This window comes from Oncorhynchus masou, chromosome 22 (genome assembly GCF_036934945.1).
Source record: "Oncorhynchus masou masou isolate Uvic2021 chromosome 22, UVic_Omas_1.1, whole genome shotgun sequence".
NCBI lineage: Eukaryota > Metazoa > Chordata > Actinopteri > Salmoniformes > Salmonidae > Oncorhynchus > Oncorhynchus masou.
This window is the reverse complement of record NC_088233.1, coordinates 220,227-364,405: the sequence shown is the minus strand read 5'-3', so window position 1 is coordinate 364,405 and position 144,179 is coordinate 220,227. Positions and strand designations below refer to the sequence as shown.

General features: G+C 41.4%; 2 protein-coding genes across 2 annotated transcripts; both read right to left on the bottom strand.

Annotated features, from left to right (window-relative positions):
• Positions 1-12,434: 12,434 nt before the first annotated feature.
• LOC135508870 (cholesterol side-chain cleavage enzyme, mitochondrial) lies at positions 12,435-27,365 on the bottom strand. The gene is made up of 9 exons (XM_064929073.1): positions 26,944-27,365; positions 25,430-25,585; positions 23,979-24,178; positions 21,403-21,606; positions 20,759-20,919; positions 20,277-20,443; positions 17,194-17,272; positions 16,887-17,078; positions 12,435-12,741 (listed from the first exon to the last, which is right to left on the bottom strand). Exons 1-9 carry the CDS (start codon positions 27,204-27,206, stop codon positions 12,619-12,621), a joined length of 1,545 nt encoding a protein of 514 aa, XP_064785145.1. The 5' UTR covers positions 27,207-27,365; the 3' UTR covers positions 12,435-12,618.
• Positions 27,366-42,412: 15,047 nt separating this feature from the next.
• On the bottom strand, positions 42,413-141,028 carry LOC135508869 (beta-hexosaminidase subunit alpha-like). Its single transcript, XM_064929072.1, has 14 exons — positions 140,622-141,028; positions 140,041-140,148; positions 135,474-135,539; positions 135,330-135,376; positions 133,599-133,709; positions 130,507-130,608; positions 125,161-125,293; positions 119,886-120,066; positions 67,034-67,120; positions 66,773-66,845; positions 62,664-62,844; positions 50,474-50,564; positions 49,976-50,083; positions 42,413-42,823 (listed from the first exon to the last, which is right to left on the bottom strand). The coding sequence occupies exons 1-14, from the start codon at positions 140,887-140,889 to the stop codon at positions 42,760-42,762; spliced, it is 1,620 nt and encodes a 539-aa protein (XP_064785144.1). The 5' UTR covers positions 140,890-141,028; the 3' UTR covers positions 42,413-42,759.
• Positions 141,029-144,179: the final 3,151 nt, after the last annotated feature.

The following is a 144,179-nucleotide window of genomic DNA, read 5'->3' as shown; positions in this document are numbered from 1 at the left end:
GTGGAATGTAAGATAACAGATATTTAGTCATCAGTTGTTGATGTGGAATGTAAGATAACAGATATTTAGTCATCAGTTGTTGATGTGGAATGTAAGATAACAGATATTTAGTCATCAGTTGTTGATGTGGAATGTAAGATAACAGACATCCTTCAGAAAGTATTCACACCTCTTGACTTCTGTCACCATTTGTGTTATGGCTGGTTTACAGTTGGCCTATCAACATGTCTGTAGAGTTGTCTCAGTGACATCATGAACATTCTATTGTCGTCTGACGTCAAACTAGTCATTTTCATTATAAAAAAGGTATCATAAAACGACAACCTCTGCGTGACATCAGCAGCCCGGTGGTCCAAACAGCATTTTCTCAATTTTAACACCATCAGTTTAAAATTGTATTTAGTGCATGTTAACCTAGCATGTCAGGCAACTAAAAGCAACTTTTCTAAACAATGTTTTGGTTTGTTGCTACCTTGCTAGCGAGCCATTTCAAATAATGAGAATAGCTGACAAAGTCAAATCAAATTTTATTTGTCACATACACAAGGTTAGCAGATGTTAATGTGAGTGTAGCGAAATGCTTGTGCCTCTAGTTCCGGCAATGCAGTAATAACCAACAAGTAATCTAACTAACAATTCCAAAACTACTGTCTTATACACACACAGTGTAAGGGGATAAAGAATATGTACATAAGGATATATGAATGAGTGATGGTACAGAGCAGCATAGGCAAGATACAGTAGATGGTATCGAGTACAGTATATACATATGAGATGAGTATGTAAACAAAGTGGCATAGTTAAAGTGGCTAGTGATACATGTATTACATAAAGATGCGGTAGATGATATAGAGTACAGTATATACGTATACATATGAGATTAATAATGTAGGGTATGTAAACATTATATTAGGTAGCATTGTTTAAAGTGGCTAGTGATATATTTTACATCATTTCCCATCAATTCCCATTATTAAAGTGGCTGGAGTTGAGTCAGTGTCAGTGTGTTGGCAGCAGCCACTCAATGTTAGTGGTGGCTGTTTAACAGTCTGATGGCCTTGAGATAGAAGCTGTTTTTCAGTCTCTCGGTCCCAGCTTTGATGCACCTGTACTGACCTCGCCTTCTGGATGATAGCGGGGTGAACAGGCAGTGGCTCGGGTGGTAGATGTCCTTGATGATCTTTATGGCCTTCCTGTAACATCGGGTGGTGTAGGTGTCCTGGAGGGCAGGTAGTTTGCCCCCGGTGATGCGTTGTGCAGACCTCACTACCCTCTGGAGAGCCTTACGGTTGTGGGCGGAGCAGTTGCCGTACCAGGCGGTGATACAGCCCGCCAGGATGCTCTCGATTGTGCATCTGTAGAAGTTTGTGAGTGCTTTTGGTGACAAGCCAAATTTCTTCAGCCTCCTGAGGTTGATGAGGCGCTACTGCGCCTTCTTCACGATGCTGTCTGTGTGGGTGGACCAATTCAGTTTGTCTGTGATGTGTATGCCAAGGAACTTAAAACTTACTACCCTCTCCACTACTGTTCCATCGATGTGGATAGGGGGGTGTTCCCTCTGCTGTTTCCTGAAGTCCACAATTTAATTTTTATTTTTATTTTTTTATTTTACCTTTATTTAACCAGGCAAGTCAGTTAAGAACATATATTCAATGATAGCCTGGGAACAGTGGGTTAACTGCCTGTTCAGGGGCAGAACGACAGATTTGTACCTCGTCAGCTTGGGGGTTTGAACTCACAACCTCCCGGTTACTAGTCCAACGCTCTAACCACTAGGCTACCCTGCCGCCCACAATCATCTCCTTAGTTTTGTTGATGTTGAGTGTGAGGTTATTTTCCTGACACCACACTCCGAGGGCCCTCACCCTCTTCCCTGTAGGCCGTCTCATCATTGTTGGTAATCAAGACTACCACTGTTGTGTCGTCCGCAAACTTGATGATTGAGTTGGAGGCGTGTGTGGCCACGCAGTCTTGGGTGAACAGGGAGTACAGGAGAGGGCTCAGAACGCACCCTTGTGGGGCCCGAGTGTTGAGGATCAGCGGGGTGGAGATGTTGTTGCCTACTCTCACCACCTGGGGGCGGCCCGTCAGGAAGTCCAGTACCCAGTTGCACAGGACGGGGTCGAGACCCAGGGTCTCGAGCATGATGACAAGCTTGGAGGGTACTATGGTGTTAAATGCCGAGCTGTAGTCGATGAACAGCATTCTCACATAGGTATTCCTCTTGTCCAGATGGGTTAGGGCAGTGTGCAGTGTGGTTGAGATTACATCGTCTGTGGACCTATTTGGGCAGTAAACAAATTGGAGTGGGTCTAGGGTGTCAGGTAGGGTGGAGGTGATATGGTCCTTGACTAGTCTCTCAAAGCACTTCATGATGACGGAAGTGAGTGCTACGGGGCGGTAGTCGTTTAGCTCAGATACCTTAGCTTTCTTGGGAACAGGAACAATGGTGGCCCTCTTGAAGCATGTGGGAACAGCAGACTGGTATAAGGATAGATTGAATATGTCCGTAAACACACCAGCCAGCTGGTCTGCGCATGCTCTGAGGGCGCGGCTGGGGATGCCATCGGGGCCTGCAGCCTTGCGAGGGTTAACACGTTTAAATGTTTTACTCACCTCGGCTGCAGTGAAGGAGAGTCCGCATGTTTTCGTGTCAGTGGCACTGTATTGTCCTCAAAGCGGGCAAAAAAGTTATTTAGTCTGCCTGGGAGCAAGACATCCTGGTCCGTGACGGGGCTGGTTTTCTTTTGTAATCCGTGATTGACTGTAGACCCTGCCACATACCTCTTGTGTCTGAGCCGTTGAATTGAGATTCTACTTTGTCTCTATACTGACGCTTAGCTTGTTTAATTGCCTTGCTGCATTGTTTGAATTCGGTCATGTTTCCGGTCACCTTGCCCTGATTAAAAGCAGTGGTTCACGCTTTCAGTTTCACGCGAATGCTGTCATCAATCCACGGTTTCTGGTTTAGGAATGTTTTAATCGTTGCTATGGGAACAACATCTTCAACGCACGTTCTAATGAAATCGCACACCAAATCAGCGTATTCGTCAATGTTGTTGTCTGACGCAATACGAAAAACATATCCCAGTCCACGTGATGGAAGCAGTCTTGGAGTGTGGAATCAGATTGGTCGGACCAGCGTTGGACAGACCTCAGTGTGGGAGCTTCTTGTTTTAGTTGCTGTCTGTAGGCAGGGATCAACAAAAGGGAGTCGTGGTCAGCTTTTCCGAAAGGAGGGCGGGGCAGGGCCTTATATGCGTCGCGGAAGTTAGAATAGCAATGATCCAAGGTTTTGCCAGCACTGGTTGCGCAATTGATATGCTGATACAATTTAGGGAGTCTGGTTTTCAGATTAGCCTTGTTAAAATCCCCAGCTACAATGAATGCAGCCTCAGGATGTATGGATTCCAGTTTGCAAAGAGTAAAAATAAAGTTTGTTCAGAGCCATCGATGTGTCTGATTGGGGGGGAATATATAAGGCTGTGATTATAATCGAAGAGAATTTCCTTGGTAGATAAATCAGTTGAACAGAAGGATTTGAGTTCCTGTATGTTTTTGTGATCACACCACGTCTCGTTAGCCATAAGGCATACTCCCCCGCCCCTCTTGTTACCAGAAAGATGTTTGTTTCTGTCGGCGCGATGCGTGGAGAAACCAGCTGGCTGCCCCGACTCCGATAGCGTCTCTCCAGTGAGCCATGTTTCTGTGAAGCAAAGAACGTTACAGTCTCTGATGTCCCTCTGGAATGCTACCCTTGCTCGGATTTCATCAACCTTGTTGTCAAGAGACTGGACATTGGCGAGAAGTATACTAGGGAGTGGTGCACGATGTGCCCGTCTCCGGAGTCTGACCAGAAGACCGCATCGTTTCCCTCTTTTACAAAGTCGTTTTTTTGGGTCTCCGGCTGGGATCCATTCCGTTGTCCTGGGTGAAAGGCAGAACACAGGATCCGCTTCGTGAAAGTCATATTCTTGGTCGTACTGATGGTGAGTTGACGCTGCTCTTATATTCAGTAGTTCTTCTCGACTGTATGTAATGAAACCTAAGATGACCTGGGGTACTAATGTAAGAAATAACACGTAAAAAAAAAAAAATGCATAGTTTCCTTGGAACGCGAAGCGAGGCGGCCATGTCTGTCGGCGCCGGAAGTACACTCATGTCTGAACTTGAATGAAGAAAAAGTAGCTTAAAGGAAAATAATCCCACAACATAATTTGAGGTAATGATGGTGAGCTTACAGAAAATAGCTTACAGTTGTGTAACAAAATAAAAGTCAGTCATTCAGATTTTTTTTTTTAACTCTTGTCACAGATTTGGTCAAGTTTCTGTAGCATTCCAATAACCAAGGAAACGGACATTGCAGATACATTCACTTTTTTCATGAGTTTAAGGACCAGACATGAAATGGATGTGAGAGGGTGGATTCAGTGGAGAAATGAGATGGAACTGGATGAAGTCATAGGTTGCAGATGAGGGGTTATCTCTGCTTGGTAGTTAGGCTGTTGTAGTTATGCTCCTGTGGTGAAAGTAATCCCCCCCAGAAGACCCTTGAAAAAATCTAAGTAAAAGAAAGGTGGAGGAGGGGAGGAGGAAAGTGCAATGGCTGATAGGATGGAGTGGGAAGGGAAGGCAGGGAGGATGCCTGGGAGAGAAGGTGGGACAAGCAGCCTGAGGGATGAAGTTTGTTGAGGCAGGGAGACCTGAGAAGAGACTGTCCAGTATGAGGCAGGTAGAGGCCTCCTGTCTTCTCAGAGGTACGCCAAGGCAGCTGAAGGTGGAGAGGCCCAGGGCAGGAGGGGATGAAGGGATGCCAATAGTGAGGAGATTGGCAAGGAGATGGACAACATAAAGAAGCCCGTTGACATTCAGCTAGACCCAACAGAGGTGTTGAATATTCCAGGGCTCCTCTTACAGCAGGCAGACAGAAGTAGTACCGTCCCTCCCAGCAGACTCCGAAGAGATGCCAGGTGTCAGGATGGAGGAGCAGCACCTTGAAGGCGAAGATGATGTCGGCTTTGGCAGGCCAAGCTACATGGCCAGCAAGCTTAATGACATGATGGCATGGTTGACTGTGGCATATTGCAAGGGGAAGACAAGACTGGGTATGAGGATGTTAATGCTGGAGACTGAAGATTCGTGGGGTGTGGAGAGATTGATTATACGATTCTTGACATAATAATTTTGGGTAGCAATTCCTAGGGGACTGATGTGGTAGGTGGAGAATGGAAGGGAGGAGAAGGGACAAATCAGAAACCCCTGCTTCACCTCTTTGGCCAGGAGGCAGGAGACAACTTCTGGCTCGTCAAGTGCAGAAGTGAGGAGTGCAAGGACTATAGATGAGACGGAGAAAACCCAATTCAGGCCGTCAAGCAAATCGGACAAAGGAGGGGTCAGGGTGGAGGTCCAAGTCCACAGCCACGGTGGTGACATTGTTGGGGGGACAAGGATTGCCAGCAGTCATTGATCAGCAGAAGAGTGGGTTTGAGGGCAGGAGATGTGGGCGGCAGAACATAGTGCAATGGAAGGCCCTCTGCAGGGGCGGAGCCATGGCATCCAATATATTTATGCTACTGGGCGGAAGGTCTGTGTTCACCACCCCGACCCCCCAAACCGGGATCCCACGTACAGGTGGAACATCTCAGCCTTGTCATCATTACGATGAACAGGATCCCTTTTCCCAGTGCTTCTTCTGTAGGTTGGAGATGGTCCAATCCGACAAGACTAGAGGCCTGGTTTTACATTCCTCGACATGCCGAAACAACAGACCTAGAGTGTCTGGAATTTGGTCTGAAAACATCTCAGAATCCAAGGCTGTGAAATCAATCTCCATTGTACATGAAGTAAGTAAGCTAACTTAAAGTATCACTTTTGATAAGTCAAACGCAGTGTCTTGCATGCAACGCAAAACAGAGAGGAGGAATGACTGTTTGGTCAGGTTAAGTAGGGTGGTACTGGTGATTAAAGAAGTATTGAGGTATTGCTCGCCTGAGGTACCTGAGTACCTCATGATAATCTGTAGACCACACTATCTACCAAGAGAGTTCTCATATATATTATTCGTAGCCGTCTTTTTACCACCCCAGAATGAAGCTGGCACCAAGACCACTCTCAACCAACTCTATAAGGACATAAGCAAATAAGAAAATGCTCAGCCAGAAGTGGTGCTCCTAGTGGCCAGTGACTTTAATGCAGGGAAACTTAAATCAGTTTTACCACATTTTTACCAGCATGCCACATGTGCAACCAGAGGGAAAACAATCCTAGACCACCTTTACTCCACACACAGAAATGCATACAAAGCTCTCCCTGCCCTCCATTTGGCAAATCTGACCATCATTCTATCCTCCTGAATCCTGCTTACATGCAAAAACTAAAGCAGGAAGTACCAGTGACTCGCTCAATGCAGAAGTGGTCAGATGATGCTGATGCTACACTACAGGACTGTTTGGCTAGCACAGACAGGAATATGTTCCAGGATTCATCCAATGGCATTGATGAGTACACCACCTTTGTCATTGACTTCATCAATAACTGCATCAACGACATCGTCCCCACAGTGACAGTACGTACATATCCCAACCAGAAGCCTTGGATTACAGGCAACATCTGCATCGAGCTACAGGATTGAATCCTACTACGCCGGCTCTGGACTACTATTATGGACTACAAAGGGAAACCAAGACGCGAGCTGCCCAGATAAGCTACATGCCTTTCATGCTCGCTTCGAGGCAAGCAATACTGAAGCATGCACGAGAGCACCAGCTGTTCTGGATGACTGTGTGATAACGGTCTCGGTAGACGATGTGAACAAAACCTTTTAAACAGGTCAACATTCACAAAGCCTCAGGGCCAGACGGATTACCAGGACGTGTACTCAAGGCATGCGTGGAGAAACTGTCAAGTGTATTTAATACCTACATGTTTCAAGCAGATCACCTTAGTCCCTGTGCCCAAGGAAGCGAAGGTAACCTGCCTAAATTATTACCGCCTTGTGGTACTCACGTCGGTAGCCATGAAGTGCTTTGAAAGGCTGGTCATGGCTCACATCAACAGCATCCTCACGGACACCCTAGACCCACTCCAATTCGCATACCGCCCAAACAGATCCACAGATGACGCAATCACACTCGCACTCCACACTGTCCTTTCTCACCTGGACAAAAGGAACACCTGTGAGAATGCTGTTCATTGACTACAGCTCAACGTTCAACACCATAGTTCCCATTAAGCTCATCACTAAGCTACGGACCCTGGGACTAAACACCTCCCTCTGCAACTGGATCCTGGACTTCCTGACGGGCCGCCGCCAGGTGGTAAGGGTAGTTAACAACACGTCTGCCACCCTGATCCTTAACACTGGGGCCCCTCAGGGGTGTGTACTTAGTCCCCTCTTGTATTCCCTCCAACACCATCATTAAGTTTGCTGATAACACAACAGTGGTAGCCCTGATCACCAACAACGATGAGACGGCCTACAGGGAGGAGGTCAGAGAACTGGCAGTGTGGTGCCAGGACAAAAACCTCTCCCTCAATGTGAGAAAGGCAAAGGAGCTGATCATGGACGACAGGAAACGGGGGCCAAACAGTCCCCCATTAACATCAACGCGGCTGTAGTGGAGCGTGTCGAGAGTTTCAAGTTCTTTGGTATCCACATCACCAATGAACGATCATGGTCCTAACACACCAAGACAGTTGTGAAGAGGGCACAACAAAACCTTCCCCCCCCCCCACGAGGCTGACCGGTTGCATCATCGCTTGGCATCTGGTCATAAGCCACTACAGAGGTAGTGCAAACGGCCCAGTACATCACTGGGGCCAAGCTTCCTGCCATCCAGGAACTATATAATAGGAGGAAAGCCTTTCCTCTGACATTATGTTACTTTATACTTTTTTACTTAAGTGGTAAATATTTTCATAGCTCTTCTTGAACTGCAATATTGGTGAAGGGCTTGTAAGTAAGCATTTCACGGTAAGGTCTACACTTCTTGTATTCAGCAGCTGGTGCTTGTTGAATTGCTAGGGAGCTGCGTTCAAGGCAACTAGTTAAATGTTACATTCAAGTCAGGTCCCGTGCAACAAGGAAACTGACAGTCGCAGCAACAGTCTACAGACATTCCACCAGAGTATAAATTGAATGACGTGATTTTGACCAGCGATAATTGTATAAATATATATATATATAAATAAAAATGAAAAGCTGAAATGTCTTGAGTCAATAAGTATATAAATAAAAATGAAAAGCTGAAATGTCGTTCAGGAGTAAAAACGGGCTTAACAAGTCACAGAATAAGTTGCATGGACTCACTCTGTGTACAATAATAGTTTTTAATATGATTTTCTAATGACTACCACATCTCTGTACCTCACACATACAATTATCTGTAAGGTCCCTCAATCGAATTTCATGCACAGATTTAACCCCAAAGACCAGGTAGGTTTTGAAAGGGTTGAAAACAAGGTAGATGGGTAAACAAAAAAAAGCAGACATTGAATATCCCTTTGAGCAGGGTGAAGTTATTAATTACACTGTGGATGGTGCATCAATACACCCAGTCACTACAAAGATACAGGCGTCCTTCCTAACTCAGTTACCGGAGAAGAAGGAAACAGCTCAGGGATTTCACCATGAGGCCAATGATGATTTAACTGAGGATGGATCAACAACATTGTAGTTACTCCACAACATTAACATAAATGACAGAGTGAAAAAAAGGCAGACTGTTCAGAATAAAAATATTCCAGATGTTTTTGGGGGCAAAGAAAATAACTTTTTGTCCTGAATGTTAAGCATTATGTTTGGGGCAAATCCAATACAACACATGACACATTGACTCTGTACCGGTACCCCCTGTATATAGCCTCCACATTGACACTGTACCGGTACCCCTTGTATATAGCCTCCACATTGACTCTGTACCGGTACCCCCTGTATATAGCCTCCACATTGACTCTGTACCGGTACCCCCTGTATATAGCCTCCACATTGACTCTGTACCGGTACCCCCTGTATATAGCCTCCACATTGACACTGTACCGGTACCACTTGTATATAGCCTCCACATTGACACTGTACCGGTACCACTTGTATATAGCCTCCACATTGACTCTGTACTGGTACCCCCTGTATATAGCCTCCACATTGACTCTGTACCGGTACCACCTGTATATAGCCTCAACATTGACACTGTACCGGTACCCCTTGTATATAGCCTCCACATTGACTCTGTACTGGTACCCCCTGTATATAGCCTCCACATTGACTCTGTACCGGTACCCCCTGTATATAGCCTCCACATTGACTCTGTACCGGTACCCCCTGTATATAGCCTCCACATTGATTCTGTACCGGTACCCCCTGTATATAGCCTCCACATTGACTCTGTACCGGTACCCCCTGTATATAGCCTCCACATTGATTCTGTACCGGTACCCCCTGTATATAGCCTCAACATTGACTCTGTACCGGTACCCCCTGTATATAGACTCCACATTGACTCTGTACCGGTACCCCCTGTATATAGCCTCCACATTGACACTGTACCGGTACCCCCTGTATATAGCCTCCACATTGACACTGTACCGGTACCCCCTGTATATAGCCTCCACATTGACTCTGTACCGGTACCCCTTGTATATAGCCTCCACATTGACACTGTACCGGTACCCCCTGTATATAGCCTCCACATTGACACTGTACCGGTACAAATATGACAAATAACATTTGACTTGGTGGTTGCATCATGTTATGGGCATGCTTGTCATTGGCAAGGACTAGGGAGTTTTGTAAGGATAAAAAACTAATGGAATGGAGCTAAACATGAACAAAATCCTAGAGGAAAACCTGGTTCAGTCTGGTTTCCTACAGACACTGGGAGACAAATTCACCTTTCAGCAGGACAATTACCTAAAACACAAGGCCAAATAGACACTGGAGTTGCTTACCAAGATGACATTGAATGTTCCTGAGTGGCCTAGTTACAGTTTTGACTTAAATTGGCTTGAAAGTCTGTGGCAAGACTTGAAAATGGCTGTCTAGCAATGATCAACAACCAAGATGACATAGTTTGAAAAAAATATGACAAATTGGCAAATAATGTACAGTCTACAGTGTGTAGAAAGTAGGGTTGAATGGAGGGAACCCAGTTACAGAGATTTCCAGCCCAAACCTATTCCCGGTATAATGAACAGCATTAGAATGATTAGAATGATGAAGATTAGGACACTGGATAAGGTCCTCCGGAACTTTCATTTTTCTACCCGCAGCCCTGTTTTGTAAGCTCGCAATGAGTCACTCAGCAGGAGGGGAGGGCTGAGCCAGCAGGCAGGAAAGGGCACCATGTGGAGAGAGAAGAGACTACGGTCAATGAGGCAGGATCAGGAGATAGGAAGGAGAACGATTTAGCAGAAGGGAGAATAGTGGGAGAGAGAGAGTGAAGATTGTGACGGCACATGACCATCTGGGTCGGGGCTGAGTGGTTAGAGATGATAGGATAGAAGAGGAGAGAGTAGTGGGGGAGAGAGAGACCATCTGGGTAGGAGCTGATTGGTTAGAGATGATAGGATAGAAGAGGAGAGAGTAGTGGGGGAGAGAGAGACCATCTGGGTAGGAGCTGATTGGTTAGAGATGATAGGATAGAAGAGGAGAGAGTAGTGGGGGAGAGAGAGACCATCTGGGTAGGAGCTGATTGGTTAGAGATGATAGGATAGAAGAGGAGAGAGTAGTGGGGGAGAGAGAGACCATCTGGGTAGGAGCTGATTGGTTAGAGATGATAGGATAGAAGAGGAGAGAGTAGTGGGGGAGAGAGAGACCATCTGGGTAGGAGCTGATTGGTTAGAGATGATAGGATAGAAGAGACTCAGAGTAGTGGGGGAGAGAGAGACCATCTGGGTAGGAGCTGATTGGTTAGAGATGATAGGATAGAAGAGGAGAGAGTAGTGGGGGAGAGAGAGACCATCTGGGTAGGAGCTGATTGGTTAGAGATGATAGGATAGAAGAGGAGAGAGTAGTGGGGGAGAGAGAGACCATCTGGGTAGGAGCTGATTGGTTAGAGATGATAGGATAGAAGAGGAGAGAGTAGTGGGGGAGAGAGAGACCATCTGGGTAGGAGCTGATTGGTTAGAGATGATAGGATAGAAGAGGAGAGAGTAGTGGGGGAGAGAGAGACCATCTGGGTAGGAGCTGATTGGTTAGAGATGATAGGATAGAAGAGACGAGAGTAGTGGGGGAGAGAGAGACCATCTGGGTAGGAGCTGAGTGGGCAGGGTTGGAGGAAAGGGAGACAGAAAAGGAAACATAGTAGTAATCAGAGACCTGGAGGAGGTTGCAGTGAGATTAGCAGGAGAACAGAGACCTGGAGGGGGTTACAGTGAGATTAGCAGGAGAACAGAGACCTGGAGGGGGTTACAGTGAGATTAGCAGGAGAACAGAGACCTGGAGGGGGGTTGCAGTGAGATTAGTAGGAGAACAGAGACCTGGAGGGAGGTTGCAGTGAGATTAGCAGGAGAACAGAATTAGCAGGAGAACAGCCTCCAGTAAAGATGAGGTAAAGCATATTGCCTGCCTTGTGAGTGGGATTGGACTGAGAAAGGGCGATGAGGGAAAAGAGAGAGTTGGAAAGAATTAATCGAAGGCAGACATCAGGAGGTTGAAGTCACCAAGTACGAAGAGCAGTGAGCCATTGCCAGGAAATTAGATTATCAAGGTGTCGAGCTCATTGAGGAACTCTCTAAGAACACCAGGTGGGCGATAGATGACAATAATATTAAGCTTGAGTGGTCAAGTGACAGTGACAGCATGGAATTCAAATGAGAAGATGGACAGGTGAGAGAGAGGGATAAAACACAAAATCTCCATTTAAGAGAATTGAGTAGACCTGTGCCACCACCGCAATGACCAGATTCTCTCAGACTGAGAGAAAACGTAGTTTGATGAAAATAATATTACTTTTGCTAAGAGACTGCCACTGACACAGCTGCCCCTGAGAAAACAGGGGAGAGGTGAAGAGCACACCTTCTGGTACTAATTGATGATTGCCTAGGAGAGGAGAAAAATATATCCCATTTAGCAGACGCTTTTGTCCAAAGCGACTTACAAGTCGGCTGGGGCCACTACTTTTGCATATGGATGGCCCCAGTGGGAAACGAACCCACGACGCTTGGCGTTGCAAGCGCCATGCTCTACCGACTGAGCCACACAGGACCAAAAACACTCCCCTCCAAGACAGCCACTGATTACGAAAACAACAACAGTCAAATTTCCCTTCCCCTTAATCCTGGTTGATCATCTGCAAATGATGAGCAGTCAGCAGTTCACATACCAATTAGGCTACTGGGAAGACAGGCAGCACTTAAAGTAGATGGCCCTAGCTAGTTAGAAAGTACCAGACAACCACAAAATAAAGATAAACTAATCCAGTTATATTATTGTTTTATTAAAACAATGTTAGAATTTTTCTTACGCTTTGACCTTACAGAGTAGAGGCTTCATGATGTCACCGTCAGCTGTGTAGAGGCTTCATGATGTCACCGTCAGCTGTGTAGAGGCTTCATGATGTCACCAGCTACTGTGTAGAGGCTTCATGATGTCACCAGCTACTGTGTAGAGGCTTCATGATATCACTGGCCGCTCTTTAGGGGCTTCAGGGTCAGAAGAATGGGCTTCTCTGGCAACAAAATCAACTCAAAGGTACTGTGTACCTCCACCTGACGCTGTTTCTCTACTCTGAAGTTCTCCAGCATCTGCAGTGACAGAGAACAAGGGAGTGTTACACCCATATGACTGTTCTGTCTTCCTGTGACATTGTACTATTGAAAGGAAAAATTCTAGCTGAATAAAAAAAGTAGTTTAAACTAAATGAAAGTTAAATCAAAATGATATAAGTTGTTTGAACAAAGTTTTTTTTATATTTTGAATTGTTTTAAGATGATCATGATCATTTAGCTATTTGATTTTGAATTTTAGGACCCATTTAAGTATAAAAAATTTAAACAATTATTTGATAAAATATAGAATTTGTCTTTTCCTACTATTGCCCATAGAAACGCATTGAATAACACATAAATGGCAAAAAAGACAGTAAAAATATACGTCATAAGTAATAAGATTTTTTAAGTGTCTGTCCTACCTATGCGACTCGTTTCAGGAAACTAGGACTATGTCGCACATCACTTCACAGGAGAGGCATTTGAATGTAAACATACATTTTTTAATCAAAATGCATTTTTTGGCAGAAATTACTTCTGGAACATGTCAACATTCATCTGCCTCTTAATATTATTTGGGGACCCTTTTAGATTTGCATTTATTTAATTCAGTCTTGTATGAGAACGGTAGCCCCTATCTGCAAAAGCAGGGTGTCTGCAGAAAGCTGAGTATCTTGGCTATTGATCTGTGCTTTCAACTCTTTGGTGTGACTTACTACCATATATGGGCATACGAATTTATAAGGACAGGGCGTGTTGATGACTTCATTTCTCTAGATGGCTGCTACCTACATTCTGGTTAGCGTTGTGAAGCATTGTGAAGCATAAACAAGCATAAACAATGTAAACATGAGAATATCTTATTTGTCTGCCTGTGACCTACCGTTATTGATCACCAGCCCCGAGAGTCCCGAAAATGTTTATTTTACACAATGTTTTAACCAAACAGCAAACTTCAGTAAGCTTCAATTTGGTCTGTTTGAGATATAGCTAGATGTGGGGTTATCAGATTAATCTTTAGGTTGGTAGGAACAAATCTAGTCAATGCTATCTGATGACATATGATGTATGGGAACATCGAATGTCCACCGAGTGCCCATCAAAAATATGATGTTGCCTGCTCACGCGCTGTAGGCATCCATTACACAGAGGACTGGCTACTATGGCCCCTTGACAGTCTTGTAGCCAATGAGATACGCTTTCCAGGGATATGCAGTTGACCTGGGTGGGACGAAGCAAGGCCTAGAACCTTTTTATGCGTAATGTGAACTATTGCTACCTGGCGCAGAGATGAGACGCACAGAGCATTACATTGTAAACAGATTTCATCGCTTTCGCATAAAATATGGTTTCTCAAGGGAGAAGAAAATGTAAACATGAAGAGTATCAAACAGGAACCTAAAAAGAAAGCAGCTATGAATAAGCATACCGACATAGAAGCTTTGAATAAAATACTTGAGTTGAATTCGGATCGATATGGACAATGAGAATTTTGACTAGGCTGACAAAGATTGCTTTCTAGAAGGACTGGATATACTTTAAGGTCTGTAAATAAATTATTTTGAGGACTTTGTATAGCTCATTTACTATATGCATTTCATTTTTTATAAATTGTCAAGCAGATGGCCAAAGCAAAAGGTCAAACCCCTCTCTCCTAGTTGGCCTTCTGAGAGCAGCTGGTGTTGGAAATGGTTGAATTGTGGGCCCAAAGCAACCTCACAACCATCACAAGAGACCCCTCACTCAAGGTGAGCGCCACTATCCAAAGCACATACCAAAAGACAAAAGGAAGGACTGCAAGCATTGCACAAAACACAGGGGATGTCTGACATGCCAGTTCACCTTTTGTTTCCTGGTCAGCCTATCACAACATGCACAAGCTACGGTGAAAGTGCAATCTTATCATCTTTACCTGGGATGTAAAACCAACACCAAAGCCATTTGTAAATAGTTCAGCTTATTAATATTTAAGCACTTTTTTTGTGAGGACAGGTGTGTAACCAAGTTTGTGGTTCATAAAACATTTTTATATATGTTTTAATAACAAACTTGTATTCCATCTGTAAATACAAATAAAATTGTTAAATTACGAGCCTATTTTGTTTAGCCTTGGAAAAGGCAGGAACCTTCCCGCTAGCCATGATTGGCTGAGATAATGGATGTGCTGGACATGCCGAGAGATGAGTTTGGATTGGGCTGCCATGTAGCATGCAGACCAATGTTGATAGTCCTTTCGACAGCACCATTTTGTTAAGATATAACGTCAGCCATTGAGAGCTACTACTGATACTTTTCTAAACAACATTTATGTCCTGAATTTAGCAGGTTCTGTCGACAGATCAGTTGAAAAAAGTGATTTGCTTCTTTCTGCACATGCCACGGTCAGTGTGAACTGGAGTGACTTGAGACAACGCTGGCGGAACAAGATGTAGCTACAAACAGAACGCAGTTAAATGGTTCCAGTCTGCCATGAAGCATTTATCCATGTAAGAGTCCAGCTACATTTTCAGATATTATAAGTTTCGAAGTTTGTCAGAAAGTCATTTTCATTGCAAGTTAAAGTGTACTGTTAGCTTGCCTGGCGAACGTTAGCTTGCCAGCTCGCTAGCTAAAGTTACGTGTTTGATCTGTGTAGTAATATTATTCAAATCAGATATTAATTTGCATTCTTCATTATATCCTAATGTCATCAAGCTAACATTGAACCTGGTAGATTAGCTTTGGCTACCTGGACATTTAGACTACAGCTATGACAATGTTTGTATTGGTTGGTAGTGGTATGAGTTGGGACTATGCCGTTTCATTATTTAGCTAGCGAGCTACATGTCTAAACAAAACACTTTGCCAGATGACGACATGACCCATCAAGTTAGCCAGGTGTGTCTGGGGGTGATTACAGCCATGCATTGTATTTCATGAACATGTGTACATGTCTAGACAACAGTGACCCATCCACTTAGATGTGGTTGGGGGTTACAGCATTTCTTTCACGTGACTCATCAATTTAGACAAGTGTGTCGGGTAAGTGTCATCTAATATTTATAAGATATGTTTATCTGGACACTTTCTGATTTTGATATTGCTACTATAGTAACCATTTCACTGTACTGTTTACATCTTCTGTATCCCGTGCAAGTGACAAATCAACTTTTTATTTTATTTGATATATGTGTTTACCAGAGACGGTAATGTGAAGAACATGACCTGCACCAAAGTCAGATTAGTATATTGGCCAAGGATGAGATGAAGTGAATTTTTACCTGGAGTTTTTCCTTATAGTAGGCTACTACTTTTACCACTTTTAGTCTTGAAATCTTTGGTTGATTAATAAACGAATCACTCTGTTTCGCAAATATCTTAAAGATATGGGTGGGGCTAAGGTTTAAGAGGGTGTGAATGATGCTGAAGGGGTGTAGACAAAGAAGAGCCCTCCAGTAGGTACCAAAACATTCAAGGGCCATTTTCTCAAAAGTGGGGTTACAAGTTTATCAACTTCCAAAGCAGATTTAAATTTCCAATTGTTCTTCAACTGCAGTGTGTGATATACAATTTTCTAGCTCTATGTTTCTATTTTTATCCAATGAAAAAAACACCATTTCAAATGTTGCTACATAAGACCAAATCCAGGTGGCCAGTCACATATTTAACCCCTAACTTCTGTTGGTTCAAAACGACCTCCATATTTCCATGTGTTTGTATGACCTTCAGACGAGTCCCCAGACACTTCTGGGGGTCGTAGAGAGCACAACTGTGTTTGTGAGAGTCTTTCCATAGATGGGTCATATTAGTATTCGAACGCTACAAACATTTTCGGGATGTCTCATGGTCTGACAAACATCGCTGTAGCTCGGCCACCTTCCACCGCAGATGGGATGTCTCATGGTCTGACAAACATCGCTGTTGCTCGGCCACCTTCCACCGCAGATGGGATGTCTCATGGTCTGACAAACATCGCTGTAGCTCGGCCAACTTCCACCGCAGATGGGATGTCTCATGGTCTGACAAACATCGCTGTAGCTCGGCCAGATGCGGAAGGCCGACATGGATTGAGATGCAGCCCATGCAACAAAACTGATATCTCTAGCTTAAACTGACAGATTTTGATCTAATTATTTTTAACATGTTACTTAGATTGACTTAGATTTTAAATAGTCATTCAAACATTGAGCTGTGAACCTCACGTGTATAAGGAAGAGTTGCATCTCCGTCTCAGCTATGCGTCGTCCAAGACACTGTCTGGGTCCAAACCCGAAGCCCAAGCTCCTGAAGTACTGGTTCTCTGTCCGCAGCCAGCGGGACGGGAGGTACTTCTCAGGTCTGGGGAACACATCTGGGTCTCTACCCATCGCATAGAGACCCAACTGGACCAGAGTCTAGAGAGAGTGAGAACACACCACATAACATACTGCCCTCCCAAACCATCAACCAAAGTCTCTGATCAAATGTAAATACAGTAGCAACCATATGTCATTGGTTGTCTCCTCTTACCCCACAAGGTATGTGATAGTTCTGAATGACGATTTCCTCTGTAATGTATCTCTGTAAACTGACTGCAACTGGATGAAGCCTGACGGACAGAAGAAGATGGTGACTTGACTTAATGCTTAACCAGTAGGTGGCCCAGGGACCTCAACAGATGAAGAGTATAGATGTTTAAGCAATATCTGAAATTAATCTCTAAAAATGATCATTGTGACTTCACTTCTAATGTCTAACCAGTAGTTTGCACCATTGCAATGACATAAAACATATTCATGATCAGTAATGACATGATATATACTGTGACTAATGTCAATATGCCTTGTCCATTGCTGTTCTGGTTAGTGATTCTTGCCTTTTTTCACTGTAGAGCCTCTTGCCCTGCTCAACACGCATTAGCTAACCCTTTAGTTCCACCTCCCACATATGCGGTGACCTCACCTGGTTTAACCTCTCTTGGGTAGGGGGCAGTATTTTCACGTCCGGATGAAAAGCGTTCCCAAAGTAAACTACCTGTTACTCAGGCCCAGAAGCTAGGATATGAATATAATTGGTAGATTTGGAAAGAAAACACTAGAGTTTCTAAAACTGTTAAAATAACGTCTGTGAGTATAACGGAACTCATATGGCAGGCGAAACCCCGAGGACAAACCATCCCCCAAAAACAAAATTCAGCCTACCACTATTTTCAATGGCTGTCACTTTTATTATAAGGCAAAGTCCTCCCAGATTGCAGTTCCTAGAGCTTCCACTAGATTTAGAAAGAGTTTCAGGCTGGCCAGTTCTTATAGCCTTTAGCTGTACCCCTATCCTACTCCTCCTCTGTTCCTCTGGTGATGTAGAGGTTAATCCAGGCCCTGCAGTGCCTAGCTCCACTCCCACTCCCCAGGCACTCTCATTTTTGACTTCTGTCACCATAAAAGCCTTGGTTTCATGCAAGTTAACATTAGAAGCCTCCTCACTAAGTTTGTTTTATTGACTACTTGAGCACACTCAGCCAACCCGGATGTCCTAGCCGCGTCTGTAAGTCGCTCTGGATAAGAGCGTCTGCTAAATGACTTAAATGTAATGTAAATGTCTGAATCCTGGCTTAGGAAGACCAGCAAAAACCCGGAAATTTCCATCCCGAACTATAACATTTCCGACAAGATAGAACTGCCAAAGGGGGCGGAGTTAGCCTGCAGAGTTCTGTCATACTATCCAGGTCTGTGCCCAAACAATTTGAGCTTCTACTTTTAAAAATCCCCCTTCTCAGAAACAAGTCTCTCACCGTTGCCGCTTGCTAAAGACCACCCTCTGCCCCCAGCTGTGCTCTGGAAACCATATGTGAACTGATTTCCCCCCATCTATCTTCAGAGCTCGTGCTGCTAGGTGACCTAAACTGGAACATGCTTAACACCCCGGCCATCCTACAATCTAAGCTTGATGCACTCAATCTCACACAAATTATCAATGAACCAACCGGGTACAACCCCAAATTCGTAAACACGGGCACCCTCACAGATATCATCCTAACCAACCTGTCCTCCAAATACACCTCTGCTGTTTCAACCAGGATGTGAGTGATCACTGCCTCTCTTTCTACAATTATCCACCGAAATTGTTGCAACCCCTATTACTAGCCTGTTCAACCTCTATTTCGTATCGTCTGAGATCCCCAAAGACTGGAAAGCTGCCGCGGTCTTCCCCCTCTTCAAAAGGGGAGAAACTCTAGACCCAATCTGCTACAGACCTATATCTATCCGACCCTGCCTTTCTAAGGTCTTCGAAAGCCAAGTTAAACAGATGACCGACCATTTCAAATCCCACCGTACCATCTTCGCAATGCAATCTTGTTTCCTAGCTGGTCATGGGTGCACCTCAGCCACGCTCAAGGATCTAAACAATATCATAATCACCACTGATACAAGACAATACTGTGCAACTGAATTCATTGACCTGGCCAAGGCTTTCAACTCTGTCAATCTCCACATTCTTGTCGCCAGACTCAACAGCTTTTTGGCTTCACAAATGACTGCCTTGCGTGGTTCACCAACTACTTCTCTGATAGAGTTCAGTGTGTCAAATCGGAGGGCCTGTTGTGTGGACCTCTGGCAGTCTCTATGGGGGTGCCACAGGGTTCAATTTTCAGGCCGACTCTTTTCTCTGTATACATCAATGATGTCGCTCTTGCTCCTGGTGATTCTCTGATCCACCTCTACGCAGATGACACCATTTTGTATACTTCTGGCCCTTCTTTGGACACTGTGTTAACAACCCTCCAGATTAGCTTCAATGCCATACAACTCTCCTACCGTGGCCTCCAACTGCTCTTAAATGCAATTAAAACAAAATGCATGCTCTTCAACCGATCACTGCCTGCACCTGCCCGCCCGTCCAGCATCACTACTCTGGACGGTTCTGACTTAGAATATGTGGACAACTGCAAATACCTAGATGTCTGGTTAGACTGTAAACTCTCCTTCCAGACTCACATTAAACATCTCCCATCCAAAATTAAATCTAGAATCGGCTTCCTATTTCGCAACAAAGCATCCTTCGCTCACGCTGTCAAACGTAACCTCGTAAAACTGACTATCTTACCGATCCTTGACTTCGACAATGTAATTTACAAAATAGCCTCCAACATTCTACTCAGCAACCTGGATGCAGTCTATCACAGTGCCATCCGTTTTGTCACCAAGACCCCTTGTACTATCCACCACTGCGATCTGTATGCTCTCTTTGGCTGGCCCTCGCTTCATACTTGTCGCCAAACCCACTGGCTCCAGGTCATCTATAAGTGTTTGCTCGGTAAAGCCCTGCCTAATCTCAGCTCACTGGTCACCATAGCAGCACCCACCCTTATTCCATGTGTAACTCTGTGATGTTGTTTGCTATGCACTGCTTTACTTTATCTTGGCCAGGTCGCAGTTGTAAAAGAAACTTGTTCTCAACTAGCCTACCTGGTTAAATAAAGGTGAAATAAAATTTATAAAACTGTATACTGGTTTTGTGGGTTTATAATAATTGGTATTGTAGTTATTGTCTTGTTTAGGTAGTCATTGTCGTTAACATCAGCTATCGTTTGTCAGTCATCTTGTCTGTCCGACCTCAGCGTTTCCTTCAGCGCTCCTTTGACCAGCGGTATCATCTTCAGCATCTGTAGCATGTCTCCTTGGGTAGACTGTCTGGCTACAGCCACCTCAGCCCTCAACTCTTCCTGGAGGTCAGGGTGTCTGGCAAGCTCATATAGAGTCCACAGCAAGGTGATAGATGTCTGAAATACATTACAGAGCAGAATGATAACTACTAGAGGCAACGGTTCATGAACTGATCCCAGAGGGTTGAAATACGGCTGGTTGTCTACCCTTTCTGGTAGTTAACTAACTAATCAGTTGACTTGGATATCTCTCATACAGCCTCACAGAACCAGGCCTAAACAACAGGATAAGGTGATTACTGTTGGAAGTCATTATCAAGTTTTTTACCGTGTCTACCCCTTCAGCCATCAGTTCAGTGACGCTGGCCTCGATGTCTTCTAAACACAGCTTGTTATAGATGTTTTATAGAGAGGTTATATACAGGTTATTACCGTGTCAACCCCTCCAGCCATCAGTTCAGTGACGCTGGCCTTGATATCCTCTATAGACAGCTTGTCTAACATCAGAAGGCTGGCCAGGACTCCTGGATACTTCCCGTGGGTGTTAGTGTCCTGACGCATCGTCCTGTAGATGTTCTGGATGCAGCGGTCCGCTGGGGGCCGTAATGTAATCAGGACAGTATAACAGTGAACCAACAGAGGTACTGATAAAGACACAGCACCAACACAGTGTTATCTGGGATCTTAAATGCATCATACAGATCACAGACAACTGTCTTCTTCCTGGCTTTACTTTTTTGGTTTCCCTAAATAGATGACACCCCTGACACTTCCCACTGGCCCTGACACTTCCCCCTGGCCCTGACACTTCCCCCTGGCCCTGACACTTCCCCCTGGCCCTGACACTTCCCCCTGGCCCTGACACTTCCCCCTGGCCCTGACCCTTCCCCCTGGCCCTGACCCTTCCCCCTGGCCCTGACCATTCCCCTGGCCCAGATCCTTCCCCCTGGCCCAGATCCTTCCCCTTAAGTCTTCCCCTTGACCCTATCCCATCCCTTGACCCTGATCCTTCCCCTTGACCCTAACCCTTCAATGTTTTCAGATATCACAGGGATATGCTATGAGTATTGTCCTACCCTGGTTGAAGATGCCATCCCAGGCCTCTACGTGATCTCTCCAGATCTTGGCTCCTACCCTCCTAAGCATGGCCGGGGGGATGTACAGCATGGGAGAGGTAGTCTTGAACATCAGAGAGATGCAGTCAATGAAGTGTTGGGCCTCAGGGTTGATGTAGTCCAACATCAGGCCCAGACGTTCTCCATACAGAACTGAACCCACCGCTGTAGAGGAGAGAACACAGGTTAGACATTCCATACAGAACAGAACCTACCGCGTTACAGCACAGCAAATGTGAGACATTGTACAATACTGAACTTAGTGTACATGCAACAATATCAGGTAAATATAGTATAATATACAGTAGAGGAGGGTACATTACGACAGCCGAAGACACCAGTTGTCGATGTCCTATGACCCCTAAGGAGTGATGGGCCTAATTAAGTAAGTAAGATAATAGTTGTCATCATCGATGTCCTATGACCCCTAAGGAGCGATGGGCCTAATTAAGTAAGTAAGATAATAGTTGTCATCATCGATGTCCTACGACCCCTAAGGAGTGATGGGCCTAATTAAGTAAGATAATAGTTGTCATCATCGATGTCCTACGACCCCTAAGGAGTGATGGGCCTAATTAAGTAAGATAATAGTTGTCATCATCGATGTCCTATGACCCCTAAGGAGTGATGAGCCTAATTAAGAAAGATAATAGTTGTCATCATCGATGTCCTATGACCCCTAAGGAGTGATGGGCCTAATTAAGTAAGTAAGATAATAGTTGTCGTCATCGATGTCCTATGACCCCTAAGGAGTGATGAGCCTAATTAAGTAAGATAATAGTTGTCATCATCGATGTCCTATGACCCCTAAGGAGTGATGGGCCTAATTAAGTAAGTAAGATAATAGTTGTCATCAGCGATGGACCTAATTAAGGAAGTAAGATATTAGCAGAAATATAAGATGTTAACCTTACAGTATTTGAGACAATCTGGTACAGTGGCTTGCGAAAGTATTCACCCCCTTGACATTTTTCCTATTTTATTGCCTTACAACCTGGAACTAACATTGATTTTTGTGGGGGGTTTGTATCATTTGATTTACACAACATGCCTATCACTTTGAAGATGCAAAATATTTTATATTGTGAAACAAACAAGAAATAAGACAAAAGAACAGAAAACTTGAGTGGTGCATAACTATTCACTCCCCTAAAGTCAATACTTTGTAGAGCCACCTTTTGCAGCAATTACAGCTGCAAGTCTCTTGGGGTACGTCTCTATAAGCTTGGCACATCTAGCCACTGGGATTTTTGCCCATTCTTCAAGGCAAAACTGCTCCAGCTCCTTCAAGTTGGATGGGTTCCGCTGGTGTACAGCAATCTTTAAGTTGCACCACAGATTCTCAATTGGATTGAGGTCTGAGATTTGAATAGACCATTCTAAGACATTTAAATGTTTCTCCTTAAACCACTCGAGTGTTGCTTTAGCGGTATGCTTAGGGTCATTGTCCTGCTGGAAGGTGAACCTCCGTCCCAGTCTCAAATCTCAGGAAGACTGAAACAAGTTTCTCTCAAGAATTTCCCTGTATTTAGTGATATCCATCATTACTTCAATTTCCTTCAATATCTCAGTCACTGCAGATGGAAAAGAATCCCCATAGCATGATGCTGCCACCACCATGCTTTACTGTGGGGATGATATTCATGGGGTGATGTGAGGTGTTGGGTTTGCTCCAGACATAGCATTTTCCTAGAAAAATGCTAAATTTTCATCTCATCTGACAAGAGTACCGTCTTCCATATGTTTGGGGAGTCTCCTACATACCTTTTGACAAACACCAAATGTGTTTTCTTATTTTTTTCTTTAAGCAATGGCTCTTTCTGGCCACTCTTCTGTAAAGCCCAGCTCTGTGGAGTGTACTGCTTAAAGTGGTCCTATGGACAGATACTCCAATCTCCGAATTGGAGCTTTGCAGCTCCTTCAGGGTTGTCTTTGGTCTCTTTACTGCCTCTCTGATTATTAATGCCCTCCTTGCCTGGTCCGTGAGTTGTGGTGGGCGGCCCTCTCTTGGGAGGGTTTGTTGTGGTGCCATATTCTTTCAATTTTTTAATAATTGTGCTCCGTGGGATGTTCAAAGGTTTGGATATTTTTTTATAACCCAACCCTGATCTGTACTTCTCCACAACTTTCTGTTTGGAGAGCTCCTTGTTCTTCATGGTGCCGCTTGTTTGGTGGTGCCCCTTGCTTAGTGGTGTTGCAGACTCTGGGGCATTTCAGAACAGATGTATACAGTGGGGCAAAAAAGTATTTAGTCAGCCACCAATTGTGCAAGTTCTCCCACTTAAAAATATGAGAGAGGCCTGTAATTTTCATCATAGGTACACTTCAACTATGACAGACAAAATAAGAAGAAAAAAATCCAGAAAATCACATTGTAGGATTTTTTATGAATTTATTTATTTATTTATACAATGCAACAAAATAGGAAAAACACGGGATGAAGACTTTTGCAAGGCTGTACTGGTATGAGTCAGTGTATAAAACATGGTCATCACAGGTTTCAAGACAGAAGTAAATATTAGGTGAAACGGACTTACATTCCAGAGCGTATTTGAAGAGTTCTTGAGAAAGATCGGTGGTCCATTTGTCCTGTCCACTCCTTTCTATCTTCTTATGTACTCGGGCCACAAAGTCCTTTCCAACCTCATCCAACAGAGGAACAAAGTTCCCCAATACCTTGGGAGAGATCACCTCTCTATTCAGAATCACCCTGTTGGACCGCCAGTCCTCCCCATTCCTACAGGGAGAAAAAGACCAAACCTTGTTGTGAATTGTTTTGTTTTGGAATGTCACAGAACCAGCAAAACTAAATCTCAATAACTAAGTGTCAATAACTAAATCTCAATAACTTAGTGTCAATAACTAAATCTCAATAACGCAGTGTCAATAACTAAATCTCAATCACAAAATCTGTCAATAATGCCTGATACACACAATAGGGCCACACCTGGCCTGGTTACCATCTACCACGCTATAGGGCCACACCTGGCCTGGTTACCATCTACCACACTATAGGGCCACATCTGGTCTGGTTACCATCTACCACACTATAGGGCCACACCTGGCCTGGTTACCATCTACCACGCTATAGGGCCACATCTGGTCTGGTTACCATCTACCACGCTATAGGGCCACATCTGGTCTGGTTACCATCTACCACGCTATAGGGCCACACCTGGCCTGGTTACCATCTACCACACTATAGGGCCACACCTGGCCTGGTTACAATCTACCACACTATAGGGCCACATCTGGTCTGGTTACCATCTACCACACTATAGGGCCACACCTGGCCTGGTTACCATCTACCACCTACCACACTATAGGGCCACACCTGGCCTGGTTACAATCTACCACACTATAGGGCCACACCTGGTCTGGTTACAATCTACCACGCTATAGGGCCACACCTGGCCTGGTTACCATCTACCACACTATAGGGCCACACCTGGCCTGGTTACCATCTACCACGCTATAGGGCCACACCTGGCCTGGTTACCATCTACCACGCTATAGGGCCACACCTGGCCTGGTTACTATCTACCACGCTATAGGGCCACACCTGGTCTGGTTACCATCTACCACACTATAGGGCCACACCTGGCCTGGTTACAATCTACCACACTATAGGGCCACACCTGGTCTGGTTACCATCTACCACACTATAGGGCCATACCAAGCCAAGCTGTACTGGGCTGGCCTGTAGATATGGCAATGTGAAAAGATATCTGAGATAACAGAGTAGAGTTTGGGTAAACCCTAAACTGTTAGCCAGGGTACCGGTCTCTTTAGCTAACATTCCACTTCTTGTCATTGCCAAATGCATATGGCAAGGAGTGGAATGAAGGGTCAAGAGACTGTTGCCCAGGCTATAATACCGTAGTGTTAATAGTCAAAACATCACAAAAAGGAAAGCTTATGATGACATTGATTTGAAAGTCCTTATTTAAACAACTGTTTGACAGATATAACAGAACAGTGTACATACTTGAGCAGGACTCCATATTTCCTGTTCCTGTAGTCTCTGTATGAGGTCCATGCCTCCACCGTTAACCTCTTGGGGTAGTGTCCTTCTGCCTTGAACAAGATGGCTGCATCCTCCGGCTTTATAATGTTTACACTATCATAGTAGCCTATCTTCTCCCTGTCAGAAACAATGACAGAGAACAGCAGATCGTCTAATTTATGTTCAAAGATTTTGTTGGTAAAATACACTTATTTTGGTTTTGTTCACACTCATAGTAGTCCATCTTCTCCCTGCAGGACAATGAAGCATGTTTGAACCCCAGTAAATATAGCAGACTGTACCTTTGTTACAATCAAACATATTTTGCTCGTAGAAATCCCATTCTAAATGTTAATGATTCTATATGGCTAGTTTCATATTGTATTTGTCTGATAGAAAAGATTGCTCCCCTCAACAAAGCTAATTCCAAAATGGAGTGTTTTGTCTGCAGCATCAACACAAACCGTATTGAAGCGTTACGTTGAAGTGGGTTCTAGCTATAACTATGGTTCACTGCAGAGCTGAAACGTTTAGTTGTGAATAATAACAATACAGTATTCACTGCTTCACTAGTTTGGTATTTTATTAGGATCCCTATTAGCTGTTGCAAAAGCAGCAGCTACTCTTCCTGGGGTAGACAAAGGTTAATACTATTATAACGTTGTCCCCATTGACATCATAACTGAATGACATTTTGATTCTTACCGTAGGCCTGTCCAATTTTATGCAATTTGGCAGATGCTTTTAGCCAAAGCCACTTAGTTTTTAGTGAATACATTTTTAAATATATTTGGTCCTGAGTATTGAACACACTATCCTAGCATTTCAAGGCCTATGTTCTGCTAACTGTTCTACAGAGGACCATGTTCTGCTGACTGTTCTAGAGGACCATGCTCTACTAACTGATCTACAGAGGACCATGTTCTACTAACTGATCTACAGAGGACCATGTTCTACTAACTGATCTACAGAGGACCATGCTCTACTAACTGATCTACAGAGGACCATGTTCTACTAACTGATCTACAGAGGACCATGTTCTACTAACTGAACTACAGAGGACCATGCTCTACTAACTGAACTACAGAGGACCATGTTCTACTAACTGATCTACAGAGGACCATGTTCTACAGAGGACCATGTTCTACTAACTGACCTACAGAGGACCATGCACTGATTGGCCACCTATAATAATGTGTAGGCAGGTAGCTTTGTGGTTAGAGCGTTGTTCCAGTAATCGACAGGTCCCCGAGCTGACAAGGTAAAAATCTGTCATTCTTCCCCTTAACATGGCAGTTTACACACTGTTCCTTCGTAGGCTGTCATTGTAAATACAAATTTGTTCTTAACTGACTTGCCTAGTTAAATACAAAATGCAAATACAGTTGTAGAGAATATCCTTACTAACCTCCTAATCTGTCTATGGGTCTGACTGTGACTGACGGTGTTGAAGTTGCACGGTCTCTTACCTGTTTATAGATCTGACTGTATCATACCTGTATATTGGACCGAAGGTGTTGAAGTTGTGCACCATGACTCTGTGGATGTTCCTGAATCCGTCTAGTTTCCAGAAACTGTAGAGGTTGGCAAGTCCATTTCTCCAGAGACCTGGGATCTCACTGAAGTTCTGGACCGTACTGCTGTTGTCTGGGGACAGAGCCTGGCGCACCACCGGCATACTGGAGTTGTGGCGGGCACTGGGTAGTCCACAAGCTGGCAGACCCAGGGAACTGCGACACACACTCCACCTCACTATCATAGCAGCGTCTCTATCCTACCTCACTTCTTCTAACTCTTCTTCTGTCTGTTTCTTTTTCTCATCTGGCTCTATGCTCTCTCTGTCTACCTCTCCACTGTGTCTCCCCTCCCCTGTATCCTTGAATGTTTCTTTCGGGGACAGCTTGTGTGATGTGATGGTGTCAGCCTATGGCAGGTCAAGGCTCCCCTCATCCAGACACACACTTTGGGTTAGTCTTCTGTTTACTGTGGGACTTTCTTAGAATGCTGAAATATCCAACTTCCTAACATAAGATGTTAACGCTGGGGATTTAATTGTTGGGATTGTGTGTTAGTTGAATAGTCTTGTTTAATCTTGTTTTCTAAGAAAATACCCAAAAAGTTGGTTGTTCTTCAATTACGGTGGCATTTGGACATAGCATTTTGGAAAAAATGTAAATAATTTTTCTAGATTTGTATTGATTGAAATGGATGTGGGTATATCTTCCCATTGTAAATAATGTGGTAGCTTAATGACTTTAAATCATTTTTACCATTATGATAATAGCGAGCCATCAGTAGAAGTAGTGATGCTGACACCAATGACACATTTTAAGTAAATGAGGAGTTTTTGAAATGGAGACCACAGATTCTCAAATCTAAGGTCATCAATCATTGAAAACGTGTTTAGAATGTTATTTCCTGTCAATTAAATTGACTAACACCAAGTGACATTTTGAATTTAGACACACCAAATTAACAATACCTCCTTGAATGTATGATCTACTAAAAGGTTGTTATTAGCTAATATTGGTATTTAATATAGACCTCTCCCCAGATAAAAGTCAGCCATAGGAGAGAATGCTCAAGGTCCTTGTATATCTTTGTAATCAGTGATTTTTCAAGGCGGTAACAACAATGACAAACTGAAGGACACATTATACTATTAAAACTAAATTGTATTTTAATACCCTTCCTTGTTTTTATTGACCAATGCAATATATGAAATACTTTTGTTCTCAATCTAGTATTCAAAATAATAAATATATACTTCTAAAATAGATGTTTCTAAACCCCCTCAGTTCACCTCTACACATCTCCAGTGGGACAAGCCAATTTGCCCCAGTAGTTTCTACATATAGATGCATTGCAGTATAAAGAACTCTCGTATGTTTTCTTATTAAATAATAGTTCAATCAAATAAAAAATGTATTATTTATCATGTCATTTCAACATATTTTGATATGGTGCCAATGTCAATTCTCACATTGCTCTACATCTCATCTGAGTGTAATGTTTAAGATCATTCCATTGTTAGATCCTTGTGTCCTAACCTTGAGACCTTGGGAGTGTTTTCTCCCTAAACAGATGTAGAGGAGGGAGGCTACAGGAACACATCGTTCTCACATAATCACTAAGGTAAACAAAACTTACAACACAAATTGCAAATAATATATAAACTTTTAACTTTTATCCAGAAATGTTACTTTAATATCATAAAACATCAACAAATAATCGAAATGTCAAAATAAAACAGAAGACCACATCATAGTCACTGTTGGACTGAAATAAATTAAACGTACAAAACAGTGGAAGGCAGGATGAGCTTGGCCTTGCATCACGTGTTAATGGAAGGCAGGATGAGCTTGGCCTTGCATCACGTGTTAATGGAAGGCAGGATGAGCTTGGCCTTGCATCACGTGTTAATGGAAGGCAGGATGAGCTTGGCCTTGCATCACGTGTTAATGGAAGGCAGGATGAGCTTGGCCTTGCATCACGTGTTAATGGAAGGCAGGATGAGCTTGGCCTTGCATCACGTGTTAATGGAAGGCAGGATGAGCTTGGCCTTGCATCACGTGTTAATGGAAGGCAGGATGAGCTTGGCCTTGCATCACGTGTTAATGGAAGGCAGGATGAGCTTGGCCTCGCATCACGTGTTAATGGAAGGCAGGATGAGCTTGGCCTTGCATCACGTGTTAATGGAAGGCAGGATGAGCTTGGCCTTGCATCACGTGTTAATGGAAGGCAGGATGAGCTTGGCCTTGCATCACGTGTTAATGGAAGGCAGGATGAGTTTGGCCTCGCATCACGTGTTAATGGAAGGCAGGATGAGCTTGGCCTTGCATCACATGTTAATGGAAGGCAGGATGAGCTTGGCCTTGCATCACGTGTTAATGGAAGGCAGGATGAGCTTGGCCTCGCATCACGTGTTAATGGAAGGCAGGATGAGCTTGGCCTCGCATCACGTGTTAACGGAAGGCAGGATGAGCTTGGCCTCGCATCACGTGTTAACGGAAGGCAGGATGAGCTTGGCCTTGCATCCCGTGTTAATGGAAGGCAGGATGAGCTTGGCCTTGCATCACGTGTTAATGGAAGGCAGGATGAGCTTGGCCTTGCATCACGTGTTAATGAAAGGCAGGATGAGCTTGGCCTTGCATCACGTGTTAATGGAAGGCAGGATGAGCTTGGCCTTGCATCACGTGTTAATGGAAGGCAGGTTGAGCTTGGCCTTGCATCACGTGTTAATGGAAGGCAGGATGAGCTTGGCCTCGCATCACGTGTTAATGGAAGGCAGGATGAGCTTGGCCTCGCATCACGTGTTAATGGAAGGCAGGATGAGCTTGGCCTTGCATCACGTGTTAATGGAAGGCAGGATGAGCTTGGCCTTGCATCCCGAGTGTCTGCGGGTTCTCCCTTTTACTTGATTGAATAATTAAGGTCACTGATTAGTTAGGAACTCCTGACTCCTAACTGGTTCTCTCACCTGGTTGTCAAGGTCTTAATTGGTTAGTGAAGATCTCCTCTCACCTGGTTGTCAAGGTCTTAATTGGTTAGTTAGGATCTCCCCTCACCTGGTTGTCAAGGTCTTAATTGGTAGCCAGGAACTCCCTTCACCTGGTTGTCAAGGTCTTAATTGGTTAGTGAAGATCTCCTCTCACCTGGTTGTCAAGGTCTTAATTGGTTAGTTAGGATCTCCCCTCACCTGGATGTCTAGGTCTTAATTGAACACAAATTGAATGTATGAGTATTTGTATTTATTATGGATCCCCATTAGCAGCAGCTTCTCTTCACTGGGTCCAGTAAAATTAAGGTAGTTTTTAGGGTTGCACGATATCGTTAAGTACATCGGCATCGGCCTGATGTCTAGTTTAACACCGATGTGCAAAACCGATGTCAAAGCTGACGTGCATACCTGTATAACGTAGGTAGATGACGGTGCGTACCTATATAACGTAGGCAGATGACGTGCATACCTGTATAACGTAGGCAGATGAGGTGAATACCTGTATAACGTAGGTAGATGACGTGCATACCTGTATAACGTAGGTAGATGACGTGCATACCTGTATAACATAGGTAGATGACGTGCATACCTGTATAACGTAGGCAGATGACGTGCATACCTGTATAACGTAGGCAGATGACGTGCATACCTGTATAACGTAGGTAGATGACGTGCATACCTGTATAACGTAGGTAGATGACGTGCATACCTGTATAACGTAGGTAGATGACGTGCATACCTGTATAACGTAGGTAGATGACAGAATGACGCCACTTTACTCTGTCGCCACCATGCTCGATGCTAGGTACAAGGACCGGTACTTCAATGCAGACAAGAAACAGGGTTTATGTTGAAATGTTAGACACAGCTGAACAAGATGGAAACGGACACAATGACAGTGAGCACCGAGGAAGAGAGGCCACGGACAGACATGGCTGAAACTTCACTACTTGACATGAAGAAATCCTTGTTGAGACTGAACAAAAGAACAACAAAACAGTACAGCAAGTAAGTGAAAGAAATAGGTTTTGATTATGTTTCACTGGTCATGGGAACATACGTAAATGTCAACAAAATAACTTTTTGGTCAGTGTGTTTGTAGTTGTTGTTGTTGAGGACTAAACCCTGAATGTAGTGGTTGTTGTTGAGGACTAAACCCTGACTGTAGTGGTTGTTGTTGAGGACTAAACCCTGACTGTAGTGGTTGTTGTTGAGGACTAAACCCTGACTGTAGTGGTTGTTGTTGAGGACTAAACACTGACTGTAGTGGTTGTTGTTGAGGACTAAACCCTGACTGTAGTGGTTGTTGTTGAGGACTAAACCCTGACTGTAGTGGTTGTTGTTCAGGACTAAACCCTGACTGTAGTGGTTGTTGTCCAGGACTAAACCCTGACTGTAGTGGTTCTGTAATAGTACTATGTCCAGGACTAAACCCTGACTGTAGTGGTTGTTGTCCAGGACTAAACCCTGACTGTAGTGCTTGTTGTTCAGGACTAAACACTGACTGTAGTGGTTGATGTTGAGGACTAAACCCTGACTGTTGTGGTTGCTGTCCAGGACTAAACCCTGACTGTAGTGGTTGTTTTTCAGGACTAAACCCTGACTGTAGTGGTTGTTGTCCAGGACTAAACCCTGACTGTAGTGGTTGTTGTCCAGGACTAAACCCTGACTGTAGTGGTTGTTGTTGAGGACTAAACCCTGACTGTTGTGGTTGTTGTCCAGGACTAAACCCTGACTGTAGTAGTTGTTATCCAGGACAAAACCCTGACTGTTGTGGTTGTTGTCCAGGACTAAACCCGACTGTAGTGGTTTTTGTTGAGGACTAAACCCTGACTGTAGTGGTTGTTGTTGAGGACTAAACCCTGGCTGTAGTGGTTCTGTGATAGTACTATGTCCAGGACTAAACCCGGACTGTAGTGGTTGTTGTCCAGGACTAAACCCTGACTGTAGTGGTTGTTGTTCAGGACTAAACCCTGCCTGTAGTAGTTGTTGAGGACTAAACCCTGACTGTAGTGGTTGTTGTTGAGGACTAAACCCTGACTGTAGTGGTTGTTGTCCAGGACTAAACCCTGACTGTAGTGGTTGTTGTTCAGGACTAAACCCTGCCTGTAGTAGTTGTTGAGGACTAAACCCTGACTGTAGTGGTTGATGTTGAGGACTAAACCCCGACTGTAGTGGTTGTTGTTCAGGACTAAACCCCGACTGGAGTGGTTGTTGTTGAGAACTAAACCCTGACTGTAGTGGTTGTTGTTGAGGACTAAACCCTGACTGTAGTGGTCCCAGTCCTATAGGTCCCAGTTCATGGTGGGGGTCCTATAGGTCCCAGTTCATGGTGGGCGTCCTATAGGTCCCAGTTCATGGTGGGCGTCCTATAGGTCCCAGTCCATGGTGGGCGTCCTATAGGTCCCAGTTCATGGTGGGGGTCCTATAGGTCCCAGTTCATGGTGGGCGTCCAATAGGTCCCAGTTCATGGTGGGCGTCCTATAGGTCCCAGTTCATGGTGGGCGTCCTATAGGTCCCAGTTCATGGTGGGCGTCCTATAGGTCCCAGTTCATGGTGGGCGTCCTATAGCTCCCAGCTCATGGTGGGCGTCCTATAGGTCCCAGTTCATGGTGGGGGTCCAATAGGTCACAGTCCATGGTGGGTGTCCTATAGGTCCCAGTCCATGGTGGGCGTCCTATAGGTCCCAGTTCATGGTGGGCGTCCTTTAGCTCCCAGCTCATGGTGGGCGTCCTATAGGTCCCAGTTCATGTTGGGGGTCCAATAGGTCACAGTCCATGGTGGGTGTCCTATAGGTCCCAGTCCATGGTGGGCGTCCTATAGCTCCCAGCTCATGGTGGGCGTCCTATAGCTCCCAGCTCATGGTGGGCGTCCTATAGCTCCCAGCTCATGGTGGGCGTCCTATAGGTCCCAGTTCATGGTGGGCGTCCTATAGGTCCCAGTTCATGGTGGGCGTCCTATAGCTCCCAGCTCATGGTGGGCGTCCTATAGCTCCCAGCTCATGGTGGGCGTCCTATAGGTCCCAGTTCATGGTGGGCGTCCTATAGGTCCCAGTTCATGGTGGGCGTCCTATAGCTCCCAGCTCATGGTGGGCATCCTATAGGTCCCAGTTCATGGTGGGGGTCCAATAGGTCACAGTCCATGGTGGGTGTCCTATAGGTCCCAGTCCATGGTGGGCGTCCTATAGGTCCCAGTTCATGGTGGGCGTCCTATAGCTCCCAGCTCATGGTGGGCGTCCTATAGGTCCCAGTCCATGGTGGGGGTCCAATAGGTCACAGTCCATGGTGGGTGTCCTATAGGTCCCAGTCCATGGTGGGCGTCCTATAGCTCCCAGCTCATGGTGGGCGTCCTATAACTCCCAGCTCATGGTGGGCGTCCTATAGGTCCCAGTTCATGGTGGGCGTCCTATAGCTCCCAGCTCATGGTGGGCGTCCTATAGCTCCCAGCTCATGGTGGGCGTCCTATAGGTCCCAGTTCATGGTGGGCGTCCTATAGGTCCCAGCTCATGGTGGGCGTCCTATAGCTCCCAGCTCATGGTGGGCGTCCTATAGGTCCCAGTTCATGGTGGGCGTCCTATAGGTCCCAGTTCATGGTGGGCGTCCTATAGGTCCCAGTTCATGGTGGGCGTCCTATAGGTCCCAGTTCATGGTGGGCGTCCTATAGGTCCCAGTTCATGGTGGGCGTCCTATAGGTCCCAGTCCATGGTGGGCGTCCTATAGGTCCCAGTCCATGGTGGGCGTCCTATAGGTCCCAGTTCATGGTGGGGGTCCTATAGGTCCCAGTTCATGGTGGGCGTCCTATAGGTCCCAGTTCATGGTGGGCGTCCTATAGGTCCCAGTTCATGGTGGGCGTCCTATAGCTCCCAGCTCATGGTGGGCGTCCTATAGGTCCCAGTTCATGGTGGGGGTCCAATAGGTCACAGTCCATGGTGGGTGTCCTATAGGTCCCAGTCCATGGTGGGCGTCCTATAGCTCCCAGCTCATGGTGGGCGTCCTATAGGTCCCAGTTCATGGTGGGCGTCCTATAGGTCCCAGTTCATGGTGGGCGTCCTATAGCTCCCAGCTCATGGTTGGTTTCTTTCCGGTCCCAGTTCATGGTGGGCGTCCAATAGGTCCCAGTTCATGGTGGGCGTCCTATAGCTCCCAGCTCATGGTGGGCGTCCTATAGGTCCCAGTCCATGGTGGGCGTCCTATAGGTCCCAGTTCATGGTGGGCGTCCTATAGGTCCCAGTTCATGGTGGGCGTCCTATAGGTCCCAGCTCATGGTGGGCGTCCTATAGGTCCCAGTTCATGGTGGGCGTCCTATAGCTCCCAGCTCATGGTTGGTTTCTTTCAGGTCCCAGTCCATGGTGGGCGTCCTATAGGTCCCAGTTCATGGTGGGCGTCCTATAGGTCCCAGTCCATGGTGGGCGTCCTATAGGTCCCAGTTCATGGTGGGCGTCCTATAGGTCCCAGTTCATGGTGGGTGTCTTTTAGGTTCTAGTTAATGTTGCTGGAACTTTCCGTGGAAACCCTCATGAGTGTCTTTCTGAACCCCTTCTAAAACCCCACCGGTTTTGTTTGTCGGTGACACTGTTAGTTCCCCTTTCTGTTAAAGTGACATTATTTGGTTTCTTGCTGGGAGACATAAGAAAATGGAATTATTCTGCCCAATAAACAAACAGTTTTGAACAGTGGAATCTCAAAGCTAAAAAACTCTAAAATCTGTGGAACAAGTGTCAACTTTTCTAAATTCAGTACTGTTTTTAAAATGTAAGGATTGGTTTACATTTATAAAGTAACCTTTCTCTGGCAACGCAGCCTTTACTTTTTGATGTCCCATTACGTTGCTCCATCTGGGGTGTCTGATTTGTCTCTATTTCAGTCCAATACCCAGCTGCATCTGACGAGTCAGTGTGGTGTATCAGAAATTATTATGCATCAAAATCCTTGAGAAAATTGTAAAATTATGTTACAGTGAATACGTTTACATGCACACTAATAATTCGATATTGAACTGATTATGGCAGTAGGCAGATTATGCAATAGTAATGGAAACACCTTACTCTGCTTACCTTAATCTGGTTTAAGGTCAAAATCGAAGTAAGCCTATTCTTCGTACGGTGCATGCACTGGAGGAATGCTCTGCTGTAGCCACTGCTGCTGTTGGAATAGTTGAGCTACTAGTACCAGCCTTTCGTTCATATCACACTGTGTTGTAGTCCGGCATCTGATTCTGCCTGGCCATGAGTTGTTGGAAATCCATGCTCTCGTTTGGTGATGCATCATTCCCTCACATGGAAAGATTCCTGGCGGGCCTCACAAATTACTTATATCAATGAAAAAAAATAAAACAATCAATAGCCGCTTGTCTCCTTTGCTGTATATTACTAGGCTTGTAAGAATAGCTAGCTACTAAGCTATCCGTTATTCCACAAAAGTTGGGTCGCTGACGTTAGCCAACTATGCTTTGGTAGCTAGTTAGCTAACATTACGCAAGCTAACATTTGTTTTAGTCAAAACAGCAATGTTCCATTTCTTACTCTTACAACTCAAATCCATGTAACATGATCATGTTAGCTACGTTTGTTAACTAGCTAGCTTGCTTGTGAGTAACGTTAGTTATTGACTATTAGATGTAGTAATGGATCTTAGCTAACTTCTTTTGCTAGCAATATCTGCTAATGTTTACTCAAAGCATGTGTGGACCAACTGGCAGGTGTCCTGTCCCACAGTACACATAATACTGCTCTAAATGTCCTGTCCCACAGTACACATAATACTGCTCTAAATGTCCTCCTGTCCCACAGTACACATAATACTGCTCTAAATGTCCTCATGTCCCACAGTACACATAATACTGCTCTAAATGTCCTCCTGTCCCACAGCACATATAATACTGCTCTAAATGTCCCCCTGTCCCACAGTACACATAATACTGCTCTAAATGTCCTACATGTCCCACAGTACACATAATACTGCTCTAAATGTCCTCCTGTCCCACAGTACATATAACACTGCTCTAAATGTCCTCCTGTCCCACAGTACACATAATATTGCTCTAAATGTCCTCCTGTCCCACAGTACACATAATATTGCTCTAAATGTCCTCCTGTCCCACAGTACACATAATATTGCTCTAAATGTCCTCCTGTCCCACAGTACACATAATACTGCTCTAAATGATCTCCTGTCCCACAGTACACATAATACTGCTCTAAATGTCCTCCTGTCCCACAGTACACATAATACTGCTCTAAATGTCCTGTCCCACAGTACACATAATACTGCTCTAAATGTCCTCCTGTCCCACAGTACACATAATACTGCTCTAAATGTCCTCCTGTCCCATAGTACATATAACACTGCTCTAAATGTCCTCCTGTCCCACAGTACACATAATACTGCTCTAAATGTCCTCCTGTCCCACAGTACACATAATACTGCTCTAAATGTCCTCATGTCCCACAGTACACATAATACTGCTCTAAATGTCCTCCTGTCCCACAGCACATATAATACTGCTCTAAATGTCCCCCTGTCCCACAGTACACATAATACTGCTCTAAATGTCCTACATGTCCCACAGTACACATAATACTGCTCTAAATGTCCTCCTGTCCCACAGTACATATAACACTGCTCTAAATGTCCTCCTGTCCCACAGTACACATAATACTGCTCTAAATGTCCTGTCCCACAGTACACATAATACTGCTCTAAATGTCCTCCTGTCCCACAGTACACATAATACTGCTCTAAATGTCCTCCTGTCCCATAGTACATATAACACTGCTCTAAATGTCCTCCTGTCCCACAGTACACATAATATTGCTCTAAATGTCCTACATGTCCCACAGTACACATAATACTGCTCTAAATGTCCTGTCCCACAGTACACATAATACTGCTCTAAATTATCTCCTGTCCCACAGTACATATAATACTGCTCTAAATGTCCTGTCCCATAGTACACATAATAGTGCTCTAAATGTCCTCCTGTCCCATAGTACACATAATATTGCTCTAAATGTCCTCCTGTCCCACAGTACATATAATACTGCTCTAAATGATCTCCTGTCCCACAGTACATATAATACTGCTCTAAATGATCTCCTGTCCCACAGTACACATAATACTGCTCTAAATGTCCTCCTGTCCCACAGTACACATAATACTGCTCTAAATGTCCTGTCCCACAGTACACATAATACTGCTCTAAATGTCCTCCTGTCCCACAGTACATATAATACTGCTCTAAATGATCTCCTGTCCCATAGTACACATAATATTGCTCTAAATGTCCTCCTGTCCCACAGTACACATAATACTGCTCTAAATGTCCTCATGTCCCACAGTACACATAATACTGCTCTAAATGTCCTCCTGTCCCACAGTACACATAATACTGCTCTAAATTATCTACTGTCCCACAGTACACATAATACTGCTCTAAATTATTTCCTGTCCCACAGTACACATAATACTGCTCTAAATGTCCTGTCCCACAGTACACATAATACTGCTCTAAATGTCCTCCTGTCCCACAGTACACATAATACTGCTCTAAATGTCCTGTCCCACAGTACACATAATACTGCTCTAAATGTCCTCCTGTCCCACAGTACACATAATACTGCTCTAAATTATCTACTGTCCCACAGTACACATAATACTGCTCTAAATGTCCTGTCCCACAGTACACATAATACTGCTCTAAATGTCCTCCTGTCCCACAGTACACATAATACTGCTCTAAATTATTTCCTGTCCCACAGTACACATAATACTGCTCTAAATGTCCTGTCCCACAGTACATATAATACTGCTCTAAATGTCCTCCTGTCCCACAGTACACATAATACTGCTCTAAATGTCCTGTCCCACAGTACACATAATACTGCTCTAAATGTCCTGTCCCACAGTACACATAATACTGCTCTAAATGTCCTCCTGTCCCACAGTACACATAATACTGCTCTAAATGTCCTCCTGTCCCACAGTACACATAATACTGCTCTAAATGTCCTGTCCCACAGTACACATAATACTGCTCTAAATGTCCTCCTGTCCCACAGTACATATAATACTGCTTTAAATGTCCTGTCCCACAGTACATACAATACTGCTCTAAATGTCCTCCTGTCCCACAGTACACATAATACTGCTCTAAATGTCCTCCTGTCCCACAGTACACATAATACTGCTCTAAATGTCCTCCTGTCCCACAGTACACATAATACTGCTCTAAATGTCTTGTCCCACAGTACACATAATACTGCTCTAAATGTCCTCCTGTCCCACAGTACATATAATACTGCTCTAAATGTCCTGTCCCACAGTACATATAATACTGCTCTAAATGTCCTCCTGTCCCACAGTACACATAATACTGCTCTAAATGTCCTCCTGTCCCACAGTACACATAATACTGCTCTAAATGTCCTCCTGTCCCACAGTACATATAATACTGCTCTAAATGTCCTGTCCCACAGTACATATAATACTGCTCTAAATGTCCTCCTGTCCCACAGTACACATAATACTGCTCTAAATGTCCTCCTGTCCCACAGTACACATAATACTGCTCTAAATGTCCAGTCCCACAGTACACATAATACTGCTCTAAATGTCCTCCTGTCCCACAGTACACATAATACTGCTCTAAATGTCCTCCTGTCCCACAGTACATATAATACTGCTCTAAATGTCCTCCTGTCCCACAGTACACATAATACTGCTCTAAATGTCCTCCTGTCCCACAGTACACATAACACTGCTCTAAATGTCCTGTCCCACAGTACACATAATAGTGCTCTAAATGTCCTCCTGTCCCACAGTACACATAATACTGCTCTAAATGTCCTCCTGTCCCACAGTACACATAATACTGCTCTAAATGTCCTCCTGTCCCACAGTACACATAATACTGCTCTAAGTGTCCTGTCCCACAGTACACATAATACTGCTCTAAATGTCCTGTCCCACAGTACACATAATACTGCTCTAAGTGTCCTGTCCCACAGTACACATAATACTGCTCTAAATGTCCTGTCCCACAGTACACATAATATTGCTCTAAATGTCCTGTCCCACAGTACACATAATACTGCTCTAAGTGTCCTGTCCCACAGTACACATAATACTGCTCTAAGTGTCCTGTCCCACAGTACACATAATACTGCTCTAAATGTCCTGTCCCACAGTACACATAATATTGCTCTAAATGTCCTCCTGTCCCACAGTACACATAATACTGCTCTAAATGTCCTGTCCCACTGGGCCTACTGACTACAGCAACACCACTGGGCCTACTGACTACAGCAACACCAATAGGCCTACTGACTACAGCAACACCACTGGGCCTACTGACTACAGCAACACCACTGGGCCTACTGACTACAGCAACACCACTGGGCCTACTGACTACAGCAACACCACTGGGCCTACTGACTACAGCAACACCACTAGGCCTACTGACTACAGCAACACCACTAGGCCTACTGACTACAGCAACACCACTAGGCCTACTGACTACAGCAACACCAATAGGCCTACTGACTACAGCAACACCAATAGGCCTACTGACTACAGCAACACCACTGGGCCTACTGACTACAGCAACACCACTGGGCCTACTGACTACAGCAACACCACTAGGCCTACTGACTACAGCAACACCACTGGGCCTACTGACTACAGCAACACCACTGGGCCTACTGACTACAGCAACACCACTAGGCCTACTGACTACAGCAACACCACTGGGCCTACTGACTACAGCAACACCACTGGGCCTACTGACTACAGCAACACCACTAGGCCTACTGACTACAGCAACACCACTGGGCCTACTGACTACAGCAACACCACTGGGCCTACTGACTACAGCAACACCACTGGGCCTACTGACTACAGCAACACCACTAGGCCTACTGACTACAGCAACACCACTGGGCCTACTGACTACAGCAACACCACTAGGTCTACTGACTACAGCAACACCAATAGGCCTACTGACTACAGCAACACCACTGGGCCTACTGACTACAGCAACACCACTGGGCCTACTGACTACAGCAACACCACTAGGCCTACTGACTACAGCAACACCACTAGGCCTACTGACTACAGCAACACCACTGGGCCTACTGACTACAGCAACACCACTGGGCCTACTGACTACAGCAACACCACTGGGCCTACTGACTACAGCAACACCACTAGGTCTACTGACTACAGCAACACCACTGGGCCTACTGACTACAGCAACACCACTGGGCCTACTGACTACAGCAACACCACTGGGCCTACTGACTACAGCAACACCACTGGGCCTACTGACTACAGCAACACCACTGGGCCTACTGACTACAGCAACACCAATAGGCCTACTGACTACAGCAACACCACTGGGCCTACTGACTACAGCAACACCACTGGGCCTACTGACTACAGCAACACCAATAGGCCTACTGACTACAGCAACACCACTGGGCCTACTGACTACAGCAACACCACTAGGCCTACTGACTACAGCAACACCAATAGGCCTACTGACTACAGCAACACCACTGGGCCTACTGACTACAGCAACACCAATAGGCCTACTGACTACAGCAACACCACTGGGCCTACTGACTACAGCAACACCACTGGGCCTACTGACTACAGCAACACCACTGGGCCTACTGACTACAGCAACACCACTGGGCCTACTGACTACAGCAACACCACTAGGCCTACTGACTACAGCAACACCACTGGGCCTACTGACTACAGCAACACCACTGGGCCTACTGACTACAGCAACACCACTGGGCCTACTGACTACAGCAACACCACTAGGCCTACTGACTACAGCAACACCACTGGGCCTACTGACTACAGCAACACCACTAGGCCTACTGACTACAGCAACACCACTGGGCCTACTGACTACAGCAACACCACTAGGCCTACTGACTTCAGCAACACCACTGGGCCTACTGACTACAGCAACACCACTAGGCCTACTGACTACAGCAACACCACTGGGCCTACTGACTACAGCAACACCACTAGGCCTACTGACTACAGCAACACCACTGGGCCTACTGACTACAGCAACACCACTGGGCCTACTGACTACAGCAACACCACTGGGCCTACTGACTACAGCAACACCACTGGGCCTACTGACTACAGCAACACCACTGGGCCTACTGACTACAGCAACACCACTGGGCCTACTGACTACAGCAACACCACTGGGCCTACTGACTACAGCAACACCACTGGGCCTACTGACTACAGCAACACCACTGGGCCTACTGACTACAGCAACACCACTGGGCCTACTGACTACAGCAACACCACTAGGTCTACTGACTACAGCAACACCACTGGGCCTACTGACTACAGCAACACCACTGGGCCTACTGACTACAGCAACACCACTGGGCCTACTGACTACCAGACGTATTAGACAGACAACAGGTGGCAGCCCCAGCCGGTCAACAGGCATAGCTAACTGAGCTACTGATGAAATCCAACACCACTTACTGCCAATGAGGAGATGGCTTTGACCAAATTCACACCCATTTTACTCACCCAGAAAAATAATGGATTACAAATAAACCCGACATGGAAATGTTGTGTCCTGTTCAAACCTTATTGGCACCATCACGGACAGTATCAGGAAGACAGTGCTATAAGGGATCCTTGGGATGTCTCTACCCTAAAAGCAAGTTGAGTAATTAGCTAGATTGTAGATTAAGAAATTGATTAGCAGTTGTGAGAGGAGAATAAACATGTATTACATAATCCACGTATCAGTTGACAGGCAGCATGTTACAACATTCCTATGGTCTGTCCTATCATTGTTAATTGTCAGCATGTTGCCTGGTTACAACATTCCTATGGTCTGTTAGCTGATGCCTGTCCTATCATTGTTAATTGTCAGCATGTTGCCTGGTTACAACATTCCTATGGTCTGTTAGCTGATGACTGTCCTATCATTGTTAATTGTCAGCATGTTGCCTGGTTACAACATTCCTATGGTCTGTTAGCTGATGACTGTCCTATCATTGTTAATTGTCAGCATGTTGCCTGGTTACAACATTCCTATGGTCTGTTAGCTGATGACTGTCCTATCATTGTTAATTGTCAGCATGTTGCCTGGTTACAACATTCCTATGGTCTGTTAGCTGATGACTGTCCTATCATTGTTAATTGTCAGCATGTTGCCTGGTTACAACATTCCTATGGTCTGTTAGCTGACGACTGTCCTATCATTGTTAATTGTCATCATGTTGCCTGGTTACATTATTATTGTCTGTCAGCTGAATGCAAATGGCTGTCCTATCATTGTTAATTATCATCATGTTGCCTGGTAACATTATTATTGTCTGTTAGAAAGTCCATTTGCATTCAGCTATCATTGTTAATTATCATCAGTTGTTTCCTTGATGATGTAGAACACATAACTAGAGAGTGGGCCAGACATTCAAATAAAAACAACTTTTAATCATTGTATTCGAAAGTGCAACGGCAAACATACAGTATTTATATTGGTCATTTGTTTTGGACAAACAAATGTGATATACAAAACAGAACATTGCTTGTATTCAAAAGTGCAACAGCAAACATAATTATACAGGTGATTAAAAACAACCCTTATTATATTTAAAAATACAACTGCAAAACTGTTATTCATTACCACAGTAAAAAATATTTATATAATCTGCTGCTCCAAAATTCTGTCTTGTGCTCCTTACTTTGTGGTACCAATGAAGAAAAGTTCATTTAAAGCGGTATATTGTGTGTCCTGGTGACACACAACCAGCCATGTTTCAGATACCCTGATACTCATGTCTGCAGTGACCCACAAACAGAGGCTCTGCCTGGATACCGCGCCTGGAGAGAGAGGGAGGAGAAGAGATGGAAAGGGAGGGAGGAGAGAGGGAGGAGAAGAGATGGAAAGGGAGAGAGGAGAGAGGGAGGAGAAGAGATGGAAAGGGAGAGAGGAGAGAGGGAGGAGAAGAGATGGAAAGGGAGAGAGGAGAGAGGGAGGAGAAGAGATGGAAAGGGAGAGAAGAGAGAGGGAGGAGAAGAGATGGAAAGGGAGAGAGGAGAGAGGGAGGAGAAGAGATGGAAAGGGAGAGAGGAGAGAGGGAGGAGAAGAGATGGAAAGGGAGAGAGGAGAGAGGGAGGAGAAGAGATGGAAAGGGAGAGAAGAGAGAGGGAGGAGAAGAGATGGAAAGGGAGAGAGGAGAGAGGGAGGAGAAGAGATGGAAAGGGAGAGAGGAGAGAGGGAGGAGAAGATATGGAAAGGGAGAGAGGAGAGAGGGAGGAGAAGAGATGGAAAGGGAGAGAGGAGAGAGGGAGGAGAAGAGATGGAAAGGGAGAGAGGAGAAGAGATGGAAAGGGAGAGAGGAGAAGAGATGGAAAGGGAGAGAGGTGAGAGGGAGGAGAAGAGATGGAAAGGGAGATTTAGTTGCCTTAATGACTATTACAAAACAGCTAGTACTGTATTGTGTCTGTATGGCTAAACACATTTGATAAACATCTTGTGTAGCCTACTTTGATTAACATCTTACTTTACTCAAAGTAACGTAACCCCGAAACAGTGTCTGGGCAGAGGAGACTACGGCTGCAGTCAAGTCAAAGTAGACAGCCCTAAACCCTCAGCCCTTGAATTACTTTTTAAATCATCCCATCTGAGTGTACCTTAAAATGGCCCTTTCCCAAGCTAGGGAGAATGCTGATCAGAGATGCAAAACTCTTGAAGTTGAGCTTAAAAACAAGCAACCTAAAGCTATTGATGTACCTAGCAGGCTAATGTAGCTAGCTAGCACTCCTGTCAGGTAGCTAGATACAGTTACCTATAGCTGGCTAGCTAGTTTTATAATTAGGTCACTTATTCCAATACATTTCAGAATTCCCCAAAATATGTTTATGAAGCTAGCTATGTTTTAATGACACCTCAATACGAGACTAAGCCAATTTGAGTGTGATTCCCATTTGACAATGCTAAAATCAATGTCCTCTATATATATTTTTTAGCATATAAATTTGCTAAAAATATGTAATATGTGAGTCAATATATAATTTTGACTCACATATCAAAAATGTAGCCATGTTGATTAAATTTGACACTTCCACCAGCGTTCGACACGTGACTACAGTTTGCATTGAACCCACAAGTGATCAAAGTTATTCACTCGCTCCCTCAAGCTAAATCGAGGGCCTGCAGAGGCAACGTTAGTGAATTAGATCTCCACTTAAGATGGCAATCAAACTGCATCCAGTTTTCATAGGGAAAGTGGCTAGAGTGAGGCCCGAGAGGGTAAGTAACACTGAAACATGCATGAGAGCATCAGCTGTTCTGGACAACTCTGATCACACTCTCTGCAGCCGATATGAGTAATCTTTAAACAGGTAAACATTCACAAGGCCGATGGGCCAGACGGATTACCAGGACATGTACTTAGTATGCGTTGACCAATTGGCAGTGTCTTCACTGACATTTTCAACCTCTCCCTGTCTGAGTCTGTAATACCAACATGTTTCAAGCAGACCGCCCTAGTATTGTGCCCAAGAACACTAAGGTAACCTGCCTAAATTGACTACGGACCCGTAGCACTCACGTCTGTAGCCATGAAAAGCTTTGAAACACTGGTCATGGCTCACATCAATACCATCATCCCAGAAACCCTAGACCCACTCCAATTTGCATACCGCACCAACAGATCCACAGATGATGCAATCTCAATTGCACTCCACACTGCCCTTTCTCACCTGGACAAAAGGAACGCCTATGTGAGAATGCTATTCATTGACAACAGCGCAGCGTTCAACACCATAGTGCCCTGGGACTAAACACCCCCCTCTGCAACAGGATCCTGGACTTCCTGACAGGCCGCCCCCAGGTGGTAAGGGTAGGTAACAACGCATCTGCCACACTGAACCTCAAAACGGGGGCCCCTCATGGGTGCGTGCTCAGTCTGCTCCTGTACTCACTGTTCACTCATAACTGCACGGCCAGGCATGACTCCAACACCATCATTAAGTTTTCTGATGACACAACAGTGGTAGGCCTGATCACCAACAACGACGAGACAGTCTATATGGAGGAGGTTAGAGACGTGTGGTGCAAGGACAACAACCTCTCCCTCAATGTGATCAAGACTAAGGAGTTGATTGTGGACTACAGGAAAAGGAGGACCAAGCACACCCCCATTCTCATCGACGGGGCTATAAGTGGAACAGGTTGAGAGCTTCAATTTCCTTGGTGTCCACATTACCAACAAACTAACTTGGTCCAAGAACACCAAGACAGTCGTGAAGAGGGTACGACAAAAAGCTCTACCCCCCTCAGGAGACTGAAAAGATTTGGCATGGGTCCTCAGATCCTCAAAAGGTTTACAGCTGCACCATCAAGAGAATCCTGATGGGTTGCATCACTGCCTGGTATGGCAACTGCTCGGCAGTAACGACTCTCCTCTCTAGCCCAATTAGCTAGCATGATGAATAACGCCTCTCCTCTCTAGCCCAATTAGCTAGCATGATGAATAACGACCCTCCTCGCTAGCCCAGTTAGCTAGCATGATGAATAACCACTCTTCTCTCCAGCCCAGGTAGCTAGCATGATGAATAACGCTTCTCCTCACTAGCCCAGGTAGCTAGCATGATGAATAACGACTCTCCTCTCTAGCCCAGGTAACTAGCATGATGAATAACGCCTCTCCTCTCTAGCCCAGGTAGCTAGCATGATGAATAACGCCTCTCCTCTCTAGCCCAGGTAACTAGCATGATGAATAACGCCTCTCCTCTCTAGCCCAGGTAGCTAGCATGATGAATAACGCCTCTCCTCTCTAGCCCAGGTAACTAGCATGATGAATAACGCCTCTCCTCTCTAGCCCAGTTAGCTAGCATGATGAATAACGACTCTCCTCTCTAGCCCAGGTAGCTAGCATGATGAATAACGCCTCTCCTCTCTAGCCCAGGTAGCTAGCATGATGAATAACGACTCTCCTCTCTAGCCCAGTTAGCTAGCATGATGAATAACCACTCTTCTCTCTAGCCCAGGTAGCTAGCATGATGAATAACGCCTCTTCTCTCTAGCCCAGGTAGCTAGCATGATGAATAACGCCTCTCCTCTCTAGCCCAGGTAACTAGCATGATGAATAACGCCTCTCCTCTCTAGCCCAGGTAGCTAGCATGATGAATAACGCCTCTCCTCGCTAGCCCAGTTAGCTAGCATGATGAATAACCACTCTTCTCTCTAGCCCAGTTAGCTAGCATGATGAATAACGTCTCTCCTCTCTAGCCCAGGTAGCTAGCATGATGAATAACGTCTCTCCTCTCTAGCCCAGGTAGCTAGCATGATGAATAACGCATCTCCTCTCTAGCCCAGGTAGCTAGCATGATGAATAACGTCTCTCCTCTCTAGCCCAGTTAGCTAGCATGATGAATAACCACTCTTCTCTCTAGCCCAGGTAGCTAGCATGATGAATAACGCCTCTTCTCTCTAGCCCAGGTAGCTAGCATGATGAATAACCACTCTTCTCTCTAGCCCAGGTAGCTAGCATGATGAATAACGCCTCTCCTCGCTAGCCCAGTTAGCTAGCATGATGAATAACCACTCTTCTCTCTAGCCCAGTTAGCTAGCATGATGAATAACGTCTCTCCTCTCTAGCCCAGGTAGCTAGCATGATGAATAACGTCTCTCCTCTCTAGCCCAGGTAGCTAGCATGATGAATAACGCCTCTCCTCTCTAGCCCAGTGTTAGGAAAATGATGATTAAATGACTGAAAAAATAATTTTAAATGAAACTGTAACTAAGTAAACTTATACTCTGTTTTATTATATCTGATTAACAATATGAGTTCATAAGAAGGGATTGTGTGACATGGACAAGGAGTAATTAAAGTTAATGAACACCATTCCAACTAGGCAGAAACGAATGGGTTGTGGATTAAGTAAGCAGATAAGGTAGTTAACCTACGATTGAACCAACAAAACTTAGCTCTGGGTGTTTTAGATAAGACAGTGAGTGCATTCCTAGGTTTTCTGTTAATTAGAACTGTCAGCTAAGTGGTGATCGATAATGTTGAGGGGTCAAAAGTTAATTCAGTTGTGTTGTGTGTCCTGTGTATGTGCTAGTGGGTCAGAATGAACCTTTAAAGTTCCCTTTGTCCCGGTCTGGAGGAGGGGATTCTGTTAAGGAATGAAATGACTTCATGTTACTGTATATAAACTGTCGCTCGTGGTAACGTGGCAGTGCGCTCAGAGAATAAATTCTGTTACCTATTATTGAAAAGACTGATCTCCATCTATTTTATGCAAACAAGAATCTTACAAATTCTCATAAAATAGATTAAGGGAATTCAATGAATGAATACATATTGGTATAATTAAATTACAGTAACACCCAGGTAGCTAGCATGATGAATAACGACTCATCTCTAGCCCAGGTAGCTAGCATGATGAATAACGCCTCTCCTCTCTAGCCCAGGTAGCGAGCATGATGAATAACGACTCTCCTCTCTAGCCCAATTAGCTAGCATGATGAATAACGCCTCTCCTCTCTAGCCCAATTAGCTAGCATGATGAATAACGCCTCTCCTCTCTAGCCCAGGTATCTAGCATGATGAATAACGCCTCTCCTCTCTAGCCCAGGTAGCGAGCATGATGAATAACGCCTCTCCTCTCTAGCCCAGGTAGCGAGCATGATGAATAACGACTCTCCTCTCTAGCCCAATTAGCTAGCATGATGAATAACGCCTCTTCTCTCTAGCCCAGGTAGCTAGCATGATGAATAACGCCTCTTCTCTCTAGCCCAGGTAGCTAGCATGATGAATAACGCCTCTCCTCTCTAGCCCAGGTAACTAGCATGATGAATAACGCCTCTCCTCTCTAGCCCAGGTAGCTAGCATGATGAATAACGCCTCTCCTCTCTAGCCCAGGTAGTGAGCATGATGAATAACGACTCTCCTCTCTAGCCCAATTAGCTAGCATGATGAATAACGTCTCTTCTCTCTAGCCCAGGTATCTAGCATGATGAATAATGTCTCTTCTCTCTAGCCCAGGTAGCGAGCATGATGAATAACGTCTCTTCTCTCTAGCCCAGGTATCTAGCATGATGAATAACGTCTCTTCTCTCTAGCCCAGGTATCTAGCATGATGAATAACGCCTCTTCTCTCTAGCCCAGGTAGCGAGCATGCATTTCCCCAATTCACAGCTCTGCAAGGATTATATTGTCAAAATACAAATGGAATACCTATTTAATGCCGTCACACCAGGTATATACTTCCAAAAAAGGTCTAAATAAAAATGGACAAATAACCCCAAAAAATTATTGTTTGGAAATAATATATTGTTTTTGAATAAGTGCGCATGCACCAAATCAACCTCTTCTGCACCTGGCAGTGGCAGTAATGAGTTGTATTGGACGTCCCAGGGACATCATGTACCCAAACATATCAGGGGACACAACGTGAGGATGGCTGAGGGGTGGTCTACAGGGGTGCAAGGCCACTCAACCATAAATCAGAGAATGTAGCATTTTCAAACACCTGAACAGCTTTTTCCAGCAATCTATAGCCATAATCATTATGCTTAATCCAAAGAAAGAAAAAAATATATATATATATCTCTAACCATACCTCTTGAGCTGACTGTATCCTCCCGACTGGTGGTTCTTTTGTAAAGAAATTAAATATGCTTCTCGTCATCTATGCTAAAATATGTGAAAAGGATTGAAAGGAATGTCTTATTCAGTGCATTAGTTATTGCTTGCTTTTGTAAAGTCTACCAACCTTGCTACTCTAACTTGATTGATAGGCTGACATGGTTTCTTGGTATCCAGTTATGAGGATGGGAGATTGGGAACCATCTGGGCTAGTGTAACCGATGTGAAATGGCTAGCTAATAGCGTTTCAATCAGTGACGTCACTTGCCCTGAGACCTTGAAGTAGTTGTTCCCCTTTGCTCTGCAAGGGCTGTGGCTTTTGTGGAGCGATGGGTAACGATGCTTCGTGGGTGTCAGTTGTTGATGTATGCAGAGGGTCCCTGGTTCGAGCCCAGGTTGGGCGAGGAGAGGGACGGAAGCTATATTGTTACACTCGCTAACAGGGCTAAAGACAACTTCGTAAAATTGCTAGGTGGATAGTGGTATCACAGAGAAACACATTGAAATAAATTTTTAAACATGACAAATGAGGAGGCACATGCCCCCTATAGGAATGATGCCTCTGGAGGTGTCTAAGAGGATTTGGAGCATGGATTTTACATGAGTGGGCAGGGGCGCAGCCATGGGTGGGCCTACCCACTTGGGAGCCGGGCCCATCTATTGGGGAGCCAGGCCCAGCCATTCAGAATGAGTTTTTCCACAAAAAAGAGCTTAATTACAGACGATCCCACAGGTGAAGAAGCCGAATGCGGAGGTCCTGGGCTGGTTGGGCATACTGCCAAATTCTCTAAAATGGTGTTGGAGGCAGGTAACGGTAGAGAAAGTAACATTCATTTATAGAGCAACAGCTCTGGTGGACATTCCTGCAATCAACAATCACACTCCCTCAAAACTTGAGACATCTGTGGCATTGTGTTGTGTGACAAACCTGCACATTTTAGAGTGACCTTTTATTGTCCCCAGCACAAGGTGCCCCTGTGTAATGAGCTGTTTAATAATCTTCTTGAAACGCCACCAGTCAGGTGGATTGATTCTCTTGGCAAAGGAGAAATGCTCACTAACAGGGATGTAACTCATTTGTGCAAACCAATTGAGAGAAATCAGCTTTTAGAACGTGTGGAACATTTCTGGGATCTTTTATTTCAACTCATGAAACATGGGACCAACACTTCACATGTTGCGTTTATATTTTTGTTCAGTGTAGATTTTCATTTAGATTTCTTTAAAGTAATTGCAGTAAACAAAGACTCTACATTTGGTGTGTAACCAAAGTAGTTTGGCATTATAACGCTTGCAGAGCTGTCTAATAGGGAAACGTATACAGGCCAACTGGGCTAGAGAGGAGAGTCATCATATTAACATAACCCTGTACCTCAGTAGCCTGCAGCGGAAATCCACGAGGCGAGGGAAGGCGTCGATCACACTGGAGGTCATCCTCTCATCACTCCACAATCGCTCTCCAGCAGCACTCGCCCTCGGCCTGCACACACACACACACACACACCTTCCATTACTGTATTTAGATTCTTGCCTGTTATTATTTCTGTTTGGAAAATGTCCCTAGGGGCCCTGGTCAGAAGTAGTGTACTATAAATAGGGAATAGGGTTCTATAGGGCCCTGTTCAACAGTAGTGTACTATATATAGAGAATAGGGTTCTATAGGGCTCTGGTCTAAAGTAGTGCACTATATAGGGAATAGGGTTCTATAGGGCCCTGGTCAACAGTAGTGCATTATATAGGGAACAGGGTTCTATAGGGCTCTGGTCTAAAGTAGTGCACTATATAGGGAATAGGGTTCTATAGGGCTCTGGTCAACAGTAGTGTACTATACAGGGAATAGGGTTATATTTGGGACTCTTTTCTATTTACCAGAGACGAGGAGAGAGGTTGGTAGCATCAACATACTCTCCCCACATGCACACCTCTCCACCAATCACCAGTTTCTTCTGCTGCTCTGTACCTGTGGAGGTAAAGTACATAGGATAGTACATACTGCACCTGCCCACAACATCACACCACAACACAACAACAAAACACGGCACAACACAACAAAACACGGCACAACACAGCAACACGGCACAGCAACACGGCACAGCAACACAACACAACAAAACGCGGCACAAAACGTCATGGCATGACAACAAAAACGTCATGGCACGACAACAAAAACGTCATGGCACGACAACAAAAACGTCATGGCACAACAACAAAAACGTCATGGCACGACAACAAAACGTCATGGCACGACAACAAAACGTCATGGCACGACAACAAAACGTCATGGCAAGACAACAAAACGTCATGGCAAGACAACAAAACGTCATGAGACACACACATATATATGTATATATGGACACCCCTTCAAAGTAGTGGAATCGTCTATTTCAGCCACACCCGTTGCTGACAGGTGTATAATATCAAGCACATGGCCATGCAACCTCCATAGACAAACATTGGCAGTAGAATGGCCTTACTGAAGAGTTCAGTGACTTTCAATGTGGCACCGCAATAGGGTGTCACTTTTCCAACAAATCAGTTCATCATATTTCTGCCCTGCTAGAGCTGCCCAGGTCAAAATAAATGTTGTTATTGTGAAGTAAAAACGTCAAGGAGCAACACCGGCTCAGCAGCAAAGTGGAAGACCACACAAGCTCACAGAACGGGACCGCCCAGTGCTGAAGTGGGACCGCCCAGTGCTGAAGTGGGACCGCCCAGTGCTGAAGTGGGACCGCCCAGTGCTGAAGCGGGACCGCCCAGTGCTGAAGCGGGACCGCCCAGTGCTGAAGCGGGACCGCCCAGTGCTGAAGCGGGACCGCCCAGTGCTGAAGCGGGACCGCCCAGTGCTGAAGCGGAACCGCCCAGTGCTGAAGCGGAACCGCCCAGTGCTGAAGCGGAACCGCCCAGTGCTAAAGTGGAACCGCCCAGTGCTAAAGTGCGTAGCACATAAAACTCGTCTGTCCTCGTTTGCCAGACTCACTACCGAAACTGCCACACACAAGCCTAAGATCACCATGTGCAATGCCAAGCGTCGACTTCAGTGGTGTAAAGCTCGCTGCCATGAGAGCAGTGGAAATGCGTTCTCTGGAGTAATGAATCACGCTTCACCATATGGCAGTCCGACAGATGAATCTGGGTTCGGCGGATGCCAGGAGAACATTACCTGCTGGAATGCATAGTCAACTGTAAAGTTTGTTGGGAGGAGGTTCAGGCTGGGCCCCTCTGTTCCAGTGAAGGGAAATGTTAATGCTACAACATACAATGACATTCTAGACCATTCTGTGCTTCCAACTTCGTAGCAACAGGTTGGAGAAGGTCCTTTCCTTTCCTGTTTCAGCATGACAATGCCCCCGTGCACAAAGCAAGGTCCATACAGAAATGGTTTGTCGAGATCGGTGTGAAAGAAGACAGTCGAAAACCTTTAGGATGAATTGGAATGTCGACTGCGAGCCAGGCCTAATCGCCCAACATCAGTGCCCGACCTCACTAATGCTCTTGTGGCTGAATGGAAGCAAGTTCCTGCAGCAATGTTCCATAATCTAGTGGAAAGCCTTCACAGAAGAGTGGAGGCTGTTATAGCAGCAAAACGGGGGACCAACTCAATATTAATGGCTTCCCAGAAGAGTGGATGCTGTTATAGCAGCAAAGCGGGGGACCAACTCAATATTAATGCCTTCCCAGAAGAGTAGAGGCTGTTCTAGCAGCAAAGGGTGGGGACCAACTCAATATTAATGCCCATGATTTTGGAATGAGATGTTGGACCAGCAGGTGTCCACAGACTACATGACCAAAAGCGTACTTGTGCTATATTATATTACACATAGACCTTTAGACCAGTCTCCTACTATAATCATAACCATATTACAGTGGGGCAAAAAAAAGTATTTAGCCAGCCACCAATTGTGCCAAATACTTCATTTTCACCATCATTTGCAAATAAATTCATTAAAAATCCTACAATGTGATTTTCTGGATTTTTTTCCTCATTTTGTCTGTCATAGTTGAAGTGTACCTATGATGAAAATTACAGGCCTCTCTCATCTTTTTAAGTGGGAGAACTTGCACAATTGGTGGCTGACTAAATACTTTTTTGCCCCACTGTATATTACCCATAGACCAGTCTCCTACTATAATAATGACTATATTATATTACCCATAGACTAGTCTCCTACTATAATAATAACTATATTATATTACCCATAGACCAGTCTCCTACTATAATAATAACTATATTATATTACTCATAGACCAGTCTCCTACTATAATAATAACTATATTATATTACTCATAGATCAGTCTCCTACTATAATAATAACAATATTATAGTATCCATAGACCAGTCTCCTACTATAATAATAACTATATTATATTACTCATAGACCAGTCTCCTACTATAATAATAACTATATTATATTACTCATAGATCAGTCTCCTACTATAATAATAACTATATTATATTATCCACAGACCAGTCTCCTACTATAATAATAACTATATTATATTACTCATAGACCAGTCTCCTACTATAATAATAACTATATTATCCATAGACCAGTCTCCTACTATAATAATAACTATATTATCCATAGACCAGTCTCCTACTATAACAATAACTATATTATCCATAGACTAGTCTCCTACTATAATAATAACTATATTATAGTATCCATAGACCAGTCTCCTACTATAATAATAACTATATTATATTACCCATAGACCAGTCTCCTACTATAATAATAACTATATTATCCATAGACAAGTCTCCTACTATAATAATAACTATATTATAGTATCCATAGACCAGTCTCCTACTATAATAATAACAATATTATAGTATCCATAGACCAGTCTCCTACTATAATAATAACTATATTATCCATAGACCAGTCTCCTACTATAATAATAACTATATTATCCATAGACCAGTCTCCTACTATAATAATAATAACTATATTATCCATAGACCAGTCTCCTACTATAATAATAACTATATTAACCATAGACCAGTCTCCTACTATAATAATAACTATAGTATCCATAGACCAGTCTCCTACTATAATAATAACTATATTATATTACTCATAGATCAGTCTCCTAATATAATAATAACTATATTATATTATCCATAGACCAGTCTCCTACTATAATAATAACTATATTATATTACTCATAGACCAGTCTCCTACTATAATAATAACTATATTATATTACTCATAGACCAGTCTCCTACTATAATAATAACTATATTATATTATCCATAGACCAGTCTCCTACTATAATAATAACTATATTATATTACTCATAGACCAGTCTCCTACTATAATAATAACTATATTATAGTATCCATAGACCAGTCTCCTACTATAATAATAACTATATTATATTATCCATAGACCAGTCTCCTACTATAATAATAACTATATTATAGTATCCATAGACCAGTCTCCTACTATAATAATAACTATATTATATTATCCATAGACCAGTCTCCTACTATAATAATAACTATATTATATTACCCATAGATCAGTCTCCTACTATAATAATAACTATATTATATTACCCATAGACCAGTCTCCTACTATAATAATAACTATATTATATTATCCATAGACCAGTCTCCTACTATAATAATAACTATATTATAGTATCCATAGACCAGTCTCCTACTATAATAATAACTATATTATATTACTCATAGACCAGTCTCCTACTATAATAATAACTATATTATATTATCCATAGACCAGTCTCCTACTATAATAATAACTATATTATATTACTCATAGACCAGTCTCCTACTATAATAATAACTATATTATATTATCCATAGACCAGTCTCCTACTATAATAATAACTATATTATATTACCCATAGACCAGTCTCCTACTATAATAATAACTATATTATATTATCCATAGACCAGTCTCCTACTATAATAATAACTATATTATATTACCCATAGACTAGTCTCCTACTATAATAATAACTATATTATCCATAGACCAGTCTCCTACTATAATAATAACTATATTATATTACCCATAGACCAGTCTCCTACTATAATAATAACTATATTATATTACTCATAGACCCATAGACCAGTCTCCTACTATAATAATAACTATATTATATTACTCATAGACCCATAGACCAGTCTTCTACTATAATAATAACTATATTATATTACCCATAGACCAGTCTCCTACTATAATAATAACTATATTATATTACTTGTAGACCCATAGACCAGTCTCCTACTATAATAATAACTATATTATGTTACTCATAGACCAGTCTCCTACTATAATAATAACTATATTATATTACCCATAGACCAGTCTCCTACTATAATAATAACTATATTATATTATCCATAGACCAGTCTCCTACTATAATAATAACTATATTATATTATCCATAGACCAGTCTCCTACTATAATAATAACTATATTATATTACCCATAGACCAGTCTCCTACTATAATAATAACTATATTATATTATCCATAGACCAGTCTCCTACTATAATAATAACTATATTATATTACTCATAGACCAGTCTCCTACTATAATAATAACAATATTATAGTATCCATAGACCAGTCTCCTACTATAATAATAACTATATTATCCATAGACCAGTCTCCTACTATAATAATAACTATATTATATTATCCATATACCTTTAGACTAGTCTCCTACTATAATAATAACTATATTATATTACTCATAGACCAGTCTCCTACTATAATAATAACTATATTATATTACTTGTAGACCCATAGACCAGTCTCCTACTATAATAATAACTATATTATGTTACTCATAGACCAGTCTCCTACTATAATAATAACTATATTATATTACCCATAGACCAGTCTCCTACTATAATAATAACTATATTATATTATCCATAGACCAGTCTCCTACTATAATAATAACTATATTATATTATCCATAGACCAGTCTCCTACTATAATAATAACTATATTATATTACCCATAGACCAGTCTCCTACTATAATAATAACTATATTATATTATCCATAGACCAGTCTCCTACTATAATAATAACTATATTATATTACTCATAGACCAGTCTCCTACTATAATAATAACAATATTATAGTATCCATAGACCAGTCTCCTACTATAATAATAACTATATTATCCATAGACCAGTCTCCTACTATAATAATAACTATATTATATTATCCATATACCTTTAGACTAGTCTCCTACTATAATAATAACTATATTATATTACTCATAGACCCATAGACCAGTCTCCTACTATGATAATAACTATATTATATTATCCATAGACCAGTCTCCTACTATAATAATAACAATATTATATTACCCATAGACCAGTCTCCTACTATAATAATAACTATATTATATTACTCATAGACCCATAGACCAGTCTCCTACTATAATAATAACTATATTATATTATCCATAGACCAGTCTCCTACTATAATAATAACAATATTATATTACTCATAGACCCATAGACTAGTCTCCTACTATAATAATAACAATATTATAGTATCCATAGACCAGTCTCCTACTATAATAATAACTATATTATCCATAGACCAGTCTCCTACTATAATAATAACTATATTATATTACCCATAGACTAGTCTCCTACTATAATAATAACTATATTATATTACCCATAGACCAGTCTCCTACTATAATAATAACTATATTATATTACCCATAGACTAGTCTCCTACTATAATAATAACTATATTATCCATAGACCAGTCTCCTACGGAGCTGCTCTTCCTCCCGGGGAAGGACTGCCCGTTCCATGATATCGCCATCACGGTTGACAACTCCATTGTGTCCTCCTCCCAGAGCGCTAAGAACCTTGGCGTGATCCTGGACAACACCCTGTCGTTCTCAACCAACATCATGGCGGTGGCCCGTTCCTGTAGGTTCATGCTCTACAACATCCGCAGAGTACGACCCTGCCTCACACAGGAAGCGGCGCAGGTCCTAATCCAGGCACTTGTCATCTCCCGTCTGGATTACTGCAACTTGCTGTTGGCTGGGCTCCCTGCCTGTGCCATTAAACCCCTACAACTCATCCAGAACGCCGCAGCCCGTCTGGTGTTCAACCTTCCCAAGTTCTCTCACGTCACCCCGCTCCTCCGCTCTCTCCACTGGCTTCCAGTTGAAGCTCGCATCCGCTACAAGACCATGGTGCTTGCCTACGGAGCTGTGAGGGGAACGGCACCGCAGTACCTCCAGGCTCTGATCAGGCCCTACACCCAAGCAAGGGCACTGCGTTCATCCACCTCTGGCCTGCTCGCCTCCCTACCACTGAGGAAGTACAGTTCCCGCTCAGCCCAGTCAAAACTGTTCGCTGCTCTGGCCCCCCAATGGTGGAACAAACTCCCTCACGACGCCAGGACAGCGGAGTCAATCACCACCTTCCGGAGACACCTGAAACCCCACCTCTTCAAGGAATACCTAGGATAGGATAAGTAATCCTTCTCACCCCCCCTTAATGATTTAGATGCACTATTGTAAAGTGGCTGTTCCACTGGATGTCAGAAGGTGAATTCACCAATTTGTAAGTCGCTCTGGATAAGAGCGTCTGCTAAAGGACTTAAATGTAAATGTTAAATGTCTACTATAATAATAATAACTATATTATCCATAGACCAGTCTCCTACTATAATAATAACTATATTATATTATCCATAGACCAGTCTCCTACTATAATAATAACTATATTATATTACCCTTAGACCAGTCTCCTACTATAATAATAACTATATTATATTACCCTTAGACCAGTCTCCTACTATAATAATAACTATATTATCCATAGACCAGTCTCCTAATATAATAATAACTATATTATATTATCCATAGACCAGTCTCCTACTATAATAATAACTATATTATATTACCCATAGACCAGTCTCCTACTATAATAATAACTATATTATCCATAGACCAGTCTCCTACTATAATAATAACTATATTATATTATCCATAGACCAGTCTCCTACTATAATAATAACTATATTATATTATCCATAGACCAGCCTCCTAATATAATAATAACTATATTATATTATCCATAGACCAGTCTCCTACTATAATAATAACTATAGTATCCATAGACCAGTCTCCTACTATAATAATAACTATATTATATTATCCATAGACCAGTCTCCTACTATAATAATAACTATAGTATCCATAGACCAGTCTCCTACTATAATAATAACTATATTATCCATAGACCAGTCTCCTACTATAATAATAACTATAGTATCCATATACCAGTCTCCTACTATAATAATAACTATATTATATTACTCATAGATCCATAGACCAGTCTCCTACTATAATAATAACTATATTATAAATAAATAATCTGCTCAGACCCCAACCAAGGAACATCAAAAGTCGTGCTATAAATTCACAGACAACACAAAGATTCCTTGATGTCCTTCCAGATTCCCTCTGTCTACCCAATGACACCAGAGGACAAAAATCAGTTAACCACCTAACTGAGGAACTCAATTTAACCTTGCGCAATACCCTAGATGCAGTTGCACCCCTAAAAACTAAAAACATTTCTCATAAGAAACTAGCTCCCTGGTACACAGAAAATACCCGAGCTCTGAAGCAAGCTTCCAGAAAATTGGAACGGAAATGGCGCCACACCAAACTGGAAGTCTTCCGTCTAGCTTGGAAAGACAGTACCGTGCAGTACCGAAGAGCCCTTACTGCTGCTCGATCATCCTATTTTTCTAACTTAATTGAGGACAATAAGAACAATCCAAAATTCCTTTTTGATACGGTCGCAAAGCTAACTAAAAAGCAGCATTCCCCAAGAGAGGATGACTTTCACTTTAGCAGTGATAAATTCATGAACTTCTTTGAGGAAAAATTATGATTATTAGAAAGCAAATTACAGACTCCTCCTTAAATCTGCGTATTCCTTCAAAGCTCAGTTGTCCTGAGTCTGCACAACTCTGCGTGGACCTAGGATCAAGAGAGACGCTCAAGTGTTTTAGTACTATATCTCTTGACACAATGATGAAAATAATCATGGCCTCTAAACCTTCAAGCTGCTTACTGGACCCTATTCCAACTAAACTACTGAAAGAGCTGCTTCCTGTGCTTGGCCCTCCTATGTTGAACATAATAAACGGCTCTCTATCCACCGGATGTGTACCAAACTCACTAAAAGTGGCAGTAATAAAGCCTCTCTTGAAAAAGCCAAACCTTGACCCAGAAAATATAAAAAACTATCGGCCTATATCGAATCTTCCATTCCTCTCAAAAATCTTAGAAAAGGCTGTTGCTCAGCAACTCACTGCCTTCCTGAAGACAAACAATGTATATGAAATGCTTCAGTCTGGTTTTAGACCCCATCATAGCACTGAGACGGCACTTGTGAAGGTGGTAAATGACATTTTAATGGCATCGGACCGAGGCTCTGCATCTGTCCTCGTGCTCCTAGACCTTAGTGCTGCTTTTGATACCATCGATCACCACATTCTTTTGGAGAGATTGGAAACCCAAATTGGTCTACACGGTCAAGTTCTGGCCTGGTTTAGATCTTATCTGTCGGAAAGATATCAGTTTGTCTCTGTGGATGGTTTGTCCTCTGACAAATCAACTGTAAATTTCGGTGTTCCTCAAGGTTCCGTTTTAGGACCGCTGTTGTTTTCACTATATATTTTACCTCTTGGGGATGTTATTCGAAAACATAATGTTAACTTTCACTGCTATGCGGATGATACACAGCTGTACATTTCAATGAAACATGGTGAAGCCCCAAAATTGCCCTCGCTAGAAGCATGTGTTTCAGACATAAGGAAGTGGATGGCAGCAAACTTTCTACTTTTAAACTCGGATAAAACAGAGATGCTTGTTCTAGGTCCCAAGAAACAAAGAGATCTTCTGTTGAATCTGACAATTAATCTTAATGGTTGTACAGTCATCTCAAATAAAACTGTGAAGGACCTCGGCGTTACTCTGGACCCTGATCTCTCTTTTGAAGAACATATCAAGACCATTTCAAGGACAGCTTTTTTCCATCTACGTAACATTGCAAAAATCAGAAACTTTCTGTCCAAAAATGATGCAGAAAAATTAATCCATGCTTTTGTCACTTCTAGGTTAGACTACTGCAATGCTCTACTTTCCGGCTACCCGGATAAAGCACTAAATAAACTTCAGTTAGTGCTAAATACGGCTGCTAGAATCCTGACTAGAACCAAAAATTTGATCATATTACTCCAGTGCTAGCCTCCCTACACTGGCTTCCTGTCAAAGCAAGGGCTGATTTCAAGGTTTTACTGCTAACCTACAAAGCATTGCATGGGCTTGCTCCTACCTATCTCTCTGATTTGGTCCTGCCGTACATACCTACACGTACGCTACGGTCACAAGACGCAGGCCTCCTAATTGTCCCTAGAATTTCTAAGCAAACAGCTGGAGGCAGGGCTTTCTCCTATAGAGCTCCATTTTTATGGAACGGTCTGCCTACCCATGTCAGAGACGCAAACTCGGTCTCAACCTTTAAGTCTTTACTGAAGACTCATCTCTTCAGTGGGTCATATGATTGAGTGTAGTCTGGCCCAGGAGTGGGAAGGTGAACGGAAAGGCTCTGGAGCAACGAACCACCCTTGCTGTCTCTGCCTGGCCGGTTCCCCTCTTTCCACTGGGATTCTCTGCCTCTAACCCTATTACAGGGGCTGAGTCACTGGCTTGCTGGGGCTCTCTCATGCCGTCCCTGAGGGGGTGCGTCACCTGAGTGGGTTGATTCACTGATGTGGTCATCCTGTCTGGGTTGGCGCCCCCCCTTGGGTTGTGCCGTGGCGGAGATCTTTGCGGGCTATACTCAGCTTTGTCTCAGGATGGTAAGTTGGTGGTTGAAGATATCCCTCCAGTGGTGTGGGGGCTGTGCTTTGGCATAGTGGGTGGGGTTATATCCTTCCTGTTTGGCCCTGTCCGGGGGTGTCCTCGGGTGGGGCCACAGTGTCTCCTGACCCCTCCTGTCTCAGCCTTCAGTATTTATGCTGCAGTAGTTTATGTGTCGGGGGCTGGGGTCAGTTTGTTATATCTGGAGTACTTCTCCTGTCCAATTCGGTGTCCTGTGTGAATCTAAGTGTGCGTTCTCTAATTCTCTCCTTCTCTCTCTCGGAGGACCTGAGCCCTAGGACCATGCCCCAGGACTACCTGACATGATGACTCCTTGCTGTCCCCAGTCCACCTGGCCGTGCTGCTGCTCCAGTTTCAACTGAACCGCGGCCCTAGGACCATGCCCCAGGACTACTTGACATGATGACTCCTTGCTGTCCCCAGTCCACCTGGCCGTGCTGCTGCTCCAGTTTCAACTGTTCTGCCTTATTATTATTCGACCATGCTGGTCATTTATGAACATTTGAACATCTTGGCCATGTTCTGTTATAATCTCTACCCGGCACAGCCAGAAGAGGACTGGCCACCCCACATAGCCTGGTTCCTCTCTAGGTTTCTTCCTAGGTTTTGGCTTTTCTAGGGAGTTTTTCCTAGCCACCGTGCTTCTACACCTGCATTGCTTGCTGTTTGGGGTTTTAGGCTGGGTTTCTGTACAGCACTTTGAGATATCAGCTGATGTACGAAGGGCTATATAAATAAATTTGATTTGATTTGATTTGATTATATTATCCATAGACCAGCCTCCTAATATAATAATAACTATATTATATTATCCATAGACCAGTCTCCTACTATAATAATAACTATAGTATCCATAGACCAGTCTCCTACTATAATAATAACTATATTATATTATCCATAGACCAGTCTCCTACTATAATAATAACTATAGTATCCATAGACCAGTCTCCTACTATAATAATAACTATATTATCCATAGACCAGTCTCCTACTATAATAATAACTATAGTATCCATAGACCAGTCTCCTACTATAATAATAACTATATTATATTATCCATAGACCAGTCTCCTACTATAATAATAACTATATTATATTACCCATAGACCAGTCTCCTACTATAATAATAACTATATTATATTACCCATAGACCAGTCTCCTACTATGATAATAACTATATTATATTATCCATAGACCAGTCTCCTACTATAATAATAACTATATTATATTATCCATAGACCAGTCTCCTACTATAATAATAACAATATTATAGTATCCATAGACCAGTCTCCTACTATAATAATAACTATATTATATTATCCATAGACCAGTCTCCTACTATAATAATAACTATATTATATTACCCATAGACCAGTCTCCTACTATAATAATAACTATATTATATTACCCATAGACCAGTCTCCTACTATGATAATAACTATATTATATTATCCATAGACCAGTCTCCTACTATAATAATAACTATATTATATTATCCATAGACCAGTCTCCTACTATAATAATAACAATATTATAGTATCCATAGACCAGTCTCCTACTATAATAATAACTATATTATATTATCCATAGACCAGTCTCCTACTATAATAATAACTATATTATATTACCCATAGACCAGTCTCCTACTATAATAATAACTATATTATAGTATCCATAGACCAGTCTCCTACTATAATAATAACAATATTATAGTATCCATAGACCAGTCTCCTACTATAATAATAACTATATTATATTATCCATAGACCAGTCTCCTACTATAATAATAACTATAGTATCCATAGACCAGTCTCCTACTATAATAATAACTATATTATCCATAGACCAGTCTCCTACTATAACAATAACTATAGTCCTAGACTATATAAAGTCCCAGGGAAGCCCTGCCCCAGCCCCAGTACGCTGCAGTAGTGGAGGCTGCTGGAGGAACAAATCAGAGGACAAGCCCATTTGCTGAAATTGAATAAATGGAAAGGTATCAATGTGTTTTCCGTTTTACTGTATTTGCTACCGTTTGAACACATTGATTTGATACCATTCCATTAATTTCATTCCCACCATTACATTAAACCTGTTCACCAATTTTAATGTGACACCAGCTTCAGCACACACCAGTGAAGTTGAGTGGCTGTATGGTGTAGTATTTTCCCCAGTCCTGTCCGTAGTCGATGTGGTTGATGTACCAGGGGGCAGCCAGTATGACCCTGTAACCAGCCAGGGTGATGCTACTCAGCTCCTGTTGTATCTGAGCAGGGCTCCCCTTCCAGATGTGGAGCACCGTGTCCACTGGGATCTGAGGCAGGGTAGAAAACAAGTGCCATGTACACCGCCATTCAAAAGTTTGGGGTCATTTAGAAATGTCCTTGTTTTTTAAAGAAAATAACTTTTTTTGTCCATTAAAATAACATCAAATTGATCAGAAATACAGTGTAGGCATGGTTAATGTTGTAAATTACTATTGTAGCTGGAAACGGCAGATTTTTAATGGAATATCTACATAGGCGTACAGAGGCCCATTATCAGCAACGATCACACCTGTGTTCCAATGGCACGTTGTGTTAGCTAATCGAAGTTTAATATTTTTAAAAGGCTAATTGAACATTAGAAAACCATTTTGCAAATATTTTAGTACAGCTGAAAATGGTTGTACTGATTAAAGAAGCAATAAAACTGGCCTTATTTAGACTAGTATCTGGAGCATCAGCATTTGTGGATTTGATTACAGGCTCAAAATGGCCAGCAACAAAGACTTTTTCTGAAACTCGTCAGTCTCTTCTTGTTCTGAGAAATGAAGGCTATTCCATGTGAGAAATTGCCAAGAAACTGAAGCTCTCGTACAACATTGTGTCCTACTCCCTTCACAGAATAGCACAAACTGTCTCTAACCAGAATAGAAAGGGGAGTGGGGGGTCCCGGTGCACAGCTGAGGGAGAGGACAAGTACATTAGAGTGTCTAGTTTGAGAAACAGACACCTCACAAGTCCTCAACTGACAGCTTCATTAAATAGTACCCTCAAAACACCAGTCTCAACGTCGACAGTGAAGAGGCGACTCCGGGATGCAGGCCTTCTAGGCAGAGTTCCTCTGTCCAGTGTCTGTGTTCTTTTGGCTAATAAAAAGAAGAGATTTCGATGGACAGTCTGAGATACGGTTTTATCTTTGCAACTCTGCCTAGAAGGCCAGCATCCCAGAGTCGCCTCTTCACTGTTGACGTTGAGACTGGTCTCCTCTTTTTTTGTTTTGAAAGTACTTGGCACAACAAAATCAAAAGTATTTAATCCCACCCGGTGGGAACAATAACTACATCAGCCTGAGTGCTGGTCCATGGTTGACAACCACAAGTAGGGGAGAGTGGGGTAAGTTGAGACATTTTTACATTCAGCATCACTCTGTCAAGGAAAATATAGTATTCTTTCTAACAAAGAGATCTACCTATATTTCAGGATGTGGTGTATCCCTGGAAATAAATCAGAATTAATGTAAACATAACAGTTACGGAACGTTGTACAGGATACGTTGAGCTGCCTAAACATTTCTGTATTGATTTAAATATTACTACTGCCACCTTTAAACCACGTCTATCATTATTTCCCAAACACTTTTTAAAACACTTTTAACATAGGCCAGGCCCTGTTGTTACCTCATATCCCAGCGATAATGCCTACAACACGCTTGGTCAGAAAACATTTCAATTTGCTCAACTTGTCATTGGCTCAACTTACCCCAAGGCCAATGGCTCAAATTACCCCAAGGCAAACATGTTGATTATATTAGCCCACAGCTAGAAGGATGCCTTTTCATTCTAGGTTTAGGACCTCATATCGAAGCTGATAGAGACCCCAACTGATGTATAAAACAATCTTACAATTATTTACTTTAGATACAAGCATCATGAAACCTGTAACACAATTGATTTGGTAAATTAATTTGTCTTGTTGAAAATCCGTTTTTTGGACCTAACTTGTTTACCACTTTTACCATGTGGTTTCTTCCTTCAGACTCCATGAAATGATCACCAATTCCTAAATATTTCTTAAAATAATTCATTTTGTGTATGGTTTCCTAGAAACAAGGGTGGCTCAGCTTACCCCTAAGGCTCAGGTTTCCCCGCTCTCCCCTTTACATATTCCAAGGAGACACACTATTCACTGCAAAGTGATAGTGCAGTTGGCTTCTTGCCGCTAAAACACGGTGACATGTTGTTTTTCTGATCCTTGTATGTTTATTTCATTTCATCCTTTAGGTCTGAGTGGATGACAATGATTATTATTACTATGAAAAACATATGATCACAGACATCTAATAGTTAACCGCACATAGCACTTTTCTTCACTGCAAACTGTCCCACTCCACTCCACACTATTCACTCCACTCCACATTATTCACTCCACTCCACACTATTCACTCCACTCCACACTATTCACTCCACTCCACACTATTCACTCCACTCCACACTATTCACTCCACTCCACACTGTCCCACTCCACACTGTCCCACTCCACACTGTCCCACTCCACACTGTCCCACTCCACACTGTCCCACTCCACACTATTCACCCCACTCTATTCACTATTCACCCCACTCTATTCTCTATTCACCCCACTCTATTCGCTATTCGCTATTCAACCCACACTATTCACCCCACTCTATTCACCCCACCCACCCCACTCCACCCACCCCACTCTATCCACCCCACTCTATCCACTCCATCCACTCTATTCACCCCACTCGATTCACTATCCACCCCACTCTATTCACCCCACTCTATCCACTCCACCCACCCCACTCTATCCACTCCATCCACCTCACTCTATTCTATTCACCCCACTCTATCCACTCCACCCACCCCACTCTATCCACTCCACCCACCCCACTCTATTCACTCCACCCACCCCACTCTATTCACCCCACTCTATCCACTCTATCCACCCCACTCCATTCACCCCACCCCACTACACCCACCCAACTCTATTCACCCCACCCACCCCACTATCCACCCCACTCTATTCACCCCACGCACCCCACTCTATCCACCTCACTCTATTCACTCCACCCACCCCACTCTATCCACCCCACCCCACTCACTCCACCCACCCCACTCTATTCACCCCACTCTATCCACTCTATCCACCCCACTCCACTCTATTCACCCCACTCTATCCACCCCACTCTATTCACCCCCCCACTCCACTCTATCCACCCCACTCTATCCACTCTATCCACCCCACTCTATCCACTCCATCCACCCCATTCTATCCACCCCACTCTATCCACTCCATCCACCCCACTCCACACTATTCATACCGCACTGGCCACTCCACTGTTTCACTCCACACTAGTTAAGCGGTTCTAACCCTTGAAAGCAAGGGGCCAGACAGTATAGTATCTAGCCCAGTCATGAGTAGGTCCAGGCTGGTCTAGGTACCAAGGAGAGGCCAGGACGACCCTGAGACCTGCCTTGGTCACCCTGCGGACCTCACACAGGTAGCACCCTCCCTTCCACACCTCCACCACTGACAGAGAGCTGCAACACAGCTGAAACACAACCAATCTGTAGAACCCTGCTCTAGCGCAGCAGGGGAAACAGCCTACTGCATGAAGACCGTCAGTCTAGAGACAGCCTCTGATGTTTTGGCAAAATAGAAGGATCTAGGTAATATCACAGTGAGAGGACCCGGCACAGAGGACCCGAGTCAAATCATGTGGAATTAGACCTGGAAAGTGTCTGGGTGTTTACATTGGGGTGATACAGGTAAGGACCATATGATCTGGGTGTTTACATTAGGGTGATACAGGTACAGACCATATGATCTGGGTGTTTACATTAGGGTGATACAGGTCCAAACCATATGATCTGGGTGTTTACATTAGGGTGATACAGGTAAGGACCATATGATCTGGGTGTTTACATTAGGGTGATACAGGTACAGACCATATGATCTGGGTGTTTACATTAGGGTGATACAGGTCCAAACCATATGATCTGGGTGTTTACATTAGGGTGATACAGGTAAGGACCATATGATCTGGGTGTATACATTAGGGTGATACAGGTCCAAACCATATGATCTGGGTGTTTACATTAGGGTGATACAGGTCCAAACCATATGATCTGGGTGTTTACATTAGGGTGATACAGGTCCAAACCATATGATCTGGGTGTTTACATTAGGGTGATACAGGTAAGGACCACATGATCTGGGTGTTTACATTATACTTACTTTTTCATGGTAGTCAAACACGTCCTGCCAGACTATGGCTGTCTTGTTGAGTCCCTTAGTAATGTTCACTATACTGGAAGAAACAAACACACAGACCTCTGTAGCATCCCCAACTTAAACCGAGCCAGTCCCACAGTCCCAGAACAGACCACCACTACGTCCTATTTTCATTTCATTATCTTGGAAATAAATTGTGTCCATTTTTTAGGTGTATTTCTGCACCATACAGGTCTCCATTTTGGTCCTTTTTTGTCCACTAACTTTTCCATGTAGTAGGATTCCAGTTTTGTGTAGTCAGTTCCAAATCCCATCTTCAGCATGAAGCCTCGGACATCAGGGTTGGACTTCCTGTGAGAAACAACACATTACAAAATGATCATTCTCGGGTCAAGTACTGGGGTGTATTTATTCTGCCGATTCTGTTGCAAAAGGAACTAAAACAAGAGTTTCTATTGGACAAATTCAGGTAAGTCCCTCACTGTTTCGTTTCGTTTGCCTTCCGTTTTCACAAAACATTTTGAAACAGAAACGGCAGAATGAATACAGCCTTGGAAGTTTGTGCAAGCTGAAGTACAATACATCTGAGGGTTATGTATTCAAGCTATAGTACATCTGAAGGTTATGTATTCAAGCTATAGTACATCTGCCGGTTATGCATTCAAGCTATAGTACATCTGACGGTTATGTTTTCAAGCTATAGTACATCTGACGGCTATGATTTCAGGCTATAGTACATCTGACGGTTATGTATTCAAGCTATAGTACATCTGACGGTTAGGTATTCAAGCTAAAGGACATCTGACGGTTATGTATTCAGGCTATAGTACAATACATCTGATGGTTATGTATTCAAGCTATAGTACATCTGACGGTTATGCATTCAAGCTATAGTACATCTGACAGTTATGCATTCAAGCTAAAGTACATCTGACGGTTATGTATTCAAGCTATGGTAAATCTGACGGTTATGTATTCAGGCTATAGTACAATACATCTGACGGTTATGTATTCAAGCTATAGTACATCTGACGGCTATGCATTCAAGCTATAGTACATCTGACGGTTATGCATTCAAGCTAAAGTACATCTGACGGTTATATTCAAGCTATGGTAAATCTGACGGTTACGTATTCAGGCTATAGTACAATACATCTGACGATTATGTATTCACGCTATAGTACAATACATCTGACGGTCATGTATTCAAGATATAGTACATTTGACGGTCATGTATTCAAGCTATAGTACATCTGACGGTTATGTATTCAAGCTATAGTACATCTGACGGTTATGTATTCAAGCTGTAGTACATCTGACGGTTATGTATTCAGGCTATAGTACATCTGACGGTTATGTATTCAAGCTATAGTACGTCTGACGGTCATGTATTCAAGATATAGTACTTCTGATGGTTATGTATTCAGGCTATAATACAATACATCAACGGTTATGTATTCAAGCTATAGTACATCTGACGGTTATGTATTCAAGCTGTAGTACATCTGACGGTTATGTATTCAAGCTATAGTACATCTGACGGTTATGTATTCAGGCTATAGTACAAGACATCTGACGGTTATGTATTCAAGCTATAGTACATCTGACGGTTATGTATTCAAGCTATAGTACATCTGACGGTTATGTATTCAAGCTATAGTACATCTGACGGTTATGTATTCAAGAAATAGTAAATCTGACGGTTATGCATTCAAGCTATAGTACATCTGACGGTTATGCATTCAAGCTATAGTACATCTGACGGTTATGTATTCAAGCTATAGTACATCTGACGGTTATGTATTCAGGCTATAGTACATCTGACGGTTATATATTCAAGCTATAGTACATCTGACGGTTAGGTATTCAAGCTAAAGTTCATCTGAGGGTTATGTATTCAAGCTATGGTACTTCTGACGGTTATGTATTCAGGCTATAGTACAATACATCTGATGGTTATGTATTCAAGCTATAGTACATCTGACGGTTATGCATTCAAGCTATAGTACATCTGACGGGTATGCATTCAAGCTATAGTACATCTGACGGTTATGTATTCAAGCTATAGTACATCTGACGGTTATGTATTCAGGCTATAGTACAAGACATCTGACGGTTATGTATTCAAGCTATAGTACATCTGATGGTTATGCATTCAAGCTATAGTACATCTGACAGTTATGCATTCAAGCTATAGTACATCTGACAGTTATGCATTCAAGATACAGTACATCTGACAGTTATGTATTCAAGCTATAGTACATCTGACGGTTATGTATTCAAGCTATAGTACATCTGACGGTTAGGTATTCAAGCTAAAGGACATCTGACGGTTATGTATTCAGGCTATAGTACAATACATCTGACGGTCATGTATTCAAGCTATAGTACATCTGACGGTCATGCATTCAAGCTATAGTACATCTGACGGTTATGCATTCAAGCTATAGTACATCTGACGGTTATGTATTCAAGCTATAGTACATCTGACGGTTATGTATTCAGGCTATAGTACATCTGACGGTTATGTATTCAGGCTATAGTACATCTGACGGTTAGGTATTCAAGCTAAAGGACATCTGACGGTTATGTATTCAGGCTATAGTACAATACATCTGAAGGTTATGTATTCAAGCTATAGTAAATCTGACGGTTATGTATTCAAGCTATAGTACATCTGACGGTTATGCATTCAAGCTATAGTACATCTGACAGTTATGCATTCAAGCTATAGTACATCTGACGGTTATGTATTCAAGCTATAGTACGTCTGACAGTTATGCATTCAAGCTATAGTACATCTGACGGTTATGTATTCAAGCTATAGTACATCTGACGGTTATGTATTCAGGCTATAGTACAATACATCTGACGGTTATGCATTCAAGCTATAGTACATCTGACGGTTATGCATTCAAGCTATAGTACATGTGACGGTTATGTATTCAAGCTATAGTACATCTGACGGTTATGCATTCAAGCTATAGTACATCTGACGGTTATGCATTCAAGCTATAGTACATGTGACGGTTATGTATTCAAGCTATAGTACATCTGACGGTTATGTATTCAAGCTATAGTACATCTGACGGTTATGTATTCAAGCTATAGTACATCTGACGGTTATGTATTCAAGCTATAGTACATCTGCCGGTTATTTATTCAAGCTATAGTACATCTGACGATTATGTATTCAAGCTATAGTACGTCTGACGGTTATGTATTCAAGCTATAGTACATCTGACGGTTATGTTTTCAAGCTATAGTACATCTGACCGTCATGTATTCAAGATATAGTACTTCTGACGGTTATGTATTCAGGCTATAGTACAATACATCAACGGTTATGTATTCAAGCTATAGTACATCTGACGGTTATGTATTCAAGCTATAGTACATCTGACGGTTATGTATTCAAGCTATAGTACATCTGACATTTATGTATTCAAGCTATAGTGCATCTGACGGTTATGTATTCAAGCTATAGTACATCTGACGGTTATGTATTCAAGCTGTAGTACATCTGACGGTTATGTATTCAAGCTATAGTACATCTGACGGTTATGTATTCAAGCTATAGTACATCTGACGGTAATGTATTCAGGCTATAGTACAAGACATCTGACGGTTATGTATTCAAGCTATAGTACATCTGACGGTTATGTATTCAAGCTATAGTACATCTGACGGTTATGTATTCAAGCTGTAGTACATCTGACGGTTATGTATTCAAGCTATAGTACATCTGATGGTTATGTATTCAAGAAATAGTACATCTGACGGTTATGCATTCAAGCTATAGTACATCTGACGGTTATGCATTCAAGCTATAGTACATCTGACGGTTATGTATTCAGGCTATAGTACATATTACGGTTATATATTCAAGCTATAGTACATCTGACGGTTAGGTATTCAAGCTAAAGTTCATCTGAGGGTTATGTATTCAAGCTATGGTACTTCTGACGGTTATGTATTCAAGCTATAGTACATCTGACGGTTATGTATTCAAGCCATAGTACATCTGACGGTTATGTATTCAAGCTATAGTACTTCTGACGGTTATGTATTCAGGCTATAGTACTTCTGATGGTTATGTATTCAGGCTATAGTACATCTGACGGTTATGTATTCAGGCTATAGTACAATACATCTGACGGTTATGTATTCAGGCTATAGTACATCTGACGGCTATGCATTCAAGCTATAGTACATCTGACGGTTATGTATTCAAGCTATAGTACATCTGACGGTTAGGTATTCAAGCTATAGTACATCTGACGGTTAGGTATTCAAGCTAAAGGACATCTGACGGTTATGTATTCAGGCTATAGTACAATACATCTGACGGTTATGCATTCAAGCTATAGTACATCTGACGGTTATGCATTCAAGCTATAGTACATCTGACGGTTATGTATTCAAGCTATAGTACATCTGACGGTTATGTATTCAAGCTATAGTACATCTGACGATTATGTATTCAAGCTATAGTACATCTGACGGTTATGTATTCAAGCTATAGTACATCTGACGGTTATGCATTCAAGCTATAGTACATCTGACGGTTATGCATTCAAGCTATAGTACATCTGACAGTTATGCATTCAAGCTATAGTACATCTGACAGTTATGCATTCAAGCTATAGTACATCTGACGGTTATGTATTCAAGCTATAGTACATCTGACGGTTATGTATTCAGGCTATAGTACAATACATCTGACGGTTATGCATTCAAGCTATAGTACATCTGACGGTTATGCATTCAAGCTATAGTACATGTGACGGTTATGTATTCAAGCTATAGTACATCTGACGGTTATGTATTCAAGCTATAGTACATCTGACGGTAATGTATTCAAGCTATAGTACATCTGACGGTTATGTATTCAAGCTATAGTACATCTGCCGGTTATGTATTCAAGCTATAGTACATCTGACGATTATGTATTCAAGCTATAGTACATCTGACGGTTATGTATTCAAGCTATAGTACATCTGACGGTTATGTTTTCAAGATATAGTACATCTGACAGTCATGTATTCAAGATATAGTACTTCTGACGGTTATGTATTCAGGCCATAGTACAATACATCTGACGGTTATGTATTCAAGCTATAGTACATCTGACGGTTAGGTATTCAAGCTAAAGTTCATCTGAGGGTTATGTATTCAAGCTATGGTACTTCTGACGGTTATGTATTCAGGCTATAGTACAATACATCTGACGGTTATGTATTCAAGCTGTAGTACATCTGACGGTTATGCATTCAAGCTATAGTAAATCTGACGGTTATGTATTCAAGCTATAGTACATCTGACGGTTATGTATTCAAGCCATAGTACATCTGACGGTTATGTATTCAAGCTATAGTACTTCTGACGGTTATGTATTCAGGCTATAGTACTTCTGACGGTTATGTATTCAGGCTATAGTACATCTGACGGTTATGTATTCAGGCTATAGTACAATACATCTGACGGTTATGTATTCAAGCTATAGTACATCTGACGGTTATGCATTCAAGCTATAGTACATCTGACGGTTAGGTATTCAAGCTATAGTACATCTGACGGTTAGGTATTCAAGCTAAAGGACATCTGACGGTTATGTATTCAGGCTATAGTACAATACATCTGACGGTTATGCATTCAAGCTATAGTACATCTGACGGTTATGCATTCAAGCTATAGTACATCTGACGGTTATGTATTCAAGCTATAGTACATCTGACGGTTATGTATTCAAGCTGTAGTACATCTGACGGTTATGTATTCAAGCTATAGTACATCTGACGGTTATGTATTCAAGCTATAGTACATCTGACGATTATGTATTCAAGCTATAGTACATCTGACGGTTATGTATTCAAGCTATAGTACATCTGACGGTTATGCATTCAAGCTATAGTACATCTGACAGTTATGCATTCAAGCTATAGTACATCTGACAGTTATGCATTCAAGCTATAGTACATCTGACGGTTATGTATTCAAGCTATAGTACATCTGACGGTAATGTATTCAGGCTATAGTACAAGACATCTGACGGTTATGTATTCAAGCTATAGTACATCTGACGGTTATGTATTCAAGCTATAGTACATCTGACGGTTATGTATTCAAGCTGTAGTACATCTGACGGTTATGTATTCAAGCTATAGTACATCTGACGGTAATGTATTCAGGCTATAGTAATGTAAGACATCTGACAGTTATGTATTCAAGCTATAGTACATTTGACGGTTATGTATTCAAGCTATAGTACATCTGATGGTTATGTATTCAAGAAATAGTACATCTGACGGTTATGCATTCAAGCTATAGTACATCTGACGGTTATATATTCAAGCTATAGTACATCTGACGGTTAGGTATTCAAGCTATAGTACATCTGACGGTTATGTATTCAAGCTATAGTACATCTGACGGTTATGTATTCAAGCTATAGTACATCTGACGGTTATGTATTCAAGCTATAGTACATCTGACGGTTATGTATTCAGGCTATAGTACAAGACATCTGACGGTTATGTATTCAAGCTATAGTACATCTGACGGTTATGTATTCAAGCTATAGTACATCTGACGGTTATGCATTCAAGCTATAGTACATCTGACAGTTATGCATTCAAGCTATAGTACATCTGACAGTTATGCTTTCAAGATATAGTACATCTGACGGTTATGTATTCAAGCTATAGTACATCTGACGGTTATGTATTCAAGCTGTAGTACATCTGACGGTTATGTATTCAAGCTATAGTACATCTGACGGTAATGTATTCAGGCTATAGTACAAGACATCTGACGGTTATGTATTCAAGCTATAGTACATCTGACGGTTATGTATTCAAGCTATAGTACATCTGACGGTTATGTATTCAAGCTGTAGTACATCTGACGGTTATGTATTCAAGCTATAGTACATCTGACGGTAATGTATTCAGGCTATAGTAATGTAAGACATCTGACAGTTATGTATTCAAGCTATAGTACATCTGACAGTTATGCATTCAAGCTATAGTACATCTGACAGTTATGCATTCAAGCTATAGTACATCTGACGGTTATGTATTCAAGCTATAGTACATCTGACGGTTATGTATTCAGGCTATAGTACAATACATCTGACGGTTATGCATTCAAGCTATAGTACATCTGACGGTTATGTATTCAAGCTATAGTACATCTGACCGTCATGTATTCAAGATATAGTACTTCTGACGGTTATGTATTCAGGCTATAGTACAATACATCAACGGTTATGTATTCAAGCTATAGTACATCTGACGGTTATGTATTCAAGCTATAGTACATCTGACGGTTATGTATTCAAGCTATAGTACATCTGACTGTTATGTATTCAAGCTATAGTGCATCTGACGGTTATGTATTCAAGCTATAGTACATCTGACGGTTATGTATTCAAGCTGTAGTACATCTGACGGTTATGTATTCAAGCTATAGTACATCTGACGGTAATGTATTCAGGCTATAGTACAAGACATCTGACGGTTATGTATTCAAGCTATAGTACATCTGACGGTTATGTATTCAAGCTATAGTACATCTGACGGTTATGTATTCAAGCTGTAGTACATCTGACGGTTATGTATTCAAGCTATAGTACATCTGACGGTAATGTATTCAAGCTGTAGTACATCTGACGGTTATGTATTCAAGCTATAGTACATCTGACGGTAATGTATTCAGGCTATAGTAATGTAAGACATCTGACAGTTATGTATTCAAGCTATAGTACATTTGACGGTTATGTATTCAAGCTATAGTACATCTGATGGTTATGTATTCAAGAAATAGTACATCTGACGGTTATGCATTCAAGCTATAGTACATCTGACGGTTATATATTCAAGCTATAGTACATCTGACGGTTAGGTATTCAAGCTATAGTACATCTGACGGTTATGTATTCAAGCTATAGTACATCTGACGGTTATGTATTCAAGCTATAGTACATCTGACGGTTATGTATTCAAGCTATAGTACATCTGACGGTTATGTATTCAGGCTATAGTACAAGACATCTGACGGTTATGTATTCAAGCTATAGTACATCTGACGGTTATGTATTCAAGCTATAGTACATCTGACGGTTATGCATTCAAGCTATAGTACATCTGACAGTTATGCATTCAAGCTATAGTACATCTGACAGTTATGCTTTCAAGATATAGTACATCTGACGGTTATGTATTCAAGCTATAGTACATCTGACGGTTATGTATTCAAGCTGTAGTACATCTGACGGTTATGTATTCAAGCTATAGTACATCTGACGGTAATGTATTCAGGCTATAGTACAAGACATCTGACGGTTATGTATTCAAGCTATAGTACATCTGACGGTTATGTATTCAAGCTATAGTACATCTGACGGTTATGTATTCAAGCTGTAGTACATCTGACGGTTATGTATTCAAGCTATAGTACATCTGACGGTAATGTATTCAGGCTATAGTAATGTAAGACATCTGACAGTTATGTATTCAAGCTATAGTACATCTGACAGTTATGCATTCAAGCTATAGTACATCTGACAGTTATGCATTCAAGCTATAGTACATCTGACGGTTATGTATTCAAGCTATAGTACATCTGACGGTTATGTATTCAGGCTATAGTACAATACATCTGACGGTTATGCATTCAAGCTATAGTACATCTGACGGTTATGCATTCAAGCTATAGTACATCTGACGGTTATGTATTCAAGCTATAGTACATCTGACCGTCATGTATTCAAGATATAGTACTTCTGACGGTTATGTATTCAGGCTATAGTACAATACATCAACGGTTATGTATTCAAGCTATAGTACATCTGACGGTTATGTATTCAAGCTATAGTACATCTGACGGTTATGTATTCAAGCTATAGTACATCTGACTGTTATGTATTCAAGCTATAGTGCATCTGACGGTTATGTATTCAAGCTATAGTACATCTGACGGTTATGTATTCAAGCTGTAGTACATCTGACGGTTATGTATTCAAGCTATAGTACATCTGACGGTAATGTATTCAGGCTATAGTACAAGACATCTGACGGTTATGTATTCAAGCTATAGTACATCTGACGGTTATGTATTCAAGCTATAGTACATCTGACGGTTATGTATTCAAGCTGTAGTACATCTGACGGTTATGTATTCAAGCTATAGTACATCTGACGGTAATGTATTCAAGCTGTAGTACATCTGACGGTTATGTATTCAAGCTATAGTACATCTGACGGTAATGTATTCAGGCTATAGTAATGTAAGACATCTGACAGTTATGTATTCAAGCTATAGTACATTTGACGGTTATGTATTCAAGCTATAGTACATATGATGGTTATGTATTCAAGAAATAGTACATCTGACGGTTATGCATTCAAGCTATAGTACATCTGACGGTTATATATTCAAGCTATAGTACATCTGACGGTTAGGTATTCAAGCTATAGTACATCTGACGGTTATGTATTCAAGCTATAGTACATCTGACGGTTATGTATTCAAGCTATAGTACATCTGACGGTTATGTATTCAAGCTATAGTACATCTGACGGTTATGTATTCAGGCTATAGTACAAGACATCTGACGGTTATGTATTCAAGCTATAGTACATCTGACGGTTATGTATTCAAGCTATAGTACATCTGACGGTTATGCATTCAAGCTATAGTACATCTGACAGTTATGCATTCAAGCTATAGTACATCTGACAGTTATGCATTCAAGATATAGTACATCTGACGGTTATGTATTCAAGCTATAGTACATCTGACGGTTATGTATTCAAGCTATAGTACATCTGACGGTTAGGTATTCAAGCTAAAGGACATCTGACGGTTATGTATTAAGGCTATAGTACAATACATCTGACGGTCATGTATTCAAGCTATAGTACATCTGACGGTCATGCATTCAAGCTATAGTACATCTGACGGTTATGCATTCAAGCTATAGTACATCTGACGGTTATGTATTCAAGCTATAGTACATCTGACGGTTATGTATTCAGGCTATAGTACATCTGACGGTTATGTATTCAGGCTATAGTACATCTGACGGTTAGGTATTCAAGCTAAAGGACATCTGACGGTTATGTATTCAGGCTATAGTACAATACATCTGAAGGTTATGTATTCAAGCTATAGTAAATCTGACGGTTATGTATTCAAGCTATGGTACATCTAACGGTTATGCATTCAAGCTATAGTACATCTGACAGTTATGCATTCAAGCTATAGTACATCTGACGGTTATGTATTCAAGCTATAGTACGTCTGACGGTTATGTTTTCAAGCTATAGTACATCTGACGGTTATGTATTCAAGCTATAGTACATCTGAATGTTATGTATTCAAGATATAGTACTTCTGACGGTTATGTATTCAGGCTATAGTACAATACATCAACGGTTATGTATTCAAGCTATAGTACATCTGACGGTTATGTATTCAAGCTATAGTACATCTGACGGTTATGTATTCAAGCTATAGTACATCTGACGGTTATGTATTCAAGCTGTAGTACATCTGACGGTTATGTATTCAAGCTATAGTACATCTGACGGTTATGTATTCAGGCTACAGTACAAGACATCTGACGGTTATGTATTCAAGCTATAGTACATCTGACGGTTATGTATTCAAGCTATAGTACATCTGACGGTTAGGTATTCAAGCTAAAGGACATCTGACGGTTATGTATTAAGGCTATAGTACAATACATCTGACGGTCATGTATTCAAGCTATAGTACATCTGACGGTCATGCATTCAAGCTATAGTACATCTGACGGTTATGCATTCAAGCTATAGTACATCTGACGGTTATGTATTCAAGCTATAGTACATCTGACGGTTATGTATTCAGGCTATAGTACATCTGACGGTTATGTATTCAGGCTATAGTACATCTGACGGTTAGGTATTCAAGCTAAAGGACATCTGACGGTTATGTATTCAGGCTATAGTACAATACATCTGAAGGTTATGTATTCAAGCTATAGTAAATCTGACGGTTATGTATTCAAGCTATGGTACATCTGACGGTTATGCATTCAAGCTATAGTACATCTGACAGTTATGCATTCAAGCTATAGTACATCTGACGGTTATGTATTCAAGCTATAGTACGTCTGACGGTTATGTTTTCAAGCTATAGTACATCTGACGGTTATGTATTCAAGCTATAGTACATCTGAATGTTATGTATTCAAGATATAGTACTTCTGACGGTTATGTATTCAGGCTATAGTACAATACATCAACGGTTATGTATTCAAGCTATAGTACATCTGACGGTTATGTATTCAAGCTATAGTACATCTGACGGTTATGTATTCAAGCTATAGTACATCTGACGGTTATGTATTCAAGCTGTAGTACATCTGACGGTTATGTATTCAAGCTATAGTACATCTGACGGTTATGTATTCAGGCTACAGTACAAGACATCTGACGGTTATGTATTCAAGCTATAGTACATCTGACGGTTATGTATTCAAGCTATAGTACATCTGATGGTTATGTATTCAAGAAATAGTACATCTGACGGTTATGCATTCAAGCTATAGTACATCTGACGGTTATGCATTCAAGCTATAGTACATCTGACGGTTATGTATTCAGGCTATAGTACATCTTACGGTTATATATTCAAGCTATAGTACATCTGACGGTTAGGTATTCAAGCTAAAGTTCATCTGAGGGTTATGTATTCAAGCTATGGTACTTCTGACGGTTATGTATTCAAGCTATAGTACATCTGACGGTTATGTATTCAAGCCATAGTATATCTGACGGTTATGTATTCAAGCTATAGTACTTCTGACGGTTATGTATTCAGGCTATAGTACTTCTGATGGTTATGTATTCAGGCTATAGTACATCTGACGGTTATGTATTCAGGCTATAGTACAATACATCTGACGGTTATGTATTCAAGCTATAGTACATCTGACGGTTATGCATTCAAGCTATAGTACATCTGACGGTTATGTATTCAAGCTATAGTACATCTGACGGTTAGGTATTCAAGCTATAGTACATCTGACGGTTAGGTATTCAAGCTAAAGGACATCTGACGGTTATGTATTCAGGCTATAGTACAATACATCTGACGGTTATGCATTCAAGCTATAGTACATCTGACGGTTATGCATTCAAGCTATAGTACATCTGACGGTTATGTATTCAAGCTATAGTACATCTGACGGTTATGTATTCAAGCTATAGTACATCTGACGATTATGTATTCAAGCTATAGTACATCTGACGGTTATGTATTCAAGCTATAGTACATCTGACGGTTATGCATTCAAGCTATAGTACATCTGACAGTTATGCATTCAAGCTATAGTACATCTGACAGTTATGCATTCAAGCTATAGTACATCTGACGGTTATGTATTCAAGCTATAGTACATCTGACGGTTATGTATTCAGGCTATAGTACAATACATCTGACGGTTATGCATTCAAGCTATAGTACATCTGACGGTTATGCATTCAAGCTATAGTACATGTGACGGTTATGTATTCAAGCTATAGTACATCTGACGGTTATGTATTCAAGCTATAGTACATCTGACGGTTATGTATTCAAGCTATAGTACATCTACCGGTTATGTATTCAAGCTATAGTACATCTGACGATTATGTATTCAAGCTATAGTACATCTGACGGTTATGTATTCAAGCTATAGTACATCTGACGGTTATGTTTTCAAGATATAGTACATCTGACCGTCATGTATTCAAGATATAGTACTTCTGACGGTTATGTATTCAGGCTATAGTACAATACATCAACGGTTATGTATTCAAGCTATAGTACATCTGACGGTTATGTATTCAAGCTGTAGTACATCTGACGGTTATGTATTCAAGCTATAGTACATCTGACGGTAATGTATTCAGGCTATAGTACAAGACATCTGACGGTTATGTATTCAAGCTATAGTACATCTGACGGTTATGTATTCAAGCTATAGTACATCTGACGGTTATGTATTCAAGCTGTAGTACATCTGACGGTTATGTATTCAAGCTATAGTACATCTGACGGTAATGTATTCAGGCTATAGTAATGTAAGACATCTGACAGTTATGTATTCAAGCTATAGTACATCTGACAGTTATGCATTCAAGCTATAGTACATCTGACAGTTATGCATTCAAGCTATAGTACATCTGACGGTTATGTATTCAAGCTATAGTACATCTGACGGTTATGTATTCAGGCTATAGTACAATACATCTGACGGTTATGCATTCAAGCTATAGTACATCTGACGGTTATGCATTCAAGCTATAGTACATCTGACGGTTATGTATTCAAGCTATAGTACATCTGACCGTCATGTATTCAAGATATAGTACTTCTGACGGTTATGTATTCAGGCTATAGTACAATACATCAACGGTTATGTATTCAAGCTATAGTACATCTGACGGTTATGTATTCAAGCTATAGTACATCTGACGGTTATGTATTCAAGCTATAGTACATCTGACTGTTATGTATTCAAGCTATAGTGCATCTGACGGTTATGTATTCAAGCTGTAGTACATCTGACGGTTATGTATTCAAGCTATAGTACATCTGACGGTAATGTATTCAGGCTATAGTACAAGACATCTGACGGTTATGTATTCAAGCTATAGTACATCTGACGGTTATGTATTCAAGCTATAGTACATCTGACGGTTATGTATTCAAGCTGTAGTACATCTGACGGTTATGTATTCAAGCTATAGTACATCTGACGGTAATGTATTCAAGCTGTAGTACATCTGACGGTTATGTATTCAAGCTATAGTACATCTGACGGTAATGTATTCAGGCTATAGTAATGTAAGACATCTGACAGTTATGTATTCAAGCTATAGTACATTTGACGGTTATGTATTCAAGCTATAGTACAGCTGATGGTTATGTATTCAAGAAATAGTACATCTGACGGTTATGCATTCAAGCTATAGTACATCTGACGGTTATATATTCAAGCTATAGTACATCTGACGGTTAGGTATTCAAGCTATAGTACATCTGACGGTTATGTATTCAAGCTATAGTACATCTGACGGTTATGTATTCAAGCTATAGTACATCTGACGGTTATGTATTCAAGCTATAGTACATCTGACGGTTATGTATTCAGGCTATAGTACAAGACATCTGACGGTTATGTATTCAAGCTATAGTACATCTGACGGTTATGTATTCAAGCTATAGTACATCTGACGGTTATGCATTCAAGCTATAGTACATCTGACAGTTATGCATTCAAGCTATAGTACATCTGACAGTTATGCATTCAAGATATAGTACATCTGACGGTTATGTATTCAAGCTATAGTACATCTGACGGTTATGTATTCAAGCTATAGTACATCTGACGGTTAGGTATTCAAGCTAAAGGACATCTGACGGTTATGTATTAAGGCTATAGTACAATACATCTGACGGTCATGTATTCAAGCTATAGTACATCTGACGGTCATGCATTCAAGCTATAGTACATCTGACGGTTATGCATTCAAGCTATAGTACATCTGACGGTTATGTATTCAAGCTATAGTACATCTGACGGTTATGTATTCAGGCTATAGTACATCTGACGGTTATGTATTCAGGCTATAGTACATCTGACGGTTAGGTATTCAAGCTAAAGGACATCTGACGGTTATGTATTCAGGCTATAGTACAATACATCTGAAGGTTATGTATTCAAGCTATAGTAAATCTGACGGTTATGTATTCAAGCTATGGTACATCTGACGGTTATGCATTCAAGCTATAGTACATCTGACAGTTATGCATTCAAGCTATAGTACATCTGACGGTTATGTATTCAAGCTATAGTACGTCTGACGGTTATGTTTTCAAGCTATAGTACATCTGACGGTTATGTATTCAAGCTATAGTACATCTGAATGTTATGTATTCAAGATATAGTACTTCTGACGGTTATGTATTCAGGCTATAGTACAATACATCAACGGTTATGTATTCAAGCTATAGTACATCTGACGGTTATGTATTCAAGCTATAGTACATCTGACGGTTATGTATTCAAGCTATAGTACATCTGACGGTTATGTATTCAAGCTGTAGTACATCTGACGGTTATGTATTCAAGCTATAGTACATCTGACGGTTATGTATTCAGGCTACAGTACAAGACATCTGACGGTTATGTATTCAAGCTATAGTACATCTGATGGTTATGTATTCAAGAAATAGTACATCTGACGGTTATGCATTCAAGCTATAGTACATCTGACGGTTATGCATTCAAGCTATAGTACATCTGACGGTTATGTATTCAGGCTATAGTACATCTTACGGTTATATATTCAAGCTATAGTACATCTGACGGTTAGGTATTCAAGCTAAAGTTCATCTGAGGGTTATGTATTCAAGCTATGGTACTTCTGACGGTTATGTATTCAAGCTATAGTACATCTGACGGTTATGTATTCAAGCCATAGTACATCTGACGGTTATGTATTCAAGCTATAGTACTTCTGACGGTTATGTATTCAGGCTATAGTACTTCTGATGGTTATGTATTCAGGCTATAGTACATCTGACGGTTATGTATTCAGGCTATAGTACAATACATCTGACGGTTATGTATTCAAGCTATAGTACATCTGACGGTTATGCATTCAAGCTATAGTACATCTGACGGTTAAGTATTCAAGCTATAGTACATCTGACGGTTATGTATTCAAGCTATAGTACATCTGATGGTTATGTATTCAAGAAATAGTACATCTGACGGTTATGCATTCAAGCTATAGTACATCTGACGGTTATGCATTCAAGCTATAGTACATCTGACGGTTATGCATTCAAGCTATAGTACATCTGACGGTTATGTATTCAGGCTATAGTACATCTTACGGTTATATATTCAAGCTATAGTACATCTGACGGTTAGGTATTCAAGCTAAAGTTCATCTGACGGTTAGGTATTCAAGCTAAAGTTCATCTGAGGGTTATGTATTCAAGCTATGGTACTTCTGACGGTTATGTATTCAAGCTATAGTACATCTGACGGTTATGTATTCAAGCCATAGTACATCTGACGGTTATGTATTCAAGCTATAGTACTTCTGACGGTTATTTATTCAGGCTATAGTACATCTGACGGTTATGTATTCAGGCTATAGTACAATACATCTGACGGTTATGTATTCAAGCTATAGTACATCTGACGGTTATGCATTCAAGCTATAGTACATCTGACGGTTATGTATTCAAGCTATAGTACATCTGACGGTTAGGTATTCAAGCTATAGTACATCTGAGGGTTATGTATTCAAGCTATGGTACTTCTGACGGTTATGTATTCAGGCTATAGTACAATACATCTGACGGTTATGTATTCAGGCTATAGTACAAGACATCTGACGGTTATGTATTCAAGCTATAGTACATCTGACGGTTATGTATTCAAGCTATAGTACATCTGACGGTTATGCATTCAAGCTATAGTACATCTGACAGTTATGCATTCAAGCTATAGTACATCTGACAGTTATGCATTCAAGATATAGTACATCTGACGGTTATGTATTCAAGCTATAGTACATCTGACGGTTATGTATTCAAGCTATAGTACATCTGACGGTTAGGTATTCAAGCTAAAGGACATCTGACGGTTATGTATTCAGGCTATAGTACAATACATCTGACGGTCATGTATTCAAGCTATAGTACATCTGACGGTCATGCATTCAAGCTATAGTACATCTGACGGTTATGCATTCAAGCTATAGTACATCTGACAGTTATGCATTCAAGCTATAGTACATCTGACGGTTATGTATTCAAGCTATAGTACGTCTGACGGTTATGTTTTCAAGCTATAGTACATCTGACGGTTATGTATTCAAGCTATAGTACATCTGAATGTTATGTATTCAAGATATAGTACTTCTGACGGTTATGTATTCAGGCTATAGTACAATACATCAACGGTTATGTATTCAAGCTATAGTACATCTGACGGTTATGTATTCAAGCTATAGTACATCTGACGGTTATGTATTCAAGCTATAGTACATCTGACGGTTATGTATTCAAGCTGTAGTACATCTGACGGTTATGTATTCAAGCTATAGTACATCTGACGGTTATGTATTCAGGCTACAGTACAAGACATCTGACGGTTATGTATTCAAGCTATAGTACATCTGACGGTTATGTATTCAAGCTATAGTACATCTGATGGTTATGTATTCAAGAAATAGTACATCTGACGGTTATGCATTCAAGCTATAGTACATCTGACGGTTATGTATTCAGGCTATAGTACATCTTACGGTTATATATTCAAGCTATAGTACATCTGACGGTTAGGTATTCAAGCTAAAGTTCATCTGAGGGTTATGTATTCAAGCTATGGTACTTCTGACGGTTATGTATTCAAGCTATAGTACATCTGACGGTTATGTATTCAAGCCATAGTATATCTGACGGTTATGTATTCAAGCTATAGTACTTCTGACGGTTATGTATTCAGGCTATAGTACTTCTGATGGTTATGTATTCAGGCTATAGTACATCTGACGGTTATGTATTCAGGCTATAGTACAATACATCTGACGGTTATGTATTCAAGCTATAGTACATCTGACGGTTATGCATTCAAGCTATAGTACATCTGACGGTTATGTATTCAAGCTATAGTACATCTGACGATTATGTATTCAAGCTATAGTACATCTGACGGTTATGTATTCAAGCTATAGTACATCTGACGGTTATGCATTCAAGCTATAGTACATCTGACAGTTATGCATTCAAGCTATAGTACATATGACAGTTATGCATTCAAGCTATAGTACATCTGACGGTTATGTATTCAAGCTATAGTACATCTGACGGTTATGTATTCAGGCTATAGTACAATACATCTGACGGTTATGCATTCAAGCTATAGTACATCTGACGGTTATGCATTCAAGCTATAGTACATGTGACGGTTATGTATTCAAGCTATAGTACATCTGACGGTTATGTATTCAAGCTATAGTACATCTGACGGTAATGTATTCAAGCTATAGTACATCTGACGGTTATGTATTCAAGCTATAGTACATCTACCGGTTATGTATTCAAGCTATAGTACATCTGACGATTATGTATTCAAGCTATAGTACATCTGACGGTTATGTATTCAAGCTATAGTACATCTGACGGTTATGTTTTCAAGATATAGTACATCTGACCGTCATGTATTCAAGATATAGTACTTCTGACGGTTATGTATTCAGGCTATAGTACAATACATCAACGGTTATGTATTCAAGCTATAGTACATCTGACGGTTATGTATTCAAGCTATAGTACATCTGACGGTTATGTATTCAAGCTATAGTACATCTGACTTATGTATTCAAGCTATAGTGCATCTGACGGTTATGTATTCAAGCTATAGTACATCTGACGGTTATGTATTCAAGCTGTAGTACATCTGACGGTTATGTATTCAAGCTATAGTACATCTGACGGTAATGTATTCAGGCTATAGTACAAGACATCTGACGGTTAAGTATTCAAGCTATAGTACATCTGACGGTTATGTATTCAAGCTATAGTACATCTGACGGTTATGTATTCAAGCTGTAGTACATCTGACGGTTATGTATTCAAGCTATAGTACATCTGACGGTAATGTATTCAGGCTATAGTAATGTAAGACATCTGACAGTTATGTATTCAAGCTATAGTACATTTGACGGTTATGTATTCAAGCTATAGTACATCTGATGGTTATGTATTCAAGAAATAGTACATCTGACGGTTATGCATTCAAGCTATAGTACATCTGACGGTTATGTATTCAGGCTATAGTACATCTGACGGTTATGTATTCAGGCTATAGTACATCTGACGGTTATGTATTCAGGCTATAGTACATCTGACGGTTAGGTATTCAAGCTAAAGGACATCTGACGGTTATGTATTCAGGCTATAGTACAATACATCTGAAGGTTATGTATTCAAGCTATAGTAAATCTGACGGTTATGTATTCAAGCTATGGTACATCTGACGGTTATGCATTCAAGCTATAGTACATCTGACAGTTATGCATTCAAGCTATAGTACATCTGACGGTTATGTATTCAAGCTATAGTACGTCTGACGGTTATGTTTTCAAGCTATAGTACATCTGACGGTTATGTATTCAAGCTATAGTACATCTGAATGTTATGTATTCAAGATATAGTACTTCTGACGGTTATGTATTCAGGCTATAGTACAATACATCAACGGTTATGTATTCAAGCTATAGTACATCTGACGGTTATGTATTCAAGCTATAGTACATCTGACGGTTATGTATTCAAGCTATAGTACATCTGACGGTTATGTATTCAAGCTGTAGTACATCTGACGGTTATGTATTCAAGCTATAGTACATCTGACGGTTATGTATTCAGGCTACAGTACAAGACATCTGACGGTTATGTATTCAAGCTATAGTACATCTGACGGTTATGTATTCAAGCTATAGTACATCTGATGGTTATGTATTCAAGAAATAGTACATCTGACGGTTATGCATTCAAGCTATAGTACATCTGACGGTTATGTATTCAGGCTATAGTACATCTTACGGTTATATATTCAAGCTATAGTACATCTGACGGTTAGGTATTCAAGCTATAGTTCATCTGAGGGTTATGTATTCAAGCTATGGTACTTCTGACGGTTATGTATTCAAGCTATAGTACATCTGACGGTTATGTATTCAAGCCATAGTATATCTGACGGTTATGTATTCAAGCTATAGTACTTCTGACGGTTATGTATTCAGGCTATAGTACTTCTGATGGTTATGTATTCAGGCTATAGTACATCTGACGGTTATGTATTCAGGCTATAGTACAATACATCTGACGGTTATGTATTCAAGCTATAGTACATCTGACGGTTATGCATTCAAGCTATAGTACATCTGACGGTTATGTATTCAAGCTATAGTACATCTGACGGTTAGGTATTCAAGCTATAGTACATCTGACGGTTAGGTATTCAAGCTAAAGGACATCTGACGGTTATGTATTCAGGCTATAGTACAATACATCTGACGGTTATGCATTCAAGCTATAGTACATCTGACGGTTATGCATTCAAGCTATAGTACATCTGACGGTTATGTATTCAAGCTATAGTACATCTGACGGTTATGTATTCAAGCTATAGTACATCTGACGATTATGTATTCAAGCTATAGTACATCTGACGGTTATGTATTCAAGCTATAGTACATCTGACGGTTATGTATTCAAGCTATAGTACATCTGACGGTTATGCATTCAAGCTATAGTACATCTGACAGTTATGCATTCAAGCTATAGTACATCTGACAGTTATGCATTCAAGCTATAGTACATCTGACGGTTATGTATTCAAGCTATAGTACATCTGACGGTTATGTATTCAGGCTATAGTACAATACATCTGACGGTTATGCATTCAAGCTATAGTACATCTGACGGTTATGCATTCAAGCTATAGTACATGTGACGGTTATGTATTCAAGCTATAGTACATCTGACGGTTATGTATTCAAGCTATAGTACATCTGACGGTAATGTATTCAAGCTATAGTACATCTGACGGTTATGTATTCAAGCTATAGTACATCTACCGGTTATGTATTCAAGCTATAGTACATCTGACGATTATGTATTCAAGCTATAGTACATCTGACGGTTATGTATTCAAGCTATAGTACATCTGACGGTTATGTTTTCAAGATATAGTACATCTGACCGTCATGTATTCAAGATATAGTACTTCTGACGGTTATGTATTCAGGCTATAGTACAATACATCAACGGTTATGTATTCAAGCTATAGTACATCTGACGGTTATGTATTCAAGCTATAGTACATCTGACGGTTATGTATTCAAGCTATAGTACATCTGACTTATGTATTCAAGCTATAGTGCATCTGACGGTTATGTATTCAAGCTATAGTACATCTGACGGTTATGTATTCAAGCTGTAGTACATCTGACGGTTATGTATTCAAGCTATAGTACATCTGACGGTAATGTATTCAGGCTATAGTACAAGACATCTGACGGTTAAGTATTCAAGCTATAGTACATCTGACGGTTATGTATTCAAGCTATAGTACATCTGACGGTTATGTATTCAAGCTGTAGTACATCTGACGGTTATGTATTCAAGCTATAGTACATCTGACGGTAATGTATTCAGGCTATAGTAATGTAAGACATCTGACAGTTATGTATTCAAGCTATAGTACATTTGACGGTTATGTATTCAAGCTATAGTACATCTGATGGTTATGTATTCAAGAAATAGTACATCTGACGGTTATGCATTCAAGCTATAGTACATCTGACGGTTATATATTTAAGCTATAGTACATCTGACGGTTAGGTATTCAAGCTATAGTACATCTGACGGTTATGTATTCAAGCTATAGTACATCTGACGGTTATGTATTCAAGCTATAGTACATCTGACGGTTATGTATTCAGGCTATAGTACAAGACATCTGACGGTTATGTATTCAAGCTATAGTACATCTGACGGTTATGTATTCAAGCTATAGTACATCTGACGGTTATGCATTCAAGCTATAGTAGATCTGACGGTTATGCATTCAAGCTATAGTACATCTGACGGTTATGTATTCAAGCTATAGTACATCTGACGGTTATGTATTCAGGCTATAGTACATCTGACGGTTATGTATTCAGGCTATAGTACATCTGACGGTTAGGTATTCAAGCTAAAGGACATCTGACGGTTATGTATTCAGGCTATAGTACAATACATCTGAAGGTTATGTATTCAAGCTATAGTAAATCTGACGGTTATGTATTCAAGCTATGGTACATCTGACGGTTATGCATTCAAGCTATAGTACATCTGACAGTTATGCATTCAAGCTATAGTACATCTGACGGTTATGTATTCAAGCTATAGTACGTCTGACGGTTATGTTTTCAAGCTATAGTACATCTGACGGTTATGTATTCAAGCTATAGTACATCTGACTGTTATGTATTCAAGCTATAGTACATCTGACGGTTATGTATTTAAGCTATAGTACATCTGACGGTTATGTATTCAAGCTGTAGTACATCTGACGGTTATGTATTCAAGCTATAGTACAACTGACGGTTATGTATTCAGGCTATAGTACAAGACATCTGACGGTTATGTATTCAAGCTATAGTACATCTGACGGTTATGTATTCAAGCTATAGTACATCTGACGGTTATGTATTCAAGAAATAGTACATCTGACGGTTATGCATTCAAGCTATAGTACATCTGACGGTTATGCATTCAAGCTATAGTACATCTGACGGTTATGTATTCAGGCTATAGTACATCTTACGGTTATATATTCAAGCTATAGTACATCTGACGGTTAGGTATTCAAGCTAAAGTTCATCTGAGGGTTATGTATTCAAGCTATGGTACTTCTGACGGTTATGTATTCAGGCTATAGTACAATACATCTGACGGTTATGTATTCAAGCTATAGTACATCTGACGGTTATGCATTCAAGCTATAGTACATCTGACGGTTAGGTATTCAAGCTAAAGGACATCTGACGGTTATGTATTCAGGCTATAGTACAATACATCTGACGGTTATGTATTCAAGCTGTAGTACATCTGACGGTTATGCATTCAAGCTATAGTAAATCTGACGGTTATGTATTCAAGCTATAGTACATCTGACGGTTATGTATTCAAGCCATAGTACATCTGACGGTTATGTATTCAAGCTATAGTACTTCTGACGGTTATGTATTCAGGCTATAGTACTTCTGACGGTTATGTATTCAGGCTATAGTACATCTGACGGTTATGTATTTAGGCTATAGTACAATACATCTGACGGTAATGTATTCAAGCTATAGTACATCTGACGGTTATGCATTCAAGCTATAGCACATCTGACGGTTATGTATTCAAGCTATAGTACATCTGACGGTTATGTATTCAAGCTATAGTACATCTGACGGTTATGTATTCAAGCTATAGTACATCTGACGGTTATGTATTCAAGCTATAGTACATCTGCCGGTTATGTATTCAAGCTATAGTACATCTGACGATTATGTATTCAAGCTATAGTACATCTGACGGTTATGTATTCAAGCTATAGTACATCTGACGGTTATGTTTTCAAGCTATACTACATCTGACCGTCATGTATTCAAGATATAGTACTTCTGACGGTTATGTATTCAGGCTATAGTACAATACATCAACGGTTATGTATTCAAGCTATAGTACATCTGACGGTTATGTATTCAAGCTATAGTGCATCTGACGGTTATGTATTCAAGCTATAGTACATCTGACGGTTATGTATTCAAGCTGTAGTACATCTGACGGTTATGTATTCAAGCTATAGTACATCTGACGGTAATGTATTCAGGCTATAGTACAAGACATCTGACGGTTATGTATTCAAGCTATAGTACATCTGACGGTTATGTATTCAAGCTATAGTGCATCTGACGGTTATGTATTCAAGCTATAGTACATCTGACGGTTATGTATTCAAGCTATAGTACATCTGCCGGTTATGTATTCAAGCTATAGTACATCTGACGATTATGTATTCAAGCTATAGTACATCTGACGGTTATGTATTCAAGCTATAGTACATCTGACGGTTATGTTTTCAAGCTATACTACATCTGACCGTCATGTATTCAAGATATAGTACTTCTGACGGTTATGTATTCAGGCTATAGTACAATACATCAACGGTTATGTATTCAAGCTATAGTACATCTGACGGTTATGTATTCAAGCTATAGTACATCTGACGGTTATGTATTCAAGCTATAGTACATCTGACTGTTATGTATTCAAGATATAGTGCATCTGACGGTTATGTATTCAAGCTATAGTACATCTGACGGTTATGTATTCAAGCTGTAGTACATCTGACGGTTATGTATTCAAGCTATAGTACATCTGACGGTAATGTATTCAGGCTATAGTACAAGACATCTGACGGTTATGTATTCAAGCTATAGTACATCTGACGGTTATGTATTCAAGCTATAGTACATCTGACGATTATGTATTCAAGCTGTAGTACATCTGACGATTATGTATTCAAGCTATAGTACATCTGACGGTAATGTATTCAGGCTATAGTACAAGACATCTGACGGTTATGTATTAAAGCTATAGTACATCTGACGGTTATGTATTCAAGCTATAGTACATCTGATGGTTATGTATTCAGGCTATAGTACATCTGACGATTATGTATTCAAGCTGTAGTACATCTGACGATTATGTATTCAAGCTATAGTACATCTGATGGTTATGTATTCAGGCTATAGTACATCTGACGGTTATGTATTCAGGCTATAGTACATCTGACGGTTAGGTATTCAAGCTAAAGGACATCTGACGGTTATGTATTCAGGCTATAGTACAATACATCTGAAGGTTATGTATTCAAGCTATAGTAAATCTGACGGTTATGTATTCAAGCTATGGTACATCTGACGGTTATGCATTCAAGCTATAGTACATCTGACAGTTATGCATTCAAGCTATAGTACATCTGACGGTTATGTATTCAAGCTATAGTACGTCTGACGGTTATGTTTTCAAGCTATAGTACATCTGACGGTTATGTATTCAAGCTATAGTACATCTGACTGTTATGTATTCAAGATATAGTACTTCTGATGGTTATGTATTCAGGCTATAGTACAAGACATCTGACGGTTATGTATTCAAGCTATAGTACATCTGACGGTTATGTATTCAAGCTATAGTACATCTGATGGTTATGTATTCAAGAAATAGTACATCTGACGGTTATGCATTCAAGCTATAGTACATCTGACAGTTATGCATTCAAGCTATAGTACATCTGACGGTTATGTATTCAAGCTATAGTACATCTGACGGTTATGTATTCAGGCTATAGTACATCTTACGGTTATATATTCAAGCTATAGTACATCTGACGGTTAGGTATTCAAGCTAAAGTTCATCTGAGGGTTATGTATTCAAGCTATGGTACTTCTGACGGTTATGTATTCAGGCTATAGTACAATACATCTGACGGTTATGTATTCAAGCTATAGTACATCTGACGGTTATGCATTCAAGCTATAGTACATCTGACGGTTAGGTATTCAAGCTAAAGGACATCTGACGGTTATGTATTCAGGCTATAGTACAATACATCTGACGGTTATGTATTCAAGCTGTAGTACATCTGACGGTTATGCATTCAAGCTATAGTAAATCTGACGGTTATGTATTCAAGCTATAGTACATCTGACGGTTATGTATTCAAGCCATAGTACATCTGACGGTTATGTATTCAAGCTCTAGTACTTCTGACGGTTATGTATTCAGGCTATAGTACTTCTGACGGTTATGTATTCAGGCTATAGTACATCTGACGGTTATGTATTCAGGCTATAGTACAATACATCTGACGGTTATGTATTCAAGCTATAGTACATCTGACGGTTATGCATTCAAGCAATAGTACATCTGACGGTTATGTATTCAAGCTATAGTACATCTGACGGTTAGGTATTCAAGCTATAGTACATCTGACGGTTAGGTATTCAAGCTAAAGGACATCTGACGGTTATGTATTCAGGCTATAGTACAATACATCTGACGGTTATGCATTCAAGCTATAGTACATCTGACGGTTATGCATTCAAGCTATAGTACATCTGACGGTTATGTATTCAAGCTATAGTACATCTGATGGTTATGTATTCAAGCTATAGTACATCTGACGGTTACGTATTCAAGCTATAGTACATCTGACGGTTATGTATTCAAGCTATAGTACATCTGACGATTATGTATTCAAGCTATAGTACATCTGACAGTTATGTATTCAAGCTATAGTACATCTGACGGTTATGTATTCAGGCTATAGTACAATACATCTGACGGTTATGTATTCAAGCTGTAGTACATCTGACGGTTATGCATTCAAGCTATAGTAAATCTGACGGTTATGTATTCAAGCTATAGTACATCTGACGGTTATGTATTCAAGCCATAGTACATCTGACGGTTATGTATTCAAGCTATAGTACTTCTGACGGTTATGTATTCAGGCTATAGTACTTCTGACGGTTATGTATTCAGGCTATAGTACATCTGACGGTTATGTATTCAGGCTATAGTACAATACATCTGACGGTTATGTATTCAAGCTATAGTACATCTGACGGTTATGCATTCAAGCTATAGTACATCTGACGGTTATGTATTCAAGCTATAGTACATCTGACGGTTATGTATTCAAGCTATAGTACATCTGACGGTTATGTATTCAGGCTATAGTACATCTGACGGTTAGGTATTCAAGCTAAAGGACATCTGACGGTTATGTATTCAGGCTATAGTACAATACATCTGAAGGTTATGTATTCAAGCTATAGTAAATCTGACGGTTATGTATTCAAGCTATGGTACATCTGACGGTTATGCATTCAAGCTATAGTACATCTGACAGTTATGCATTCAAGCTATAGTACATCTGACGGTTATGTATTCAAGCTATAGTACGTCTGACGGTTATGTTTTCAAGCTATAGTACATCTGACGGTTATGTATTCAAGCTATAGTACATCTGACTGTTATGTATTCAAGATATAGTACTTCTGATGGTTATGTATTCAGGCTATAGTACAAGACATCTGACGGTTATGTATTCAAGCTATAGTACATCTGACGATTATGTATTCAAGCTATAGTACATCTGATGGTTATGTATTCAAGAAATAGTACATCTGACGGTTATGCATTCAAGCTATAGTACATCTGACAGTTATGCATTCAAGCTATAGTACATCTGACGGTTATGTATTCAAGCTATAGTACATCTGACGGTTATGTATTCAGGCTATAGTACATCTTACGGTTATATATTCAAGCTATAGTACATCTGACGGTTAGGTATTCAAGCTAAAGTTCATCTGAGGGTTATGTATTCAAGCTATGGTACTTCTGACGGTTATGTATTCAGGCTATAGTACAATACATCTGACGGTTATGTATTCAAGCTATAGTACATCTGACGGTTATGCATTCAAGCTATAGTACATCTGACGGTTAGGTATTCAAGCTAAAGGACATCTGACGGTTATGTATTCAGGCTATAGTACAATACATCTGACGGTTATGTATTCAAGCTGTAGTACATCTGACGGTTATGCATTCAAGCTATAGTAAATCTGACGGTTATGTATTCAAGCTATAGTACATCTGACGGTTATGTATTCAAGCCATAGTACATCTGACGGTTATGTATTCAAGCTATAGTACTTCTGACGGTTATGTATTCAGGCTATAGTACTTCTGACGGTTATGTATTCAGGCTATAGTACATCTGACGGTTATGTATTCAGGCTATAGTACAATACATCTGACGGTTATGTATTCAAGCTATAGTACATCTGACGGTTATGCATTCAAGCAATAGTACATCTGACGGTTATGTATTCAAGCTATAGTACATCTGACGGTTAGGTATTCAAGCTATAGTACATCTGACGGTTAGGTATTCAAGCTATAGTACATCTGACGGTTATGTATTCAAGCTATAGTACATCTGACGGTAATGTATTCAGGCTATAGTAATGTAAGACATCTGACAGTTATGTATTCAAGCTATAGTACATCTGACGGTTATGTATTCAAGCTATAGTACTTCTGACGGTTATGTATTCAGGCTATAGTACTTCTGACGGTTATGTATTCAGGCTATAGTACATCTGACGGTTATGTATTCAGGCTATAGTACAATACATCTGACGGTTATGTATTCAAGCTATAGTACATCTGACGGTTATGTATTCAAGCTATAGTACATCTGACGGTTATGCATTCAAGCTATAGTAGATCTGACGGTTATGCATTCAAGCTATAGTACATCTGACGGTTATGTATTCAAGCTATAGTACATCTGACGGTTATGTATTCAGGCTATAGTACATCTGACGGTTATGTATTCAGGCTATAGTACATCTGACGGTTAGGTATTCAAGCTAAAGGACATCTGACGGTTATGTATTCAGGCTATAGTACAATACATCTGAAGGTTATGTATTCAAGCTATAGTAAATCTGACGGTTATGTATTCAAGCTATGGTACATCTGACGGTTATGCATTCAAGCTATAGTACATCTGACAGTTATGCATTCAAGCTATAGTACATCTGACGGTTATGTATTCAAGCTATAGTACGTCTGACGGTTATGTTTTCAAGCTATAGTACATCTGACGGTTATGTATTCAAGCTATAGTACATCTGACTGTTATGTATTCAAGCCATAGTACATCTGACGGTTATGTATTTAAGCTATAGTACATCTGACGGTTATGTATTCAAGCTGTAGTACATCTGACGGTTATGTATTCAAGCTATAGTACAACTGACGGTTATGTATTCAGGCTATAGTACAAGACATCTGACGGTTATGTATTCAAGCTATAGTACATCTGACGGTTATGTATTCAAGCTATAGTACATCTGACGGTTATGTATTCAAGAAATAGTACATCTGACGGTTATGCATTCAAGCTATAGTACATCTGACGGTTATGCATTCAAGCTATAGTACATCTGACGGTTATGTATTCAGGCTATAGTACATCTTACGGTTATATATTCAAGCTATAGTACATCTGACGGTTAGGTATTCAAGCTAAAGTTCATCTGAGGGTTATGTATTCAAGCTATGGTACTTCTGACGGTTATGTATTCAGGCTATAGTACAATACATCTGACGGTTATGTATTCAAGCTATAGTACATCTGACGGTTATGTATTCAAGCTATAGTACATCTGATGGTTATGTATTCAAGAAATAGTACATCTGACGGTTATGCATTCAAGCTATAGTACATCTGACAGTTATGCATTCAAGCTATAGTACATCTGACGGTTATGTATTCAAGCTATAGTACATCTGACGGTTATGTATTCAGGCTATAGTACATCTTACGGTTATATATTCAAGCTATAGTACATCTGACGGTTAGGTATTCAAGCTAAAGTTCATCTGAGGGTTATGTATTCAAGCTATGGTACTTCTGACGGTTATGTATTCAGGCTATAGTACAATACATCTGACGGTTATGTATTCAAGCTATAGTACATCTGACGGTTATGCATTCAAGCTATAGTACATCTGACGGTTAGGTATTCAAGCTAAAGGACATCTGACGGTTATGTATTCAGGCTATAGTACAATACATCTGACGGTTATGTATTCAAGCTGTAGTACATCTGACGGTTATGCATTCAAGCTATAGTAAATCTGACGGTTATGTATTCAAGCTATAGTACATCTGACGGTTATGTATTCAAGCCATAGTACATCTGACGGTTATGTATTCAAGCTATAGTACTTCTGACGGTTATGTATTCAGGCTATAGTACTTCTGACGGTTATGTATTCAGGCTATAGTACATCTGACGGTTATGTATTCAGGCTATAGTACAATACATCTGACGGTTATGTATTCAAGCTATAGTACATCTGACGGTTATGCATTCAAGCAATAGTACATCTGACGGTTATGTATTCAAGCTATAGTACATCTGACGGTTAGGTATTCAAGCTATAGTACATCTGACGGTTAGGTATTCAAGCTATAGTACATCTGACGGTTATGTATTCAAGCTATAGTACATCTGACGGTAATGTATTCAGGCTATAGTAATGTAAGACATCTGACAGTTATGTATTCAAGCTATAGTACATCTGACGGTTATGTATTCAAGCTATAGTACTTCTGACGGTTATGTATTCAGGCTATAGTACTTCTGACGGTTATGTATTCAGGCTATAGTACATCTGACGGTTATGTATTCAGGCTATAGTACAATACATCTGACGGTTATGTATTCAAGCTATAGTACATCTGACGGTTATGTATTCAAGCTATAGTACATCTGACGGTTATGCATTCAAGCTATAGTAGATCTGACGGTTATGCATTCAAGCTATAGTACATCTGACGGTTAGGTATTCAAGCTAAAGGACATCTGACGGTTATGTATTCAGGCTATAGTACAATACATCTGAAGGTTATGTATTCAAGCTATAGTAAATCTGACGGTTATGTATTCAAGCTATGGTACATCTGACGGTTATGCATTCAAGCTATAGTACATCTGACAGTTATGCATTCAAGCTATAGTACATCTGACGGTTATGTATTCAAGCTATAGTACGTCTGACGGTTATGTTTTCAAGCTATAGTACATCTGACGGTTATGTATTCAAGCTATAGTACATCTGACTGTTATGTATTCAAGCCATAGTACATCTGACGGTTATGTATTTAAGCTATAGTACATCTGACGGTTATGTATTCAAGCTGTAGTACATCTGACGGTTATGTATTCAAGCTATAGTACAACTGACGGTTATGTATTCAGGCTATAGTACAAGACATCTGACGGTTATGTATTCAAGCTATAGTACATCTGACGGTTATGTATTCAAGCTATAGTACATCTGACGGTTATGTATTCAAGAAATAGTACATCTGACGGTTATGCATTCAAGCTATAGTACATCTGACGGTTATGCATTCAAGCTATAGTACATCTGACGGTTATGTATTCAGGCTATAGTACATCTTACGGTTATATATTCAAGCTATAGTACATCTGACGGTTAGGTATTCAAGCTAAAGTTCATCTGAGGGTTATGTATTCAAGCTATGGTACTTCTGACGGTTATGTATTCAGGCTATAGTACAATACATCTGACGGTTATGTATTCAAGCTATAGTACATCTGACGGTTATGCATTCAAGCTATAGTACATCTGACGGTTAGGTATTCAAGCTAAAGGACATCTGACGGTTATGTATTCAGGCTATAGTACAATACATCTGACGGTTATGTATTCAAGCTGTAGTACATCTGACGGTTATGCATTCAAGCTATAGTAAATCTGACGGTTATGTATTCAAGCTATAGTACATCTGACGGTTATGTATTCAAGCCATAGTACATCTGACGGTTATGTATTCAAGCTATAGTACTTCTGACGGTTATGTATTCAGGCTATAGTACTTCTGACGGTTATGTATTCAGGCTATAGTACATCTGACGGTTATGTATTTAGGCTATAGTACAATACATCTGACGGTTATGTATTCAAGCTATAGTACATCTGACGGTTATGCATTCAAGCTATAGCACATCTGACGGTTATGTATTCAAGCTATAGTACATCTGACGGTTATGTATTCAAGCTATAGTACATCTGACGGTTATGTATTCAAGCTATAGTACATCTGACGGTTATGTATTCAAGCTATAGTACATCTGCCGGTTATGTATTCAAGCTATAGTACATCTGACGATTATGTATTCAAGCTATAGTACATCTGACGGTTATGTATTCAAGCTATAGTACATCTGACGGTTATGTTTTCAAGCTATACTACATCTGACTGTCATGTATTCAAGATATAGTACTTCTGACGGTTATGTATTCAGGCTATAGTACAATACATCAACGGTTATGTATTCAAGCTATAGTACATCTGACGGTTATGTATTCAAGCTATAGTGCATCTGACGGTTATGTATTCAAGCTATAGTACATCTGACGGTTATGTATTCAAGCTGTAGTACATCTGACGGTTATGTATTCAAGCTATAGTACATCTGACGGTAATGTATTCAGGCTATAGTACAAGACATCTGACGGTTATGTATTCAAGCTATAGTACATCTGACGGTTATGTATTCAAGCTATAGTGCATCTGACGGTTATGTATTCAAGCTATAGTACATCTGACGGTTATGTATTCAAGCTATAGTACATCTGCCGGTTATGTATTCAAGCTATAGTACATCTGACGATTATGTATTCAAGCTATAGTACATCTGACGGTTATGTATTCAAGCTATAGTACATCTGACGGTTATGTTTTCAAGCTATACTACATCTGACCGTCATGTATTCAAGATATAGTACTTCTGACGGTTATGTATTCAGGCTATAGTACAATACATCAACGGTTATGTATTCAAGCTATAGTACATCTGACGGTTATGTATTCAAGCTATAGTACATCTGACGGTTATGTATTCAAGCTATAGTACATCTGACTGTTATGTATTCAAGCTATAGTGCATCTGACGGTTATGTATTCAAGCTATAGTACATCTGACGGTTATGTATTCAAGCTGTAGTACATCTGACGGTTATGTATTCAAGCTATAGTACATCTGACGGTAATGTATTCAGGCTATAGTACAAGACATCTGACGGTTATGTATTCAAGCTATAGTACATCTGACGGTTATGTATTCAAGCTATAGTACATCTGACGATTATGTATTCAAGCTGTAGTACATCTGACGGTTATGTATTCAAGCTATAGTACATCTGACGGTAATGTATTCAGGCTATAGTACAAGACATCTGACGGTTATGTATTCAAGCTATAGTACATCTGACGGTTATGTATTCAAGCTATAGTACATCTGATGGTTATGTATTCAGGCTATAGTACATCTGACGGTTATGTATTCAGGCTATAGTACATCTGATGGTTATGTATTCAGGCTATAGTACATCTGACGATTATGTATTCAAGCTGTAGTACATCTGACGATTATGTATTCAAGCTATAGTACATCTGATGGTTATGTATTCAGGCTATAGTACATCTGACGGTTATGTATTCAGGCTATAGTACATCTGACGGTTAGGTATTCAAGCTAAAGGACATCTGACGGTTATGTATTCAGGCTATAGTACAATACATCTGAAGGTTATGTATTCAAGCTATAGTAAATCTGACGGTTATGTATTCAAGCTATGGTACATCTGACGGTTATGCATTCAAGCTATAGTACATCTGACAGTTATGCATTCAAGCTATAGTACATCTGACGGTTATGTATTCAAGCTATAGTACGTCTGACGGTTATGTATTCAAGCTATAGTACATCTGACGGTTATGTATTCAAGCTATAGTACATCTGACGGTTATGTTTTCAAGCTATAGTACATCTGACGGTTATGTATTCAAGCTATAGTACATCTGACTGTTATGTATTCAAGATATAGTACTTCTGATGGTTATGTATTCAGGCTATAGTACAAGACATCTGACGGTTATGTATTCAAGCTATAGTACATCTGACGGTTATGTATTCAAGCTATAGTACATCTGATGGTTATGTATTCAAGAAATAGTACATCTGACGGTTATGCATTCAAGCTATAGTACATCTGACAGTTATGCATTCAAGCTATAGTACATCTGACGGTTATGTATTCAAGCTATAGTACATCTGACGGTTATGTATTCAGGCTATAGTACATCTTACGGTTATATATTCAAGCTATAGTACATCTGACGGTTAGGTATTCAAGCTAAAGTTCATCTGAGGGTTATGTATTCAAGCTATGGTACTTCTGACGGTTATGTATTCAGGCTATAGTACAATACATCTGACGGTTATGTATTCAAGCTATAGTACATCTGACGGTTATGCATTCAAGCTATAGTACATCTGACGGTTAGGTATTCAAGCTAAAGGACATCTGACGGTTATGTATTCAGGCTATAGTACAATACATCTGACGGTTATGTATTCAAGCTGTAGTACATCTGACGGTTATGCATTCAAGCTATAGTAAATCTGACGGTTATGTATTCAAGCTATAGTACATCTGACGGTTATGTATTCAAGCCATAGTACATCTGACGGTTATGTATTCAAGCTATAGTACTTCTGACGGTTATGTATTCAGGCTATAGTACTTCTGACGGTTATGTATTCAGGCTATAGTACATCTGACGGTTATGTATTCAGGCTATAGTACAATACATCTGACGGTTATGTATTCAAGCTATAGTACATCTGACGGTTATGCATTCAAGCAATAGTACATCTGACGGTTATGTATTCAAGCTATAGTACATCTGACGGTTAGGTATTCAAGCTATAGTACATCTGACGGTTAGGTATTCAAGCTATAGTACATCTGACGGTTAGGTATTCAAGCTAAAGGACATCTGACGGTTATGTATTCAGGCTATAGTACAATACATCTGACGGTTATGCATTCAAGCTATAGTACATCTGACGGTTATGCATTCAAGCTATAGTACATCTGACGGTTATGTATTCAAGCTATAGTACATCTGACGGTTATGTATTCAAGCTATAGTACATCTGACGGTTACGTATTCAAGCTATAGTACATCTGACGGTTATGTATTCAAGCTATAGTACATCTGACGATTATGTATTCAAGCTATAGTACATCTGACAGTTATGTATTCAAGCTATAGTACATCTGACGGTTATGTATTCAGGCTATAGTACAATACATCTGACGGTTATGTATTCAAGCTGTAGTACATCTGACGGTTATGCATTCAAGCTATAGTAAATCTGACGGTTATGTATTCAAGCTATAGTACATCTGACGGTTATGTATTCAAGCCATAGTACATCTGACGGTTATGTATTCAAGCTATAGTAGTACATTGACGGTTATGTATTCAGGCTATAGTACTTCTGACGGTTATGTATTCAGGCTATAGTACATCTGACGGTTATGTATTCAGGCTATAGTACAATACATCTGACGGTTATGTATTCAAGCTATAGTACATCTGACGGTTATGCATTCAAGCTATAGTACATCTGACGGTTATGTATTCAAGCTATAGTACATCTGACGGTTATGTATTCAAGCTATAGTACATCTGATGGTTATGTATTCAGGCTATAGTACATCTGACGGTTATGTATTCAGGCTATAGTACATCTGATGGTTATGTATTCAGGCTATAGTACATCTGACGATTATGTATTCAAGCTGTAGTACATCTGACGATTATGTATTCAAGCTATAGTACATCTGATGGTTATGTATTCAGGCTATAGTACATCTGACGGTTATGTATTCAGGCTATAGTACATCTGACGGTTAGGTATTCAAGCTAAAGGACATCTGACGGTTATGTATTCAGGCTATAGTACAATACATCTGAAGGTTATGTATTCAAGCTATAGTAAATCTGACGGTTATGTATTCAAGCTATGGTACATCTGACGGTTATGCATTCAAGCTATAGTACATCTGACAGTTATGCATTCAAGCTATAGTACATCTGACGGTTATGTATTCAAGCTATAGTACGTCTGACGGTTATGTTTTCAAGCTATAGTACATCTGACGGTTATGTATTCAAGCTATAGTACATCTGACTGTTATGTATTCAAGATATAGTACTTCTGATGGTTATGTATTCAGGCTATAGTACAAGACATCTGACGGTTATGTATTCAAGCTATAGTACATCTGACGGTTATGTATTCAAGCTATAGTACATCTGATGGTTATGTATTCAAGAAATAGTACATCTGACGGTTATGCATTCAAGCTATAGTACATCTGACAGTTATGCATTCAAGCTATAGTACATCTGACGGTTATGTATTCAAGCTATAGTACATCTGACGGTTATGTATTCAGGCTATAGTACATCTTACGGTTATATATTCAAGCTATAGTACATCTGACGGTTAGGTATTCAAGCTAAAGTTCATCTGAGGGTTATGTATTCAAGCTATGGTACTTCTGACGGTTATGTATTCAGGCTATAGTACAATACATCTGACGGTTATGTATTCAAGCTATAGTACATCTGACGGTTATGCATTCAAGCTATAGTACATCTGACGGTTAGGTATTCAAGCTAAAGGACATCTGACGGTTATGTATTCAAGCCATAGTACATCTGACGGTTATGTATTCAAGCTATAGTACTTCTGACGGTTATGTATTCAGGCTATAGTACAATACATCTGACGGTTATGTATTCAAGCTGTAGTACATCTGACGGTTATGCATTCAAGCTATAGTAAATCTGACGGTTATGTATTCAAGCTATAGTACATCTGACGGTTATGTATTCAAGCCATAGTACATCTGACGGTTATGTATTCAAGCTATAGTACTTCTGACGGTTATGTATTCAGGCTATAGTACTTCTGACGGTTATGTATTCAGGCTATAGTACATCTGACGGTTATGTATTCAGGCTATAGTACAATACATCTGACGGTTATGTATTCAAGCTATAGTACATCTGACGGTTATGCATTCAAGCAATAGTACATCTGACGGTTATGTATTCAAGCTATAGTACATCTGACGGTTAGGTATTCAAGCTATAGTACATCTGACGGTTAGGTATTCAAGCTATAGTACATCTGACGGTTAGGTATTCAAGCTAAAGGACATCTGACGGTTATGTATTCAGGCTATAGTACAATACATCTGACGGTTATGCATTCAAGCTATAGTACATCTGACGGTTATGCATTCAAGCTATAGTACATCTGACGGTTATGTATTCAAGCTATAGTACATCTGACGGTTATGTATTCAAGCTATAGTACATCTGACGGTTACGTATTCAAGCTATAGTACATCTGACGGTTATGTATTCAAGCTATAGTACATCTGACGATTATGTATTCAAGCTATAGTACATCTGACAGTTATGTATTCAAGCTATAGTACATCTGACGGTTATGTATTCAGGCTATAGTACAATACATCTGACGGTTATGTATTCAAGCTGTAGTACATCTGACGGTTATGCATTCAAGCTATAGTAAATCTGACGGTTATGTATTCAAGCTATAGTACATCTGACGGTTATGTATTCAAGCCATAGTACATCTGACGGTTATGTATTCAAGCTATAGTACTTCTGACGGTTATGTATTCAGGCTATAGTACTTCTGACGGTTATGTATTCAGGCTATAGTACATCTGACGGTTATGTATTCAGGCTATAGTACAATACATCTGACGGTTATGTATTCAAGCTATAGTACATCTGACGGTTATGCATTCAAGCTATAGTACATCTGACGGTTATGTATTCAAGCTATAGTACATCTGACGGTTATGTATTCAAGCTATAGTACTTCTGACGGTTATGTATTCAGGCTATAGTACTTCTGACGGTTATGTATTCAGGCTATAGTACATCTGACGGTTATGTATTCAGGCTATAGTACAATACATCTGACGGTTATGTATTCAAGCTATAGTACATCTGACGGTTATGCATTCAAGCAATAGTACATCTGACGGTTATGTATTCAAGCTATAGTACATCTGACGGTTAGGTATTCAAGCTATAGTACATCTGACGGTTAGGTATTCAAGCTAAAGGACATCTGACGGTTATGTATTCAGGCTATAGTACAATACATCTGACGGTTATGCATTCAAGCTATAGTACATCTGACGGTTATGCATTCAAGCTATAGTACATCTGACGGTTATGTATTCAAGCTATAGTACATCTGACGGTTATGTATTCAAGCTATAGTACATCTGACGGTTACGTATTCAAGCTATAGTACATCTGACGGTTATGTATTCAAGCTATAGTACATCTGACGATTATGTATTCAAGCTATAGTACATCTGACAGTTATGTATTCAAGCTATAGTACATCTGACGGTTATGTATTCAGGCTATAGTACAATACATCTGACGGTTATGTATTCAAGCTGTAGTACATCTGACGGTTATGCATTCAAGCTATAGTAAATCTGACGGTTATGTATTCAAGCTATAGTACATCTGACGGTTATGTATTCAAGCCATAGTACATCTGACGGTTATGTATTCAAGCTATAGTACTTCTGACGGTTATGTATTCAGGCTATAGTACTTCTGACGGTTATGTATTCAGGCTATAGTACATCTGACGGTTATGTATTCAGGCTATAGTACAATACATCTGACGGTTATGCATTCAAGCTATAGTACATCTGACGGTTATGCATTCAAGCTATAGTACATCTGACGGTTATGTATTCAAGCTATAGTACATCTGACGGTTATGTATTCAAGCTATAGTACATCTGACGGTTACGTATTCAAGCTATAGTACATCTGACGGTTATGTATTCAAGCTATAGTACATCTGACGGTTATGTATTCAAGCTATAATACATCTGACGATTATGTATTCAAGCTATAGTACATCTGACAGTTATGTATTCAAGCTATAGTACATCTGACGGTTATGTATTCAAGCTGTAGTACATCTGACGGTTATGCATTCAAGCTATAGTAAATCTGACGGTTATGTATTCAAGCTATAGTACATCTGACGGTTATGTATTCAAGCCATAGTACATCTGACGGTTATGTATTCAAGCTATAGTACTTCTGACGGTTATGTATTCAGGCTATAGTACTTCTGACGGTTATGTATTCAGGCTATAGTACATCTGACGGTTATGTATTCAGGCTATAGTACAATACATCTGACGGTTATGTATTCAAGCTATAGTACATCTGACGGTTATGCATTCAAGCTATAGTACATCTGACGGTTATGTATTCAAGCTATAGTACATCTGACGGTTAGGTATTCAAGCTATAGTACATCTGACGGTTAGGTATTCAAGCTATAGTACATCTGACGGTTAGGTATTCAAGCTAAAGGACATCTGACGGTTATGTATTCAGGCTATAGTACAATACATCTGACGGTTATGCATTCAAGCTATAGTACATCTGACGGTTATGCATTCAAGCTATAGTACATCTGACGGTTATGTATTCAAGCTATAGTACATCTGACGGTTATGTATTCAAGCTATAGTACATCTGACGGTTATGTATTCAAGCTATAGTACATCTGACGGTTATGTATTCAAGCTATAGTACATCTGACGATTATGTATTCAAGCTATAGTACATCTGACAGTTATGTATTCAAGCTATAGTACATCTGACGGTTATGCATTCAAGCTATAGTACATCTGACTGTTATGCATTCAAGCTATAGTACATCTGACAGTTATGCATTCAAGCTATAGTACATCTGACGGTTATGTATTCAAGCTATAGTACATCTGACGGTTATGTATTCAGGCTATAGTACAATACATCTGACGGTTATGCATTCAGGCTATAGTACATCTGACGGTTATGCATTCAAGCTATAGTACATCTGACGGTTATGTATTCAAGCTATAGTACATCTGACGTTTATGTATTCAAGCTATAGTACATCTGACGGTTATGTATTCAAGCTATAGTACATCTGACGGTTATGTATTCAAGCTATAGTACATCTGCCGGTTATGTATTCAAGCTATAGTACATCTGACGATTATGTATTCAAGCTATAGTACATCTGACGGTTATGTATTCAAGCTATAGTACATCTGACGGTTATGTTTTCAAGCTATAGTACATCTGACGGTTATGTTTTCAAGCTATAGTACATCTGACCGTCATGTATTCAAGATATAGTACTTCTGACGGTTATGTATTCAGGCTATAGTACAATACATCAACGGTTATGTATTCAAGCTGTAGTACATCTGACGGTTATGTATTCAAGCTATAGTACATCTGACGGTTATGTATTCAAGCTATAGTACATCTGACTGTTATGTATTCAAGCTATAGTGCATCTGACGGTTATGTATTCAAGCTATAGTACATCTGACGGTTATGTATTCAAGCTGTAGTACATCTGACGGTTATGTATTCAAGCTATAGTACATCTGACGGTAATGTATTCAGGCTATAGTACAAGACATCTGACGGTTATGTATTCAAGCTATAGTACATCTGACGGTTATGTATTCAAGCTATAGTACATCTGACGATTATGTATTCAAGCTGTAGTACATCTGACGGTTATGTATTCAAGCTATAGTACATCTGACGGTAATGTATTCAGGCTATAGTACAAGACATCTGACGGTTATGTATTCAAGCTATAGTACATCTGACGGTTATGTATTCAAGCTATAGTACATCTGACGATTATGTATTCAAGCTGTAGTACATCTGACGATTATGTATTCAAGCTATAGTACATCTGACGATTATGTATTCAAGCTATAGTACATCTGACGATTATGTATTCAAGCTATAGTACATCTGACAGTTATGTATTCAAGCTATAGTACATCTGACGGTTATGTATTCAGGCTATAGTACAATACATCTGACGGTTATGTATTCAAGCTATAGTACAATACATCTGAAGGTTATGTATTCAAGCTATAGTAAATCTGACGGTTATGTATTCAAGCTATAGTACATCTGACGGTTATGCATTCAAGCTATAGTACATCTGACAGTTATGCATTCAAGCTATAGTACATCTGACGGTTATGTATTCAAGCTATAGTACATCTGACGGTTATGTTTTCAAGCTAAAGGACATCTGACGGTTATGTATTCAGGCTATAGTACAATACATCTGAAGGTTATGTATTCAAGCTATAGTAAATCTGACGGTTATGTATTCAAGCTATAGTACATCTGACGGTTATGCATTCAAGCTATAGTACATCTGACAGTTATGCATTCAAGCTATAGTACATCTGACGGTTATGTATTCAAGCTATAGTACGTCTGAAGGTTATGTTTTCAAGCTATAGTACATCTGACTGTTATGTATTCAAGATATAGTACTTCTGACGGTTATGTATTCAGGCTATAGTACAATACATCTGAAGGTTATGTATTCAAGCTATAGTAAATCTGACGGTTATGTATTCAAGCTATAGTACATCTGACGGTTATGCATTCAAGCTATAGTACATCTGACAGTTATGCATTCAAGCTATAGTACATCTGACGGTTATGTATTCAAGCTATAGTACGTCTGAAGGTTATGTATTCAAGCTATAGTACATCTGACTGTTATGTATTCAAGATATAGTACTTCTGACGGTTATGTATTCAGGCTATAGTACAATACATCAACGGTTATGTATTCAAGCTATAGTACATCTGACGGTTATGTATTCAAGCTATAGTACATATGACGGTTATGTATTCAAGCTATAGTACATCTGACTGTTATGTATTCAAGCTATAGTACATCTGACGGTTATGTATTCAAGCTATAGTACATCTGACGGTTATGTATTCAAGCTATAGTACATCTGACGGTTATGTATTCAGGCTATAGTACATCTTACGGTTATGTATTCAAGCTATAGTACATCTGACGGTTAGGTATTCAGGCTATAATACTTCTGACGGTTATGTATTCAGGCTATAGTACATCTGACGGTTATGTATTCAGGCTATAGTACAATACATCTGACGGTTATGTATTCAAGCTATAGTACATCTGACGGTTATGCATTCAAGCTATATTACATCTGACGGTTATGTATTCAAGCTATAGTACATCTGACGGTTAGGTATTCAAGCTATAGTACATCTGACGGTTAGGTATTCAAGCTAAAGGACATCTGACGGTTATGTATTCAGGCTATAGTACAATACATCTGACGGTTATGCATTCAAGCTATAGTACATCTGACGGTTATGCATTCAAGCTATAGTACATCTGACGGTTATGTATTCAAGCTATAGTACATCTGACGGTTATGTATTCAAGCTATAGTACATCTGACGGTTATGCATTCAAGCTATAGTACATCTGACAGTTATGCATTCAAGCTATAGTACATCTGACAGTTATGCATTCAAGCTATAGTACATCTGACGGTTATGTATTCAAGCTATAGTACATCTGACGGTTATGTATTCAGGCTATAGTACAATACATCTGACGGTTATGCATTCAAGCTATAGTACATCTGACGGTTATGCATTCAAGCTATAGTACATGTGACGGTTATGTATTCAAGCTATTGTACATCTGACGGTTATGTATTCAAGCTATAGTACATCTGACGGTAATGTATTCAAGCTATAGTACATCTGACGGTTATGTATTCAAGCTATAGTACATCTGCCGGTTATGTATTCAAGCTATAGTACATCTGACGATTATGTATTCAAGCTATAGTACATCTGACGGTTATGTATTCAGGCTATAGTACAATACATCAACGGTTATGTATTCAAGCTATAGTACATCTGACGGTTATGTATTCAAGCTATAGTACATCTGACGGTTATGTATTCAAGCTATAGTACATCTGACTTATGTATTCAAGCTATAGTGCATCTGACGGTTATGTATTCAAGCTATAGTACATCTGACGGTTATGTATTCAAGCTGTAGTACATCTGACGGTTATGTATTCAAGCTATAGTACATCTGACGGTAATGTATTCAGGCTATAGTACAGGACATCTGACGGTTAAGTATTCAAGCTATAGTACATCTGACGGTTATGTATTCAAGCTATAGTAATGTAAGACATCTGACAGTTATGTATTCAAGCTATAGTACATTTGACGGTTATGTATTCAAGCTATAGTACATCTGATGGTTATGTATTCAAGAAATAGTACATCTGACGGTTATGCATTCAAGCTATAGTACATCTGACGGTTATATATTCAAGCTATAGTACATCTGACGGTTAGGTATTCAAGCTATAGTACATCTGACGGTTATGTATTCAAGCTATAGTACATCTGACGGTTATGTATTCAAGCTATAGTACATCTGACGGTTATGTATTCAGGCTATAGTACAAGACATCTGACGGTTATGTATTAAAGCTATAGTACATCTGACGGTTATGTATTCAAGCTATAGTACATCTGACGGTTATGCATTCAAGCTATAGTACATCTGACAGTTATGCATTCAAGCTATAGTACATCTGACAGTTATGCATTCAAGATATAGTACATCTGACGGTTATGTATTCAAGCTATAGTACATCTGACGGTTATGTATTCAAGCTATAGTACATCTGACGGTTAGGTATTCAAGCTAAAGGACATCTGACGGTTATGTATTCAGGCTATAGTACAATACATCTGACGGTCATGTATTCAAGCTATAGTACATCTGACGGTCATGCATTCAAGCTATAGTACATCTGACGGTTATGCATTCAAGCTATAGTACATCTGACGGTTATGTATTCAAGCTATAGTACATCTGACGGTTATGTATTCAAGCTATAGTACATCTGACGGTTATGTATTCAGGCTATAGTACATCTGACGGTTATGTATTCAGGCTATAGTACATCTGACGGTTAGGTATTCAAGCTAAAGGACATCTGACGGTTATGTATTCAGGCTATAGTACAATACATCTGAAGGTTATGTATTCAAGCTATAGTAAATCTGACGGTTATGTATTCAAGCTATGGTACATCTGACGGTTATGCATTCAAGCTATAGTACATCTGACAGTTATGCATTCAAGCTATAGTACATCTGACGGTTATGTATTCAAGCTATAGTACGTCTGACGGTTATGTTTTCAAGCTATAGTACATCTGACTGTTATGTATTCAAGATATAGTACTTCTGACGGTTATGTATTCAGGCTATAGTACAATACATCAACAGTTATGTATTCAAGCTATAGTACATCTGACGGTTATGTATTCAAGCTATAGTACATCTGACTGTTATGTATTCAAGCTATAGTACATCTGACGGTTATGTATTTAAGCTATAGTACATCTGACGGTTATGTATTCAAGCTGTAGTACATCTGACGGTTATGTATTCAAGCTATAGTACAACTGACGGTTATGTATTCAGGCTATAGTACAAGACATCTGACGGTTATGTATTCAAGCTATAGTACATCTGACGGTTATGTATTCAAGCTATAGTACATCTGATGGTTATGTATTCAAGAAATAGTACATCTGACGGTTATGCATTCAAGCTATAGTACATCTGACGGTTATGCATTCAAGCTATAGTACATCTGACGGTTATGTATTCAGGCTATAGTACATCTTACGGTTATATATTCAAGCTATAGTACATCTGACGGTTAGGTATTCAAGCTAAAGTTCATCTGAGGGTTATGTATTCAAGCTATGGTACTTCTGACGGTTATGTATTCAGGCTATAGTACAATACATCTGACGGTTATGTATTCAAGCTATAGTACATCTGACGGTTATGCATTCAAGCTATAGTACATCTGACGGTTAGGTATTCAAGCTAAAGGACATCTGACGGTTATGTATTCAGGCTATAGTACAATACATCTGACGGTTATGTATTCAAGCTGTAGTACATCTGACGGTTATGCATTCAAGCTATAGTAAATCTGACGGTTATGTATTCAAGCTATAGTACATCTGACGGTTATGTATTCAAGCCATAGTACATCTGACGGTTATGTATTCAAGCTATAGTACTTCTGACGGTTATGTATTCAGGCTATAGTACTTCTGACGGTTATGTATTCAGGCTATAGTACATCTGACGGTTATGTATTCAGGCTATAGTACAAGACATCTGACGGTTATGTATTCAAGCTATAGTACATCTGACGGTTATGTATTCAAGCTATAGTACATCTGCCGGTTATGTATTCAAGCTATAGTACATCTGCCGGTTATGTATTCAAGCTATAGTACATCTGACGATTATGTATTCAAGCTATAGTACATCTGACGGTTATGTATTCAAGCTATAGTACATCTGACGGTTATGTTTTCAAGATAGTACATCTGACCGTCATGTATTCAAGCTATAGTACATCTGACTTATGTATTCAGGCTATAGTACAATACATCAACGGTTATGTATTCAAGCTATAGTACATCTGACGGTTATGTATTCAAGCTATAGTACATCTGACGGTTATGTATTCAAGCTATAGTACATCTGACTTATGTATTCAAGCTATAGTGCATCTGACGGTTATGTATTCAAGCTATAGTACATCTGACGGTTATGTATTCAAGCTGTAGTACATCTGACGGTTATGTATTCAAGCTATAGTACATCTGATGGTTATGTATTCAGGCTATAGTACAAGACATCTGACGGTTATGTATTCAAGCTATAGTACATCTGACGGTTATGTATTCAAGCTATAGTACATCTGACGGTTATGCATTCAAGCTATAGTACATCTGACAGTTATGCATTCAAGCTATAGTACATCTGACAGTTATGCATTCAAGATATAGTACATCTGACGGTTATGTATTCAAGCTATAGTACATCTGACGGTTATGTATTCAAGCTATAGTACATCTGACGGTTAGGTATTCAAGCTAAAGGACATCTGACGGTTATGTATTCAGGCTATAGTACAATACATCTGACGGTCATGTATTCAAGCTATAGTACATCTGACGGTCATGCATTCAAGCTATAGTACATCTGACGGTTATGCATTCAAGCTATAGTACATCTGACGGTTATGCATTCAAGCTATAGTACATCTGACGGTTATGTATTCAGGCTATAGTACATCTGACGGTTATGTATTCAGGCTATAGTACATCTGACGGTTAGGTATTCAAGCTAAAGGACATCTGACGGTTATGTATTCAGGCTATAGTACAATACATCTGAAGGTTATGTATTCAAGCTATAGTAAATCTGACGGTTATGTATTCAGGCTATAGTACATCTGACGGTTATGTTTTCAAGCTATAGTACATCTGACTGTTATGTATTCAAGATATAGTACTTCTGACGGTTATGTATTCAGGCTATAGTACAATACATCAACAGTTATGTATTCAAGCTATAGTACATCTGACGGTTATGTATTCAAGCTATAGTACATCTGATGGTTATGTATTCAAGCTATAGTACATCTGATGGTTATGTATTCAAGAAATAGTACATCTGACGGTTATGCATTCAAGCTATAGTACATCTGACGGTTATGCATTCAAGCTATAGTACATCTGACGGTTATGTATTCAGGCTATAGTACATCTTACGGTTATATATTCAAGCTATAGTACATCTGACGGTTAGGTATTCAAGCTAAAGTTCATCTGAGGGTTATGTATTCAAGCTATGGTACTTCTGACGGTTATGTATTCAGGCTATAGTACAATACATCTGACGGTTATGTATTCAAGCTATAGTACATCTGACGGTTATGCATTCAAGCTATAGTACATCTGACGGTTAGGTATTCAAGCTAAAGGACATCTGACGGTTATGTATTCAGGCTATAGTACAATACATCTGACGGTTATGTATTCAAGCTGTAGTACATCTGACGGTTATGCATTCAAGCTATAGTAAATCTGACGGTTATGTAGTCAAGCTATAGTACATCTGACGGTTATGTATTCAAGCCATAGTACATCTGACGGTTATGTATTCAAGCTATAGTACTTCTGACGGTTATGTATTCAGGCTATAGTACTTCTGACGGTTATGTATTCAGGCTATAGTACATCTGACGGTTATGTATTCAGGCTATAGTACAATACATCTGACGGTTATGTATTCAAGCTATAGTACATCTGACGGTTATGTATTCAAGCTATAGTACATCTGACGGTTATGTATTCAAGCTATAGTACATCTGACGGTTATGTATTCAAGCTATAGTACATCTGCCGGTTATGTATTCAAGCTATAGTACATCTGACGATTATGTATTCAAGCTATAGTACATCTGACGGTTATGTATTCAAGCTATAGTACATCTGACGGTTATGTTTTCAAGCTATAGTACATCTGACCGTCATGTATTCAAGATATAGTACTTCTGACGGTTATGTATTCAGGCTATAGTACAAGACATCTGACGGTTAGGTATTCAAGCTATAGTACATCTGACGGTTATGTATTCAAGCTATAGTACATCTGACGATTATGTATTCAAGCTGTAGTACATCTGACGGTTATGTATTCAAGCTATAGTACATCTGACGGTTATGTATTCAGGCTATAGTACATCTGACGGTTATGTATTCAGGCTATAGTACATCTGACGGTTAGGTATTCAAGCTAAAGGACATCTGACGGTTATGTATTCAGGCTATAGTACAATACATCTTAAGGTTATGTATTCAAGCTATAGTAAATCTGACGGTTATGTATTCAAGCTATGGTACATCTGACGGTTATGCATTCAAGCTATAGTACATCTGACAGTTATGCATTCAAGCTATAGTACATCTGACGGTTATGCATTCAAGCTATAGTAAATCTGACGGTTATGTATTCAAGCTATAGTACATCTGACGGTTATGTATTCAAGCCATAGTACATCTGACGGTTATGTATTCAAGCCATAGTACATCTGACGGTCATGTATTCAAGCTATAGTACTTCTGACGGTTATGTATTCAGGCTATAGTACATCTGACGGTTATGTATTCAGGCTATAGTACAATACATCTGACGGTTATGTATTCAAGCTATAGTACATCTGACGGTTATGTATTCAAGCTATAGTACATCTGAAGGTTACGTATTCAAGCTATAGTACATCTGAAGGTTACGTATTCAAGCTATAGTACATCTGACGGTTATGTATTCAAGCTATAGTACATCTGACAGTTATGTATTCAAGCTATAGTACATCTGACGATTATGTATTCAAGCTATAGTACATCTGACAGTTATGTATTCAAGCTATAGTACATCTGACGGTTATGCATTCAAGCTATAGTACATCTGACAGTTATGCATTCAAGCTATAGTACATCTGACAGTTATGCATTCAAGCTATAGTACATCTGACGGTTATGTATTCAAGCTATAGTACATCTGACGGTTATGTATTCAGGCTATAGTACAATACATCAACGGTTATGTATTCAAGCTATAGTACATCTGACGGTTATGTATTCAAGCTATAGTACATCTGACGGTTATGTATTCAAGCTATAGTACATCTGACTGTTATGTATTCAAGCTATAGTGCATCTGACGGTTATGTATTCAAGCTATAGTACATCTGACGGTTATGTATTCAAGCTATAGTACATCTGACGGTTATGTATTCAAGCTATAGTACATCTGACGGTAATGTATTCAGGCTATAGTACAAGACATCTGACGGTTATGTATTCAAGCTATAGTACATCTGACGGTTATGTATTCAAGCTATAGTACATCTGACGGTAATGTATTCAGGCTATAGTACAAGACATCTGACGGTTATGTATTCAAGCTATAGTACATCTGACGGTTATGTATTCAAGCTATAGTACATCTGACGGTTATGTATTCAAGCTATAGTACATCTGACGATTATGTATTCAAGCTGCAGTACATCTGACGATTATGTATTCAAGCTGTAGTACATCTGACGGTTATGTATTCAGGCTATAGTACATCTGACGGTTATGTATTCAGGCTATAGTACATCTGACGGTTAGGTATTCAAGCTAAAGGACATCTGACGGTTATGTATTCAGACTATAGTACAATATATCTGAAGGTTATGTATTCAAGCTATAGTAAATCTGACGGTTATGTATTCAAGCTATAGTACATCTGACGGTTATGCATTCAAGCTATAGTACATCTGACAGTTATGCATTCAAGCTATAGTACATCTGACGGTTATGTATTCAAGCTATAGTACATCTGACGGTTATGTTTTCAAGCTATAGTACATCTGACGGTTATGTATTCAAGCTATAGTACATCTGACGGTTATGTATTCAAGCTATAGTACATCTGACGGTTATGTATTCAAGCTATAGTACATCTGACGGTTATGTATTCATGCTATAGTACATCTGACGGTTATGTATTCAAGCTGTAGTACATCTGACGGTTATGTATTCAAGCTATAGTACTTCTGACGGTTATGTATTCAGGCTATAGTACAATACATCAACGGTTATGTATTCAAGCTATAGTACATCTGACGGTTATGTATTCAAGCTATAGTACATCTGACGAGTATGTATTCAAGCTATAGTACATCTGACTGTTATGTATTCAAGCTATAGTACATCTGACGGTTATGTATTCATGCTATAGTACATCTGACGGTTATGTATTCAAGCTGTAGTACATCTGACGGTTATGTATTCAAGCTATAGTACATCTGACGGTTATGTATTCAGGCTATAGTACAAGACATCTGACGGTTATGTATTCAAGCTATAGTACATCTGACGGTTATGTATTCAAGCTATAGTACATCTGATGGTTATGTATTCAAGAAATAGTACATCTTACGGTTACATATTCAAGCTATAGTACATCTGACGGTTAGGTATTCAAGCTAAAGTTCATCTGAGGGTTATGTATTCAAGCTATGGTACTTCTGACGGTTATGTATTCAGGCTATAGTACAATACATCTGACGGTTATGTATTCAAGCTATAGTACATCTGACGGTTATGCATTCAAGCTATAGTACATCTGACGGTTAGGTATTCAAGCTAAAGGACATCTGACGGTTATGTATTCAGGCTATAGTACAATACATCTGACGGTTATGTATTCAAGCTGTAGTACATCTGACGGTTATGCATTCAAGCTATAGTAAATCTGACGGTTATGTATTCAAGCTATAGTACATCTGACGGTTATGTATTCAAGCCATAGTACATCTGACGGTTATGTATTCAAGCTATAGTACTTCTGACGGTTATGTATTCAGGCTATAGTACTTCTGATGGTTATGTATTCAAGCTATAGTACATCTGACAGTTATGCATTCAAGCTAAAGGACATCTGACGATTATGTATTCAAGCTATAGTACATCTGACGGTTATGTATTCAAGCTATAGTACATCTGACGGTTATGTATTCAAGCTATAGTACATCTGACGGTTATGTATTCAAGCTATAGTACATCTGACGGTTATGTATTCAAGCTATAGTACAATACATCTGACGGTTATGTATTCAAGCTATAGTACATCTGACGGTTATGCATTCAAGCTATAGTACATCTGACGGTTATGTATTCAAGCTATAGTACATCTGACGGTTAGGTATTCAAGCTATAGTACATCTGACGGTTAGGTATTCAAGCTATAGTACATCTGACGGTTAGGTATTCAAGCTAAAGGACATCTGACGGTTATGTATTCAGGCTATAGTACAATACATCTGACGGTTATGCATTCAAGCTATAGTACATCTGACGGTTATGCATTCAAGCTATAGTACATCTGACGGTTATGAATTCAAGCTACAGTACATCTGACAGTCATGTATTCAAGCTATAGTACATCTGACGGTCATGTATTCAAGCTATAGTACATCTGACAGTTATGCATTCAAGCTAAAGGACATCTGACGATTATGTATTCAAGCTATAGTACATCTGACGGTTATGTATTCAAGCTATAGTACATCTGACGGTTATGTATTCAAGCTATAGTACATCTGACGGTTAGGTATTCAAGCTATAGTACATCTGACGGTCATGTATTCAAGCTATAGTACATCTGACGGTCATGTATTCAAGCTATAGTACATCTGACGGTTACGTATTCAAGCTAAAGTACATCTGACGGTTATGTATTCAAGCTATAGTACAATACATCTGACGGTTATGTATTCAAGCTATAGTACATCTGACGGTTATGTATTCAAGCTATAGTACAATACATCTGACGGTTATGTATTCAAGCTATAGTACAATACATCTGACGGTTATGTATTCAAGCTATAGTACATCTGACGGTTATGTATTCAAGCTATAGTACATCTGACGGTTATGTATTCAGGCTATAGTATATCTGACGGTTATGTATTCAAGCTCCAGTACATCTGACGGTCATGTATTCAAGCTCCAGTACATCTGATGGTCATGTATTCAAGCTACAGTACATCTGACGGTCATGTATTCAAGCTATAGTACATCTGACGGTCATGTATTCAAGCTATAGTACATCTGACGGTCATGTATTCAAGCTATAGTACATCTGACGGTTATGTATTCAAGATATAGTACATCTGACGGTTATGTTCAGGCTATAGTACAATACATCTGACGGTTATGTATTCAAGCTATAGTACATCTGACGGTTATGTATTCAAGCTAAAGTACATCTGACGGTTATGCATTCAAGCTATAGTACATCTGACGGTTATGCATTCAAGCTATAGCACATCTGACGGTTAAGGATTCAAGCTATAGTACATCTGACGGTTATGCAGTCAAGCTATAGTACATCTGACGGTTACGTATTCAAGCTATAGTACATCTGACGGTTATGCATTCAAGCTATAGTACATCTGACGGTCATGCATTCAAGCTATAGTACATCTGACGGTCATGTATTCAAGCTATAGTACATCTGACGGTTATGCATTCAAGCTATAGTACATCTGACGGTTATGAATTCAAGCTATAGTACATCTGACGGATATGTATTCAAGCTACAGTACATCTGACGGTTATGTATTCAAGCTATAGTACATCTGACGGTCATGTATTCAAGCTATAGTACATCTGACGGTCATGTATTCAAGCTATAGTACATCTGACGGTCATGTATTCAAGCTATAGTACATCTGACGGTTATGTTCAGGCTATAGTACAATACATCTGACGGTTATGTATTCAAGCTATAGTACATCTGACGGTTATGCAGTCAAGCTATAGTACATCTAACGGTTATGTATTCAAGCTATAGTACACCTGACGGTTATGTATTCAGGCTATAGTACATCTGACGGTTATGTATTCAAGCTATAGTACATCTGACGGTCATGTATTCAAGCTATAGTACATCTGACGGTTATGTATTCAAGCTACAGTAAAATACATCTGACGGTCATGTATTCAAGCTATAGTACATCTGACGGTCATGTATTCAAGCTAAAGTACATCTGACGGTTATGTATTCAAGCTATAGTACAATACATCTGACGGTTATGTATTCAAGCTATAGTACATCTGACGGTTATGTATTCAAGCTATAGTACATCTGACGGTTATGTATTCAGGCTATAGTATATCTGACGGTTATGTATTCACTCAGCAAGGTGTCAAAAGCGTTCAAAAGGGATGCAGGCCCATGCTGACTCCAATGCTTCTCACAGTTGTTCTCAAGTTGGCTGGGTGTTCTTTTAGGTGGTGGACCATTCTTAAAATGAATACACATGGGAAACTGTTGAGCATGAAAAACCCAGCAAATCAAGTTCTGAGATACTCAAACCGGTGCGCCTGGCACTACCATACCCCGTTCAAAGGCACCTACCACCATACCCCGTTCAAAGGCACCTACTACCATACCCCGTTCAAAGGCACCTACTACCATACCCCGTTCAAAGGCACCTACTACCATACCCTGTTCAAAGACACCTACTACCATACCCTGTTCAAAGGCACCTACTACCATACCCTGTTCAAAGGCACCTACTACCATACCCTGTTCAAAGGCACCTACTACCATACCCTGTTCAAAGGTACCTACTACCATACCCCGTTCAAAGGCACCTACTACCATACCCTGTTCAAAGGCACCTACTACCATACCCCGTTCAAAGACACCTACTACCATACCCCGTTCAAAGACACCTACTACCATACCCCGTTCAAAGGCACCTACTACCATACCCTGTTCAAAGGCACCTACTACCATACCCCGTTCAAAGGCACCTACTACCATACCCCGTTCAAAGGCACCTACTATTGTACCCCGTTCAAAGGCACTGAAATGTCTTGTCTTGCCCATTCACCCTCTGAATGGCACAAATACACAATCCATGTCTCAATTGTCTCAAACCTTAAAAATCCTTCTTTAACCCGTCTCCTCCCCTTCATCTACACTGATAGAAGTGGATTTAACAGGTGACATCAATAAGGGATCATAGCTTTCACCTGGTCAGTCTGTCATGGAAAGAGCAGGGCTCTTAAGTGCTAGCACACACACACGTACTGTACATGCTGATAATGTGGTATGGTGGTACAATACATTTAGTATTGTAGATATGTAGTGGTGTAATATTGTTACATGATGTACTGTTTTATATTTTGTGTTATGTGTAAAGAAAGTGCCTCAATGTGTTTGGACCACAGGAAGAGTAGCTGCTGCATGGGCATGAACTAATGGTGATCCTTAATAAATATCAATACAAATGTTTCGTATAGTCAGTGTGTATTGACCCATTGGAAGTTAGACCATACAAAGTAGATATACTGTAATGGACAACCCTCTTCACATCTCTCGACAAAACAAACGGAACAGTAGCAACAATTATGTCCTCACAGCATCAAGAGATATACTACTTTTTGATATATATACACACTTTCTTGACTATTCAAAAAAATGTCAACAGTTAATCAAGTTTGTATAGCCTTAACATCAACCTACCAGCAGGTGAAGTCTACCTCGTCCCCTCCCAGATGGACGTAAGAGTCAGGAAACACTGAGGTGACCTCTTTAAACAGGCGGGTCATGAACTGGTAGCTGGAGGAGTTGGCTGGGTTCACTGGTCCAAACGTCCCAGAGGGAACTGTGCCCTTATAGCAGGGGGTCAGAAGACCGGGCTGTCCTGAGGAGAGAGAGGTCAGGGGGTTATGGGTGGGGAGAGAGGGGTCAGGGGATTATGGGTGGGGAGAGAGGGGTCAGGGGGTTATGGGTGGGGAGAGAGGGGTCAGGGGGTTATGGGTGGGGAGAGAGGGGTCAGGAGACCGGGCTGTCCTGGGGAGAGAGAGGTCAGGGGGTTATGGGTAGGGAGAGAGGGGTCAGGGGGTTATGGGTGGGGAGAGAGGGGTCAGGGGGTTATGGGTGGGGAGAGAGGGGTCAGGAGACCGGGCTGTCCTGAGGAGAGAGGGGTCAGGGGTTATGGGTGGGGAGAGAGGGGTCAGGGGGTTATGGGTGGGGAGAGAGGGGTCAGGGGGTTATGGGTGGGGAGAGAGGGGTCAGGGGGTTATGGGTGGGGAGAGAGGGGTCAGGAGACCGGGCTGTCCTGAGGAGAGAGGGGTCAGGGGGTTATGGGTGGGGAGAGAGGGGTCAGGGGGTTATGGGTGGGGAGAGAGGGGTCAGGAGACCGGGCTGTCCTGAGGAGAGAGGGGTCAGGGGGTTATGGGTGGGGAGAGAGGGGTCAGGGGGTTATGGGTGGGGAGAGATGGGTCAGGAGACCGGGCTGTCCTGAGGAGAGAGGGGTCAGGGGGTTATGGTTAGTTAGAACAAGTGGTGGAAAAAGTACCCAGTTATCATACTTGAGTAAAAGATAACGTCATTAGAAAATGACTCAAGTAACAGTGAAAGTCACCCAGTAAAATACTAGAGTAAAAGTCTAAAAGTATTTGGTTGTAAATTGTTGGATTCTGGGTTAAACTTGGAACATTGCTATCCTAGAGACATGACATATCAGATGTAAGACTATAGTATCTGAGGGGTGATAGAGACTGGTTTTTACATCAGAAGTTAATGGTTATCTGTTGAAGCCAGGTGGCTTTGGAATGTGTTGGGTGGATGGGAGGAAGTCACATGATTGCTATAGGGCATAAGGATGGATATCTGTGGATTAGACAAATGAGGGGTTGAGGTCAGGTCAGATCCCCTTAAGGGAGGCATTATGGTTTATTACCTACCCTATTAGGTCATCCTGTCAAATCATAATAGATGTAAGGATTGGAGAGAAGGAGGGCCTAAATTGGAGTATATATATTTGTGGTGGAAACATGTTTTGTTTAATGCAGCTGTATAGATCCTCTGGGCAATATATACTTGGCTAAGCTTTCATAGTGTCCTGTGAGTGTTTTACTCTGAGGATTAGATCCTAACAACATATACTTATGTATCAAAAGTAAATGTAATTGCTAAAATATACTTTTAGTTAAAAAAAATATATATATAATTATCCCAGCTCCCGTCCCCGCAGGAGGCCGTCATTGTAAATAAGAATTTGTTCTTAACTGACTTGCCTAGTCAAAAAAATAAAAGGTTAAATCAAAAGTACAAATCATTTCAAATTCCTTGTATTAAGCAAACAAGATGGCTCCATATTATAGTTTTTTACAGAAAGCCAAGGGCACAGTCCAACACTCCAAAAGAAGCAAGTGTGTTTAGTGAGTCCTCCAGATCAGAGGCAGTAGGGATGACCAGGGATGTTCTCTGTTTAGTGAGTCCATCAGATCAGAGGCTAGTAGGGATGACCAGGGATGTTCTCTGTTTAGTGAATCCTCCAGATCAGAGGCAGTAGGGATGACCAGGGATGTTCTCTGTTTAGTGAGTCCTCCAGATCAGAGGCAGTAGGGATGACCAGGGATGTTCTCTGTTTAGTGAGTCCTCCAGATCAGAGGCAGTAGGGATGACCAGGGATGTTCTCTGTTTAGTGAGTCCTCCAGATCAGAGGCAGTAGGGATGACCAGGGATGTTCTCTGTTTAGTGAGTCCTCCAGATCAGAGGCAGTAGGGATGACCAGGGATGTTCTCTATTTAGTGAATCCTCCAGATCAGAGGCAGTAGGATGACCAGGGATGTTCTCTGTTTAGTGAGTCCATCAGATCAGAGGCAGTCGGGACGACCAGGGATGTTCTCTGTTTAGTGAGTCCATCAGATCAGAGACAGTAGGGATGACCAGGGATGTTCTCTGTTTAGTGAGTCCTCCAGATCAGAGGCAGTCGGGATGACCAGGGATGTTCTCTGTTTAGTGAGTCCTCCGGATCAGAGGCAGTAGGGATGACCAGGGATGTTCTCTGTTTAGTGAGTCCTCCAGATCAGAGGCAGTAGCGATGACCAGGGATGTTCTCTGTTTAGTGAGTCCTCCAGATCAGAGGCAGTAGGGATGACCAGGGATGTTCTCTGTTTAGTGAGTCCATCAGATCAGAGGCAGTCGGGATGACCAGGGATGTTCTCTGTTTAGTGAGTCCATCAGATCAGAGGCAGTCGGGATGACCAGGGATGTTCTCTGTTTAGTGAGTCCTCCAGATCAGAGGCAGTAGCGATGACCAGGGATGTTCTCTGTTTAGTGAGTCCTCCAGATCAGAGGCAGTCGGGATGACCAGGGATGTTCTCTGTTTAGTGAGTCCATCAGATCAGAGGCAGTAGGGATGACCAGGGATGTTCTCTGTTTAGTGAGTCCATCAGATCAGAGGCAGTAGGGATGACCAGGGATGTTCTCTGTTTAGTGAGTCCATCAGATCAGAGGCAGTCGGGACGACCAGGGATGTTCTCTTGATAAGTGTGTGAATTGGACCATTTTCCTGTCCTGTTAAGCATCCAGAATGTAACGAGTACTTTTGGGTGTCAGGGAAAATGTATGGAGTAACAAGTAAATTATATTCTTTAGGAATGTAGTGGAGTAAAAGTTGTCAAAAATAGAAATAGTAAAGTAAAGTACAGATACTTTAAAGTACTAAAGAACTTTACACCACTGGTTAGAACTACTGTAGCAGCTGGAGGAGTTGGCTGGGTTCACTGGTCCAAACGTCCCAGAGGGAACTGTGCCCTTATAGCAGGGGGTCAGGAGACCGGGCTGTCCTGGAGAGAGAGGGGTCAGGGGGTTATGGGTAGGGAGAGAGGGGTCAGGGGGTTATGGGTGGGGAGAGAGGGGTCAGGGGGGGTTATGGGTGGGGAGAGAGGGGTCAGGGGGTTATGGGTGGGGAGAGAGGGGTCAGGGGGTTATGGGTGGGGAGAGAGGGGTCAGGGGGTTATGGGTGGGGAGAGAGGGGTCAGGGGGTTATGGGTGGGGAGAGAGGGGTCAGGGGGTTATGGGTGGGGAGAGAGGGGTCAGGAGACCGGGCTGTCCTGAGGAGAGAGGAGTCAGGGGGTTATGGGTGGGGAGAGAGGGGTCAGGGGGTTATGGGTGGGGAGAGAGGGGTCAGGGGGTTATGGGTGGGGAGAGAGGGGTCAGGGGGTTATGGGTGGGGAGAGAGGGGTCAGGGGGGTTATGGGGTGGGGAGAGAGGGGTCAGGGGGTTATGGGTGGGGAGAGAGGGGTCAGGGGGTTATGGGTGGGGAGAGAGGGGTCAGGGGGTTATGGGTGGGGAGAGAGGGGTCAGGGGGTTATGGGTGGGGAGAGAGGGGTCAGGGGGTTATGGGTGGGGAGAGAGGGGTCAGGGGGTTATGGGTGGGGAGAGAGGGGTCAGGGGGTTATGGGTGGGGAGAGAGGGGTCAGGGGGTTATGGGTGGGGAGAGAGGGGTCAGGGGGTTATGGGTGGGGAGAGAGGGGTCAGGGGGTTATGGGTGGGGAGAGAGGGGTCAGGAGACCGGGCTGTCCTGAGGAGAGAGGGGTCAGGAGACCGGGCTGTCCTGGAGAGAGAGGGGTCAGGAGACCGGGCTGTCCTGGAGAGAGAGGGGTCAGGAGAGGTAGCAATTCAATCTAGGTAGCAATTCATAGTCCATCGGTAAATAGCCCACCCAATTTACCTACCTCATCCCCATACTGTTTTTATTTATTTACTTTTCTGTTCTTTTGCACACCAGTATCTCTACCTGCACATGACCATCTGATCATTTAGCACTCCAGTGTTAATCTGCAAAATTGTAATTATTTGCCTACCTCCTCATGCCTTTTGCACACAATGTATATAGACCCTTTTTTTCTACTGTGTTATTGACTTGTTTATTGTTTACTCCATGTGTAACTGTGTTGCTGTATGTGTCGAACTGCTTTGCTTTATCTTGGCCAGCTCACAGTTGTAAATGAGAACTTGTTCTCAACTAGCCTACCTGGTTAAATAAAGGTGAAATAAATAAACAAAAAATTAAAAAAGAAGCAGAGTCCATGACTGTGTGTGTGTGTGTGTGTGTGTGTGCGTGTGCGTGTGCGTGTGCGCGCATGTGTGTGTTACCTTTGCCCATGACTGTGTGTGTGCGTGTGTGTGTGTTACCTTTGCCCATGACTGTGTGTGTGTGCGTGTGTGTGTTACCTTTGCCCATGACTGTGTGTGTTACCTTTGCCCATGACAGTGTGTGTGTGTGTGTACCTTTGCCCATGACTGAAGGTGTGTGTGTGTGTGTGTTACCTTTGCCCCATGATTGTGTGTGTGTGTGTGTTACCTTTGCCCATGACTGTCTGTGTGTGTGTGTTACCTTTGCCCCATGACTGAGGGTGTGTGTGTGTGTGTGTTACCTTTGCCCCATGACTGAGGATGTGTGTGTTGCCTTTTCCCCATGACTGAGGGTGTGTGTGTGTTACCTTTACCACATGACTGTGTGTGTGAGTTACCTTTGCCCCATGACTGAGGGTGTGTGTGTGTGTTACCTTTGCCCAATGACTGTTTGTGTGTGTTACCTTTGCCCCATGACTGAGGGTGTGTGTGTTACCTTTGCCCCATGACTGTTTGTGTGTGTTACCTTTGCCCCATGACTGAGGGTGTGTGTGTGTGTGACCTTTGCCCCATGACTGTTTGTGTGTGTTACCTTTGCCCTATGACTGAGGGTGTGTTTGTGTGTGTGTGTTACCTTTGCCCCATGACTGAGGGTGTGTGTGTGACCTTTGCCCCATGACTGTTTGTGTGTGTTACCTTTGCCCTATGACTGAGGGTGTGTTTGTGTGTGTGTGTTACCTTTGCCCCATGACTGAGGGTGTGTGTGTGACCTTTGCCCCATGACTGTGTGTGTTACCTTTGCCCTATGACTGAGGGTGTGTGTGTGTGTGTGTTACCTTTGCCCCATGACTGTGGGTGTGTGTGTTACCTTTGCCCCATGACTGGGTGTGTCCCGGGGAGTCAAATTCAGCCAGGACCCTGATGCCTCTGAGTCTGGCGTGGGCGATAACCCTCTTCACATCTATCTGGGTGTACACATGGGTCGACGGATGGAACGCCCCCTAGGACAAACAGAGCCGAGCAGAATATCAGCCAAGCACAACATCAGATAACAATAGAATATTGAAGGCAGGTAGCCTAGCAGTAATAGAATATTGTTGAGGGCGGCAGGTAGCCTAGCGGTAGGAGGCAGGTAGCCTAGCGGGAAGATTTTTTTGTATAAAATTTGTACAAAATTTTCTTTTTGTATAAAATGTTTTTTTTTTTTTGCAGAAATACCTTCTCGAACATGTAAACTTTAATGTGCCTTAATAATGGTTTATGCTATCTGTAAATACGAATAAAATTATAAATTACGAGCTTAGTTGGTTAAGCCACAGAAAAAGTCAACAACCTTCCCACTAGCCATGATTAGCTGAGACAATGGGTGGGCTGAACATTTTTTTTATTTTTTATTTTACCTTTATTTTACTAGGCAAGTCAGTTAAGAACAAATTCTTATTTTTAATGACTGCCTAGGAACAGTGGGTTAACTGCCTGTTCAGGGGCAGAACGACAGATTTGTACCTTGTCAGCTCGGGGGTTTGAACTTGCAACCTTCCGGTTACTAGTCAAACGCTCTAACCACGCGTCTACCCTGCCACACCAAGTGATGAGTTTGGATTGGTGTAACTGAGTCAGGTATGTCGGCCTCCTTGCTCGCAAACGCTATTTCAGTTCTGCCCACACATTTTCTATAGGATTTAAAGGTCAGGGCTTTGTGATGGCCACTCCAATACCTTGACTTTCTGGTCCTTAAGCCATTTTGCCACAACTTTGGAAGCATGCTTGGGGTCATTTTCCATTTGGAAGACCCATTTGCGATCAAGCATTAACTTCCTGACTGATGTCTTGAGATGTTGCTTCAATATATCCACATCATTTTCCTGCCATCTACTATCCTCCTGACCCAGGTCCATCTACTATCCTCCTGACCCTATGTAGCCAGGTCCCATCTACTATCCTTCTGACCCTATGTAGCCAGGTCCCATCTACTATCCTTCTGACCCTATGTAGCCAGGTCCATCTACTATCCTTCTGACCCTATGTAGCCAGGTCCATCTACTATCCTTCTGACCCTATGTAGCCAGGTCCATCTACTATCCTTCTGACCCTATGTAGCCAGGTCCCATCTGCTATCCTTCTGACCCTATGTAGCCAGGTCCATCTACTATCCTTCTGACCCTATGTAGCCAGGTCCATCTACTATCCTTCTGACCCTATGTAGCCAGGTCCCATCTACTATCCTTCTGACCCTATGTAGCCAGGTCCCATCTACTATCCTTCTGATCCAGGTCCCATCTACTATCCTTCTGATCCAGGTCCCATCTACTATCCTTCTGACATAGATCCATCGACTCTCCTTCTGACCCAGGTCGATCTACTCTCCTTCTGACCCAGGTCCATCTACTCTCCTTCTGACCCTGTTGCCAGGTCCCATCTACTATCCTTCTGACCCTATGTAGCCAGGTCCATCTACTATCCTTCTGACCCTATGTAGCCAGGTCCCATCTACTATCCTCCTGACCCTATGTAGCCAGGTCCCATCTACTATCCTTCTGACCCTATGTAGCCAGGTCCCATCTACTATCCTCCTGACCCTATGTAGCCAGGTCCCATCTACTATCCAGGTCCCATCTACTATCCTCCTGACCCTATGTAGCCAGGTCCCATCTACTATCCTTCTGACCCTATGTAGCCAGGTCCCATCTACTATCCTCCTGACCCTATGTAGCCAGGTCCCATCTACTGTCCGTCTGACCCTATGTAGCCAGGTCCCATCTGCTATCCTTCTGACCCTATGTAGCCAGGTCCCATCTACTATCCTTCTGACATAGATCCATCTACTCTCCTTCTGACCCAGGTCGATCTACTCTCCTTCTGACCCAGGTCCATCTACTCTCCTTCTGACCCAGGTCCATCTACTCTCCTTCTGACCCAGGTCCATCTACTCTCCTTCTGACCCAGGTCCATCTACTCTCCTTCTGACCCAGGTCCATCTACTCTCCTTCTGACCCAGGTCCATCTACTCTCCTTCTGACCCTGTTGCCAGGTCCCATCTACTATCCTTCTGACCCTATGTAGCCAGGTCCCATCTACTCTCCTTCTGACCCTATGTAGCCAGGTCCCATCTACTATCCAGGTCCCATCTACTATCCTCCTGACCCTATGTAGCCAGGTCCCATCTACTATCCTTCTGACCCTATGTAGCCAGGTCCCATCTACTATCCTCCTGACCCTATGTAGCCAGGTCCCATCTACTGTCCGTCTGACCCTATGTAGCCAGGTCCCATCTGCTATCCTTCTGACCCTATGTAGCCAGGTCCCATCTACTATCCTTCTGACCCTATTTAGCCAGGTCCATCTACTATCCTCCTGACCCTATGTAGCCAGGTCCCATCTACTATCCTCCTGACCCTATGTAGCCAGGTCCCATCTACTATCCTCCTGACCCTATGTAGCCAGGTCCCATCTGCTATCCTTCTGACCCAATGTAGCCAGGTCCCATCTACTGTCCTTCTGACCCTATGTAGCCAGGTCCATCTACTATCCTTCTGACCCTATGTAGCCAGGTCCCATCTACTATCCTTCTGACCCAGGTCCATCTACTATCCTCCTGACCCTATGTAGCCAGGTCCCATCTACTCTCCTTCTGACCCTATGTAGCCAGGTCCATCTACTATCCTTCTGACCCTATGTAGCCAGGTCCATCTACTATCCTTCTGACCCTATGTAGCCAGGTCCCATCTACTCTCCTTCTGACCCTATGTAGCCAGGTCCCATTTACTATCCTCCTGACCCTATGTAGCCAGGTCCCATCTACTATCCTCCTGACCCTATGTAGCCAGGTCCCATCTACTATCCTCCTGACCCTATGTAGCCAGCTCCCATCTACTATCCTTCTGACCCTATGTAGCTTGGTCCCATCTACTATCCTTCTGACCGAATGTAGCCAGGTCCCATCTACTGTCCTTCTGACCCTATGTAGCCAGGTCCATCTACTATCCTTCTGACCCTATGTAGCCAGGTCCCATCTACTATCCTTCTGACCCAGGTCCATCTACTATCCTCCTGACCCTATGTAGCCAGGTCCATCTACTATCCTCCTGACCCTATGTAGCCAGGTCCATCTGCTATCCTTCTGACCCTATGTAGCCAGGTCCCATCTACTATCCTCCTGACCCTCCTGACCCTCCTCACAACTGCAGTGGCCAAACCCAGAACACGTTTGTGCTCTGGTACTGTACCTGGTGGACCATGCACAAGCTCCACCACAGTCTGGACCTTCACTTCCTGATCACAGGCCACACCAAGTGTGCCCCCTACTGGTGCTTCGGCCTCATCGAGCAGCGCTTCAGAAAGACCAGAGTGAACACTTTGTCTGAGATTGCTGGTGTTGTGAAGAACAGCACTGTGACAGGGGTCAACAGCCCACAGCTGATTGGACTGGAGGATGTTACGGTGCTGGTGGAAAGCTATGGCAGGCAACAACACCTGATGAAGCAGGACCAGCACTTCAGGTGAATCTAATTTTCCTTGCATTGTATGAGGTCATTCTTCTTATCCTTGTTATGCAAGGTTGTAATATCTTCTCAATTATTTTGTTATTTCCTGTTTTACAGCTTCGATGCTCTGGAGCCTAGTGTTGTTGTCACCAGGGAGCGTTCAGCCTCTATTCAAATGACTCTCTGCTAACACACACGCCATGCGTTGCTGCTACTATCTATTTATTTTTTTATCTTGCTGCTCAGCCACTTTAACCCTGATTGTATTGTTGGAATTGGCTAAACTTTGAACATTGAGATAGGAAATGAAAGAGACTGGGTTTTATGCCTCTGTAGGAGGACAGATAGCTGTGGAATGTGTTGGGGGACGGGAGTAGAGGTCCCAGGGGAGACAGATGGACATCTGTAGATTAGGTGAAGGAGGGGTTGAGGTCAGGAGGTGAGGACAGGTCACCTGAAGGGAGTAATAAGGGTTTGGGATCTTGTTACTCTTTTCCTGTTAAATCATAAGAAGGATTGGAGAGAAGGAGAAGTGTCTTAAGTGGGATATACATATCTGGATGAGACAAATGTTGTCTGAATTACAGAACCTTTGGGCAGAATTAAACTTGGTTAAAGCTTCTCTAGTGGTTATTTACTCTAGTGGTTATTTATTGAGAGGCACACGCAGGTAAGGTAAAGCACCCTTGGACAAAGAGCCAATCACAACATCAGCTGAACAAAACCTATCTGTTTCTGTTCACCTGCCAAATCCTTATAGAATTGTGAAACAGAACTGGGACCAGGTTTACAGTTCAGCTGCAGAACATCTTTTCAGCAACTCTATCAGAACCACCTGTGTCTATCCAGTTTCCTCAAGTGGAAGGGGAAAACAGTGGCGGCAGGTAGCCTAGTGGTTAGAGCCAAGGGCCAGAAAGCGAAAGGGTTCCTGGTACTTCATAGCACAAAAACACCAACTCGACCAATGGCATAAATCAATTGTCAACTCCAGACACTACCCCACACATGTAGTCTCAGACCTTATCTCCCCCAAGGCCAAAGGAGGGAGTGACTGGCGCACAGACATTGTGGAATCCAGTAATTGGTTCCCCATTAATCACACCCTCCCTTCACGTGGTTTAAGAATGATATTCTGCATAGCACCAGGAACATGTGAAAGACAAGCCTGACCTCTCCCTCTCTGGGCCCCAGGTGACTGAGTCCCAGCTGAGGGAAGAAGTGCAACGGCCAACACCAGAGTCCAAAGGGACACATTCTAATAAGTATCTCACATCAGCATATTATGCAGATAGGAATTATCTATGTTACCCAACTAATTATGATTCTTCCACTTTCCAAGTGAAATAAAACATTAAAAAAGAGAACCTGAGAGCTTAACACTCTACATTTTCCTTCAACACTTTACTTAAGTCCTGCAGTTATACAGCTTTATTACTGGTTATAAGCATGTTTATAATGTGCCTTTATATTGTATTATAACATCATAAGGCATTATTAATGCTTTACCATATCCCAGGCCAGAGAGCTCCAGTCCTCTCACCTTGCTGGTTTAACATGTCATAAGCCTTTATGTTTTATAACAGGATCATAAGGCATTATAAATGTTCAGCTCCATTACAGGTCCTCTCCTCTCACCTTGCTGGTTTAACATGTCATAAGCCTTTATGTTTTATAACAGCATCATAAGGCATTATAAATGTTCAGCTCCATTACAGGTCCTCTCCTCTCACCTTGCTGCTGAGGTCAGGGAAGGTGCTACTCTGGTAGGGGAAGGAGGGGTCGTCCACGATGTGCCAGTGGAAAACATTGAACTTGTTGTAGGACATCGCATCCTAGTAAACAAGGATAAGGATCTGAAGTGAGTATCATTTATATATACCCTGTCCGAGTCAGATTAAGCCTCGTCCAGGACTAAAAATCAGTCTCAATGGAAATCCACCATTCAAAGTGCTTTGTAGTCGAGGAGAACGCGTAACGTGAGCTGACAACTGGACCTCAATGTTAGAACTCAAATGTATATACAGAACCAGTCAAAAGTTTGGACACACCTACTCATTCAAGGGTTTTTCTTTATTTGTACTATTTTTCACATTGTAGAATAATATTGAAGACGTCAAAACTATAAAAGAACAACACATATGGAATTATGTAGTAACCAAAACAAAGTGATAAACAAATCAAAATAGATTTTAGATTCTTCAAAGTAGCCACCCTTTGCCATGAGAGCTTTCAACAATCTTGGTATTCTCACAACCAGCTTCACTTGGAATGCTTTTCCAACAGTTTGGAAGGAGTTCTCACATATGCTGAGCACTTGTTGGCTGCTTTTCCTTCACTCTGCGGTCCAACTCATCCCAAACCATCTCAATTGGGTTGAGGTCAGGTGATTGTGGAGGCCAGGTCATCTGATACAGCACTACATCACTCTCCTTCTTGGTCAAATAGCCATTACACAGCCTGGAGGTGTGTTGGGTCAGTGTCCTGTTGAAAAACAGATTATAGTTCCACTAATCGCAAACCAGGGATGGAGTATCGCTGCAGAATGCTGTGGTAGCCATGCTCAGTAAGTGTGTCTTGAATTCTAAATAAATCACAGACAGTGTCACCAGCAAACATCATCACACCTCCTCCTCCATGCTTCACGGTGGGAACCACACATGCGGCTACTCTTCGTCTCACAAAGACAAGGCAGTTGGAACCAAAAATCTCATCAGACCAAAAGGACAGAATTCCACCAGTCTAATGTTCATTGCTCGTGTTTCTTGGCCCAAGCAAGTCTTCTTATTGGTGTCCTTTAGTAGTGGTTTCTTTGCAGCAATTTGACCATGAAGGCCTGATTCACAGTCTCCTCTGAACAGTTGATGTTAAGATGTGTCTGTTACTTGAACTCTGTGAAGCATTTATTTGGGCTGCAATTTCTGAGGCTGGAAACTCTAATGAACTTATCCTCTGCAGCAGAGGTAACTCTGGGTCTTCCATTGCTTGGCGGTCCTCATGAGAGCCAGTTTCACCATAGCGCTTGATGGTTTTTGCCTCTGCACTTAAAGAAACTTTAAAAGTTCTTGAAATGTTCTGTAATGACTGACCTTCATGTCTGAAAGTAATGATGGACTGTCGTTTCTCTTTGCTTATTTGAGCTGTTCATGCCATAATATGGACTTGGCCACTTACCAAATAGGGCTGTTTTTATTTTATTTTACTAGGTAAGCTAGTTGAGAACAAGTTCTCATTTACAACTGCGACCTGGCCAAGATAAAGCAAAGCAGTGCGACAAAAACAACACAGAGTTACACATGGAATAAACAAACATAGTCAATAACACAATAGAAGAAAAAAAAAAGTCTATATACAGTGTGTGCAAATGGCGTGGGTCTGGCGATGAATATGTAGCGAGGGCCAGCCGACTAGAGCAACTCTACCTTGTCACAACACAACTGATTGGCTCAAACTCATTAACCTCTTACACCTATGGTGGCGTTATTTCATTTTTGGAAGAAAAACGTTCCCGTTTTAAACAAGATATTTTGTCACAAAAAGATGCTCGACTATGCATATAATTGCTACTGTTCGAAAGAAAACACTCTGACGTGTCCAGAAATACAAATATCTTCTCTGTGCGTGCCCTTTAACGTGAGCTTCAGGCAAAACCAAGATGACTTGGCATCCAGGAAATGACAAGGATTTTTGAGGCTCTGTCTTTCATGATCTCCTTATATGGCTGTGAACGCAAGAGGAATGAGTCTGCCCTTTCTGTCGTTTCCCCAAGGTGTCTGCAGCATTGTGACGTATTTGTAGGCAGATCATTGGAAGATTGACCATAAGAGACCACATTTACCACGTGTCCGCCCGGTGTCCTGCGCGAAATTGGTGCGCAAAAGTCACCTGCCAGTATTTTTCCATGGGGCACAGAGAGAGAAGCAAGTTCCACGAACTGCATGTCAATGAAGAGATATGTGAAAAAACACCTTGAGGATTGATTCCAAACAACGTTTGCCATGTTTCGGTCGATATTATGTAGTTAATCCGGAAAAAGTTTCACGTTGTAGGTGACTGCATTTTCGGTTTTCGGTAGCCAGGCGCAATGTAGAAAACGGAACGATTTCTCCTACACACAGACACTTTCAGGAAACACTGCGCATCTGGTATGTGGCTGGGAGTCTCCTCATTGAAAACATCAGAAGCTCTTCAAAGGTAAATGATTTTATTTATTTGGTTATCTGGCTTTTGTGAAAATGTTGCGTGCTACATGCTACACAAAATGCTATGCTAGCTTAGCATACTCTTACACAAATTAGTCAATTTCTATGGTTCAAAAGCATATTTTGAAAATCTGAGATGACAGTGTTGTTAAGAAAAGGCTAAGCTTGAGAGCAAACGCATTATTTTAATTTTATTTGCGATTTTCAGAAATCGTTAACGTTGCGTTATGCTAATGAGCCTGAGGCTTAGTCACAATCCCGGATCCGGGATGGGGAGTTTCAAGAAGGAAAGAAATTCCACAAATTAACTTTTAACAAGGCACACCTGTCAATTGAAATGCATTCCATGTCACTACCTCATGAAGCTGGTTGAGACAAATGCTAAGAGTGTGCAAAGCTGTCATCAAGGCAAAGGGTGGCTACTTTGAGGAATCTACAATTTATTTTGATTTCTTTAACACTTTTTTGGTTACTACATGATTCCATATATGTTATTTCATAGGTTTGATGTCTTCACTATTATTCTACAATGTAGAAAATAGTACAAATAAAGAAAAACCCTGAAAGGAGTAGATGTGTCCAAACTTTTGACTGGTACTGTATGTGTAAATATATATCTTTACCAGGGTCTTCAGAATAGCGTGTAAAGGCAGGTAGTGACGTGACGTATCCAATAATATCCCTCGGAACTGGAAGCGGGGAAAGTCTTCTATCTCAGTCTCATTCACAAAATACTGAAATAAATCAGATTGATAGAGAACAGAAATGATCAGATCAAGTTTGATCCATTTTTGCAAATCATATTGTTGGCAGCATGTTGACTGTTCAGTTCTCTCTCACTCACACACACACACACACACACACACACACACACACACCTTTTGGTGAGTAAAAATGTAAAAATCAGATTGAAAACCGTATAACCCCTAACCTAAACACCAAAATCCCTAACCCTAAACCTAATTATAAACCTAATTCCAACCCTAATAACCTTTTTAAAAGTGAAGAACGACCACAATGTCCTCACTAGTGAGTTTTTTTCCCTACTTGTGAGGACTTCTGGTATTCAGTAGTACAAGTACACACACAGTAGGCTACCAGGGCGGCAGGTAGCCTAGTGGTTAGTGTGGAGGGGCGGCAGGTAGCCTAGTGGTTAGTGTGGAGGGGCGGCAGGTAGCCTAGTGGTTAGTGTTGAGGGGCGGCAGGTAGCCTAGTGGTTAGAGTGGAGGGGCGGCAGGTAGCCTAGTGGTTAGTGTGGGGGCGGCAGGTAGCCTAGTGGTTGGTTAGAGTGGAGTGTGGGAGGGGGCGGCAGGTAGCCGAGTGGTTAGAGTGGAGGGGCGGCAGGTAGCCTAGTGGTTAGGTTAGTGGTGGAGGGGCGGCAGGTAGCCTAGTGGTTAGTGTGGAGGGGCGGCAGGTAGCCTAGTGGTTAGTGTGGAGGGGCGGCAGGTAGCCCAGTGGTTAGAGTGGAGGGGCGGCAGGTAGCCCAGTGGTTAGTGTGGAGGGCGGCAGGTAGCCTAGTGGTTAGTGTGGAGGGGCGGCAGGTAGCCTAGTGGTTAGTGTGGAGGGCGGCAGGTAGCCTAGTGGTTAGTGTGGAGGGGCGGCAGGTAGCCTAGTGGTTAGTGTGGAGGGGCGGCAGGTAGCCTAGTGGTTAGTGGTTGTGGAGGGGCGGCAGGTAGCCTAGTGGTTAGTGTGGAGGGGCAGGGCAGGTGGAGCCTGGTGGTTAGAGTGGAGGGGGCAGGTAGCAGGTAGCCTAGCCTAAGTGGTTAGTGTGGAGGGCCTAGTGGCGTGGAGGGGAGGCAGGTAGCCTAGTGGTTAGAGGGAGGGGCGGCAGGTAGCCTAGTGGTTAGTGTGGAGGGGCGGCAGGTAGCCTAGTGGTTAGTGTGGAGGGAGGCAGGTAGCAGTGGTTAGAGTGGAGGGGCGGCAGGTAGCCTAGTGGTTAGTGTGGAGGGGCGGCAGGTAGCCTAGTGGTTAGTGGTTAGTGGTTGGAGGGGCGGCAGGTAGCCTAGTGGTTAGTGTGGAGGGGAGGTAGCCTAGTGGCTATGTGGGGGAGGCAGGTAGCCTAGTGGTTAGTGTGCGGGCTATGTGGAGGGCAGGTAGCCTAGTGGTTAGTGGTTAGTGTGGGAGGAGGCAGGTAGCCTAGTGGTTAGTGCGTTGGACGACAAGGTAGAAAGTTTGCAGATTGAATCCCCGAGCTGACAAGGTAAAAATCTGTCGTTCTGCCCCTGAACAAGGTAGTTAGCCCAATGTTCCTAGACCGTCATTGGAAACAAGAATTTGTTCTTAACTGACTTGCCCAGTTAAATAAAAGGTAAAATAAAATAAAACACAATGTTGACTGTTCAGTTATGACTTACCTCCCCAAAGTCATCTTGGTAGACCAGCTGACTGAATGACTCCAAACCTGTTATTTACCAGAGGACATGTGGTTACATCATCAACGGACATCTTTGATTGTATTGATCACTGATTTGTATCGTATTGATCACTTGTGTTTCTACCTCTGAGTGCGCCCCATACCGTCTCAGCCCTCAGTGCTGCCTGGCCAGAACACACACTCAGCTTGTCTATAGCACAAGAAAGAAAGATTCAAATCAGCCTTGTGTATTCAGAGGTGTAAAGTAACTAATTACAAATACTCACGTTACTGTAATTTAGTAACTTTTCAGAGTACTCGTATTTTTCAAAGTCAGTCATTTTTACTACTACTGGAATAAAATCGAATTAAAGTAGAAATACTTCTACTGAAGTAGGATATTTCAGTACTCTTTCTGAACAATGTGAGTGAGAGTGAGGGGGTGAGTGAGGGGGTGAGTGAATGAACTTAGTTCCTACATTCATTTCAGTGAAAAAGGGAGTTTGAGTGAGTGGGTGAGTCAAGGGGTGGGTGAGCCAAGCGGTGGGTGAGTGAACTTCATTCATTTCCTCTCTTCCTTTTCAATGTGATGATTAACGACGTTCAGGTTCAGACATGCCAATTCACTAATTATCAAGAAAGTTTTTTTTATTTTAAAGAACGTGTCAAACTCATTCCACAGAGGGCTGAGTGTCTGTGGGTTTTCACTCCACCCTTGATACTTTGGTACTTGATTGATTAATTATGGTTACTAATTAGTAAGGAACTCACCACACCTGGTTGTCTAGATTCTAAAAAACAAAAACCCGCAAACACTCCGCCCTCCATGGAATGAGTTTGCCACCCCTGTTTTAAAGGGTAGGACATGTTGGTTCCACTTTTCTGGGCTCCGTTATTTACTGAACAAATAAGGAATACTCAAAATGTGCACTTATAAATCAGAACTATCTTAATCAAAATACAGCTGTAGACAGAAGTTAAAGATCAAACATAAGACATACAACTGATGTCTCTCCTGAGTTCTGCCCCGAACAAAAGAAAGACATGATCTTATATACCCGAGGTCACACCTTACGGTGCGATCTCCTATGTCAAACCCTGCATGTGCAGCTCAAAGAACAAGTTATTGTTAACACAAGGTTTCTGAGAACCTGTCTCAGTGGCATGCAAATCTGCCCTTGTTTCAGAGAAAAACAGACACTGTCTCTCTTTCACCCTCAGTCCCTTTTCTCAGACGAGAGGCTGCGCGTTCTGGCAGAGAGCTAGACAGACGAGAGGCTGCGCGTTCTGGCAGAGAGCTAGACACAGACGCGGGGCTGCGCGTTCTGGCAGAGAGCTAGACACAGACGCGGGGCTGCGCGTTCTGGCAGAGAGCTAGACAGACGAGAGGCTGCGCGTTCTGGCAGAGAGCAAAGACACAGACAGAGCTAGACACAGAGAGGCTGCGCGTTCTGGCAGAGAGCTAGACAGACGAGAGGCTGCGCGTTCTGGCAGAGAGCTAGACACAGACGGGGCTGCGCGTTCTGGCAGAGAGCTAGACACAGACGCGGGGGCTGCTGCGGCGTTCTGGCAGAGAGCTAGACACAGACGCAGAGAGGGGCGGGCGCTGTTCTGGCAGAGAGCTAGACACAGACGCGGGCTGCGCGTTCTGGCAGAGAGCTAGACAGACAGACGAGAGGCTGCGCGTTCTGGCAGAGAGCTAGACACAGACGCGGGGCTGCGCGTTCTGGCAGAGAGCTAGACACAGACGCGGGGCTGCGCGTTCTGGCAGAGAGCTAGACAGACAAGAGAGGCTGCGCGTTCTGGCAGAGAGCTAGACACAGACGCGGGGCTGCGCGTTCTGGCAGAGAGCTAGACACAGACGAGAGGCTGCGCGTTCTGGCAGAGAGCTAGACACAGACGCGGGGCTGCGCGTTCTGGCAGAGAGCTAGACACAGACGCGGGGCTGCACGTTCTGGCAGAGAGCTAGACACAGACGCGGGGCTGCGCGTTCTGGCAGAGAGCTAGACACAGACAGAGGCCTCAATATTCAGCTATACGGTGAGCATAAGTACCATGGCATGTAAGCAATTAACATAATCAATGGAGGGGGTCTTCAGAAGACCCCCATAATCAATTTGAATCCTTCAGAAGCATGAGTTCTTACTCACCACAGTAAGTGTGTGTTATTAACTTAGTTGTAATAGCAATCTGGTTACCTATAACTACAAACATTATTTTTGTGAATATTTATTAACTTATATCCGGATATGATCTACACTACCCATAATGCACTATTTCTCAACGTCATATGGAGACACAAGGTGTGTGGGGGTATAGGTACGTCTCTCTCCAGAATACGCTCTGTTTCCCGCTAATTTGTGCACCATCATTGTTTAATTGTGTGAATTGTTTTAACTTTGTTACATAATGTTTATTGTTATACATTTTAGTTGAGCACACATGAGGAACACCTGGCTTGTGTGCAAATGTAGCAATTGGAGGATGTCTGAAATAGTATTTCTGATGGTTTTAACTAATAAAAAGCATGAGCTGGCGCACACGCCCCAACACAGTTGGTAGAGGTGCTGACTAAGGACAGTAAAAGTGTAGGTTATGAAAATAAATAAGGAGAGTCGGACACTGTATACAAACTATCCATAGCTGTGCCTTCTTCAGGGTGAATGAATGCTTGAACCAGGTTATGTACAGCGCAATGAATGCAACCAATGACAATAGTGAGGGGTGTGTCATAGTTGGATGATGAGAATTAAAAACAATTCATTGCTAAGACAATAGTTTACAGCATGTTGGATATATTAGTAATAACATCAGCAGATTAATTTAAGGTACAATACCAGTCAAAGGTTTTTGAACACCTACTCATTCATGAGTTTCTTTATTTTTACTATTTCTACATTGTAGAATAATAGTGAGGACATCAAAACTAATGCTATTTATCTGCTAAATTGTAATTATTTGCTACTATGGCCTATGTATTGCCTACCTCCTCATGCCTTTTGCACACACTGGATATAGACTTTCTTTTTTCTACTGTGTCATTGACTTGTTTATTGTGTTATTGGCTTGTTTATTGTTTACTCCATGTGTAACTGTGTTGTTGTTTTTGTCGTACTGCTTTGCTTTATCTTGGCCAGGTCGCAGTTGCAAATGAGAACTTGTTCTCAACTGGCCTACCAAGTTAAATAAAAGTGAAAAAATAAAAAAAATGAAATAACACAATTTGGTTGAGGTCGGGTGATTGTGGAGGCCAGGTCATCTGATGCAGCCCTCCATCACTCTCCTTCTTGGTCAAATAGCCTTTACACAGCCTGGAGGTATGTTGGGTCATTGTCCTGTTGAAAAACAAATGATAGTCCCACTAAGCCCAAACCAGATGGGATGGCGTATCGCTGCAGAATGCGGTTGTAGCCTTGCTGGTAACGTGTGCCTTGAATTCTAAATAAATGACAGTGTCACCAGCCATGGACCCCCACACCATCTCCTCCATGCTTCAGGGTGTGAACCACACATGGAGGTCATCCGTTAACTTACTCTGTGTCTCACAAAGACACGGAGGTTGATACCTAAACTCTGAAATGTGGACTCAGACAAAAGGACAGAATTCCACCGGTCTAATGTCCATTGCTCTCCATTGCTCGTGTTTCTTGGCCCAAGCAAGTCTCTTCTTCTTATTGGTGTCCTTTAGGTCTGTGAGAGCCGGAATTCTTACTGGTTGGTAGGTGATCAAATACTTACAGTTTGTAGTGTGACTGTTTGAGGTTGTGGACAGGTGTCTTTTATACTGATAACAAGTTCAAACAGGTGCCATTAATACAGGTAACGAGTGGATGACAGAGGAGCCTCTTAAAGAAGAAGTCTGTGAGAGCCAGAAATCTTGCTTGTTTGTAGGTGACCAAATACTTATTTCACACCATAATTTGCAAATAAATTCATTAAAAATCCTACAATGTGATTTTCTGGATTTGTTTTCCTCATTTTGTCTGTCATAGTTGAAGTGTACCTATGATGACAATTACAGGCCTCTCATCTTTTTAAGTAGGAGAACTTGCACAATTGGTGGCTGACTAAATACTTTTTTGCCCCACTGTATGTCATGCATTAAAATGCAAATTGATTTTCTGGATTTTTGTTTTAGATTCCGTCTCTCACAGTTGAAGTGTACCTATGATAAAAATTACAGACCTCTTCATGCTTTGTAAGTAGGAAAACCTGCAAAATCGGCAGTGTATCAAATACTTGCTCTCCCCACTGTATATACTGTATTTTATACCATCTTTATACCATCTTGCCTATGCCACTCGGCCACAGCTCATCCATATACTTACATGTACATATTCTCATTCACCCCTTTAGATTTGTGTGTATTAGGTAGTTGTTGTGAATTTATTAGATTATTTGTTAAATATTACTGCATTGTCGGAACTAGAAGTACAAGCATTTCGCTACACTCGCATTAACATTTACTAACCATGTGTGTGACAAATAAAATCTGATTTATGAAAGTACCCTTTAAAAGTAACCACATTACATTTACTCTGAATACTTTTTACATGAGCTACTTTTTACTTGAGTCTTTTTTTAAACCAGTAATTTTACTTCTACTGGAGAAGGATATTTCAGTACTCTTTCACCACTACGTGTATTTACTCAGCAGGGGCTGCACAGTGGAAGTGTCAGGACAGAGTGTGTTTTAGTGTTTCATCACTTACAGCTTTCTGAGGAGTCTGCGTCTGGATAGCCCTCACATTCTGCTCTCTCCACATGGACCACAACGGTGAAAGGGAACCTAAACCATTCATTGTGCTGTCTGGGTCTGGCTGAATCAAACACAAACACATGAACATAAACATCAATGAACATGATGAATTATGTGAAATAGCTCACCTGTACAACTCAAAAATCTAAAATGGTAGTCATAAAATATGTGAAAACAACTTTGCAAGTCATGCAAATTCGTTACTCTCAAATATAACCAAATAAACTCTGCTTCTAATAAAGGTTAGGTCATTAAGCAGGCATATTCTTAAATTAATTCCTTTTAAATAACAGCTGTTATGCAGTGTTGCTGGGGCTCTGCAGTGTTGCTGGGGCTCTGCAGTGTTCATTGAACTAAAAGTCACATGATGAATAGGTACCAAACCAAAGGTCCCTTTTGTTTTGCTCTACAATGGTTGGCAACATGGTTTTCAAAATCAGAATACTCCCAACAACTGACCGTGACCAATGAACAATGAGGACTGATTCACAGAACTTAAAACTGTTATACATTTATTTAAAATGTTGTTATTACCTGCCCTATAATCCGTGAAGATGAGCGGGAAGTATCTCTCGAAAGCCGAGTCCAGAAGAGAACAACCGGGTTGAGCGGATGATCCACTAGAGTACTGAAAAATAAACTCCCTTGGATTTAGTGTGTATCGGGCCATGGAAGAGCTGATCATCTGAGGCATCGGCCACACCGCATCCACGTAGATTACAGAGAAGGACATGAACAAAACCATGAACCAAAGCCATTGTTTAGAACAACGCCTGGAGTTGGAGATAGTTTTCTCTTCCATTGTATCACGTGAGTCTAGAATGTCAAATTGGTGTTCTTGCGGATGTACAGTGTGCTGTACGGTCCTGGCGTTCAAAGTAGGAAGACTGAACTGGAAGAGAGTCACGTGATACAGGCATACGCTTCAGACTCAAACAAATCACGTGATCAGGTGTGAATCCCACATTCGGGTTCCGGTCCAAACGCAAAGTAAACAGTCCTAAAACCCCCAACACTTAAATTACGTTTTTACCTCGTCAGATCCAAGTCTACTTTAAAATGTTCCTTGCCCAAGAAAGGGAGAATGATGATCTGACGAAATGGTGGAAATGTTGAAGTTGAGTTTAAAAACAGCCATACTAAAAACTATGAATGTGTAACAGTATAATTTTAAGCCGTCCCCTCGCCCATACCCGGGCGCGAACCAGGGACCTTCTGCACACATCAACAACAGTCACGGTTCCCAAAGCCGCGGCTTTTGTGGAGCGATGGGTAACGATGCTTCGTGGGTGTCAGTTGTTCAAAGCCATACTGTTGGTCCAAAGCCATACTGTTACAACTGTACCTAGCAAGCTAACGTAGCCTAGCTAGCGCTCCTGTCAGGTAACGTTACCCATCTCTGGCTCGCTAGTTGTATAGTTTGCTCATGTATTCCATTTCAGAATATACCCAAAACATATATTTAGCTATGACGCTCGCTACGTTTTATAGCACCTCACTACGAGACGAAGCCAATTTGAGGGTCATTCCCACTTGCCAACACTAAAATAAATGTTTTATTTTAATTGTTTCACTTTATTGTATTGCATATGTCAGTTGAATTGCGTATGATGTATTGAAAAATAATAATAATAGAATTAGCAATCTGTCTCAATGAATGATGGACCTGACCTTTTTCCCCAGAATTGAATTGTATCCAAATCTTTTTACTATCATTCTTTATTTCACGTATCTTTATTTCATAGTGTAATTTCATATTTTTATTAAGTTTAGTCACATGATTTCTCAATTTGCAATAAGTTTGCCAATCGGTTATGCATCCAGACTTATTTGCCATTCCTTTTGCATCATTCCCCTCAACACTAACCACGCTGCCATGTTACACAAGCATTTCACTACACTCGCATTAACATCTGCTAACCATGTGTATGTGACAAATAAAATTTGATTTGATTTGATACAACTTCTAAATTCCTCATCAATCCACAGGGATTTAACAGTTTTTTGTAATTTTATTAATGTGTAAATGCTTATTAGCAACTGAAATATGCAATTTCATAAATGTGTCAAGTGCAGCATCTGGTTGCTCCTCATTACACACCACAGACCAGCAGCGTCTGGTTGCTCCTCATTACACACCACAGACCAACACATATTCTTTACATCATCAACATATGAATCATTACAAAACTTATTGAATAACCTCTTATACACTATATTAGGCCCAGCCTTTGGAACTTTGGTTTTCCTAGATATGGCTTTTATATTGTGATCATTGCATACTATGGATACTATATTGTGATCATTGCATACTACTACTACAAATATCTGCAGCATCAGTAAATATATGATCAATACATGTTGATGATATCATTCCTGTGCTGTTTGTAACGACCCTGGTAGGTTGACTGATAACCTGAAGCAGGTTGCAGGCTCTGATTACAGTTTGAAGTGTTTTCTTGAGTGGGCAGCTTGATGAAAGCCAGTCAATATTTAAATTACCCAGAACATATACTTCTCTGTTTATACATACATTATCAAGCATTTCACACATATTATCCAGATACTGACTGTTATCACTTGGTGATCTATAGCAGCTTCCCACCAGAATGGGCTTTAGGTGAAGCAGATGAACCTGTAGCCATGTTACTTCAACACTATTTAACATGAGATCCTCTCTAAGCTTTACAGGAATGTGGCTCAATATAAACAGCAACACCTCCACCATTGGCATTTCTATCTTTTCTGAGAGGTTAAGCTACATGTGTTAACATGTACTTGCTTTACTGGGAAGCCTAGCAGCAGTAGATGTGTTCATGTTATTTATGTTAGTGCAGGGTGAGCTGCACAGTGGACTTCCTACTAGGACACACTGCCTTAGTGCTAACAGGATACATCTGGTTCATAGGCACATGATTACTGTACACAATAGCTGTAAGGTCAGTGGAGGCATTCAGGTTACTTATATTGTGTCTACTGATGGCCCTGGTGTAATGTACATTTGCCGAGAGAACCCGAGGTTTCCCGACCTGCCCCGAGGGCTGCCGAAGATGGCCCGAACGTTCCTGCTTCCCCTGCTCGCACCCCTTATTCATGCCATTCTGCTGTGGGGAGACCAGTACAAATCTCTCCAGGTTCTCATTGACTCTGGGGCCGATGAGAGCTTTTTGGACGCTATCCTGGCGTCCGAGCTGAACATCCCCACTCAGCCCCTCTCCGTCCCCATGGATGTTAGAGTGCTAGACGGGCACTCTATAAGCCGAGTCACCCACAACACCACTCCCATCAACCTACGGGTGTCGGGGAAACACAGCGAGGCTATCATGTTCCTGCTCATCAAGTCCCCTCTGATTCCCGTGGTATTGGGATTCTCCTGGCTCCAACGACACAATCCCCTCATTAACTGGTCTACTGGTGCCATCACAGGCTGGGGCCCGTTCTGCAATGCCCATTGCCTGAAGTCAGAACAACCTGCCCCGGGACGTCTTCCTGGGGGCTCGGACGGTGCCCCGGACAGTTCCGCCATTCCCGCGGAGCACCAGGACCTACGGGAGGTGTTCTGCACGGCCTGGGCCACATCACTTCCACAGCACTAACCCTATGAGCTTGGACAGCACATCTGAAAATCCCTGTCGGCCTTGAAATTTCTGCCTGGAGAGACCTTGCTGATGCAGTATAACTACCTTGTCTTGTTGTTGTCTAAGCTCTGTTGAAGAAGCACAAATAAACGGGCAACGTTGAGCACTAGAGGTCAGCCATGGAAATTTACTGCAGCAGATGAAAGACACCATCATGCTTAATTCACTTCGCAATCGAAAGATGTCCAGCAGTGCCATCAGCTCAAAAGTGGCAGAAAACAGTGAAACCCTGGTGCACCCATCTACTGTCTGGAGAAGTCTGGTCAGAAGTGGCCTTCATGGAAGACTTGCAGCCAAAAAGCCATACCTCCGACATGGAAACAAGGCCAAGCCACTCAACTATGCATGAAAACACAGGAACTGGGGTGCAGAAACATGGCAGCAGCTGCTCTGGACCGATGAATTGTGAAATGACTGGCTGTAGCAGAAGGCAGTTTGTTCGCCGGTACACAAA

Bases quoted from the DNA above. Each gene is read 5' to 3' on its own strand.
- LOC135508870 (XM_064929073.1), bottom strand. From the start codon at position 27,206: ATGATAGTGAGGTGGAGTGTGTGTCGCAGTTCCCTGGGTCTGCCAGCT. The intron at 25,586-26,943 runs GTATGATACAGT...TGTTTCTGACAG, and splicing joins ACCTTCGGTCCAATATACAG to GGAGAAGATAGGCTACTATG. The intron at 17,079-17,193 runs GTAAGAGGAGAC...CACTCTCTCTAG, and splicing joins ACTATCACATACCTTGTGGG to ACTCTGGTCCAGTTGGGTCT.
- LOC135508869 (XM_064929072.1), bottom strand. From the start codon at position 140,889: ATGGAAGAGAAAACTATCTCCAACTCCAGGCGTTGTTCTAAACAATGG. The intron at 140,149-140,621 runs GTAATAACAACA...TGTTTGATTCAG, and splicing joins CTTCACGGATTATAGGGCAG to CCAGACCCAGACAGCACAAT. The intron at 125,294-130,506 runs GTGAGAGGAGAG...TGTTTGTCCTAG, and splicing joins TCCCTGACCTCAGCAGCAAG to GGGGCGTTCCATCCGTCGAC.